This window comes from Botryllus schlosseri, chromosome 5 (assembly GCF_051294905.1).
Source record: "Botryllus schlosseri isolate E-star chromosome 5, Bs_hap1, whole genome shotgun sequence".
NCBI lineage: Eukaryota > Metazoa > Chordata > Ascidiacea > Stolidobranchia > Styelidae > Botryllus > Botryllus schlosseri.
This window is the reverse complement of record NC_137240.1, coordinates 11,139,293-11,276,582: the sequence shown is the minus strand read 5'-3', so window position 1 is coordinate 11,276,582 and position 137,290 is coordinate 11,139,293. Positions and strand designations below refer to the sequence as shown.

At 40.3% G+C, this 137,290-nt stretch overlaps 3 protein-coding genes across 23 annotated transcripts; 2 read left to right on the top strand and 1 right to left on the bottom strand.

The window, feature by feature from the left end:
- The first annotated feature begins 2,883 nt into the window (after positions 1-2,883).
- On the top strand, positions 2,884-4,931 carry LOC145439765 (optic atrophy 3 protein homolog). Its single transcript, XM_080317390.1, has 2 exons — positions 2,884-3,217; positions 3,928-4,931. The coding sequence occupies exons 1-2, from the start codon at positions 3,079-3,081 to the stop codon at positions 4,353-4,355; spliced, it is 567 nt and encodes a 188-aa protein (XP_080173516.1). The 5' UTR covers positions 2,884-3,078; the 3' UTR covers positions 4,356-4,931.
- A 333-nt stretch (positions 4,932-5,264) lies between these two features.
- LOC145439751 (centrosomal protein CCDC61-like) lies at positions 5,265-16,221 on the bottom strand. Its single transcript, XM_080317369.1, has 11 exons — positions 15,918-16,221; positions 15,212-15,294; positions 13,678-13,838; positions 13,037-13,192; positions 12,744-12,843; positions 11,672-11,788; positions 11,320-11,402; positions 10,133-10,339; positions 9,079-9,174; positions 7,059-7,244; positions 5,265-6,299 (listed from the first exon to the last, which is right to left on the bottom strand). The coding sequence occupies exons 1-11, from the start codon at positions 16,102-16,104 to the stop codon at positions 6,098-6,100; spliced, it is 1,578 nt and encodes a 525-aa protein (XP_080173495.1). The 5' UTR covers positions 16,105-16,221; the 3' UTR covers positions 5,265-6,097.
- A 28,111-nt stretch (positions 16,222-44,332) lies between these two features.
- On the top strand, positions 44,333-127,385 carry LOC145439728 (uncharacterized). 21 transcript variants are annotated; one of them, XM_080317315.1, is made up of 25 exons: positions 44,333-44,490; positions 45,508-45,912; positions 48,354-48,473; positions 48,599-48,718; positions 49,657-49,776; positions 49,849-49,968; positions 50,046-50,165; positions 50,233-50,352; positions 50,420-50,539; positions 50,610-50,729; positions 50,797-50,916; positions 114,463-114,588; positions 114,662-114,781; positions 114,855-114,974; positions 115,048-115,170; positions 115,242-115,361; positions 115,435-115,554; positions 115,627-115,746; positions 115,918-116,037; positions 116,230-116,352; positions 119,838-119,951; positions 124,795-124,914; positions 125,552-125,671; positions 125,934-126,080; positions 127,254-127,385. In XM_080317315.1, the coding sequence occupies exons 1-25, from the start codon at positions 44,427-44,429 to the stop codon at positions 127,265-127,267; spliced, it is 3,156 nt and encodes a 1,051-aa protein (XP_080173441.1). In that variant the 5' UTR covers positions 44,333-44,426; the 3' UTR covers positions 127,268-127,385. The 21 variants fall into 21 exon arrangements, with proteins under 21 accessions (XP_080173441.1, XP_080173445.1, XP_080173444.1 ...); XM_080317319.1 differs by lacking the exon at positions 49,657-49,776; XM_080317318.1 differs by lacking the exon at positions 49,849-49,968.
- The last annotated feature ends 9,905 nt before the right edge of the window (positions 127,386-137,290 follow it).

The window sequence follows — 137,290 nt, the reverse complement described above, 5'->3', positions numbered from 1 at the left end:
TTCACCATAGTTAGCCCGGAAATGATTGCAACCTGTGATGGCGTTGTTGAACACAATGATTTATTATTGATTGATGACCAGGCATTCATTGTTGCGGGTGAAACGTTTGCGAGCTCGATTCGCGAGTCAAAAAACGAAACAACACGAAAACATTATGCATATTGTTAATATGCGATAAAATACAATAATTTATAATCAGGCTAAACCTCTCTAGCGAAATGACGAAACGCATGTGCATTGTGCAATCATTCAAGAGTCCCCAATCAAAGGCTGAAGGAGCAGCATGCGGCTCGCGAGCCGAAGTTTGCCAACCCCTTGTATACGCCTACTACAAAAATCAATGAATTGGCTCTACAATGCACATAAGAGTTTAATTTGCTAGTACCGTATTATAGCCTATTTGGTTATTTGACAGAGTGCATGACTTGGATATCAATATTTGTAGTACGATAGCATATGTGTCTTCGTCGGATAGAGCTATATCTTTGCAGGCACAATAGAGCTTACGAGCACCGTGTGTGGCCAGTAGCCGTGTTTTGGAAGTCCAGTCCACAATATAGTTTGCTATGATACATCACTTGCATGAGACACTATTTCAACATTTTTGTGACACAATTGTTGATATATGATGTTCTTTTGAATTCTCTACTATCTGCTGACGATTACCTTTGACGAGTGTCAGACGTAAATATTCGGGTTCATTTCAATATGAATATACTATTCAATTGTATATTGAAGTTCTGAACCTCCAAGAAGCTATTTCAACATTGTTAAAAATGATGTCTTCAACAGCCAATGTAGCAATCAACTGCCATTTAATATAAACATAGATATACGGTTTGAGCAACTTAATTAAAGTAAACTGTAGATGTACAGCTAATTAGCAAGGCTTTCAATGCTTCAACCGCTTGGCCTTACACAGTAAATAAATCAGATGTGAATTCAATTCATCTGCAACATCGTGGCTGCATTAAATGCAATGTAGTGCCGAGTTCACTGACAACGGTTATCAAAGCAGGTGTTAGGGTGTTACCAATCATAAATCCTCTTATTCATCTGTTCATCAGCAATATATAATGACTTCAACAACTCTACAATGGTAATTTCAAGCGTGTTACCACCAAAAGCTACGGCCTATGGTGAGATATCCTGCATCATAGATTCGAAAACCTCAAAAAGATTCTGCAAGCTCAACTTGACTTCAGTCGTTAGTAGGGCTGCAGATAGTACTCAGATCTGAATCGAGTATCAATTTTGATGATCCAATTCCGAGCACATCATTCAAAATATGTGGCACATGTCTATTTTCCTAGAAAGCACCAACATTCCGGTGTACAGAGTAGTAATCGACCCAAAACATTGCTTCAAATTGCTATGACAACAAATAGGAAATAATTTGATGAATATGTGTAAACCGGCATCATGTAATTGATGGTTACATAAAGTTACATATTGGAACACAAGTTCGTCTTACTGTTATGACATAACTGATACTCGAACCCTCGACGATAAACTTTGAATCAAATGCCAAGGTTGATAGAATGTAGGAAACTTTCATGAAAACTCAAATTCTAAATTTGTTCCACACATTCCACACCACATACTCATCATCCAGTATGGAATCGGTGTCCAAGGCACGCAGGATCACGCCGACTTGGTCGCCAGTTGCACGCGGTCACGCCGTCACGGGTCGTTGATTTCATTAAAAAAAATTAAAAAAAAGTCAATGTTCTCAGCCACCCCAAATGCTATATTCCAGTTAGTATGTGGTATATAATGTTTTTACCTAATCCTCAAGCCAGGATCTGTTGATTACTGTCTGTTGGTAATGTACTTGCACTTTACCAGTTGCTAACCATTAGCATCTGATCTCCTGTCACTGGCTTAACACAGTCATTTGAAGTCAGTAACCTTGCTTGTCACGCCGCAAAGTTGGCTCTGTCACGCGAAAAAAGCTCCTATCACGCAGGATTTATTTCAAAAAAAGGACGGAGATTCCAATCAGGCTCATCATGTCAACATTAAAATTCCATATCCAATCATGGACCCATAAGCTCTTTCTATCTGACCAGATTCTACGTGTTCAGTACAATAGGCTAAAAACAGTCGTTACGCGGGAATGAGGACAATCACTATACTCGCACCATCATGCTAATATTGAGGGTGAGTCCTCGCTCCTTATTGAGCACTGTGCACGTAACAACCGACATATTTGTGCACTAAAACCCTTCTCATCAAATCCTTCAGGTATTCAATTTTGACCAGCCCATGGTAGTTGACCTTTATTCGATATGGTAAGGAGCTTTCGATAGGTGCTGTCGTCACCTGTTTTCAACATTCACCTTAGCTATTGCGATATCGCTACTAGCATACGTGCCAGAACCAGGAGAAAATCAAATCAATCCAAAATTTGACAATGAAATATTTCAGAATTCGAAACAGCAGCACAAAACACATCGCAGGTTAACTGCAAACGGTTATTCAACAGTTGAATATAGTTTCGCTAGCCTTTCATTTCCTCCATTCAGCGGAAAAACATTACAAATATCGGCACCAATCCCTTAGTACAGTCGGTACTGCAAAACCTTCTTAGAAATCCGGCAATGGCGATTGATCGAAAGTGAAACGGTGTTCCCCAGTGCATTTTAATAAATTAAGTGTGCACCGTGACACTATTAAAGAAGTTGTCAGATCAACGGCTGTTTTTATATTCGGGTTTGTAGGGCAGCACACTTTGTAGTGTTATTGAGAATTTCCGTAAAATATGCTTCGATCAAAATTCGGTATGCTTTATACTGACATCAATCGACAAAATCCATTCCAACCAAATCCGGTCTTGCTTGAATAATCTCTGGTATATACTCTACGAGAGAGAAAAGGAGATCTGGGATAACTTCGCACTTCGCAGAGTGCAAACGCTGTCATTAGCTGTAGTGTTTTGGTTTGGTCGATCCGAGCCTGTAGTGAATAATCTGATAATACAAGAACCGGAAACTCGATGATATATATTCACGTACACTGTAGTGAACCCGAAGTTGTAGCAACTTGTAGGCCTGTACGGCACAAGGAGTTCAAGACATGGTGCTGGGTGTCCCGCTCGCAAAGTTCATCCCTGAGCTGTTCAAAGCTGCCTCGAAGCCATTCGTTAATGTTTTGAAGAAGAATGTTCCAAAAAGTCCATTTTGGAAAGACAGAGTCTTCGTTCCGATGGCGCAATGTGAGGGAATCCAAATTTAATTTTCGTATTTTACAATATCTCTATATATATCTTATAAAACAAATAGACAAATTTGGTCTCAAATTCAAGACGTGAGGATGATTTAGTCTCATTTTCAGCAATTTCAGTCTTGCTGATGAAGTGAGGTCTTCAAATTGAGACTGATTCAGCTTTTTAAGACCATATAAAATTGTCACAATCATTCGGTCTTAAAAATCAGACCAATAAAACGCATCTTTTAAGGCATATTGTGCTTATTGAGACAGTTTTTGATTCGTTCGATTGTTTAGTCTTGTTTTTAAGACGAATTTCGCTAATCAAGAAACGACATGGTTTGTGGTCTTAAAAATGAGACCGGAAGGTTGACATGGGCCAAGAGCATAAGACATAAATATATCGACTTTTTCCGTACATAGGCGTATCATGTAGGCATACCATTTCAATGATTCTTATGTTCGTAACATGAAAATATATAATGCTTGTCTCTAGTGTACGAGGGGAAGCTGCCATTCTAATCAAATGCCATGACCTGTATTGCGGTCTCGGAACAGGAAAGAGTGCATCGGCATCCACAGTTTCCGACTGATAAATATTTCCCATTTCATGATTCATGTCAAGATTGCTATACAGACAAATATGATCTCATTTATTTTTCTTCTTTATCAAATTCGTTTGTTTGCGGGAATTAACAGAATTTTCAACCTTTCCAGATTACAACAAGCAATCGGTGCGAGTGAGGTTATGGACGCAAGGAATTCGTAGGGACAAAAGCCAGATCGAGAAATCGTCACACATGAGCGAAGAAGCCGCTGTTGAACTCGGCGCCGAGATAGTCGCCAACACTGTGACGTTCGGCATCGGACTCGTTGCGATATTAATGAATCAATCTATTTCCGCGGCGCAGGAGCGTAAAAAAGCCAAGAAGGAAGAAAATAAAATGCAAGCCGTCGAGAGGAGTGTATTGGAACTGAAGGAGAAAATTCTCGATCTAGGACTTCATATTGAGAAACAAGATGCCAAGTTACGGGAATTCGAGCGGACGCTCGTTGCTCTACCGCAATATGCCAAGTTATCTCCTGAAATTATTCAAGGAACCAATGGGGGAGAAAAACCCAATGATTCCAAGTCTAAGAGTTGATAAGGGTACAACGTGGGAAATGAATAGCTTTTTTTAATTCAAGAACGAGTGACTTTTCATATCTTCAAAATCTATAATTTATTATAGGCAATAGTTCCACAGTCACCTGACTTGTTAGTGTGACCTAATACCGGTTAAAATAGAATATAATTTTTTATTCGATAATCGAGTCTCCAATTGCACTGCAACGCATCATGTCTTGTTTCTCATAAAATGTCTTGAGGAAAGTGTGATTGTTATTCTGTTCATTCGTTTTCATTTTTGTTGCCGTATTACTCTTGGGTTGGTGCTGTAAGGATGGATAGCCCACACTCCTTGTGAACCCTACTTGAAATATTTGTCATTATTTGCCATCTTGTATCACTTATTCCTTCCACGACATGAGCATCTTCGGAGTTGTTTGATAATAGATTTCGAAACTATTCTCAACAACTTTATGCCTGTTTCTAGTTCTTGTGACTTTTGCATTGAAAGTGTCTGAACTATTCCAGGGTAGATGCTCTATGATTACCTACCAGGACTTTACATACATTGCATGAAGCTCGTGTGAGAAATATAAAGTGACTCGGAGTCAAATTTTCTACTGTGCAAAGCATTCTGAACCCTCTAGCTGTCGTGAAAAGGGACCACATCATCACTTCTAACCTGAGTAACTGAGTGACGCCAAGTTTGCTGCGGTCTTGCCAATTTCATCTGTATCCAAACATGACAACTCGACTTAAAATATGATTTTGAACCATATTTGGGAGTCGTAAGTTTACAGCGAATAGATATCACCTTACACAGAAATAGGTGATGCTGACGGACATTCGACTTCTTAGGTACCTTGAAACCCCTGCTCAGTGCTCACCAGTCATAGCATGATTTGCTTTTCCAATGCAGCGTTACTTTCGATTACTCAAAATGCAATATTATGACTGCCATTTATTTGCAAAAATAATATCAACATATCTACTGTTAAAAGGAAAGCATCTAAAACTCAAGTAGCAAAATAATACGCAAATATGCGTCGCCAATTATATCGACCCATCAATGATATTTCAATATAATCTACTCTTGAATAAGGACTTGGCTGAAAACACCGGCCTGCTAGCAGCCGGTTTGCTGCAATTACTTTACGATTCAATTATGATTTTTGATGTAAGTCAGATGGGACTAGGCAAAAGTGTCCGAACGGGCGAAAATCAAGTTTGAGTGTTGGCAGGCAAGTATCAAAACATCAAGTGGTTGGATTCCTATTTTCTTTCAGATGATTCAATCACAAATGCAATAGTAGTACCCAGTAATGCTAACCAGTTTTCACGGAGCTCGTAGTGTTTCGTGATGCTGTTCTCTAGATCTGCTGCGAACTGGATGAACCAAAAGCACTGATGACATCACTGCTGGATAGCAGACGTGCACAACACACGAAAAGATTTTACAATCGACCTTATAAAAACATTGTCGGGCGGTAAAATAAATCGCGTATCTATAAGACACATTCTAATGTTGTTGGCGTATGGTGCAATGCAAAAATAGGCATCGACGGTAACCACACCACAACGTCAACGTGTTGATGCACCATATTTGTAGCTGCCTGATTTTGACTTATTCGGGCACAAATACTTACGTGTGCACTAAAAATGTGCAATATGACACCGGTCAGAATTTGAATATTTTTTCGGCCAGCAATCGTATCCATCTCGCACTCAATTTTCCCTCAGCGCTCCGCAAGTACTCTGGTGATAAAACGAGGATCCCGCTCAGTTACACGTCCCGAGTTCGTGCATGTACTGCTGCAAGGCGTTAAGCCTGGCGTCAATCTCCGCCATATTGTCATTGTACTCTTGGCCGCCGATAGAATATCGACTGTCCGCCACCTCGCCCCTTTCGTAGTCCGGCGTGCTGGAACGTTTCCTCAAATTACGATTCTTTGGCACTGAATAATCCCACGCCACTTTAGGTCTGTAAAGACAACGTCATGAGTGAATTCTCCATGTGACAGCGTTTAGAAATGATTATAAGAGGATACTAACAGTCGAGAGGCTACACCAGAAACATGTCGCCAAAACGGCGGATTTTTTCTTCCGATTCATAACGTCTCTTGTAAAAGAATACTTTGGTCAAGTTCGGAATCATTCAAAATTATTTTTTGAATTATAAGTCAGGCAGGGCACAATGACTTGAGTCGGCCTATTCATTGTAATGATTTGAGTCATGGGGTAAGAGCAGATTTTTCGATTACCGAAATTTAGCCCATTTCGACAAAGAACTATTTAAATTTTGCCGTCATTGAAGCATTTTCGAGCAGCGATCGAACAAAAGCGTTATCACATAGTGTACGCCATAGGTATGGTTAATAAAAAACAAATTCACTTTCTCAAATGTAACTGGCATTATCTTTCTTGTGATCGTATGAAAGGTACATGTTTCAACTTCAGTCTTATTATATATGCTTCATCGTGAGTTGTACTCTAATACTCGACTCAAATCTTAATACCTTTCATAGAATCGAATCACTCAATGTGTTCTATTTTGCCCAATCCTAATATAAGCTGACACAGGTAATTCATTATTAATTACAACAACATCAATTTCCACAAACTTAATCATGTTTTAGGCTCTCAAATACCATCCTGATACACTCTAGAACACAACACCAAGCCGCGTTTGCTGTGGGATTGATGCAGCCACAATAACACTGTAACAACGAGGTAGACTCACTTGCGCCTGGCCGTGTAAGACCCGTTCGACGATCTCCTGCTTTCCAAGGAAGAGCTTCTGTCACGCAGTATGGAACGGTACGAGTCCCGGGAGCCTGACCGACCCGACAGATTGACCCTAGCTCTTGACCGGCCACGTTCGCTTTCTTCCGACCCCGGCGTGTATTTGGTTAGAAGTCGGCGTTTCCTAAAGGTGCAACAAAATACAGCAATTGACACAAGCTTCTGTGTCACGACCAGAGATGGTCAAAGAGCACTCCTCAAGCAGAAGGAGCAAAGGTATGGAAACTACTCAATACAAAATCGCAATACTTTCAACAGTTAATCGGAGGTGGCTACTTTCGGAATTGGAAGATGCGTCTACACCAGTGGTTCTCAAACCTTTTTCATCTCAAGGACCGGCAAAATTTCAAAAAATGTCTGGCGGACCGGTGAACTTTCAAAATTGAAATGAAGCCAAAATCTAAAGTATGCAACCGCTTTTTGCAATTATATGGTGCTAGAGAGCGACATTAAGAGGGTTTTGATCGTAATAAATTATCTTCATGACGGCATCCATGTGATTTTATGGTAGTCAGTCTGCTGAGTTGAGGTAAAATTGCCTCGTCCAGATAAACGTGCTACCGCTGTGAGTCGTTTACAGTCTTTCGCGCCAAAGGTCGTGGGTTTAACCGACCACATCAACTTGAATAATATTTTTTTTCTTCGACGATATCGAGTTAAGAAGCGTTTCGGAGTCAAACCATTCTTCTCGTGCTACCTTTGCTCATTATCCACTGCGACCGAACGCATAGGCTACTTGAACTTGAGGTATAAAATTGTAATATCCCTGGCAGACCGGCAGGAATGACGTCGCGGACCGGCGGTTGAGAACCACTGGTCTACACGACATCTGACACTGCAAATAGGTACAACCTTTGAAAATATATTCAGTTACCGGTAATACAGGGGCTATTTAAACGTTCTTATTACAATCTCACTCATAGATGAGATGCAGACTTATCACAAAACTACAAACTTTTCAAAACCTTGAGTGTCACACTTTCATTGTGTGCCTTGTAGTCCACTTTTATCAAAATACACTACCTAAGGCTGTGTCAACAAAAGGAGCTCGTATACCATCTAAAAATAGTACATTGAAGGCTCTCTTATTGGAAATTTCATGCTGGCGACTTCGTATTTTGTGATACCATTGTCGATATAAAATGTTCTTTCCAATTCTCTACTAGTTGCTGACGATTACCCCTAACGAGTGATAGCCAAAAATATTCGGGAATATACTATTCAATTGTACATGGAATTTCTGTACCTACAAGAAGCTCTTCAAAGTGTAAAAAGTATATAATTTTGCCTACAGACTGTTTAAGTAAAAGTGGAAGTAGTCTATAACCTTTAAGTATATAGTGCAAACCTACTTCAGCACTTTGAAAAAATAAAAGTAACAGCTACTGACCCCCTCTGGGTATAAAACATTGTACATTCAACACCACAACATAGCCTACAATTAACAATCATACTACGCTTGAGAGTAGCGTGCAGGCAAAATTACATCTATTTGTAGTAGATTACTTGCAGCAGTTGAAAATACCTATTTTACACTTCCGTTGAAGTAAGTTCGAGGCCGATCCACAAACCATAATAGAAGTCGATTAGATCTCATTGAACCGCTTGATCAAATCTACTTTCAGAGAAGCTCTGTTAGGGTTGCAGCCTAAAAACATAACCACTTTAACTAGAGCAGGTAGGCAGATCTACTTGAATACTTCCAAGAAGTTCAAGTACTAGAGTTACTGTGACTGCCTTTGGTTATATGTTGTAGACGTAATAGCCGCGCTCCATTTCAATAATTATCACTGTCAAAAATGATTACAATGTTAAATCGGTGACAGCACAAACTAAGGTTGTGTTGTTTCCCCGTGAGAACAGCGTAACTCAAAAAGGGAAGGGCTGTCAATTTTTAGGGCCAGTGGAGAAGAGGAATCAAGTTGGGTACCGCTGCTCCAGCTCGCCCAGACACTGACCTTTTTTCTTCGGACTCCCTCTGTTTCCTGCGTTTTGCTTCAACGTAAGACGTCGGGTCAAATCGCGGGTTGGGTGTTCTGCTTCTTGAATACGATCTGAAATCGGTTGTAGAGGTTTGTTTACTTATTGAATTGGATATATGATATGATTTATACTGGGGCTGGCTGACCTTTCATATTCAGGGGGCCTATTTCAAAAACACTATTTTTTGCCAGTTGTCAGGACACACACTTGACTCATACAGCAAAGGTTACATGTATTTGCAGCAAATTTTCATTAGGATCATTTTGTGCATCAGAATTCTATAGTAATGCATTTGACGTGCAATGTGGTGGGTTTTTGTTTTTGTGAATAGGCACAAACTCGGGGTTCGCTGAAGGCTTGCGGATTAGTGCAAGGGTTCGCCATATTATTAGAGGTTAAGAACCAGTCGATTGAACAGATTAATTCGATTTTTTATTCACTTTTATCAGTGATCTTTATCAACCACTGCTTCAGTGACCTTGCAGGTTGCAGTGTATGAGCTGCAATACATTTTCAAAATTGAACATTTGTAGACTATGTAGACCGGCCATAGAAAAAATTTTGCTTCAAAACCAGTCCGCAAAGGAAAAAAAAAGGTTGCCAACCCCTGGAATATGACGTTGTATATTTTTGTCCTTGAAGTTTTGTGGCATATACATTGACTCATGATACACCCTACAAAGGCCTACACACCATCTGTACCAGTGTGCATGCATATGCATTCTATGTGCGCATGATGGGCAGGGCATATGCCGTTGGACAAGGAAGGTGCAGAAATAGCCTGGTAAGGCTTTCCAAGTATTGCACCACCCCTCGTGCTATCCCGAAAATGCTGAGCGGGGAAGCCATGGATACCACTTTTACTCATCAGGTCTTCAGTCTGACCCGGCCGGGGATTGACGCCACGACCTACCGGTCAAGAAGATAGACACTCCACCATTATGCTATCTTGTCGGTCATTTCCTGGCCCAGACACCACAAGAATATTTTCAATACGACAGAAACACGCGCCCGTAAGATGATTCACACCTGGAACTTTGCGGCCTTCTCTCTGACGATGCGGAACGATTCGAGAACGCCGATCTGTTCGCCGGTCGCTCGCGAGACCGAGATTGCGGACGGTTTCGCGCGGCCGACGGATTCAGCGATAGCGACGACACGTTCGCCACGCCCCTGGAGCGGCTTCTGTTGGCGCTATTCGAAACTGAACTTCTCTTCGGAGTCATCGGATTTCGGCTGTGAACGATGTAGAAAGATAGCAAGAGCCCTTACGACCAGACTCGCACAACTAGTTAATTCCAGTAGTCAAAATAAACTAATCAGAGTGAAATGCTGGTAATTTAATTTTATCCAAATTTTAAAGAGGCGCTGCGATCTAGATACGACACAGTCTCAATTTAGTTGAAAGTGTGAAGTTTTTCGTGGCAATCATTTTACATAAAAAGCCATCATCTACATTATCTAAAGAGTATTCAGGAGTGTTCCTGTTGCGCGTCATCATGGATGTTACGCATCATTGCTTCTTAAGCCTTTGCAACACTGCTGGATAATATCAGGTGACTACTGTACAAAATTCCTTCACAACATCGGCAGACAATCATCTCAAAGTCGTTCTGTGCGACTGCCGAATAGTGTCGAGAACACACAACAGTGAAAAACGTGTGCCCGAAGTTTCGCAAACCTTTAACAAGCGACGATGCGTGACCTAGATACCACAGAGATTCATGACTTGCAAAAGATCACTAGTGAAAATCTTTTACTGCAGTTAGAGTACTGTGGCTTTTGGAGGTAAATGGCTTCCGCAAAAGTGATTTTCACGCTTCGACTGAAATTGGAGACCGCAGCATATTCAGAGCGCAGTGCCACTTTAATATAGTGGTCCTCGCGTGCTCTGTCAAGGGCTGAAGAGTTGGAGTCAGAGTTGGGGTGTTTTTGTTGGCCAAGTGGGAGTCGTATTTGGAATGAATTGAAGGAAGTCACTGCAAAATTAGTAATTAGAAATATCACACGCAAGACCAAGCGCAGTTTGGAGAAAACACAAATCCAATAACAATCTGGTTGCTCTGGATCCATGCAGACCAAGTTTGAAATCCTGATGTACAGGGAGGTCTAGATTTGACACACGACAAGAAATATTTACTGGAAAAATAATATTCAGTGATGTCGACAGGCATGACTCGACGACAACATGGCGATAATAAAGCAGCACGACATACGTTCGTTTGTAGATGGCGAGTTCGTTCGTCAGACTTTTCACTCGGATCTGCAGAGTCCGCTCTTTCGCCTGAAGCTCTTGCAGCTACCGATAAAAGAGCAATAAAAGAACAAGAATTTTAAAGGTGGGAAGATACTGCTGTTGATAGATCAAATTTGAGTCGAATACAAAGTCAAGCTCGTTAAAAACGGCTGTGCGAGTTATATGTGCCTCACTTTCTATACTATGTACATTTCAGCCTTTTACAATCATTCCTTGGGGTCAAATTGGGGAGGTAAATCAATCTAAAATTAGACTTTCCTATAGTGCAGAAAACTCCACCCGACATAAACCGGCCTGCGCTAGAAACTTACCTCTATCGAAAGTCTTTTGATTTCGGCTGTTTTTTTCCCGACGAGCCGCTGGTAACGGTTTTTCTCTTTCACCATTTCCAGCTCCAGATTCTGTACTACCTTCTTTAACACCCTTACCTGCAAATACATTAGATTCGAGTCAAGACACGGTCACCACGCCATGTCTATCGAAACACATTCCGTCACGTGGCAGAAACGTACCAGAATGCTCAAGGGTTGCAAATTCAGGATTTCATTCAGAACCGCCGACCCTGACCCAGGGGTCCACAGACGGACCACGAGCCTGGGTCGTACAGTATTCCAAGTTCAAAGTAAATTAAAGTCCACGATTACAAACATAGTAAAATTAATAAAAACCCTTAATTATAATTGATTGGTATTCATTCATCGTCACTGAGGCGCAATGACCGCAATGACTCCAATACGAGATGGTATTTATAGGTACAAACACAAGGATCCCCAAATTCGCATTGAAAAGTGAAAATCAACATTGTTACAGACAAATGTAGGACAAAGAAACAAAGCGCTATTGAATCCGTGCACCCATCGTGCTGCGCTAATCCCTCCTCCATGATTCATTTGCAGTTCGGCTGTGTTTAATTGTTTACACCTTCACTTAGTCATTGTTTCATGTGTCAAATTTCGTATCGTTTCGCAAGAAAATACCGACTGCTAATTTAATCACATAATGTTTTATACAAAATTACATGAGGTCACGATAATTTAGCTCGATTACTTTTGAGTCATGTTAAAAAGACCAATGCGCTATTACACAAGGACACACAGCTAGCTGTCCTAAGCTAATAGAGTGTTAAAAAACAATTTTGATATATCTTTTCAACCTATAAGTAAAATACAATGGAAAGCAATAATAATTAACTAAAGAAATCAATCTTTTCACCATGACAAGGAAAAACAAGCGCGTCCGGTACTGGTGGAGATAAATTTCACTGATGTTACGTGGTACAAGAGGTCAAAAGCGATATGAATAGAATTTGTAGGTGATTTACAGATAGATGGACATCAATCTCGGTCACGGAACTGCCACCAGCTGCAAACGAAGCACTCTCACCTCTTTTGAAATAGTAAAACTTGTGTTGTCCTTCATCTGCATTTTCAAAGTATTCAGCTCCTTTTCGAGATAGTTCTTCTCCTGCAACACTTCTTCGTAGCTAGAATGGAAGGAACATCCATTAGTATATTGAGAGTGCGCCGATCAGGGTTATAATGACTCGAGTCATTTTTTCAAATGCATAAAATGACTCGACCCGAGTCAATTTGTGTATTGACTCCACTTGAGAGTTTGATTTTTCAGATTGGACGTTAACAGGAAATATTTGTCGGCGCATTTATATATTCACATACTCTTCTTTAAGCTGTACGTAATCTTCGTCCTGCAAAGTCGACGTGGCCGTGGCGCTTTTCAACTTTCTAATCTCGTCATGCAACCGCCGGACCATGTTTTGCAACTGGACGGGATCCGGCTTTCCTTGATACACGAGAGGCAGTGGATAGTGAATTCTGGATCAGCAAGAATACATATTTCTCATTTATAAGCGATGACTGAAATTTTCGGTTTTGATACTCATTTTACATAGAAGGTCACCTAATATGCAACTAAATAAAGGTTGTGACATGAATCCGACATAACATGTTCCCAATGCTAGGAGGCTGAAATGTCACATCATTACGCCTCATTAGCAATTCAAAATGGTGATGGTGAGACTTGTCATTCAAAATTTGGTATCGCACTACACAGAGCAATCGTATCTTAAGGCAAATCATGCGTAGCTCAAAAAAACTTCCAGGCTATCTAAATACTCACGAGAGAAGTCAGCCTCATGTATACTTATTGCTGTGATTTTAGTGTCATTTCACTACTATAATCCAACTTGAGCTTAGATCAAACATACCAGAAGGGTATTAAAAATTGGTGCTTTTTCGCGGGCTGCAGGTTTCACAATCCCAGTTTAAACGACATATACAACCATTGGTCTCGCACTTACCTATCAAATTCGACAGAGTATATCAGGATGAGGTATCTCTTATTTTGTTGAACAAAGGCTTGAGACGCATGACTCGGTCTCCCGGCTGTGCCAGCCTTGCGGTCGCGTAATAATTCCAAATCAGAGTAAGTGAGTAAATCGAGCATCACAGAATCGCTATTCTGCAACAGCAGATATGGTTACGATATATTCATATCTGACTATGATACGAGAACAGTGTAGTAGTCAAAGGAGTGCACAAATTATGTGGCTATAGATATGAAACACACACAGAATATAATTAGTCAATAGCCTACAGCTTCGAACAATGCAATATGCATCATAGCGACAAGTAGAATTCTACAAAATGGTGCAGTTTTCAAAATTATATAAATGTTTTTTCCGTAATACAGGGAGTACGTAGCCCAGATGTTCATTCTGACAATTCCACATTAAAAAGTGATGCATACCTACCTAAATACTGCTGCCTAATTGATAAAATCTAAACCGTCAAAAGTAAATAGCGTGGCTCAAAGTAGGCCTACTGTTATTGTGATGAGCACCAGCTGTGACAGTGAGAAGTAAAAGATTAGAGCGATTCCAGCGAAAGGGAATTTGCTAGAAGTGGAAACAGTGACAAGACATCCTAATGAATTGAGTGTAATTGCTTTTGTCGTGTATGCTATGCTGCGTTTGCTATACTTTAAATTCAGCAACAATACGTCTGACTGCAGGGCATTTTACGGTCAGTGGGCCTAATTCGGCCCGTGAAAAGTTCCTTGGGATTTAGAACGTAAAACCTAACTTTTGAATACTATGTGTGAACTAAAACCATATGCTTTATAAACTGAACCGTAAATGTGTTTACTTTCAAGGCTATCTGTCTGTTTTGGTACCATGATTATGTACATATGTAGCCTATCTATGTCGTAAATATAGCAAAGTATGCTATGACAATCAAAGTCAAAAGTCAAAGTTACATTGCGAATAACTCTGTCTCTACGTCATAAGTTTCCAAATCCATAATCCGTAAAACAAGTTTATCAGTGCACATAAATAGCGTAATCAACAAGGATGAACAGGCATGATACAAAAGAGGGGAGGTGGAGGGTGAAGGGTCACATTTCGAGAAGATTTGGAGCACTCAACTACAGCAAAGGTCTCTAAACAACATTTTGACGTCCTAATAGAAATTACGGTCGTGAGTTAATGTGATTGAGAATGAGACGATAATAGTGTTCGCATTGTACTGAATAATGTCACTGCATGAATAAATATTTTTTGCAAATTAATCCTCACTTTCTCATTACCCAATTATATTATAACACGTCCACTTAGCAGCTTGCGTCAACATTAATAATGTACTTCACTGTTTTCAATTTAGAAATAAAATACGCAACGTAACATAGTTTAAACTTTTCGCGCACCCCGAAACCTATTTTTTTACTTCTCATTTAGCCCGCCTGGAGAAAATTTGCCCAGCGATGGTCTGAAGCAAAGCTGAACATGTTTAGGAACGGAGTGGCCGTGCCTTAAGTCAAACACAAGCATTCACCTTTTCCAGAGCACTTTGTAGCATCGATACGAATACTGGAAACTGTTTGAAATTGCCAGTTTTTCTTGTTAACTCTTCAATGTCTGAAAATATATCACGTAGACATGATCAAACATGAGTTATGAGATTTGATAGAATTTCATTATGTTGCATTAATTCAAAGTGCAAATTCATTTTAATACCACAGTCTTAACCATAACGCCAATTTCCAAACGAGTCTTCAGGGTTCCCCAAATTGTGAGATTGTCGCTATTCGAATAGGGCCAGAAATTGTTAACATTGAGGAAAATTGGTGTGTTATGATAGCAAGGCATGTAATATCATCCAAGTAGAGTGATATAGATGTGGTGGACTCAAATCAAAAGACTATATGCTTTGGACTCAAACCTTTGCACCCTGAATCGACTCGGTGGTGAATTGTAAATGACTGGACTTGTCTTGATTTAACACTATAAAAGTAAGATTGACTTGTGACTTCAAGATTAAAAATTTACAATACAACCAGGGCCAGGGGATTACCAGTATTGGTAGTCCTGAATGGAATCGGTGTTCCGTACTCTTGGTAAATTACTCTTGGACTTGGAGAATCAACGCTGCTCACATGTTATATTAGGCAAAACGTACCGAGATTCCAGTATAGGGCTGGCAGTAAATAATAATTATCAACACATAATCATAACCAGGATTGGTAGAAAAATAACCATACATGCCGCATCAAATTTTCCGCGCCATTGGTCTGCTGTCAATTTATCTTCCGCTTCGACAACAAGAGTTCTCCCATTATTGCCATCGGGCGTCGCTGAAATAACGTATTCAATACCACGAAAGACAAACATGGACCTCTTGGACGAGTCTTCGCTCGCTAAATTCATGGCATCAACGCCAGTTTTCATGATCTCCGCACTGTTGGTCGACCAAAAAGGACACAGGAGAAACCAAGTCAGAATCAACTAAAGTAGATCGACAATGTACTTATTTATTATTGAACGTACCGCCGTTGATGAGCGAAAGTAGTTGGTGAACTTTAACCCGCCCGTTACTCGATGCGTGACGAGACAAAAACAGCACTCCGTTGAAAGCACTGAGCTAAATAAAGGCCGGTCTTTGGCTCGGCAGGGTGCTCAACAATGTTCCCTCTAATTTTTCACGAGCCTGCGCGCACTCACCAACTCACTGTGCGGTCCCTTGGACAACAGTGCTTGACATTTTGAAATCCGAAACAGTAGGGTTTGGCAGTGTTGGGATCAAGTCACTACCTTCGAGTCACGAGTCATCTCGAGTCATTGCACATTTTGACTCGAGTCAAGTCAAGTCAATCGATATTCAAAGGTGACTCGAGTCAAGTCAAGTCACTCGATTTTTGGAGGTGACTCGAGTCAAGTCGAGTCAAGTCAAGTCAAGTCACGAGTCAAGTCACGATTCAAGTCAAATTGGGTTTTCGAAGTATGAGTGATGACGCAACGTCATTACATTTTGCTAACTGGGTGATTGACAAATTCATTGGCCATTTATCTTGAATCAAATAACGAATATAAGGTTAAATATACATGCAAAAAGGTGTTGCGTCGCTCACACACACGTAGAACTGCTAATAAAATACGAGAGTAACTGTATATCTACATTCTACATGCTACAGTCTGATTTTATTAGCCAATATAGAGTATCGAATATGAAGACTCGATAAGTTGAACAAATTGATGTGCTACAATAGGCACTACCCCTCTACACATCCGTGAGAATATACGGGCATAAACTATATTCGTTCGATTTAAATCATGTAAGAGTGTTGGTCAAGGTGAGCACTGCGCAATGTAAGCACTGGGCCTTCTAAGAAACATCGATACTACTGCTACCACATCGTAGGCAGTGATCGTGTCGTTAGCGGTCAATTTATTGGTGATGTAACAATGGAGGATCAGTGAAACGTACAATCAGTGAATGACTGATTGCTCTCATAGGTTACACCGACGTATCGCGGACAACTCGAACATACATAAGATAAGGGTGATTCAATCGACACCGTTTACTTAATGACTTGAAATCGACTCGTTAATTTTGCTTCGAGTCACGAGTCAATCCACATTTCTGAAGCGCCGAGTCAAGACAAGTCAAGTCATTTTTGCAAAGTGACTCGAGTCAAGTCAAGTCATACGAAAAAGGTGACTCGAGTCTGACTCGAGTCAAGTCATGACTCGAGTCATCCCAACACTGGGGTTTGGTTACCATAAACGTCCTCTTTTTTGACTTTTTCGACAGTGTCCTCGGAGGACGCCCAAATTTCCTCTTATTTGAGATTTTATCCTCTTTTTTTTTGATAACTTTGGTTAAATATTGCGCGAAATTCGACTGATATACCATATACAGTAAATCAGCACTGAAGTAATCAGGACGGAATACAAGAAAAAGCATTGCTGTATCAAGTATGCCGGACCCAATTGTGGAACAGCATCTCGCCGGCTATCCGACAGTCGTCGAGCATGTCCGCATTCAAGTCGAAATACAAGCAATTTCTTCTAAATGAATACTAGCCAGCCTTCAGGATTTCCGAACCACGACCTAACATCGACCTTCGCCACACGTCACCTCATTTTGTCGCATGCGTCTCATATTCTCTGCATTACTTTTCATTCAGTGTGCAAGTGTGCAGTGCATACCTCTTCTTTACTTCGTCTCAGCCAGGGGTGGGCAAACTACGGCCTGCGGGCCGCATGCGGCCCGCAACACCGTTTTGTGCGGCCCGCGAGAGTCTCAAGAAACTTATTAAAAATATTGATAAAATGCGTATTAAAAATTTACAGGGACTTACTTAAACTTTTCCTTAATATATTTTACCATGTTAACTCTAAGGTAAATACTTCCTACATTATTTTTATGTATAATTTCTGGCGCGACAGCCCTACGTCAAGGCCCACGCATTTTGAAAGGTTTGAAATGCTAAGCATGACAGAAATCCTTAACGGGATGGATATAATTCGGATCACGAGTGTGATTTCAGTTTGGCCACTGCTGCAACGTTTATTAATTTTAGTGCTGTGCTAGGAGAAAACGATATGCGGGTGTATTAGGTAGATTCGTTCTCTGTATGCGTAAAACAGGGGTGGCTAACCTGCGGCCGTAGAAGGAAATTTGTGCGGCCGTGGACACGCAATTCAATTGGTGTGTGTTGGCGGCCGTCGACATGCAATTTGCATTTGTGAATTTACTCCCGATTTCTTGAAATATTTTAATTAGTCTTGAAATTTTCTTCGCCCTGCGCACGATTCAATTTCACTTCCTTTATTTTCGATTTTATTATAGTAGCGCTCTTTGCCATCAGAGTCCCACAAAGATGCGAAAAGCAGAGGAAAATGATGCGCCTCCTATAGAAATACCAACTCGGGATCGTGTGCTCCTCACTATACCGGCAATCCTAATGGCAGGTCAAGAAATAACAGCATGCAACAAAGTGACTAACAGCAATTGGCCCACCCGGAGATGCATAACGATTTATAACTTGCCCTAAATTCTCAAAACACCCCCTTCATCAACTCTACCAATGAATCTGATCACATGGGCTGAGAAAGGTTAAAGTATGATAGTAATATGTAAAACTACTAATATTAATGACTAAATTCATCGGTGAATCCGAAAAAAAATTCGCGCTTGGCGCGAATACGAACAGTTCCATGACGTTTCCGGTGCCCACTCGCGATTTAGATTCGTATATAGTAAGCCTATATCATTAAATAGACTAGTCTGGGTTCACCGGAAATAGACATAGACACTGTAACATGGGTATTTGGAGCCCAGCTCGTTCTTTACGAATATGCCCAGGAATGCGGCCTTAGTCTACATGAGTACTCGAAATGCGGCTGTGAATGGCCAAAAAGTTGACCACGCCTGGCGTAAAAGTATAGGCTATTTATATTTATCTACACATAGTAGAAGCGTGTTTGAAGCTAACATGGTTTTGATGCTGTTAGCATTGTGTGTCCTGGAACTGACCCAAAAGTGGAATTAGAAAATCTATGAACAGATAGCTGCTCACCGATTTAAATTTCAACCCCTTTTCTAAGAATCGAGACAACCGACTTTTATCCCTATAGTTTTGAAAAATTGGTTTTTGAGGTCGACTAGCCAGTTGTTTTAAATAAATAGGGTTACCATATTTTGGAATCGGTAAAGGAGGACACTTTTTCAAACCCTGAATACCGGAGAAAAATCTCGAGAAAATGGTAAATTTTACTCACTTCGTGGTCGGTTGACCAGACATGGGGTAATCGCGATTAGTAATCGTAATCGATTACGACGATTACAGCATTTTCAAGTAATCGTAATCGCAATCGATTACATTCGAAAAAAATCCAAAGTAATCGTAATCGTAATCGACTACTTCACATATTTAATCGATTTATTTGTGAAAGAACGATTACTTTTTATTTGTACAATGAATATGACATTACCGAACATTCGTGAACAACGAAGAGATGTTATACCAGGTTATTGATAGCGTAAACGGTTGATTTTCAAACGCCACTGCTCATTATTACGTCAGAAATATTAGCTTTGCTCGTCCTTGCGTAAGAAGTATGCAGTGCACACGTAGTTAATATATATTCGATGGTCATTGTTGTGTTATTGTTAGAACAGTGTAAGCCATGCTATATATCAGGTTATCAATACACTCCAGACGCCACTACCTCGCTGCAAGATAATAATCAACACTCTGCATAGTTTCAAATAGTAACTTATGTAGCCTATTGATGTTTGGTTATGCTTAGTTAAACGCAGTTTGACCGTTGCTGCTTGGTGAGCAGTAGGCCTATCTATATAGTATACGTATGTATTGTACGTACACCGGACAAAGATTTGAAATTTTGTACTCAAAATAAAACATTATGATGGTTAAAATCAACAGCTGCTGATATATATTATAACCGGCCCGTTCTTTGCTGTTTCTCGTAACGGCAGCTTTCAGTATCTGTATTGAGTGAAAGGTAGAATTTAAATTTCACTTTATCTTATTCTCATATGACTCTACTTGAAACGGGCGCCAATCGTTATTTCATAATTCTTCACTCAAGATTTATATCTGTCGCCAAGGCCTTCCACTTATACACCATGTTAGCGTGGGTTGTAGGCACAATCAGGACCAATACAGCAATTCGTCCCCCACTCCCAACGTTGGTATTGGTAGGGTTGTAACCAAGTCACAATGTTCCGAGTCACAAGTCAATCGCACTTTTATAGTTTTGACTCGAGTCAAGTCGAGTTATTTTCAATTCACTCGCGAGTCAAGTCCGAGTCCAAGTCACCTAGTATAGGGACGAGTCCGAGTCATAGTGTTTGACTCGTGTACGATGCCAAGTCGTTATGTTCACAGATCACTTTTAAGATCAATCCGGTTCAACCCCCTCTTTTCAACTCTGCTCGAGTGATATAGAATGGCTCGTATTCATAATATAGTAATTTTCATCAGCTTTCACAGTTTACGGCCCTATTTCCAAGTATCATAACTGATAGACGAAATACAAATAATGTGGTAACTTTACTATTCTTCGAAGTTACGTGGAATGTCTGTCTTGTCCGTTCTAGTCTCGAGTCATATGACTTGGTTCGAGTCATGCAAAATGACTCGAGTACAAGTCAAGTCAATATAAAAATTTACGCATTTTAAAAATGACTCGAGTCAAGTCTAGTAACCAAAACATCGCGACTCGAGTCGAGTCATGACTCGAGTCATTACAATCCTGGATGTTGGGGCCCATAAGGTGGTCAGTTTTCAAGTTGATGACTGAATTTCGTCACTAATATTGCTAATTGCATTATATTGCTATTCATTCCGATTTACCGGTAGAGCTGGGGGCACGTAATTCATAATTATAGCATCATGTATGTTGTTATAATTACTTTATTGTTTGTTGTTGATTCGTGACCTCCCGTCTTTTATATAATCAAAAGATACTGTTGTCGCCCAATCGTAGCAGACTAAAAAACAATTTTGTGAGACGCACACACCAATTATCATGTCTCCATTCCTCTGTTAGTGCCCCGGGTGGCATTTGCATTGTTGGGGCTCAGATTGGAAGGAACGGACTATTCGTCACGCCCACAGAGCGCGGCTACTGACAACGGACACATACCAAAAGTTTTGGCACAAAGCACACTTTGTGGAGTTGTATGTTGGCCGGAATTGCACACATCTTTTGGTGTGTCGTGGCGGAGCAATGACCGCCACCGAAATGCATATTCCTATAAATTATGCTTGCTTTTTTCTTGAGGGGGAGAGGTAAGCATTTCAAAATCAAGCTATTTAGAGTCATTACATCCCGAAGCTCGAAGAAAATTTTCAAGGTAATTTACTCTCTTGAAAATATTCTATAATAATTTATGTTGATTTACGAAATACTTTTGAGTCCCCTTAGAGCTCGCTCCCGGTCCTATTGGGAAGTTTGGGGTGTGGCAGTTACGGATGTGGCAATAATGCAAATCGTTGGGTGCGAAATTAGTTCTAAAAAGCAAAACAAATGTAATCGTGAGTAATCGTGATTACTTTTGAAATATAATCGTAATCGTAATCGACTACTTCCTGATTTTGCTGTAATCGTAATCGTAATCGTAATCGCGGGATTAACAAGTAATCGTAATCGCAATCGATTACATTCGCGAAGTAATCACCCCATGTCTGCGGTTGACTAAAAAAAATAGGTCATTATTGAGATACCAAATTAGGGATTTGAAACTTCGCATCTACTGGTTGGAATTGCGCCAAATTTGTTAGGCATTGTTTTTTTTCGACTACTTGACAATTTCATAGGGATGGCATCAAAATTAAAAAAATAATTCACTTTTTTTAATAAATTGAAAATTTTGTAACTCCAATAACTTGGCTCAGGGGCAGGCCACAGGTAGCTTTCATCCGACTGTGATGAGATGTAGTGGCACGTATGGAGTCGCAATGTACAATGCGAAAATGGGAGTGGAAACGGTGGCTTTTGTTCCCCTGCAATGACAACAAACGGCCAACAGCAACGAAAATAATTTCGATTATTTAATAACTGCAAGTTGATGCTGAAGTAACCAAGTATTTCGGCAGTGTCATAAGTCACATGTCCTTGTAAGGGTGTGCATTAGACTCGGACTAAAGTGCATTTGATGTAGGTTTACGTTACTTTGACAGGGTGTAACATAAAAATAGCCACAATTGCAATTTATTATCAATTATCAACTTCCTGTGGAAGTACACGGCATTCACAGGAAGAAGTGCAACAAATCGTAATGGATTTAGGATTTAGCGCAGTACAATAATCTTTTAGAGTTGGCGAAAAATGTCCGACCTTAAAGTCATTGTACATAATGTAAGAGCAACATGAATTGATTGTATTGTTGGTTTTAATGTTTTGACATCGCATCGTTAATAGGTATATAACCAACTATATGTACATTGTACAGCTAGCTATACTATCCCGTTCACCAAAGAAATTTTTGAAGCTGGCCCAGAATCGTTGGAACTAAAACCCCAATCACACAGTGCGGATGCGGGGATTGGATCATAGGGTTCCGCGACGCGAGTGGAACAGCGGAAGTATCGATGAGTTATACGATCTTCCAGGGCCGTAACTGTCACACTCCAAACACCCAATTAGGGGGAGCTCGGCTGAACCCAAAATTACTTTGTTGGTCGTTTGTTGAAGTAGATGTAATCAAATTGAAACTTTTTATCGTGCTTTGCGCGATTTCTTGTCGCTGTAGGTCTAAATTTAAATATGATTAGTAAGATAAAAAGGTGCTTATGTTAGAGAAATATACAAATCGGCGGTGGCGATTACCACACATTGAAAAGGACTACGACTCTACTCTGTGCTAAGAGGCGGGCCTCATAACGCTTTCAAACCCGACAATGGGCCACGGCCAAAAGATGGCTGAGAACCCCTGGCTTAGCTTCTAGATGTTGGAATTGAGCCAAATTTGACGCGCAGAGTTTTATCGATAATTTAGTCTAAGTAGATGGTAAAGTTTGACTTGGCTGTCACACACCACCAAGGTTGTCCTGATTTACAAAAGACGATTCGGACTCCTTGGATGAATGTGACTTGACATGACCGTCCCACGGTACTTAACCCAAACACATAATTACTTTTCCTCTACTGCTATAATCAATCAAAGTAATCAATTGATTTATGTTATAGGACGACGATAAATTGGGAAGACGGGAGCTAGACTGTTATCAAGGAGGCTGAAGATTCCGATACCGATAACATGGACTAATGCTAATGCAGAAATATTTGTTGAAGTGATTGCACAGTTCTGTATCAAGGCACAATTCTTGCTAACGTATTTTCTTCATCCAAGTTTTTGTATTTGGGCGTATTTTGTACTGATTTCATACAGAACAGAAAGCCATATAAAGGATTTTTAAAATTGGCGATTAGTTTTCATTCTGAATCAAGGCCTACTTCTTGCTGTCTACTTCTTGTTAACGTATGCTGTGTGTTGTCACGGACTGTTATTTTACCTTCATTCTTCATCCATATTTATTGCAATTTTCCGTCGAGGTCTAGTCCAGTGCATTTTTTGTATCTTGAACTGGTACAATATAGAACAGAAAGCCATACATGATTTGTAAAACTGACGATTCGTATCCGTTCATATGTGAAGTGCAGCATATAGCAGGTTTAGCCAACCAGGGTTCAAGGTCACACAGGGTCGAGTTGTTCAAAAAAGATCTTATAGGATATCGTTGAGGATGTTTATCAGGACATCTTTGAGGATGTCCATCAGGATAGCTTTGAGGATGTTTATCAGGATATCTTTGAGGATGTCCATCAGAATGTCTTTGAGGATGTCCTAGAGGACATCTTATATATATCCATTTCTGTCGACAAATGTATATATTTTGCACATAATTGAAGGACATCTTTTGAACTCATGGAAGATGTTTAAAAAATATCTTTAATAAGTTTTGTGTTTGCTGGGATATATCCGCCTCAGCTCCTGGAATACCCGCCGGAGCTTTACTTCGGTGCTGATTTACAGTAAATTTGACCAAAATTCTAATAAAAGAGGACAAAATCTCAAAAAGGACGACATTTGGGCGTCCTCGGAGAACATATTCAAAAACCTGAAAAAGAAGGACAAATCCTCCCAAAGGAGAACGTATGGTAACCCTAAAATAAGCATATAGATTATATCCATGTCCTCGCTATAGAATCAAATACCAATATTGTGTTTTGGTTTATAATCCCAATTTTATATAGTGCGGCCCGCGAATGGACTCAGATGTTGAATGCGGCCCGCGAGCTCAAAAGTTTGCCCACCCCTGGTCTAAAGCTAAGGTGGGTGTCTGATCTTAAACGCTACTCCAAGTTGTTTCAACACCTTCCTATCTTTTCATTGTATATTTGTATCGCAGTCTTGTGATGTTTTGAAATGATGAAAATATTAATAAACTGATTGTTTGATTCATAGGCCAGGGGCGGGCAACTTCTCCAGTCGGCGGGCCGGATATAGGAAAATTAGGTACTTGGCGGGCCGGATTGCTGAATCGATAAATTATCCGCTTATTTATTCACTTAACAAGGAATGAATCATATTTAATGAATGTATCTTAACGACAGCAATGTCATTTCAAAGCCATTTCTCGCCGATAATGACGAAAACAATGTGAATTTGAGAACAGCATTGTCATGCAGCCGCCGTCATATCTGCTTCTCTCTGATCAATTAACACACGGTGCAATCCATAATTAAGATTTCCAGGCGTTCGATAAGTCCGGTCTACCCCAAATTTACCAATATATCAATTCATTAGGTTTGAGTACATGGTAAATTCCGATAATGCAAGTCTTCTCGCTATACGACGAACTTACGCGTGAGCTCTACAATCTACATACAGTCACTAAAATTTGACGTTTAAGCAAGTAGTGGGCAATATCGGCAGGCTGGGGCCGCGGGCCACATTATCATGTAAGACGGGAAACTGACCACGGGCCGGACAAAATCCCGTCGCGGGCCGTATGTTGGCCGCCCCTGGCTTAGACGGTTATTTCTGGATCTTTTTTTTCAGTCAACCAACTGAAAATGTGAAAGAGAAACAGAGAAACTGTATTTTGGGCGTTGAGCGAGAGAGTTGACTTTTTTTAGTCAACCGACCACGACGTGGAAAAAATTTGCCCTTTTTTCCGGATTTACCTCCGATGTTGCAAGTCTGAAAAATTTTAAAAAGTGCCCTCTTTTCAGATTTTCAAAATATGGTAACCCTACAAAACATAGGATAATGTGTTGACTAAAAAAAAGTCAAAACTTCGGCTGGACTCCCGATTTACCCGCATTTTCCCGGTATGTAATGTGTGGTGTAGACTAAAACAAACGACGAGACTCCTAAAATTCCACGATTTTTCCGAAACTTTGACGTTCACTGCGTCGTAGTCGAGTTTTCATCGCATTTTACTACATTTTCTACATTTATGCATCGAAAATGGTCGTCAGTTTGGTTTGATGATAATATAGTGTTCATTTTTTTTTGTGCGCGGCTCAGAATTTTCTGTGCGTGGAGACTCTGTCAGCAGTGCGTGGCCGCGCATGCACGCGAGCAGCTGAGAGGGAACATTGGTGCTCAACCGAAGTATTTGGGAGAGAGGTAGCCTATTTGGCATTTTTCGCGTTGGAAATGAGCTGACCACTGACCAGCGATGTTAACGGTTAGTTTTTTTTAAATTTACGGTCAGCAATTGGGATTTCGTGGCGTTTATGCAATGGTTAATTTAGGCGGTCCACTCATGCACTTCGGGCATTTGGTCACTAGTGCGGGCATCTAACATATTTAATGCTAGGCAAGCCGGTCAAAAATTACCGTCAAAAGGTATCAATCGAAAGCTATCGCGGTAATGATTGCGAAAATATAAATTTTATTCTGGTCGTGGTCCTGGACCTCCCAAAAATCACCCTCGAATGTTGGATTGTAACGGAGTTTGTTTATTGTGACGCAACCATGCCGTCGGAGCAGCCTAGGAGCAAGTGCGCACGAGAGTGAGAGTGTGAATGCTCAATCGGTGGCACAACAATGGCCAATACGCTTGCGGTTTGCGTTGCTACTAACCTGCTCCCAGACGGCATCATGGTTGCGTCACACTACCAAACTCCGTTATAATGCAACACTCGAGGTTGATTTGGAGGAGGGTTCAGGACCGCGAGTAGAATAAAATTCATATTTTCGCAATCAGTACCGTGGTAGCTTTCGATTGATACCCGTTTTATCAAATTTAATGCTCGGCAAGCCGGTCAAAAATTACCGTCAAAATGCCTTTGAATAAATGGAAATATGACGTAAACCAATCTCACTGAGCCGTGAGTTTTGCTTGTATCCACACCATATAGGACACTATGGTATATAACACTTTTAATTGAGTGCTTACAATAGGGTTATTAATTACCATATTTTGGAATCGGGAAAGGAGGACACCCGAATCACCCGCTCGAACTTCCATATTGCCTATTTCGCGTCGTTAGATCTGATCAGTTGACCCTGTCCATTATCCTATAATTGTTAAAGATGTAGAGGGCGAATTTAAAAAAAAGAAGGACATTAAGGCGTCCTGAGAGGACGTTTTCAATTTCCTGAAAAAGGAAGACAAATCCTCCTAAAGGAGGGCGTATGGTAATTGGTAACCCTACTACACAATGAAGATTACAAAAAACCAGGATAAATTGGCAAGGTGTATTAGGTCATTGTAGAACTGCGTGAAAGTATTTCTGGCTGTTGCAACTGACGTAGCACAATCCACAAAGCTTAATACCCAACAGAACAGCTGTATCACTTGGCTGCAACACACCATGTCCACCACACCAGATCGCATTGGAAAGCCGTATCGTTGCACCACACCATGTATATCAGGGGTGGCCATCTTTTTTGACCAACGGGCCACATGCGGTTTTTCGTACCATTGCGCGAGCCACTTGAGTGTTGACTGTGTTGAGGACCTTTTCTAGTCGTCTTATCTGAGCGAGCCTGATTAGTTAACGATGGACGCAAGATTTATGTTACTAGGTATAGTAAAATCGCTGACATTTAGATCATGAAAAATGGGTCTGTGTGCATTGCGCACTCATGATCTAGCCGCGCGAAACGCGAAAATATTTCAAAGTTTGCGAATGAATCCGGTCAGCAATATTGGTACTTGCATATATTGCGGGACGCATTTTTACCGCGGTGCTCAAATTGCAAAGACAGGAGTATTCATCTCCTGAATATATCAATGTCGGCGGTTTCGGTCAACATATACGTCGTTCATTTTGGTCCAGGTTTACAGAGACGACAATCCTTCTGGGAGCATGTTTACCGACAATTTGTGTCCTCGCTCGGAAATGGCTGTCGCCGAAACGCCGGCTCCGCGGGCTGCACGTCACAGGACAGAAGCATCCCAATGGCCTCAAGCGATATTAGGAGTATTCAGTCTTATTATTGCGAATACAGTTAGAACCAATTTTGTAAATTATGCGTATTCTTTATGTTTCGCGAAGGGTACTAAACGCATAACAAATCTAGTGGCCATAAATCGCGAAGAAAAAATTCAAGATACATAAATCTGCTGCGAAATACTCTACTTTATGAAATATTGACAAATATTTCCTAAAAATGTGGGAAGGCATGATCGCATGACCTTTTCGCTTCTCCTGACTGCGAAAATGCGCCAGAACTATTATATTAGTCAACATCCCAAATATTATTGGCTAATCAAATGTTTGGTTGACCCTACAAGTTCACAAATTATGTGGACATTTCAGTTTGTAAATATCACTTATTTAGAAAATTACGGCGCGGGTCACTCAAAACCATCCCGCGGACCATAGGTCGGCCACCCCTAATGTAAATGGTCCTAATAACCTTTATTAGCTGCGTAATTGTATGAAATTGTGGATCGCATAATTGGTGGGAACAGCTGGTCACCGCGGTTACCACTCACACTGAAAAGTAGCACAGACTGAATTGTTATTCTGAAGCGAGAGCTGGTCCGTTTATTGCGAGCGTATACCAGTAAGAGTGTAGCTGTAAAGTCGCTACACCACTCCCCTCCAGCGGCGGGCATCCTCACGCAGAAACCGTATAGTCCGGAGGTTGCGTCTTACATTCCGATCTTCTTTCTCCTTGAAGATAGCTTGATTGCTCGACTTCCCGTGCTTGTCTCGTGCTGTCTTCCCCGCCTCGGATGTGGAGCCGCTTCCACTGGTTCGCTTGAATCCACGTATGGTTCACCCGATCGATAAAAACCACATTTGGTCTGCCGCCCATCGATATTGTGAAGGATTGGTGGATGTCTTCATCGTAAGATTGGACCAACGGTGGTCGGTGTGCATTGTGCACCCGTCCGAATCAAAACATATGCACAATCTTCTAAAATTGGTGGGATTGCAGTCTTTGTCATGCCATGATGTGATATGGGTCGTGGAAGGAGATTGCGGATCTTTTCTTGTAACGTTAGCAAGTCCCGTTTGGTGCACTCACCTAAAAAAGAAACAAAATCACAAAATGGAGCACTGTCGACAACTTCGACAGAAGAGGCTTCCGTATTCTCTTTGGGGGCTGTACGAATACCCAAAAGCACCCATGACAGCTCACTTACCCAGTTTGGCCCTGAAAGTCAGTCAAAACACGTAGCCTACACATTATAGATAGTTAGCAGACAATCAAAGCAAGATGAGCGCTTCTTGTAGCGTCGTTACAATGCGTTAATTTTATCTTCCATTCAGGTTGGAGTTTCTGTGCGGCGGAGGCCGCGTCAGCAGTGAGCATATATGCTCACGCGGCAACTTGGCGGAAAACATTCTATGCCTCGTGAAAGTGCGATATGCATGTTTACATCCGATAATGCAACAATGAATTCATGCTATGAATGTCGCAAATATTCAAGAAGCGGAGACGCGTTACCTCGATGTCAGAGAGATCGATTCCGGCAAGGGAGTTTAACGTGAAGATCGTTCGTATGCGTGGATGATGTCGATGTGAACATCTGACATTGAGGCATCAATTTCGCTGCATCACGGCGTGCACCGGTTAATTCACCTCATTGTTGAAAAGTTTATTATTCATTTTTTCATTCAAATTTTGGCGGCATCCACACCAGCGACATGTTCCGGAACCTGGAATATAGAATAATGACGCTATTAGAGATTCGCCCTGCGGGTGGTATGGCCATTTGCATGACTCAGTCTGTTTTCCATACCATGTTATGTCTGATCAGCGCTTGTAGGCCTTCAGTAATAATAACTTAATGACAGTCTTTTACCGGACAGTATGCAATACAAACCAAACCGCAAGGTGTTTTCGAAGCGTATCCAATGCTACGATAAGTCACGTTTTCTCAGTATGTTTCAAGTCTCCAGCATTCCGAAAATGCGCCGTATGTTTTCTGAACTTCTACCACACTCGCTTAGTAAAATCACTGAAATTGTTTCGTATCACATGCAAGCCTACATGATATAATATATCTGAAACATTTGTCACGGTCATTATCAGGGACAACAATTAAAATGAATTACGGAGATATATAAGGAAGCAAAATTATCTGATTTCTTTCGGCTATATGAGTTAGTTATAACCGTTTACATCAGTGGTTCTGAAACCGCGACACAAATCTGAGTTTTTGGGCATCTCGCGACCCAAGCCTCATGTATCGAAACACTGTAGTTCTGATGTTATTATGCCACATTTGGCGGGCATGTCTGAACTAGAGACAGATAATCAGTTGTAAGCAACGCATTTACATGGAATATGTGTGACGCACGTGATTTCAAATAGGGGTGCATTATGTTCCTTGCGGGTCGCATCTGTGCGGCGGGGCTCTGATTACAAGGACGGAACTATTCGGTGCTGACCATTTCGACAATTGGAGGTAGTAATCGGATTCGGCCAACCAGCGACGATCGTTGGGCGAAATTTGTATCCCCACCGATTTTATGGCACCGCATGGCACCCAGCCGCATGTTAGTCATAGTGCGGAGCGGATCGACAAATTCTATGGTCCGGCTCCGATCCGGTTGTGCAATTCTCTGGTCCGGCTCCGATCCGGCCCCGGCCGCATCAGGAAAAGTACTGATCCGGCTCCAATCCGGTTTGGGCCAAAAATGAAAAAGTCCGGCCAGAAATCCGGCCCTACTCGGTACGGAGGTTCCGTGAATTGCTAAATATGCCTCGTTTATGTTCACACTGGCTTGGTGGTTATTTACGTGTGGTTGATAGGTAGTTATATAGTTATAAAAGTTATGCTTATCCATAAAGATTCTGGCCGGATCAAAAAAGTAGTGATCCGGCTCCGATCCGGCTCCGGCCGTAACAGAAAAAGTACTGATCCGGCTCTGATCCGGTCCGGTCAAAATTGTAAAAATCCGGCCGGATATCCAATCCGGCTCCGGTCCATGATCCGCACTAGTTAGTCAAGATTGCATATCTTCAAATATACTGGCGCAGATATGATCATCCCCGGAATAACTGTGTCCATAATGTTCCCGCACCCGCAGGTCGCATAACCCAGACTAAAGCATCCGAAAGGTCTCCGGCAGCGTTAAGCTTTATAGGCTACTTGGAGTATGCCGTTCTTTCACAGTTACAAATACTGCAATATTCATTTCTGTAAATTATGTGTATTAAAAACGCTAGGGTGCGGTCGTAACGGCCCTGCCCTTTCCCTCCCTCTACCCTGCCTGAGTGTTACCGCGAGAGTAAGGGATTTCTGAAGAAGCCAACCAGATAAATATTATCATAAAATCAAACTAATTGGTGTAACACAAAGATCGGCCCAATTTATGATCAAACCACATTGTCGTGATAACCTTTTGCGTGTATCGCATATATTGGCTTGTACGCTATACCCTACATCGCGACTTCGGATATACACAAACTACCCACTAGAGATCGCTCTTAGCGCGACGAAATCGTTTTGTGGCACGAAATTTCGCAAATATTACAAAAATATTATAAGATCGCTCTTGTGCGCTCGCGACCAAAATTTATAGGCTACCCTTCGCGATCCATAAGCATAATCTGAGTGGTGAAATTTTTTTTTGTAGTGCAGAGTGCAGACAGATTATATTTTGCCTGTCATCGCGCAAATAACTGGTTGGTTCGATCAAGTGGGAATTTATTTAGCGCTAATCCTAGGACTCTTGGTCAATATTTGAAATAATCGTATGCATATTTTTAGGGATGGTGTGAACGTGAGGTTCCCGTTCGCGTTCTGTGTGTGAACCTCGGAAATTTAGAGGTTCACGTTCACAAACGAACCTTGGTAGGTTCTGCACTGTGAACCTTTTTCATATATTACACTTTTCACTTCATCATTACATCTTTGTAGGAGATTTATTGCATTTTAACCTCGGGCCACTCTACGCATGGCGATAACAGCATTAAAAAAATCAACACCAAGCGAGCATGCACCTTGACAATCTCAAAAATTTCATTTGCTCTGTTACAAAAGTTTGCTCTAAATATCCCGCTTTACGTCTGTGAATATTTAATGACTCTCTGCTGTAAGCTTGCCTCACAATCACACAACATCAAGAGCGAAATATACTATACATGTATAGTCAGCAAATGATGCTAATTCAACCAATCAATGAAATTGATATGGTTGTCTGGTGTAAAAATCTAGCAGGCGTAGGAGGTCAATCTTGACATTATTTATTGTATCATAAAAACCAAGTCCGTGCGGTCGGGGTGTTGGCTACTGCTGAATAACTGTTTAATGGGATAATATCGGTAGCAAGTATAAAAACCCATTTTACACTCTGCTGAATATCAACGTAACCATACTCAGACGCCGAATGCATTGTCCAGCCTGGCCTGGACCGTTAAGGCGTAACCTTATATTACCTTGCGAGTCCCCGTCGAAATTATTGGCGAAGCAGCGGAAGATATCGACTTTATGGGAATATTATATCATTTGATTACCCCAGTTGATACATTTGGCGACGTTCAAAACGTCACTATGTACTTCAGCATTGTGGCATTGTGTGGTCCGAGTCGTCGCTAGGTATCGTGTACTTTTAAATAGGCTATCACATCACTGAAATGTAGGGTTGGAATTAGCAATATGACGTCACGTGACGTCATGAGGTTCACGTTCGTGTTCACACAGAACCTTTCAAAAAGGTTCGCGTTCACACGAACCTGAACCTTTTGGAGGTTCACACCATCCCTAATATTTATATATACGCTGTATGGATACCTATTTGATATAATTGGATCTATATACGCCTAGAAATGGCTGTTATTGCAAGAAATGTATACCTCATAGGACCACTCTTTAGTATAGGATGTGCTTGTATAACAAACTATTACGCGGTTTAAATCTCAATCACAGGTAGGCCTTTCCAAACTAAATCTTTCAAATCGTTACTTTTTAATTGTGCACGGAGTAAAAAGCAATGGCAGTACTATTTTGCAGAAACTGGCTGTATCCAGAAAAAGATTTAATCGTGATAGCTATTTGTATTTATACTTAAGAACGTATTTTAGGCAACATCAACTCATCTAAAACCAAACTTATCATCTTGAGGTTACAATCACGTTTAGGGTACTTCCATAGCGATCGGATTTCTAATCCGATTAAGCCACAAAACAGAAAAATTAGCTAGAGCCTACGGCGATGAGTAAACCGTAACAGTAGAACTTTCATTTCAAATTCCCCGCAAGCCCAACATTGCGGATTTAATTTACTCGAAATAAGTTTGAATGAGAATTAACTTTCGGATTTTCCTTTTACCACTTGTGAAACGACGAGATATGTCGACGTAAAGTCGCGTGACATAAATATCTAAGTGGGATGTCACAAGAAAACTGTGTATGGGGGAAGAAGAGGTGGCCGAAGCAATCACCCAGGCCACTCAAATATAATTAGATGTAGCATATACCGTAGGGTCAAGTATATCGAAATTTCCAAGGTGACCCAAAACGCGTTTTACTGAATTCGTTACAAAACATCATTTGAACGATGCGTTACAGACTTCGATCCACTGAACTGATGGCGAGTTTTTAAGTAGGTACAAATCTATACACCCGAAATAAATCTCCATGCACTCTTTGATTCAGAATAACATTCACGAAAAAAATGAATCTGCTATCTATAGGAAAATATTTCAGGCAGAGTAATCAGAAAGGTGAATGTAGTTTGCGTGGAATCGCATTTTTCATTCATATAATTATTTGCTCGCCGCAATCCAGGTTTGGCGACAATAGAAGAACAAGAGCTTCTTGGAGGTACAGAACTTCAATATACAATTAAATACTATATTCAATTGTAAATAGAAGAACAACGATACTTCAATGCATTCCATTCTGAATGGATTGCATTCGTGATAATTCGATTGCGGTATTTTTATTAGGCTATCTATAATGGTGCAGATATTAAACTCAAGTTCATTGATGCCTGATTTACACGTAATCCGACTGTGTCATATGCCATGTTCGGCGAAAATCATTTCAAGGAGACGTTTATAAACACTTTCATATTACGTTTTGCGAATTTCGAAGTTGAAGTTAAATCATTTCGTTGTGCTTTGATATCTCGATTAAATAATATTGTCATATTGAAATAAACCTGAATATTTTCGGCTGACGCTCGTCAGAGGTATCGTCAGCAACTGTTGATCAAAACGCAAAAGTAACAATAGCGTAGTTGTTTGAAGATATGGGCGAATCTCAGCAACGGCCACCTCGTCACTAAAGAGGGCTACGTCAAATCCAAGAATGATTCGAATAAGGTTCGAATCGAATCGAATCACAACTTGTAACCAATCAAATTTAAATTCGCAACGTGAGCACTGAACAGTTAGTCAATGTAAATATCAATGTAAATTCAAAGCGAATGGCATGCAATGGAAGGTAAAAAACTCTTACATATAACGATATCACATCACAAAATAATCATGGATCTTAAGTGGACCAATAGTAGCGTCATGGTCGCTGGCTTTTCGCCAGCTGAAAATACGCTTTTTGAGGATGTTGACTTAGCTAGAGCTTTCATATATTTATTCGCCTAATTTGAAAGCCGTGCAGACCTTCTCAGTTTTGCGTTGCGCTATATTTCAAGATATTGTTGTTCAACTTCGATGCTTTTTTAACCGGATAACAACTTCACCACTACGACTCGATTCGATTCGAAATGTCTGATCCGACTCATACGAATTGAAAAAGGATTCGAAGATTCGAATCGATTTATAATCAGTGATTCGTTTTGCCCATACCAAGTCGTCACAGATACACTGATATTCTCCAAGCAAAAATGACGTTACATTATACAAATCCAATTCCACTATACCTTGGTCATAGGGTGATGGCCTCGCTGTGGAAACCATGTCCTGAATATTGTTGGGATTCACATGAGTTGTAGATCTTCTGTATATATTTGGGTAGCATTTAAATATCGAAGAAGAAGAGTGTGTATTCCCAGTTCCCACCCAGAAGGTGATACATGAAAAAGAACCTAACTCAGAATTATATCGCGGTTATAAATCCTACGTGTCTACGTGCATACCTTACTTCTCTACGTGCAAGCGTCATTTGGATTAAAATGTTGTGTTTGATTTATAACGTGGTGTAAGTATGAGGTAGGTCATGGCTTCGGGTACCGCGGGTGTAAGTTCACACCCGTATACATCACGGGGATAGACGGGTGTGAATATACACTCTTTCTGCTAAGGGTGCAGTGTCTGAATGAATGCCACATTTAAACTAATGGCAGATGATAATTGTGTCGGTTGGTCGAAAAAGCTGTCAGGGCATTGTAATAGGCCTATGCTATGGTATTGAAAGGGAAAGCTCCATTTTCCGTACCCGCCTTGCGCAAGTACACAGTCGTCCAAGAGGCATATCTCATAAACAATTCGATTTATTGATGTGTGAAATTTGATGTTGCCATGATGGGTCAAATGTCCAATTACCTCACCCAAGCATTCGTCATAGGCCTAGTCATTACGTTTCAATAGCCTAGATCAGCAGCGGTTACAGTTTATTATAAATAGAGACGAGATTCAATAAGAGTATAGTAATAATAAAAATCAATAATCAATAATCGTTAGATTATATTTTTATTTAAACAAGACACCCACAATGTACAATGCCTTAAGATACAATGCGATGTAATGAGCAGATAGGAGGATGCCGAGAGACCAGTTGCGGTTGTAGTTGCAGTCTCTTAAACAGGCAACCATCTAGACCAGTGGTTCTTAACGTTTTTTCCTCCAGCGCCCCCTTTCAAAAATTATCGTGCTCCAGCGCCCCCCAACCTCATATTGTAAGAAATGTAATAAAGACAATGAGTAAGAGGGAGGGCCGTAACAGCACTTCGCCAACCCCCTAAAAACGATTGCTTCTGAGGGCTTCGCCCACAAGAACCCAGTAGCGCGATTTCGATGGTCAGCAAAGTTTGTGTGGCCTGGTCGCCCTAGGTACCAAAATTTTCTATAATGCATGAATGAATAGGTGGTAGTTACATAAATAAGCCGCTATAAATTTTTCATCCTCTCAGCCCACGAAATCAGATTTACCAGTAGCGCTGAGTGAGCTGCTGTATGGGAAAATAAAGGGCACGTAATTAATAATTAAACATATTCGGGCGTGCCCGTAGGTACAATTAATTCGTTACCAGGGACGTAACAGCACTTCGTCAGCCACCCCCAAAAAACGTTGGTCTTGGGCCCCCATCGGGTGATAAACCAAACTTCTGGGGGGCTTCGCCCCCAGACCCCCATTCTGCTGTCCGCTATTTGCTGATACTAGTCATCTACATTGGGTGTCCACTGTCCATTTACTGAACCAGCTATGCTCATCTAGACGCGCGAAGCGCGAAATGTTTTAATAATTAATGATTGAATTGGTCAATATAATCGGGAATTGCATGTATATTGATATTAATTTTATGCTCTCTCTTCTCACGTAAACAGATTTACCGGTAGAGCTGAGTGATGTGTGATTAAAAAGGTAGGACCCCTCAATAATACTTATACATCTTCGGGCGTATACCCGTTGGCAGGAACGAAACGGCACTTCGTCAGGCCCGCCGAAAAAACTTGGCTCTTGGGCTCCCATAGGGTGATAAACCGACCGCCCCCCATCACGTTGTTCGCTTTTGCCACGAAATCAGCTGTACTGTTTAGCGAGCCAGTGCGAAGCGCGAAAACTTTCGATAATTCATGATAAAATCGGTCAGTAAGATCGGGAATTGCATATATATTGCTATCAATTCCTTGTCCTCTCTGCTCACGTTACCAGATTTACCGGTAGAGTTGAGTGAGGTGCAATGTTCCCTCTAAGCTGCGCACGTGCACAGTGCTGACACGGTCTCTGCGCACAGAAAATCTACGTTGCGCACAACAAATCCGAAGTTATGACCTTTTTTAGTCGTTACGCACTGTTGTCCAAGGGTCTGCGCAGTGAGTTGTTGAGTGTGCGCAGACTCATCAAAACGTAGAGCGAACATTGTGAGGTGTCTTCGAAACTGTAGGGCCCGTAACTAATAATTAAACATATTCGGGCGGGCGAACCCGTTGGTATGACTTCGTTGCATGATGTTATTTCGTGACCTCTTGTCTGCTATATCAAAACATATAGAATCGCCCAACAGGGATATCGCCAAACAGGGATATCGCCCAACAGGAATATCTAGTTTTAGATATCCCTGTCGCCCAATCGTACTAAACTAAAAGACGCACACGATTTCAAATTGGTATTTCTTCACTGGCATATAATGTTTCCCCGCCAGGTGGAATTCCTCTTCTGGGGTTCAGATTGCCAAGACAGGAACATTCGGTGCCAGTCATTTAGGCGCCCATGGACAATTAAACCTATATGTCTGTTGTAGGCTAACGAAGTTTTCGGTGTTAATTTGCTCTGAATACTCACTAAGGATATGTCCTTTGTCCTACCACCACATAATCTACTGCGAAGCCATTTTTCTCCAGCGCCCCCCATACCGCCCCCCTGAGCCCAGCGCCCCCCATTTTGCCCCCTGAGCGTTTCCGCCCCCTTCAAAATCGCCAGCGCCCCTTGGGGGGCGCTGGAGGCAAGGTTAAGAACCACTGATCTAGACCTAGTGCCCGATGTCACATTTCATTCTTCGATGCATGTCTATACAAATGCGCATAGGTGGCCCATCATTCACTGTAGCGTGATATTTTACCCAGATAATAAAAGTAGCTGGCATGGCTTAGAGAATCTACCTTTGTGAATTAATATGAAGCATTAGTCAAAATCGTTATAGTGTGATGATATAATTCGAGCGACGCGCATTTTGAGACTTCATCATTTTAAGACTCACATTGGTTATGAAAGCATCACTCAAATGAAAAACGATACGTATCAATCTATTTACTAACATTACTACTTCGTTTCACTAAACTCATCCAGGATAGCATCACTGCCCTTAGGATGTGATACCGGCGAAAAGAGTTCCGCAATTCGGATTCGATGTAATTATAGAAGTTATCGATGGCGATAGTATCTTTCTTTCGTCATACAGAGTTACGGTTTTCGCTTACGTGTTATCGACGTGCAAATGTTATCACTTATCAGTCAAAGCAACGATGCGAGATGTTCCTATCAACATACAGATTGCTAGGGGAATTGCCCGTTGTCAGAGTGAAAATTTGGCAGAGAAATTTAAAATTTGAACGCACGGGAAGTTTCAACATTAAAGTGTTGTCATGGGTAGAGCCCGACCGATTTTATCGGTTCGCCGATAATATCGAGACGATATCACACTTTGAAAGAATTATTGGTATCGGACAGTAGACGTGAAAAATCATCGACAACTTTCGTGGCGTCACAACATGGCGGTAGGAAGTTAGAAAACTATAATCTTTGACCGCTAGTCTGAGAATATTGATATATTTCATATAGCTTACACATAACAGGTGTCCAGATGAAGCCTTTCTAGTTTAATTGATGTTCAAGTATAACAATGGCTGTAAAGCTGTTCAAATAAATGCTCTGAAGCTTTGAAATGTGCTTTTTAAGATATATTCCACTTCTTTTGAATATCGGCTGAATGTATCGGGGTTATCGGTCAAGGTATGAGATATCGGAATCGACCCAAAAATCCAATATCGGTTGGGCTTTAATCATAAGTACACGTGAGGAAAAAACAGATTAGGTGATAATGCCCAAGTCCAAATATTTAGGGAAAAGGACGCTGTACTTCCCCTCCAGCGACTATATGCATGCGAATTGTAAGAATAGTCGGAAAGTGTTTCCGACAAAACGAGGTCAAAAGAATCGATGAACGCGATTCAATAAGATCTGTATAGTAGCCTAAGCAGCCTAACCATCCAATACACCCGAAAATCCTGTACGGAGGATGACAGTAATTTATGTCCAGCAAAATATTTGAATCCCAACGCAAACCCCACACAAAATCATAAATATTACTGAGTATAGTGCTGCTAAGAAGGTGCACCAGTACGAAGGAACGTCATCTCGTCATGTTGGAACGATGGTAACATGAACCAACATAAACGAGCAAATCAATAGACATTTTCAGTCACCGGGTAGGCTATATCTCTGTTGAACGGGGCACGAATGGGCCTTTATAAACTATAGAAATCACATGTAGCTTTGTTCGACGGACAGGTCTAATTCAGCGGCTCTCAACCGCTCAAAATAATTGATAACCTAATTTTGTTTTAAATTCAGAAAATCACGAGGCAGTTTCGCTTCATTGCTAGTAAAACTACAGAGCTAACATTAACAGAATAGCCATCTGAGATGAAATATCCTACAATGTGCAGACTCATTTTAATTGCCATTATCCTACTGATATAAACATTTTGCTGTTTAGAAATGTTTTGTTGGGAATTGTGAAAAAAAGTTGGACGAGTAAGGTCAATCACGGCGACTTCGAAATGTTTACAAAAATCGTTTTTCTCCTGTGATATACAATATACATAACCATTTTCCATGATAACTTCAAGATAAGCTGCTAGAATGCTAACTAGAAAAGACCAGGCTTGACGGTATATATTCATTAAAAAATTTGTTTGTCAATTTTGGTACCATATTTATGGCGATTATTCCCATAAGCGTCGTCGGAAGCGTTATGTGCTATTATTACATTCGCCACCACATATATTTGTGCAAATGGATTTTCGGCACTCGTTCACATCAAATCGAAGGCGTGGATTTTCAAGACACGACCACGTATATTTAAAAAAAAATGCAGTTGAAGAATTCGATTTGAAATAATAGAAGTCAACCCGAGTTCTACATGAATAGTATGATCTTATTTTCAAGAAAAGCTTTGCCTACAGTAATCATTTGCACAAAACAGCGATGACGATTGCACGATGATTTAGCTAAATTTGAAGTAAAATTTCGTGGGGGTCCCCGGGGTCCGTGACGTTCCGAAAGAGGTCCGCGAAGACAAAAAGGTTGAGAACCACTGGTCTAATTGGACAAATGTAATATTTAATGCTCCTCATGATCCGCCGACATGCAATATATCTTGAACTATCGGTTAATGAACTATGGTTAAAATCTTCAACCCACGTCGGTGTGGAATCGAGTTGCGATGACGATCGTGAAGCACAGGTCAAAAATGGGTTGCACTTGCAGCGTATCCAAATACCATCAATGTAAAGCTGATTTGCGTTCAGTATGAGTACACGATTACGTCCGAAAGGGTCTGCTAACATCTAATATTTGCATGTATAACGTCACTACTAGTTGTTTCGTGTTTAAGGACCCAAATGTCTTTCCTATTCTTAGCAAGCAACAAATTAACTTCGAAATGTCTGTTCCAGAAAATCAAAAGTTCAGTTTGGCTACTGCAATAATAACGTATGACGATGCGTGAAGCATTTATGTCATATTCGTCACTGTCAATGACGCACGATAGCTATAAAGTTGCTTTCGTCGAGATTTTTCTATAAACGATGAAAACTTTGAAAACAACCAACCAAATCTTATCATTGCCAAAGCCTGTCATTAGAAAAATCGACACCTTGATGTACCATCGTGAAACCACAGACAAGAAAGTTGTTACACGATAGCAGGATGCGAGCAACCGCAAATAGTAAGCCGCGATCGCAAGTGACCGTAGGCATCTGACATGCGCCGCAAAGTTCAACAAAAATGATGTAGGCCTATTAGGTTTTGCGAAGCGAAGTCTGTAGTGCCCTATACATGCCCAATTCAAATTCAAATTCAAATATAGTTACGCAATAGTCATATTAGTCATAGTCACACGTGTCGTCATATTACTAATTTCAACCCTGCATTGCAGTGAAGTGATTTATTATTGTACTTGTACACGATGCCTATAGCGACGACTCATGACTCAGGCCACGTTATATTTAGGGCTGGGCACAATGATTCGAGTACTCGAATCTGCATCGAGTATCAATTTTAATGATTCAATTCGAGTAATAAAAGACGATTTTTTCGAGTACTGAAATTATACGCTCCTCGCAACTGAAAGTTAATTTACTAACTAATATTATAGTTTTGATACTATTTTCCACTTAATGAAGCCTTGAAACCTTGATTGGCCGTGCTGCAGCATAAGAGATACAGTACAAAGCTACGAACGTTACTGGAAATAACACGTTTCCGAGGTCCTGATCATCCCACAACATTGTCAAGATGTGCAATGAGATCGGTATGGTCGAAAAAATACCGAAGTATCTAATTAATGTGACGGATAACAGGCATTATGTTCTTTGTGGTGGCATAAAAAGTGCATATTTGAACTTTGACATGATACATTCAGTTGTGACGTCATAATGAGTGATACTCGATTACTCGACTCTACTCGAAGCGAAATGCGTGATTCAGAATCGAATCACTCAGGTACTCGATTTTGCCCAGCCCTAGATATCACAATTCACAATGCTGAAGGACATACTGACGTTTTGGGCGTCACCAAATGTATCAACTGAAGCAATCAAATGCTATAATAAAATCGATATCTTCCGTCGGTTTGTCAACAATTTCGATGAGGACTTGCAAAGGGAATATGAGCTTACGCCTTAACGGCCTATAGTCCAGACCGGACAATGTAGACCTATTCGGCGTATGACTGTTGCTACATTGATATTGAGCAGAGTGTGGAACGGGTTTCTGTACTTGCTACCGATATTATCCCATAAACAAGTTCAGTAGCCAACATCCCAATCGCATGGATTTGGTTTTGACGATACAATACGCACATCAAATCAAAATGGATCCCGTACGCCTGCTCGGTTTTGTTACATTAGACAATAATATCAATTTCATCGATTGGTTAAATAAGCTTCATTCGAAAACTACCAACATGTAGGCTAGTGTATTTCGTTCTTGATGTTGTGCGATTGTGGGTCAAGTAGCGTTACCATATTTTGGAATCGAGAAAGGAGCACACTTTTTCAAAATTTTCAGACTCAGGATTGTGGGGTAAAATTCGGAAAAACTGATAACTTTTTCCCGACTTTGCAGTTGGTTGACTAACAAATATAAAAAAGGTCGTCACTTTCGTTCGAACGACAAATTTCCTATTTAGCGTCATTTATGCCCATTGCCCATTCTCACTACAATCTGCCCTCTATATTAGCTCTAAAAGCTGTAAAGGAGGACGAATTGCCAAAAAGGAGGACATTTGGGCGTCCTCGGAGTACATTTTCAAAAACCCAAAAAAGGAGGACGTATGGCAGTGTTTCTCAATCGGGGGTCCGCGAAACCCCTGAATTTGCAAAATGGTTGATAACCTAATTTTTATATTTATTATATTAGGGGAATCACGAGGCAGTTTGTGCTTCATTACTTCTAAAGCTTCATTACATCTAAAACTTCATTACTCACATCAACAGCCGTCTCAGATGAAATAACTGTGCAAACTCATTTTAATTGCCATTAGCCTTCTGATACAAACATATTGGAGTTTAGAGATGTTTTGTTGGGGTTTGAGGGAAAAAAATAGAAGTTGAAGTAGTAAGTAAGATCAATTAGGGTGACGGGTGACTTCGAAATGTTTTCAAAAATCCATATTCTCCTGTGATATACATGAGCCCAATTTACAATTGAATAGTATCCGAATATTTTCGGCTGACACTCGTCAGGGGTAATCGTCAGCAACTAGTAGAGAATTGGAAAGAACATTGTATATCAACAATCGTATCACAAAATATGACTAGTCCAATTCCAGAATAACTTCAAGCGGAGCTGCTGGATAGAAATGACCAGGCTTGACGTTATATGTTCAGTAGTTCATTAAGAAATCTCTTTCCCTATTTTGGCGCTGTTGCGATCATCCCCAATGGTGTCATTGGAATGGGTCCCTGCCTACTATTACATTCACCACCACCTATCGTTGTGGAAATGGATTTCGTTGGTATCAAATCGAAGGCGCGGAATTCGAAGACACGATCACGTATTAAAGAAATGCAGAAATGCGCATTGAAATAATATAAGTCTACCCAGTTTATACATGAATAGTGTTTTGGTATTATCAAGAAAAGTCATTTTATTGCCGTTTATAACTAGCCCGCAGTTACTATTTTCACAAGAAAGATGACGGTTGCACGATAATTGGACTAAATTTGAACGAAAAATTTGGGGGTCCGCGGAAGCAAAAGGCTGAGAACCACTGACGTATGGTAACCCTAGGGTCAAGCTCGCAGTAGAGAGTCACTAAATATTCTCAAACGGAGAACTGAAGATTTCGAGAAAACTTTTGTAACAAAGCAAGTCAAATTTAGGAGATTGGCCAGGTGCATGTTCGTTTAGCGATGATTTTCTAATGCTGCCAGCGCCATGCAGATGGCCCAGAGTTGAAATGCAAAGAAATTCAGCCAAAGATGTTATAATAACGTAGTGAATTGCAAAATATGGAAAAGGTTCACATTGCAGAACCTACCAAGGTTCGTTTGCGAACGTGAACCTCTAAATTTCTGACGTTTATTTACACACAGAACGTGAAAATGAGCCTCACGTTCACACCATCCCTACGGGACAGCACCTACTTCTGACAGTCAATCACCTCTGACAGCTTTCCAATCGCATATAGAATGACCAGTATAATATCGCAACAAACGGTTCTGATTCGTTTTAGTTCGACAGAATCTTCAAACACTACTTCTTACTCGGCAAAATATAAAATGTAAAAAGCAGTGATCTAAAGATCCCTGGTAAAAAGTATCTAGATATATTAGATTTGGCTTTGTATTCTTACCACATGAGTAAGTTGTGAAAGGTAACCAAATTACTTGAATATTACTGCGCATAAGGAGGTTTAGCTCGTTAGAAACCACCTCTGAATTTGTACGGTAACTAAAGGCATATGCGGATACCTAAACGTGGCCCGCCGATGAAATATTTTGCCGATCCCGGTATTAGAGGGCAAAATCTAGTTCGGATTAAATTGCATACTCCCGGGTTACCTTATCTCAACGACATGAATTCGCGAAAGTTCTCCCTTCCGTTCAAAAGGAGTGTTCTAATCACTATGAAACCATAATTTATTATAAGTTTGTTTGGTTATTTTGCCTGAAACCTCCATATATTGTTGGAATATATGTATGTGTCATTAATAATATCAAAGCCATTATACATATTCAACGCATATTTAAATGCGGCGAGTACATTAGAAATATATACATTGTACAACTGCACACGGATTATAACAAACGCCAATTCCCTGTGCTTGTGCATACTCTCCCGAATAATTTTTAAATTCATATAAATCCATAAATAATTTCAACTGATCGTTTTCCATATGCGTACTGCACGCAAAATACGACGGCAGTTGAAATTATAACATATGATCATACATTGTTGAATAACTCACCAATTTTAAGCAAATATAGCAGTGCGCCTTTACCAGGTGTGACTCAGGAATTCGTTTATAACTCAGCGATGCGATCAATCCTAATAGGCTACTTATCGATATCATATTCCTCCACAAAATTCCAATTAATTCCAATGATCGAATAGGGTAGGTTTACGTAAGACCTTTTGGTGATGATCTGAGCCCCAGCAAAAAATCAGAAGGCAATGAAAATAGCAACCGAAAATGGGACAATTTTCTGAGGATACTTTCAGTTGAAGTTTTCGGTATCAGGGAATAGCTTCAATTATGAAGTCATTCAAAACATGTTATCAATTAAAGACGTAAATACTCTGCCCAAGGCATTTATCGTGTTACCCGAAAGTGCTTATAAGCCTTCGACGCCTTCCAGTTTTGTCATTGTTTAGGACGTGTGTGCATGTTATAGTGAAAATGAAGATAATCTTAATACTTGGGATTTGTGTGTTTGGTGCAAATGCCAATACTGTATATAGAGGTAAGTCCGACGGGAGTTTTCTGCATGAATAGTCCGTAAAAAGAGATTGTTTACATGTATAACTGAATGAGCCGGCACCCAATCGGATAATCAAGTGTTGTTAAGTATATAACGATACACAATAGTCGTCTTCAATTTTTAAATTATCCTCACTGTATACGTAATATACATGTAGCCTACATTAGGGGCGGTGCCAACCCCTGAAAAGTTCTGGTTAGTGTGTGTGTTCCAGTGTTGGGATGACTCGAGTCAGACTGGAGTATACTTTTTCACATGACTAGACTTGTCATAACGTATATGCCTGCCCACATAATATAAATTACTTAAAAAGCTTAAATAGTATCTTATGGATGTGTGGGGGGATTATGTATAGGCCTACAGCATCATGCCAACTTGATTCAATTTTGAGAGGTTCTGTATCCTATACTCTATCTTGACTGAATAAGTGAGGCTGACAGTTGCCTGCGTAGTTGCGCATTTCCACGTCTGCGCAAGCGATGTACCTCTCATTTCCATGATTAATATACTCAATATTCGTTTCTCGATTGAGAATAAATGCGGACTCAGTCTGTACTTTAAACATCTCGCAAAATGCAATGGGCTAAATCATGCCTCGTACTCCGAAAGTTCAACTTCACTTGTGGCTGCATTTGACTTGATTCGAGATACCGTCAAAAATCGAGTTACTTGACTTATCTCGAGTCATAATGTGCATTGTACCGAGACGACTAGTCATTCGAAGGTAGAGATTTGATCCCGACACTGCTGCATACCGCTCGTTTACTGACCATAAGCATGTGGAGCTGATGGAAGCGAGTAATGTCATTATTACAAACAAAGGACTGTGATGTTTTATGCAAAAGTCAACCTACCAAGGTTTATTCGCGAACCCATGAAACTTATTATTTGTCGAGGTTCGCAAATAGCGAACGCTACATTTAATATACATTTATAATGCATATGTTTATGGCTATGTAGAAAATTATAGGAGCTACCAAATATACCCAATCCTTTTAGGGTCATGCATTGGTCGGTGCGGAGGGACTTCATCCAGCGGTGACTGCTCATGTGCGACCCTTTGCGGCTTTGGCGCGTTCCAAGCCATATGTTGCAGTGACTACAATATCGTTTGCGGGGGCGACCCTTATATCCCAACTACGGCACCTACGGATTCTCCGACGTACTTTCCCCCGACATACTTTCCCCCAGCTCGATCCTGTAAAAACCCCGGATCGATTCCTATGGGAGGCGTTTCTAGCTCCCAAATGACCTTTTCTGTCGGAGAAAAGATTACATATTACTGTAAAGATGGTTATGAATTGGTTGGATATGCCACAAGAACATGCACCGCCGCCGACTATTTCACTGACTTTCCACAAGACCCATACTGGATGCCAAGAGACCCACCCGAGTGCCGTAAAAGTAAGGCAGATCTGTAGTTTAGTCGCTTTTACATTCATCTGACGAGTAACACTTATTAAGAGTTATGCCATTGTAATTATTTAAGTCCCTAGTTTTAGTCATGGATTTTAGCAGCGTGAGATTCGGCGCCATTGATGGAGACGGGCCAACATGTCCAAGAAAGGTTATTCCGTTTTCATGTAGTCAATTATTCTAATGTTGACTAAGAAAATGATGTGCAGGGTTTAGTGATTCCTTTGACATTTTAAGGTTCAAACTATCGAACAAATTAGCTTGCCCAAGACATAACATATTAGCGATTGCGGGGGATATACTGAACTGCCGTGGAAATACGCCCATTTAAACACTATAAGCAGGCTTAATTATATCAACGCGAATGAAGTATTTCAAAATTCAGTTAAAGTAGGGTTACCCGCATACGTCCTCTTTTAGGAGGTTTTGTCCTCCTTTTTCAGGTTTTTGAAAATGTCCTCCAAGGACGCCTAAACGTCCTCCTTTTTGGGAATTCGTCGTCCTTTAATTAACCATTTTTTCAGGATTTTACTTAGGGATTCTAGGTTTGAAAATTTTTGAAAACGTCTCCTCTTTTCCCGATTCCAAAATAACTTCAGCCACGAGCACGCGGAAATACGTCACTTGTTATATTTGTTTTTGGCAAGGTGTGAGGTAACAGAAACAGATCATCTGACACTGAAATAATGGGATAAATTTGTCGCTTGCTCAACATACGATAATTTGAAAATATCATATCTTCATATAACGAAAATCGGTTGACGGCGAGGGAAAACAACTCAACCTGTGAAACATGACCGACTTGAAGCCAGGAACCGTTGAAGTAAAATCTTCGTCCTCCCAATTTTCCAGAATTCTTTGCTTTTGACACCAGGCCATGCGATACACACCACACAACCCAGACAGCCTGCTAAGGCGTTGGTCCCGGTTTCATCTGCACCTGTATGAAAGGATATGAAGGAAATGGAAAATTTAGGAAAATTTAGGGCAATTTCTTTTCGACTCATAATGTATTTGGCTTCTCAACGACATACGTTATAATAGCGTTGAGTGCCACTGTGCGTGGAATGAAACCAACATGTTTTTTAAGGACGAGAAAGAACACGCTGACTGAATTCTGGCGTCAGTAGCTTCTTTTGCGAAGTCACAAATGCAATATAAACAATACGCTTGACCACAAGTGAAGTTCCCACAACCAGTGATCAACGTCCAGACCAGTGCTTCTCAACCTTTTTGTCTACGCGGACCCCTTTCGGACCGTCACGGAAGCCGCGGACCCCCGCGAAGTTTCAGTTCAAATTTAGCTCAATTATCGTACAATCGTCATCTGCGTCTCGTGCAAATGATTACTGTAGGCCTAGTGATAAACAGAAAGAAAATGACTTTTGTTGAAAATAAGATCACACTATTCATGTAAAAATTGGGTTGACTTCTTTTATTACAAAACGATTTCTGCAACTGCATTTCTTGAAACACGCGGTCGTGTCTTCAAAATACACTCCTTCGATATGATATGAACGAGTGCCGAAAATCCATTTCCACAAATATAGGCGGTGACGAATGAAATAGTAACGCGTAACGCTGCCGTCGACACATTCGGGTATGATCGCAACAAATGTGCCACCAAAGTTGACAAACAATTTTTTTATAATGAACGTATAACGACAGGCCTGGTCATTTCTATTTAGCAGCTTATCTTGAAGTTATGAAAAACATGGTTATGTATATCACAAGAGAAAATGATTTTTGTAAATATTTCGAAGTCACCGTGATTGACCTTACTCATCCATTTTTTCAACAATCCATAACAAAACATCTCTAAACAGCAAAATATTTGTGTCACTTGGCTATTGACAATTTAGCAATTAAAATGAGTCTCCACAGTAGGATAGTTCATATCAGATAGCCAATCTGTTGATGTGAGCTCTGGTGTTTATGTGAGCTCTGGAGTTTTACTAAGAGGCTAATGAAGCGAAGCTGCCTTGTGATTATCCGAAGTTGAAAAATACAAATTAGGTTATCAAAATGTTTGTATCAGTAGGTTATTGACCATTGAGCAAATGAGTCTGCACAGTAGGATATTCCATCTCAGATGGCCATTCTGTTGATGTGAGCTCTGGAGTTTAACTAGTAATGAAGCGAAACTGCCTCGTGATTTTCCGATTTAAAAAAATAATACAAATGAGGTTATCAAATATTTTGAGGCACGCGGACCCCCTGAAAATGCTTCGCGGACCCCCGGTTGAGAACCACTGGTCCAGACCATTGACCACGCATGAGCGTTCATATGTTCGTTGATCAATGATCATGGTCATTTATAGTCAGCGTATCTACATCGATAGAGATAAAATTAGCGTTGAGCTCAGCAGTAGGCTCTATTCAACAGTATCGCTATATTCTTGTCGTTTATCTTTCTTTATTCAATCCAGAGAGCTACCCTTGCGATTCGCATGACTGTCACCACTACGCAACATGTCAAAACGTAGGTGACTATCGCTACAAATGTGTGTGCAAAGAAGGATACCAAGGATCTGGAAAGCAATGTAAAAGTAGGTCATTTTACCTAGCATAAACAATATTTGACTTGCGGATGACTTTGTGTGGATATTTAACAGCATCGCAATATCAATTAAAAATTTATTCTTACCGTTTTTCTGTGTTTTATTCAATCCAGAGATCTACCCCTGCGATTCACATGACTGTCACGACCATGCCACATGTCAAAACGTAGGCGACTATCGCTACAAATGTGTGTGCAAAGAAGGATACCAAGGATCTGGAAAGCAATGTAAAAGTAAGTTACTTTACCTAGCATAAACAAGAGTTGACTCTGGATGACTTTGTGTGAATATTTAACAACATCGCAATATCAATTAAAAATCTGTGTTTTATTGAATTTAGAAATCTACCCTCGCGATTCACTTGACTATCACGACCAAGCGACAGTGTCTTAAACAAATACCTTTTTTTTAAAAAAAATATGTTGTTTTTCAAACGTTATCTAATTATGCCATAATTGTGTAAACACATCCGAAAATCCATGTAGTATGAGCCTACGGACGATTTGCACCCAAAATAGTCGACGCATATAGGATGTGCGGTGGCTGAAACCCTCGAAATCGTCGTCGGTTCAACAGTTTTGCACGTAGATGTAGATCATTGGTACGGAATGGGTGTTCTGATGATGATGACCGCCGACCGTAAAATCGCTGCATGACGATGTAGTCCTGGTTTAGGATATTTTTGGCCTGTTTATGACAGTGATCGGAAGCCCTTTTCGTCGAAGGAGCCATATCTGCCCAATATTTTCAATTGTCAGTGTCAATCGACTGTGACGTCACAATTAAATTTTCGTGACGTTATGACTGAAAAATAAAAAATAAAAAACATGTTTTAAACAAGGGTTTTGAATGCAACTCTAGACCGTATGGTAAATAGGCCTATATAGTTGCCTTTACTGGTGTTTGTTCTCGAAACAAACAAAACACGAATAACTGCCTTTGTATTCATCATTGAAACGTTCATTTTCAGATTAAATTACTAATCCCCTTGTCTTTCATAAGAATTATACCCATGCTATTTCAACCCGTGGGACCGACATCCTTCATGTGGAAAGACGGACAATTTCCGCCTCAAATCAAATATATATGTTTTGTTATACAGCTCATATCATATCATGAACCATCTGATATGCAGAATGTTTTTTGAAAATTCTTTTTGTTATTTACGCAGAGATCTATCCATGCGATAGCAGCCCATGTGACCCACATGCCACGTGTCAAAACATTGATACCTACCGTTACAAATGCGATTGCTTGACTGGATACAGGGGCAATGGAAAGAGTTGCGACAGTATGTTAAAACAATATATTTGTGCCTGTACGATAGGACTACAATTTTAAATATTATGTATTCTTTGCACAGAGATCTACCCGTGCGATAGTAACCCATGTCACCCACATGCTAAGTGTAAGAACATCGACGACAGACGTTACAAATGCGATTGCATTCCTGGTTACAGGGGCAATGGAAAGAGCTGCGACAGTATGTTAACACTATATATGCCAATGCCAGTATGATATGTCGACTAAAAATTTCAATATTGTGAATTATTTGCGCAGAGATCTATCCGTGCGATAGTAACCCATGTGACCCACATGCCAATTGTAAGAACATCGACGACCGACGTTACAAATGCGATTGCCTGCCTGGATACAGGGGCAATGGAAAGAGTTGCGACAGTATGTTATGAATATATCTGTCTGCAATGTCGACTCAAATTTAATTTTCTGTTTATTTTTTGCACAGAGATCTATGCGTGCGATAGCAATCCATGTGACCCACATGCCAAGTGTGAAAGCATGGACCATATTCGTTACAAATGCGATTGCCTGCCTGGTTACAGGGGCAATGGAAAGAGTTGCGACAGTATGTTATGAATATATCTGTCTGTAATGTCGAGTAAAATTTAATTTTCTGTTTATTTTTTGCACAGAGATCTATGCGTGCGATAGCAATCCATGTGACCCACATGCCAAGTGTGAGAGCATGGACCATATTCGTTACAAATGCGATTGCTTGCCTGGTTACAGGGGCAATGGAAAGAGTTGCGACAGTAAGTTAACACTATATATGTCAGTATGATATGTCGACTAAATTTTAAATATTGTGCATTATTTGCGCAGAGATCTATCCGTGCGATAGTAACCCATGTGACCCACATGCCAATTGTAAGAACATCGACGACCGACGTTACAAATGCGATTGCCTGCCTGGATACAGGGGCAATGGAAAGAGTTGCGACAGTATGTTATGAATATATCTGTCTGTAATATCGACTAAAATTTAATTTTCTGTTTATTCTTTGCACAGAGATCTATCCGTGCGACAGTAACCCATGTGACCCACATGCCAAGTGTAAGAACATAGACGACCACCGTTACAAATGTGATTGCATTCCTGGTTACAGGGGCAATGGAAAGAGTTGCGAAAGTATGTCGAGACGATATGTTCCTGCATGATATGTAGACTAAGATTTAATATTTTGTGTGTTCTTCGACCAGAGATCTACCCGTGCGATCACAGCCCATGTGACGAAAACGCCAGCTGTCGAAACGTTGACGAGCGTCGCTACAAATGCGATTGCTTGCCTGGTTACAAAGGCGACGGAAAAACCTGTACACGTGAGTTTCAAACCGAATAGCATGGAATAAATTTGGCGATAGAGGTCGTTAATATCGTAACGTTCATGTCTAGGTTGATGTTATGGGTCATAATCGTGTATGACTGACTGGCGCCAGTGAGCCCCAGATGTCCATGTACTGTACACAACACACAGTCAGTAACACGACATTCCTTTCATTCGCAGGTATCTATCCATGCGAAACGGATCCCTGTCACGAAATGGCAGATTGCACAAATCTCAACTTCACTCACTACCAATGTGAGTGCAAGTACGGCTATACAGGCACCGGGAAAGATTGCGTTCGTAAGTTTTTTCTAATCTTTCAGTATTAAACAGAAATATTTGGTGATTATCGTCTCTTGATATTTTGTGCCACGGTCAATAAGAGCGTACAAAGTAGAATTAGATATTGGGACAAATGACAATTCGACTTCAGGATCATGCTACCTGAGATAATATATAGAAATAGGTAGTAGATCCTCAAGTTAATGTGACGATGTATAGCTACCTCAAAGGATGTAACTAACTTCTCAGACGGCGATGTTGTCCGTGAGCTCGATCGTGTCACGTGGTCGATAATGGCCTGTGTAGCGCTGACATTGAACAATCGCTATACAAATATTTAGACGGTGGAATATGATATATAAATTTTTTTTTCAAAGCGATGGACCCATGTGACTTAATCGAATGCCCAGCCAATTCGCAGTGTACAAACGTACACGGTGACGCGGTCTGTCGCTGTATATCTGGATATACTCTCGGGCCTGATGGAAATTGCAAAAGTAAGTGGGAATTACGGTATTGTTATCGCAAACGCAATCGTAATATTTTACATATTTATATTTCAGAAATTGATCCGTGCGAGAATCATAAGTGCCATGGTCATGCCGTTTGTATCCCTGATCACAGCGGTACTGGATACCAATGTAAATGTCGTACTGGATATTTTGGCAGTGGCTACAATTGTGCACGTATGTGGAAATATATTTGATAATCTTTTGGCTCGTGCTGTAATCAAGGGTGTAGGCCTACCTGTGTAAACTGCATGCGGCCAGCAGACCAAATTTGCGCTTGTAAATTGCAAGTTTACGAAGAAGTGCCGCTTGGAATGGAGTGTAGCCCGCAATTTAGTTTCTAATTTAACTTAGTCCGCTACTGAGCCAAGTTCTAGTGGGTCATGGGCCTAAAACGCCCAAATCACTATAATTGGCATATGCGCAATGCGCATATGGTGACTTCACACATATTTTCCAACTGTAGCTGGACAACATTTAGATAAATCACTCCCATTTGGTATGTGTAATCCGATATCGTATAGATAAGTGTCACCGTCACTGATACCTATTCCTATCCAGTTGCGTAATGCGCATTCTTACTGTAAGCGGCAGTGTCATCATTCTTTGCGGAACTCCATTTTAGTTTCATACTGATAAATAATGCGATTATATTGTTATAAATTTTGAAAATGTGTCCTCCTTTGCCGATTCCAAAATATGATAACCCTATTATAGATTCACCTAATAAATCCCGAAAGATCTTTAATTATTGTATTCACATATCCTGCTTAACTATCATCACCTTCTGCGTCGATTCTCATTGCTCAATCTCGCGTTTTATTACAGATTGAGCCTGTAAACAGAAATATATTTGACACTCCAACTTTTTTCCGAACGATTTCATAGACACTACACTGGTAACATTACAAGCACATTAATAGAGGATTGCCGATGAGACATAGCGAAAGCCCACTCACATAGATCATATCATTAAGTAGAGGCGGACTTCATAGCACCATCAAACGCAGAGACCTGTTATGGCTGAGTGTCAATGTTATGGCTCCTACTCTTGACATAATGATGTATACATTCTTGGCATCGGTATTTCAACATAACTTTAACCCTTGCAGGACCATGCGACAATCACCAATGTCACCAGATGGCAAAATGCTATCCTCGAACTGACGGAAGCTATTCCTGTGAATGCATGGCCGGCTATCAGGGATCTGGAAAGATGTGTGAACGTGAGTAATGAGAATAAACGCCCGAAACGGATTTCATGATTGTACATGTCTTACATTATACATAGGGCTGAGAAAGATCGAGGGCCTGAGTAATTCGTTTCTGAATCGAATATTCAGTTTGGACTAGAGTCGAGTATCCGAGTATTACTCATTATGACGTCATAACAGCATGAAAGATGTGAAAGTTCAAACAGTACCGCTTATCCTTATGCTACAAAAAATGTATATTTCCAGTTCTACATCACAATAAAGATATTTCAATATATTTCCACTATATGTCTATTTCATTGTCCTTTGGTAAAATGCTGTGGGTTGATCACCAATTCACAGACATATCATTCCCACTAATGTGCATAGCTTTGCGATACACCAGTGCTTTTCAACCATTTTGAGAACTCCCGCCCTTTTTGTTTGAAAAATTTCATTGGCGCGAACCAGCCGAATATTATTACAAGAAAGAAAATGAAGATGCTGAACAGTTTGTTTTATTGAAATGTCCAACAAGTAGGCTACCGGTTTAGCAATGATTTAATGGCTGCTGAATATTTCCGGCAATTTCAGACCAGGTATTGGCACAACTTCTTGCTCCGAAGCTCCCTGCATTAGGCCATCAAGTGTCTCATCAAGAAGACCACTCCCATTCATCGTTTTGTTGCCTAATAAGTTGGGTGTTCAAAAACTTCTAATGCTTGGATGAGCAATCCACAACTTTGTTTTTAATGCTTCTGCCTGATGGCTTGGAAAGTAAACTTCAAGACTCTCAAGCAGAGTGGGCATTGGCACATAAGAGCTCGCCACCTTCATGTTACTCATACTGCTCTAACTTCTGTGCTGTTTTTTCTTCTCATTTACATGTCGACATGAAGGCCTGAATAGCTTTAAAGACAGTTACTCGAGATTTCGTCTTTCGAAATTTGAATCTTCTTGCTACTGGCACTGAGCATAGAAAAGAAATAAATAAAAACACGTGTGTATACCGACAACGTGTGCTCGGTCCTTTCGCTCAAACGAACTCAATAACCTTGAAGGAGAGAAATGTCCTCTTCAGTAACTTGTTGCAAATTTGCACGGATGGTATTTATGACTGTCTTCATGCCTCGCGCCATTTGAAACCATAATTACGAATTCGAGATGATTGCAGGGCTGGTGAAAGTAACCAACCTTGGTACTTAAGTAGAAGTAGACGAAACGTCGTGAATTTCTACTCAGGTAGAAGTAGAAGTAGAAATTCCCAAGTAAGTATAAAAGCAAATATTCTAGGCCTAGTATTGCCTAGAAAACTTGAATCTGTCGAGTAAAAGTAGAAGTAGTCTAAAACATAACCGCTTGTGAAACTAGTACAGGTAGCCAAAATCTACTTGAAGTGGAAGTAGAAGTACTTCGTTACTGACAACCTCTGGATGATTGTTGAAGGAGAGAAAGAATATAAAGTCATTTTTGGGCCATTTCTGCGTGTCAATGGCTCAGATACGTGCTGATTCAGTGAATATCTGCCACTATACACGTGCTCGGACCAGGCTTTTGATTACGCAATAATGCGTCGCACCTTCAAAATGTATGCAGCCATTGTGCTATCCTATTAGATTTGAATTATTTCACTCGGATAAAGTAAAAAAAGTATGCACAATTTTCATCCGCACTGCAGTTCTTTTTCATCCGCACAAGTGCGTACATCTCGTAGGTTGAAAAGCACTGCGCTACATGTTTCGTATGCTACGATACGTCCAATCGACGTTTTAAAGCTTTCATGGTGACAATACCGTTGAAACTATAAATTTCGTTCATAAATCAACTGTGCTGTGTGATTTCGCCATTGCAATCAGCATACTATGTTACGTATTTCTTTTTCAGGAATTGATCCGTGCGAGAATCATAAGTGCCATGGTCATGCCGTTTGTATCCCCAATCACAGCGGTAGTGGATACCAATGCAGATGTCGCTCTGGATATTTTGGCAGTGGCTACAATTGTGAACGTATGTGGAATTATATTTCATAATTATTGGGCTCGCGCCGTAAGGCAGGAGTATGCCTGTGCAGTGTGCAACCTGCGCACGGCTTGTCTAATGCTATCAGCAGAGAAAAGTTTGCGAAGAAGTGTCGATTTTGTATGGTGTGCGGCCCCTACTAAGCTAAGTTCAAGTTAAGGAAAGGCCCAAAAAACGCGAAAATCAGTAAAATATGCAAGCGATGACTTTACACATCAATAACCTGGACGACACTTCCGCACATCCCGTGATTTCCCTTGAACCATTTACGATTAATAGGTGTGGTCCGATATTGTATTGATAATTATTGCCATCACCTATACTAATTCCGATGAGGCTGTGGGATTTCATCTGCTTTGCTTACAGAAGGCCTTTCCAAAAAGAATGCCAGTTGCGAATTGCTGTAAGCTACAGTGTCATCATTCTTTATGAAATGCCATTATAGTTTCATATAGATTTTTGTGTAGTCATATTGCTACACATTCACCTAACATATCCAGGAAGCCAATTTTGAACTATTTTCTAGGCATCCTGCTGAACCATCATTATCATCTTCTGTATTGATGATCAATCATGCGTTTTGTTGCAGACTAAGCCTGCGAACAGAAATATATTTGATACTCGAAATAAATTTCAAACACTTTCACTGACACTGGTAACATTACAAGTAGAGACCATAGACTGCAGTGCAGGGGTGACAAACTCAACTTACGTCGCGGGACGGATTTAAACCTTCAGATCGCACGCGGGCCGGACCAGTCAAATGATTCCAAAATGTTTCCTCAAAATCGATGCCCGTGTTGTTCACTAGAATATTGTATCATCAAGCATATATATCCAATTCTATATATTACATTAATATGACGTATTATAGGAGTTCTATTCTAGTAACTCCTTTATTCGAGAAGAACGGAATCGGATAAATACGATGATTGACCTGCTGAATACTGCTTGAAACTGCTAAAACAGTGGCTCTAATGAAGACATAAGTTGGGATATTTCTTAAGCTCCCTTCGTTTTAGTCGCAATCTTGCGCAAGTCCTGCGCATGCGTTGAGAGGAATACAAGAGATTATACTGTGAACGTGGATGTTGGAATTTGGTGTATTCTCATCTCGATTTGGATTGCTCCGGAGGTCGATGACCTATTGAGTCAGAAGTGATACAGTAATGCGACCACAAATATTTTAATTATGTTTTGTGTACTTAACATATTCTCCATGTAACGTGCATATAACGGTTTCACCTTGGCGTTTTCGCTTCTGTGAATAACTACTTTTTGGTTAATTTTTCCATAAAACTCTGGACTCAGTGTGCACATTTTTGTCTTCTCGGAATTGGTTGTCAATGTCACCTACTTTGTCATAATGCTCACTAGAGTGAAACCACAACATCGCTGTCAGGTTTTTTTTATAATGTGACCTCTGAACATGTTCGAGATTATTTAAAAAAGGAAGAAGTTATTACTAAAAACCTAAACATTTCTTAGAAATGTATTGAAAAATACAAGCCTTTTCGCTTTGCTCAGAATTGCTTCGCACGAAGGATGCGGCCCGCGGGTCGTATGTTTGACACCCCTAGGGGTCCTATAGAGGACCTATAGTGGTCCTATGTTTACTTAAAGTCACCACCAAACGTTAGGCAGAGATTTGTTAGTGCCAATTGTATGGCTCTTAGTCTTGACATAATGATGCTCATACACTTGGCATGTAATACACTTATAGGCTACATGGATGCATCGGTATTTCATTACAACTTTAACCATTGCAGGACCATGCGACAATCACCAATGCCACCAGATGGCAAAATGCTATCCTCGAACTGACGGAAGCTATTCCTGTGAATGCATGTCCGGCTATCAGGGATCTGGAAAGATGTGTGAACGTGAGTAATGAGAATAAACGCCCGAAACGGATTTCATGATTGTACAGTACATGTCTTACATTATACATAGGGCTGAGAAAGATCGAGTGCCTGAGTAATTCGTTTCTGAATCGAATATTCAGTTTGGACTAGAGTCGAGTATTCGAGTATTACTCATTATGACGTCATAACAGCATGAAAGATGTGAAAGTTCAAACAGTACCGCTTATCCTTATGCTACAAAAAATGTATATTTCCAGTTCTACATCACAATAAAGATATTTCAATATATTTCCACTATATGTCTAATTCATTGTCCTTTGGTAAAATGCTGTGGGTTGATCACCAATTCACAGACATATCATTCCCACTAATGTGCATAGCTTTGCGATACACCAGTGCTTTTCAACCATTTTGAGAACTCCCGCCCTTTTTGTTTGAAAAATTTCATTGGCACGAACCAGCCGAATATTATTACAAGAAAGAAAATGAAGATGCTGAACAGTTTGTTTTATTGAAATGTCCAACAAGTAGGCTACCGGCTTAGCAATGATTTAATGGCTGCTGAATATTTCCGGCAATTTCAGACCAGGTATTGGCACAACTTCTTGCTCCGAAGCTCCCTGCATTAGGCCATCAAGTGTCTCATCAAGAAGACCACTCCCATTCATCGTTTTGTTGCCTAATAAGTTGGGTGTTCAAAAACTTCTAATGCTTGGATGAGCAATCCACAACTTTGTTTTTAATGCTTCTGCCTGATGGCTTGGAAAGTAAACTTCAAGACTCTCAAGCAGAGTGGGCATTGGCACATAAGAGCTCGCCACCTTCATGTTACTCATACTGCTCTAACTTCTGTGCTGTTTTTTCTTCTCATTTACATGTCGACATGAAGGCCTGAATAGCTTTAAAGACAGTTACTCGAGATTTCGTCTTTCGAAATTTGAATCTTCTTGCTACTGGCACTGAGCATAGAAAAGAAATAAATAAAAACACGTGTGTATACCGACAACGTGTGCTCGGTCCTTTCGCTCAAACGAACTCAATAACCTTGAAGGAGAGAAATGTCCTCTTCAGTAACTTGTTGCAAATTTGCACGGATGGTATTTATGACTGTCTTCATGCCTCGCGCCATTTGAAACCATAATTACGAATTCGAGATGATTGCAGGGCTGGTGAAAGTAACCAACCTTGGTACTTAAGTAGAAGTAGACGAAACGTCGTGAATTTCTACTCAGGTAGAAGTAGAAGTAGAAATTCCCAAGTAAGTATAAAAGCAAATATTCTAGGCCTAGTATTGCCTAGAAAACTTGAATCTGTCGAGTAAAAGTAGAAGTAGTCTAAGACATAACCGCTTGTGAAACTAGTACAGGTAGCCAAAATCTACTTGAAGTGGAAGTAGAAGTACTTCGTTACTGACAACCTCTGGATGATTGTTGAAGGAGAGAAAGAATATAAAGTCATTTTTGGGCCATTTCTGCGTGTCAATGGCTCAGATACGTGCTGATTCAGTGAATATCTGCCACTATACACGTTCTCGGACCAGGCTTTTGATTACGCAATAATGCGTCGCACCTTCAAAATGTATGCAGCCATTGTGCTATCCTATTAGATTTGAATTATTTCACTCGGATAAAGTAAAAAAAGTATGCACAATTTTCATCCGCACTGCAGTTCTTTTTCATCCGCACAAGTGCGTACATCTCGTAGGTTGAAAAGCACTGCGCTACATGTTTCGTATGCTACGATACGTCCAATCGACGTTTTAAAGCTTTCATGGTGACAATACCGTTGAAACTATAAATTTCGTTCATAAATCAACTGTGTTGTATGATTTCGCCATTGCAATCAGCATACTATGTTACGTATTTCTTTTTCAGGAATTGATCCGTGCGAGAATCATAAGTGCCATGGTCATGCCGTTTGTATCCCCAATCACAGCGGTAGTGGATACCAATGCAGATGTCGCTCTGGATATTTTGGCAGTGGCTACAATTGTGAACGTATGTGGAATTATATTTCATAATTATTGGGCTCGCGCCGTAAGGCAGGAGTATGCCTGTGCAGTGTGCAACCTGCGCACGGCTTGTCTAATGCTGTCAGCAGAGAAAAGTTTGCGAAGAAGTGTCGATTTTGTATGGTGTGCGGCCCCTACTAAGCTAAGTTCAAGTTAAGGAAAGGCCCAAAAAACGCGAAAATCAGTAAAATATGCAAGCGATGACTTTACACATCAATAACCTGGACGACACTTCCGCACATCCCGTGATTTCCCTTGAACCATTTACGATTAATAGGTGTGGTCCGATATTGTATTGATAATTATTGCCATCACCTATACTAATTCCGATGAGGCTGTGGGATTTCATCTGCTTTGCTTACAGAAGGCCTTTCCAAAAAGAATGCCAGTTGCGAATTGCTGTAAGCTACAGTGTCATCATTCTTTATGAAATGCCATTATAGTTTCATATAGATTTTTGTGTAGTCATATTGCTACACATTCACCTAACATATCCAGGAAGCCCATTTTGAACTATTTTCTAGGCATCCTGCTGAACCATCATTATCATCTTCTGTATTGATGATCAATCATGCGTTTTGTTGCAGACTAAGCCTGCGAACAGAAATATATTTGATACTCGAAATAAATTTCAAACACTTTCACTGACACTGGTAACATTACAAGTAGAGACCATAGACTGCAGTGCAGGGGTGACAAACTCAACTTACGTCGCGGGACGGATTTAAACCTTCAGATCGCACGCGGGCCGGACCAGTCAAATGATTCCAAAATGTTTCCTCAAAATCGATGCCCGTGTTGTTCACTAGAATATTGTATCATCAAGCATATATATCCAATTCTATATATTACATTAATATGACGTATTATAGGAGTTCTATTCTAGTAACTCCTTTATTCGAGAAGAACGGAATCGGATAAATACGATGATTGACCTGCTGAATACTGCTTGAAACTGCTAAAACAGTGGCTCTAATGAAGACATAAGTTGGGATATTTCTTAAGCTCCCTTCGTTTTAGTCGCAATCTTGCGCAAGTCCTGCGCATGCGTTGAGAGGAATACAAGAGATTATACTGTGAACGTGGATGTTGGAATTTGGTGTATTCTCATCTCGATTTGGATTGCTCCGGAGGTCGATGATAGGGATGGTGTGAACCTCTGAAAGGTTCAGGTTCGTGTGAACGCGAACCTTTTTGAAAGGTTCTGTGTGAACACGAACGTGAACCTCATGACGTCACGTGACGTCATATTACTAATTCCAACCCTATATTTCAATGAAGTGATAGCCTATATTAATGTACAATTATATACACGATACTTAGCGACGACTCGTGCCACATAATGCCACAATGCCAAAGTACATATTGGCGTTTTAAACGTCGCTAAATGTATCAACTGAGGCAATTGCGGGTTATAATACTCCCATAAAATCAATATATTCCGTCGCTTTGCCAACAATTTCGACGAGGACTTACCAGGAAATATAAGCTTACGCCTCAACGGTCTAGACCAGACAGGACAATGGATTCGGCGTCTGAGTATCGCTACATTGACTTGAGCTGAGTGTAAAACGGCTTTCCATACTTGCTTTAAATATTATCGCATTAACAAGGTATACACTATACAGCACTAGCCAACACCTCAATGGCTCGGATTTAGTGTTAATGATGCAGTAAAGATATGGAGTCAAGATTGACCCCGTACGCCTGCAAGATTATGTTTCATCAGAAAACGATATCAATCTCATTGATTGGTTGAATAAGAATCATTCGCTGACTACGTATTTCGCTCATGATGTTGTGTGATTGCGGGTCAAACTCACAACAGAGAGTCAATAAATATTCACAAACGGAAAGCTGGATATTTCGAGCAAACTTTTGTAACAAAGCAAGTAAAACTCTTGAGATTGTCAAGGTGCATGCTCGTTTAGTGTTGATTTTTAATGCTGCCAGCACCATACATAGAGTTTGTAATATTGTAATATATGAAAAAGGTTCACAGTGCAGAACCTACCAAGGTTCTGTTGTGAACGCGAACCTCTAAATTTCCGAGGTTCACACACAGAACGCGAACGTGAACCTCACGTTCACACCATCCCTAGTCGATGACCTATTGAGTCAGAAGTGATACAGTAATGCGACCACAAATATTTTAATTATGTTTTGTGTACTTAACATATTCTCCATGTAACGTGCATATAACGGTTTCACCTTGGCGTTTTCGCTTCTGTGAATAACTACTTTTTGGTTAATTTTTCCATAAAACTCTGGACTCAGTGTGCACATTTTTGTCTTCTCGGAATTGGTTGTCAATGTCACCTACTTTGTCATAATGCTCACTAGAGTGAAACCACAACATCGCTGTCAGGTTTTTTTTATAATGTGACCTCTGAACATGTTCGAGATTATTTAAAAAAGGAAGAAGTTATTACTAAAAACCTAAACATTTCTTAGAAATGTATTGAAAAATACAAGCCTTTTCGCTTTGCTCAGAATTGCTTCGCACGAAGGATGCGGCCCGCGGGTCGTATGTTTGACACCCCTAGGGGTCCTATAGAGGACCTATAGTGGTCCTATGTTTACTTAAAGTCACCACCAAACGTTAGGCAGAGATTTGTTAGTGCCAATTGTATGGCTCTTAGTCTTGACATAATGATGCTCATACACTTGGCATGTAATACACTTATAGGCTACATGGATGCATCGGTATTTCATTACAACTTTAACCATTGCAGGACCATGCGACAATCACCAATGCCACCAGATGGCAAAATGCTATCCTCGAACTGACGGAAGCTATTCCTGTGAATGCATGTCCGGCTATCAGGGATCTGGAAAGATGTGCCATCGTGAGTATATATGCCCGAAAAGGATTTCAAGAGTCGTCATGTACTATATCATACATTAGAGCTATAATATATGTAGCGTTACTATACAGTAATGACTCGGTGACTCTATAGTCCGTTCGTCAAAATAGTCACGACACATTTTGAATTGGTAGGCCTATTCAAGTTGCGCGGATGATGACGGTTGATATAAAAAAGTTGACAACGGGGTCTCATATCAGCCACCGCTAACAACCGTGAACCGTGCCGTGAAGATGTTTTGTTTCAGCGTTAACTTAAATATGATATAATATATATTGTATTATGTTACCATTAATTTCGCAATCACAAATTCGGAGGCAATTTCCTCTTCTGTTGGCGTATCTGTGCCTAATCAGTTACGCATTGAGAAATTTGATTTGCAATTTGTCACATTCTTTATTGAGATTCGTTGATTCTGCAAAGACACTTATATCGCTCCAATTCACCGACATAAAACGATGCAGTGTAATTATGTTTTTAATTGTGCCTTATTGCTGCCACAATTTTCGACGATATTGGAAGGATTGGGATTCAAATTTCATAACGTAACCTTGTTGTTGCATTGTGACCAGAACTATCGCACCATGCCCAGTTGGCATGAGAGCATTGCGAGCGACCGCAAATTGTAATGCCGAAATGGCAAGTATCCGTCAAAAGGTTATAGCGACCCGGATTTACACTTCGGCCTCCACGTTGGGCTCGCTTCGCCTAGTTTCTTCACTTCCAGTGTTGTACACCACTTCCCTTCATGTATACCTGATCTTTGATATCCATAAAATCGCCGAATATCCTCATTTGTATGGTTGGGTATCAAACACGAAAATTATATTTGTTAACGTTTTTGAGTATTTTGCTGAATCCCAATAAATTCGCCCTCTCTCTGTTTCAGAGGTATTCCCCTGCGATTCGAATCCGTGTGGAGCACATGCGACGTGCATTAACGACGGAAACTCGTACCGTTGTGAATGTGAAGTAGGATATATGCCATCATGGGACAGCCACAGCTGCAATCGTAAGTATAAGATATCATGTTTTGCGAATGAATTTCTGCCAGTGTAATGAGTGTTGCTATACAATAATTCATGCAATGTGGCTAATTCCGTGAACGTAAAAAGTTTGTTTGAGTCTTGTAATCAAAAATTTTCTGCGATGAATGCAGTTATGAAAACGGTCTTCTATAGCAGGCTAATGTTACTAAATAAAATACGAAAGATTAGTGCAGCATTATGACTGTAGATCGCGAGTAAAAACGTTTATTTATTCAGCCATTCCAACAACTACACCACCACCACCGCCACCAACACCACCAAAGTATTCTTGCAAGGACAAATGTGGCGCTTACTCGTTCGGAAGCGCCGTCTGCGAATGCGATGAGAGCTGTAAGAGCAACAGAAACTGCTGTGACGACTACGAGACAGAATGTAAGTACACTTTAACCAGCAGTACAATCTTAAGTGAAGAAACGATAAAAGCTAGATTAGATGAACAATTTTCGAAGACATTTATGGAAATTCATAGAACAACATGGCTGTCATCTTTGTTGTACAAAAATAGAATAACAGAGTGCGATCATAACTAAAGTAATTATAATTTATCAAATATTCTGACATTTGTAATGCGTAAATAAAAAAAATGTTCTGAAAAAGGTTCAGCAGTTCAAAAGATAACGCGATTTAACATTTTCTTGCCACTTGGTGGCGACACATGCGAAATATCGTTAAAATAATTTGGAAATCAAATTTTAAAACAAACATACTTATTCAAAGTACCGTACATTTCGAAAAAACAAATCGTTGAAGCGGAATATGCTACATGTATTTTCTTGATTTTTAAGTCCGTCACCAAAATATATTTTTGTGATCCATAGCTTTTTTCATCGCGTGTAGAGCAAAACAGATCAACTTTTTGAATTCCCAGAAACGGTAAATTAGACCCTTTCATTGACTCTCTATCTCGTCACCGAAGCGCAAAATATTGTTTCTAAAGAAGAGCATTAAGTGACAAGGAAATTTCAAATAGCATTACTTTTTGAACTGCTTAAGCCTTGTCAATTTATTTATTTAGTCAGAATTCAAAAGAGAATAACATGAGTGTATATTGAACAATTCTGAGAGTATGCTACAGTCCTTGCTAAATTACTATGGTTTTATCCTCATACCAATTTTTACCAATTAATTTCGAAGCAATTACAGTCCTTCTACAAACTATGCAATAACCAACTTAGCGATCAGTATTGAGTAATGTCCGATTTCTGCATGAGAGAGTTCATAATTTCTGTTGCTAAAGAAGATTGGGCCGAGAAGAGATTTTGATGTGGCTTTTATTGTCACTCACCTAATGGCTTTGCTCCTCCATGCGATATTTGTAAAACTTTGTGGATAAATCAATATAGAACATTATCCGATTATACCTATGAATACATAGATACAAAGTTGTTATGCCGTAGGAAACATCTTACTATCACCCGAAAATGTTTCTGGCCTAATTCATCGCCAACAGGATTGTTCGGAATCAATATGGACTAAAACGTTATATATCAAGCCTGTCGAGAAAACGGTATTGTTTGGCAAATTTAGTGAGGAAGCTTACACGCCATCAGAACTATTATCATCAGGGATAGTGTGAACCTCTGAAAGGTTCAGGTTCGTGTGAATGCGAACGTGAGCCTCATGACGTCACGTGACGTCATATTGCTAATTGGAACTCTACATTTCAGTGAAGTGATAGCTTATACTGATACCTAGTGACGACTCGGGCCAAATAATGCCACCATGCTGAAGCACATATAGAAGTTTTAAACGTCGCCAAATGATCAATCAAATGATACAATAATCCCATAAAATCCATATCTTCCATCGCTTTGCAAACGATTTCGACGAGGACTTGCAAGGGAATATAAGGTTACGCCTTAACGGTCCAGACCGGACCAGACAATGTATTCGGCGTCTGAATATTGCTACGCTGATATTGAGAAGAGTGCAAAACGGGTTTCTATACATGCTGCCGATATTACCCTATTGTTAAGTTATACAGCAGTAGCCAACACCCCAATCGCACGGATTGGTTTTTATGATACAATAAGCATATTTAATCAAGACTGACCCCGTACGCCTGCTGGATGTTCTACATTAGACAACGATATCAACTTCATTGATAGTTGAGTAAGCAATTACGTATTAGAATGAATCGAAGCTGTTATAATTTCTCAGTTCATTTCCATCTTGCACTATATCACCTTTGATTACTTTCTTTTGCAGGTGGTAACGGATATATCTGGTAAATCGGATGTCTGTCCAAGAAGAAGGAGTCGGAGCAATCGAATTTTACTTACATACTAGATACTTAATACTACATGTGATTTCATAAATCTTTTTTGGGAAGAAGGACCTGGTGTTGTTTATAGCTGAATCGGTCAACCAACCTAAGATTAGCGTGAATTTTGTTACAAAGATGAAGGATTATTATACGCGTTGGAGCCGCTATCTTTTCTTCGCGAGCAAAGATATAGAGAGATAAGGACGCTCGGCCTGATTTTGTAATAAATAAATCCGAATGAAGCTGTGATCAACGGAGTTGCGGTGCACTCTGAGTCGTGTGTCAGAAGTTTAAATACATATGATTGTTCGCATGGGAATAGGAATTCGGGACGATCGTTTCGTCAGAGAACCATCGTTTCGATACTTTCTCCTTCATTGTGGAAGTCTTAAAACCTCGATTTTTCTATCACATATTTAACAACATGTAGCTATTGCAGCACAAATCCACACACGGTCATGGAAATGATATTGTTTCTGTGCGACAGTCTGAATCCTCTGCTGCCGATTAAACGCATAGAAGCCTGTCTAAAATGGGTTATCTACGGTCACTTACCGATCTAATCCATACACGTATTATCCCACGAGTTTGTCCAAGTCCGATTCAAATTATGATAGCTGACGCGTATAAAAGCAACAGCAACATACAATCGAATGAAGATAGCTGACACTGAATAGCAACAGAAGAATTAACATAGCTGACACGTAGAGCAGCAACACGTCACCGAATGAAGATGTAGCTAACGCGCAGTACAGCAACAGCAACAGAACCAAATGAACATAATATACAAGGTAACAATATACGTAGCTAAGCAAGTAAGGAACTTACGATTTACAATTTATCTTGAGACAACTTAAATGGCCAAAAATTGATGTTCTCCGACGCTATATATTAGTGGTTATCAAGCGCCGGTCCGCCAAATACGTTTGAATTTTATATCTCAATGCTAAAAGTAAAGAAGTTGGACCCTTGTATACTAATTGCAGAAATAAAACATCAAATTCTGTATTGATTTAGAAGTTTGGCACATATTTTTCTGAGTGTTGTCAAGATAGAGTTGCATGAGTTCGTGAAATCGTTGAAATAAAATATCGATAAAATGATATACAACTGGAATGATGCTCGTAACTGGTCAAACTTATAGCTCTGTTAAGTTTGGACTTGCGCCAGAAAAATAGCGACGAATCATCGCGTGCAAAAAGGCTCAGGTGGTACAGAGCACATCAAACAATGTGAGCAATGACAAGCAAGAAGGTATAGGGATGAAACCGCAATTTGTTGAAAACCTATTTTAAACCAGCAATTCTGCAAGTGCCATTGCTGAAGTGATTTTTTGGAGATAAATACATATAGTCTCGCCTGAAGGTCTTGAGGAAAGTAAGCGACTAGCTCGAAATGCTAAAAAAGAGGATATTTGGCCATTTTGAAGCGTCCTCTGATGCCCATTCATTTTTCTTGAGAAAAGAGTACAAATAGTCCTAAAAGGGGACATATGGTAGCCTAAGCCTAGATATGTTGGTACGGTAGCTTGAGCAAAAGAACCAACCAACAAACATCGCATTCGATCGGCCAATGTATGGAATGCGCTGGCCGCTGGGTATCAATCCTGAAGCACTGATCCAAAATTATTAGGTGGCAGCGTATCCACTTCCAACACTGTCAAGTTGATTTGCATTACTCATATCTAGACATTCAATACAACACACGATTATGCCCGCAAGGGTTACGATGCTGCATGCAGTACTTATGAGGCATTCTTTCCCACCAATGTAACACGACAGCCATAAAGATGCTTTTGTCGATATTTTGCTATAAGCGATGACATTTTTGAAAACAACCCATCAAAGTTTGTTAATTGAAAAATCTACACTTAGTGTATCGGCGTGAAACCACACACACAAAAAGTTATTTATTGATGATGTGAGCTCCTGAGAGATTCGATTCGAACACGAACTATTATCATAGGTTCTCTGTGAACACGAACGTATAGCGTCACGTGACATTACAATGCTAGTTCCAAGCAAATATATCATTTCTGTGTCGTCAGACATATAGATATTACTGCTACAGCACGGAATTTCCTGTGTTGCAATCGCGGTACAGTTGCAATACTTGAAATAGGTATCATTGATGTTAAGTTTACTAGAAAAAGCTGATATTTCACAAAAAGCTCCCTGGGTATAGAACCTGTCAAGTTTCAATTTCGAACACGACCGTCTGAATTAAGGATCTTTCGCACCGTCCCTAGTTGGTACGCGATAACAGCATTGTGCGCGACCGCAAATCGTAATGTAGCGGTAGAAATGTCGGTGGGCGTTTGACGTACGCCTCAAAGTAGATATAAAAAGGACGCATTATGAACTGCGAAGCGAAGTCGGTATTTTATCGTATAATCTGAAAATGCTGTTAAGCCTTCGACGTCTTTTAGTTTTGTGATTGTTTAGGGCGTGCGTGCATGTCGAAGCGAAAATGGAGATAATTTTGATACTTGGGATTTGCATTGTAAGTGCAAACGCGACTTCCTTTTATCTAGGTAAGTCAGATGCGTGCTTTGTGTGTGGAGTCTGTAATATAATTTATTTCCATACTATTAGTATATTCGTAATCCACAGTGAAACTGGTAAACACAAATATAATCCGCGAAGCAACCTGCCCGCACGGAAAATGGCGGGACTGGAGTAAACTGGAGTATTTGGATTACTTATATAGCGTACGGCCGCATTTCAGCGGACAGTTTAAAATAAGACCTACTGCAAAGAATTTTATACATCTTCGTCAGCAACTAAAATATGCACATTTAGAATAACTTGGATTGCCAACGACAAAATAGACCAATCAACGACAAAACGTGGTAGTTAATTCACCTTGGCATTATCGGACCTCAAGCTGCTGAAAAAACAGTCTACGAAATATAAAACAAACAATAAAGATAGGTATATATCCCAGTGACAGGTATATATAGGCAAGACTAAAACAGCACTTCGACAGCGCGTGGCGCAGTCACGACATCGATGGTTGATGGTTCGAGTCTCGGCTCTGCCATGTTTCTATGTGTCGGAGGTTTATCTGGGCTCCTCATCGCCGATCCCGCTGTAATACAGCGCATTGAAAAGCCCAGACGAAGAGAGAGCCGAACTCGTGAAAGGAGGCAGCAAATGAGCCGAAAAAAGACTGAAGTTCATGAAGACATGCCATTATGCGATTATGAAATTTACTGTGTGGGCGCAAATAACCACGAGTTGCAAGCGCCAATTACATGCGTTAATAAAAACAACAACAACAACAACAACAACTTCGTCGCATGTTGTTATATCTTGACCTCCCATCAGGATTGTCAGTATATATAGTCAAAATATATTGGAATCGCCCAAACGTACCATCAGAAAAAAAAACTTGTGTGAGACGCACACGATTTCAACTAGGTACTTTATGGGGTACATAATCTTCCTCTGCGGTTCGCATATGGAATAGGGGGATCAAATTGCAAGATCACTGCTATATTATAATCGAAAACTCAAGGCGCCCTGTATTGCGTGAAGCGCGAAAAAAGTTTAAAAGTAGAATTAAAGTCTCTTAAAAATTGAGCCAATTCGTAAATTAAAATTGCATGTTGACGGCCGCAAACATACACTAATCGAATTACGTGTAGACACTGTAGACGGTCGCACAATTATGTTTCTACGGCCGCAGGTTGCCCACCCATTCAATGTATGAAGAGGTCAAATTATACAGAATTGCGGTAGATGAAGAATTGGCAAGAGCTGACGAGGTAGAGATGGTTGCAAATGCAGAATCGAAATTACCTAAGTTATGCTATGATTTTGGAGTACAAGTGTAAATTAGTCCAGTAATGTATTCAAGTTCTTTCGAAGAATATGCAGTGCAAGTGATCTTCAGGAGAATGTCGAATCGAACGTTTCCCGGAATATTTTAGATGTCTCCTGAATTTTTTGCTTACAACCTCCGGAGCGCCCATGACTATTCTATAGGTACAATTAGGGTTGCATTTAAAAGAAAAATCATTCTTAAAAAACATGTTTAAAACAGGGCCCTTGTTTAAAACATGTTTTATATTGTGTTATTTTAAGTCATGACGTCACGAATCATTAATTGTGATATCACAGTGGATATACATTGACCATTGTAAATAAGGGTACATATGGCTCCTTCGACGAAAAAGGCTTCCGACCAATGTCATATCACACCAAAACATCTTTAACCAGGACTACATCGTTATTCAGCATTTTTGCGGTGGGCGGTTATCACCATCAGAACACCCGTTCCCGTACCAGTGATCTATATCTACAATTCTACATGCTATAACTGTCGAGCCGATGACGATTTCGCCAGCCACCCCACACCGTATAAGTCAACTATATTGGGTGTAAATCGTCCGTGGGCTCATACTACATGTTTTTACGAAAGTATTTACACAATCATGGAATAATTTTACGTTTGAAAAAAAAACGGCGACAACGGCGATTATTTAAAACTCTGTTTAAAACATATGTTTTAAAACACTATTTGTTTTTAATGCAACCATGAGAACAATTTTTATTTTGCATCGCCGCATTTCTCACATTCCATTTTGATATTCGCGTAATTTGATTGTTTTTCTGATTCTGTTTCTGGCATGTTTGGATCATATGGGACAGTAAGTTCAATGAACAAACATTCTCTTTTCATTTTTAGTTATACCCGGGCGGTTACTACTGAATTATCAGATAGTTATCAGTCGTACATTCCCCAGGATATTTACTTGGTCGCTTTCCGTCACTGGCGCTGGTTTGTAATCATACCAATATTTTGGTGAAGTGGTAGGCTACACCTACAGTTGAAATATTCGATATCAGGGAAAAGCTTCGAACATGAATTCTTTCAAAACAATTGAAGCATCAAGCGATGTGAAGCATTCGGTTAGGCCTCCATAACAACTGCCTACAAATTAATTTAAATCTATAAAATATCATGATTATATGCGTATCAAACAATGCACGTATGTATTTTGGCCCATATATAACATAATAAATAGGGCGGTTTTCTGTCCTGCAAACGGAAGATTTTAACTTGAAAAATCAAAATTTTGACATTTTTTGACCTTAAAAAACTTAATTTTGACCTCATGTATGCAAAGCAAGTGTTTTCGCACATAATTTTAGAATTGTACTACTTATCTTCATTTCTGGTTGGAGCTGTCTGTCCTTATGAAGCAGTTTGACCCGAAAAAAAATTAAACTGTGATGTTTTATGCAAAAGTCAACCTACCAAGGTTTATTCGCGAACGCAAACTTCTTATTTATCGATGTTCGCATAGCGAACGCTATCTTTAATATATATTTATAATGCTTATGTTCATGGGTATTGGGTATATATACAGTTAATATGCACAATCATTTTAGGGTCATGCATTGGTCGATGCGGAGGGACGTCATCCAGCGGCGACTGCCTATATGCAACGCTTTACGGCTTCGGCGCGTTCCAAGCCATATGTTGCAGTGACTACAATAGCGTTTGCGGTGGCAACGACTAGTTCCCTCCTACGGAATCTCCGACGTACTTTCCCCCAGTTGGATCATGTAAAATCCTGGATCGATTTCTATGGGAGGAGTTTCTAGCTCCCAAATGACCTTTTCCGTAGGAGAAAAGATTACATATTACTGTAAAGAGGATTATGAATTGGTTGGATATGCCACAAGAACATGCACAGCTGTCGACTATTTCAGTGACTTTCCACAAGACCCATACTGGATGCCAAGAGACCCACCCGAGTGCCGTCAAGTAAGACATATCTGTAGTTTAGTCGCTTTTACATTCATCTGACGAGTAGCACTTATTTAGAGTAATGCTGTTGTAATTAGTTAAATCCCGAGTTTTAGTCATTGATTTTAGCCGCGTGAGAACTGAGAATCGGCGCCATTTACGGAGACGGGCTAGCATGCCCAAGAAGGTTATTCCGTTTTCATGTAGGCTTTTATTCTAATGTTGACTAAGAACAGAATGTACTGGGTTTAATGATTCTTTTTAAATTTCAAGGTATATTTAAACTATCAAACAATTTAGCATGCACATGATACAGCATATTAGCGATTGCAGGAGATATACCGAACTGTCGTGGAAATACGCCCATTTTTAACACTATAGGTAGGCTTAATTATATCAATACGAATGAATACGTCCTCTTTTAGGAGGATTTGTCCTCTTTTATTTGAACTTTTTTTGAAAGTGTCCTCGGAGAACGCCCAAATGTCCTCATTTTTGAGAATTGAAGTTCTGTACCTCCAAGAAGCTCTTTAATATGCACTTGAAGGTCATGCGCTTGACCATTGGATTCCTTGTATTTATTTAAATCAGTTGTTTAATATGGAAGGTTTCAAAGGTGTCATGTATAGTCAAGTCAAAGTTTTAGAGCATGAACTAATTAGATTGTGTTGCGGCCATATTCAACACGAGTGAATAATGTCCGTAACCAATGACTCCACAAATAGAGGAATTTTCGATAATATATGTTGCTACCGTCATATATGGGCTATTTCGTCTAGTTCAGTGGTTCCCAACCTTTTCGTCTCGTGGCCCCCTTGGCCGATATTTGAGCTGAAATTCCCCCCTATGAAAAAGTTGCCTCTGAATAAAAAAGGTGCTTTTTAACGCACAACCATTTGCTGACTGAGCAATTAATGGCCAAACATATTCAGATATGTCCAAACTATGTCGAATACGGACCGCACCACACTTTGGTAAAGTGCAGCTAAATTTGACCTGTATTTTACGGGTCGGGTAGCCGCTGACTAAAAACAAATCACCAAGTCCGCTTGGAATGGCCTTGAGTTGAATCGATGAATCTGGTATGTTTTTCACGTTAGCTCATTTGTTGGCTTAAAAAGGTAAACAATTTCACCAGCGGCCTTGTGCTGAATTTTCCTTGAATTTTTCCTGCTTAGTAGCAATCTGGCCGAGAGGCTGTCGCGGGTCCAACGAAATCGTCTCGCGAACCTCACTTTATCAGGAGTGTAATATCTATGCGGAAGGCATTTAAATATAACATACAATTGTAAATTCTGAACTAGTTTCATACATTCATACTACAGTCCTACCATAAAAATCTTAAAAAACTTGGTGAGCTAAGTGTATCTTCCGAACCAACGACAAAGCCAGACTCCCCCCTAAAAATTTCAAAATTCTTCCCAAGGGGGGAATTCCCCCCGGTTGGGAACCACTGGTCTAGTTAATATCACAATTTCACTTCGAAATATATGTCGTAAAATGACATGACTTCAACTTCAAGTCAAAATGAGCATGCTCCAGACCTAATGTTACCTCATGAAGTTCTGATGTTTTATTTATTTCATCAATAGACAAGCCTTCATAATATTGCATCTTGAAATTAATTTAGGTATAAAATTCTAATATACCTGGCGGATCGGCAGGAAAGTCACCATCACTTCTCAAGTAGAATTAGAAGTAGAGCCAAAATTTCTACTCAAGTAGAAGTAGGAGTGGCAGTTCACAAGTAAGCAAGTAAGTAGGTATTCTACGCCTATTTTTGCCTAAAAAACTGAATATTGTCAAGTAGAAGTAGTCTAAAATCATTAATACTTAATAAGTAGTGCGAGTAGGCAAAAATCTACTTCAAGTACTTCAAAAAGTAGAAGTACTTCGTTACTGAACACCTCTGGTTGAGAACCACTGCTATAGGCAATATAAGGGACAACGGAAGATGCAAAATTGACAGTAGATTGGAAATAAGATACATTTCATTGTTTTATACAGCCACTTCGGCGGATTCCGGTTGTACAAACATAGACGGTAGATGTTTGGACTGGGGGCACCACACATGCATCGCTGGTTACGAAGTGGGCCTATGTTCTGGCGATACAAACAGACGATGTTGCAAACTGTGTGATCATGCATGTAAGGAATCAGCCATGATGCGAATGACTTTATATCACATGTAGGCTACCATTACGACGGCTGCGTATTTGGTAACAGAAGAATAGATGAATTGTATACGTCATTTACTGTCCACCAACAATGAAAATCAACAGTTGTGCTCTGGTAGTTATTCTTATTGTACAATTTTCCATGTGAGGAAGGTGCGGCTGATGGACGAGGTTGTGTGGCAAGTCCGTAAAGGAGGCTTTGGAACATTCAGCTGCCGACGCCATTTTTGAATTTGATAGCCGAGAAGCACTTGATATTACCTATACACAGGCATAGTTATTTTTGGCATACGTCAAAAATGACAAACTAGCTCATTTTTAGCATTTTTCAGATTTTATTTTTGGTAATTTTGGCATCGCCAAGAATTCATATTTATAGACTCGAATTAACCATGTACACCGCTTTATTTTGGTATTTGTTATGAACGGAAGTTACAAAACATGCAGTATCCACACTGCGCTATAAAACAGAAAGCCTAAATCCGAATTGAAAACGATGTCGGAGAGCAAATTCACCTGGTACAAAACCCAGTGTTTCTGCAATATCTAGCTCAATAGTCGATTCGCTATGCGTGCAAAATTACCGGCATTCACACAGATCGCAATACTTATGATTACAATTTAAAAGTGTTGCTGACACGTTCAGATCGCAGCTTTCACTACCCAACCAAAGTTTAGAAAGCATGATTGGCTTCAATAAATATATAATCAATATAATACGACAAATTATCCACCTGACAAAGAAAAATCTAAGAAAGAGCAGACTGAATGTATATATGTATGTATGCTATGTATAGATCTTTTGCACCATGTCTGTTCATTAACGAAACTTTGTCCCCGTTGGACCACGTGAACAATGAACATGCAGACATTTTTCCATTGCAAGTTGAAGGGTGAATGGAGTTTGTTATATGCACATTGAGCTAAACGCAGTCTGGGTCGCGCATGACGGCAACATTATGTCACAAAATACATGAGCAGTGAAAACAGGAAAATGCCTAGCCATGGGCCAAATCCAAAAAATAGAGATCTCTATCACAGGTTCCGAAATATGCTGATATGCTTTAGTTTTTACAGTGTACTTGAATCCTATTTTTGCGGGCAGAGATCATATATTTCCTAATGGCTGGATTGATCAATCCACAGATTGGCCGTAAATCCAAATTTAGTTACTGGACTTTTTGGTTTTAAGTCTAAAATTTTCATTCACTTTTCAAGAACCCCGTGAAAGGTAGTCTGCGGACCCCCGAAGAATTCACGGATCCTAATTTAAGAATTCTTCCTACACACTATTGTTTTGTCGCTTTATACAAACTCTTGTCCATTTTTGTTGAGATTTTTATCCAGAAATTACATAAAAACTATTTTTCAAAAAGGCGTATTTTTGACATTTTCACAATTTTATTGTTATCAGTTTTGGTATTTGATTCCCAAAATGCTAAAAATAACCATGCCGCCGGCCTAGTGCCTATACTCGCCATCGCATATGAATCTATCACACGTACCCGAGAGCGTATAGATCACTTTCTCCTCGCATGCCCAAAGTACGATTGGTATCGAGTGTTTTAAACTGATTTATCTTCGAGCTTGAACGTCGAATTCACCACATACAACCTTCACGTGTGGCTAGAACTCCTTACACCTTTCGTTCAGTTCGTCATAGCCAGCAATGCGATGATATAAAAAAAAATTGTATACCAAAAAATCACAATTTCGTCCAATATCTTCAGAACGGCTTTCGTCAGGAATAAGCCAATGCGGGCATATGATGTAACTCTTGGAGTTATACAATCTGATACTTAAAACTTAACTTTCTGGTCACGGGAACCTGGAGCAAACTATGTTTTAAAAAAATTGGTGTACCGAAAAATCACCATTTCAGCCAATATCTCCAGACCGGCTTCAGCCAGGAATAAGTCAATGCGTGCATATGATGTAACTCTTGGAGTATTACAATCTGATACTTGAAACTTAGCTGCCAGCACACGGGAACATGGATAAAACTCTGTTTTAAAAATATTTTGCGTATCAAAAATCACCATTTCGGTCAATATCTCCAGAAGGGCTTTCGCCAGGATTAAGCCAATGCGTAACTGCATATGGTGTAACTCTTAGAATATTAAAATCTAATACCTGAAACTTAGCTGTCAGCCCACGGGAACCTGGAGAAAACTGCAAAATTTTTGTCGTAGCGCACCAGACCGATAACATGATAAGCGCCAAATTGTCTAATTTTTACAATAGGCATTGAGAAGGAATCATCGTATAACGACAGCAAATGTGGAAACAAGGGCGGAATGTGTATGGATAACTCGAACTACTGTACTCAAAGGTACCTGTCGGCCGTGTCGGGGCTCTGCGGTGGTCCAGCGAGAAGGCAATGCTGTATTAAAAACTCCGCAGGCAAGATTCATAGTGGAATCAGGATCTATTGCCCACTTATCTATTTAAAATTAGTTATTGGCACATTCCCGATATACCTGGGAATCTTGTAGACGCCTAAAATAATTATTCGTATACAGTAATATGAATATATGTATTTGAAACTCACGAGCGTCTTAATTGTAGTCTTACGTTTTATTACCGTGACATGTTTTCTCGTCAAGCCATCTCATAGTTATTGGTTATGGAATATGGAATAATTTCAATAGATTGCGGTCCTAAGTCATACTCAATAACATGAGTGTAATAATTTGCAGAAAAGCTATAATTGACCATTATGTAGGCTTGGGGAGATAGGCCCGCGTACCACCAACTTTTGCGTTAGGATTTGTGTCCAGATATGACACACAAGCCATTTGGGGTAAAGTACTTCAGAATAACGCGAAACAATAACTTCAGGTTGTTAATTTATGCGCTAAAAGCTTTTCAACTGACTCTCATCAGTAGCGAACGTCAGTAATAGGGTGAATCAAATTCGAAATGTGGGAAATAGTTTGTCTGTATGACGTAATAATAACAAAAACAAACAACTAGTAGACAGATATGACGTAATAAATCAGTGACGTCATATTATTGTTGGTTTTTGACATTCTTACAATTTTCGCTTTGGCTACGCCGACAATGAAGTATATAATCATACCAGTAGGCCAGCAGGCTACGCTTTAGAAATTAGATTCCATGATCGGTCGTATAGCAGGGTCATGTTGAAGACTGTCATGGGAACTTCACTAGTAAAATCAATGCAGATATATCTAAAACTACTTGTAAAAATTTAGTTAGTGAAACAAAGTAATTTTGTTTAAAAATCTACATAGAAAACTTAGTCGCTGACAAATGACCGTAGACTCCACAAATAAATAACTTTTTGAAAGTAGGCTACATTTTGCTAACATGATACGGGCGCTATCAAGCCAAATATCATATTTTCACTTACAAAAGTGAGCCAAGCGAATTCCATAACTACTTTTTACTTTACGAGAACTAAAAATGCAAAAAGTAAGAAGTATTGCGCCAAATACTCTTAAGTAGTGATGAAAGTGGGGTTGCATTTAAGACAAATTGTTGTTTAAAACACTCTGTTTAAGACATCTTTTAAACAGTGTTTTAAACAATGGCCGTTTAAAAAAATCGTTTTGTTAAGGTGTATAATTATGCCATAATTGTGTAAATACTTTTAAAAAGCATGTAGTATGAGCCTGCGAACGATTACAAGCCGACATAGCCGACGTATAAGATATGGGATGGTTGGAACCCTCAAAATAGTCGGTGCAACAACTATAGTACGTATAGGTATTTCGTCAAAGGGGCAATATTTACCCTATATTTTCAATTGTACATGTCAATCCACTATGTAGTCACGATTCAATTATTGCGACGTCATGGCTTAAAATAACAAAAAAACAATAAAAAATATGTTTTAAACAAGGGTCTTGTTTTAAACAAGTTTGTTTTAAATTGATTTTTGTTATAATGCAACCCTACATGGAAGTATAGTCTCAAAACATAACTAAGTTTCCAGGGATAGTTCATGACCGAAACCTATATGAACAACTGAAGTAGAACGGTGGTGATAATTGACTTGATGCTGGAGGCAACGCAAGGAAAAGGTATTAAAGAATTGTCAATAACCTGAATCTATGATGTAGTTCTTTGTTTTAGCATCCTCGGCGGATTCGGGCTGTACAAGCATTGGCGGTAATTGCGTGGACTGGAGGCACCACAAATGAATCGCTGGTTACGAAGCGGGCCTTTGTTCCGGTGATAAAAACAGACGATGTTGCAAACCGTGAGATGATGCTTGTAAGGAACCAAGCCACTAATAGCGTGAATGCCTAAAATTTTCTCTCCATTATGATATCTTTTTTCACGAGCATTACAACATAAATCTTGCGCGATTGATTTATAGGCACTAGGAAGGAAGCATCGTATAATGACAGCAAATGTAAGAGCAAGGGTGGAACGTGTACGGATAACCCGAACTACTGCGCAGGAAGCTATCTGTCGGGACATTGGGAACGCCCAGTGGGACGGCAATGCTGTACTAAAAACGATGCAGGCAAGATTCACCATATAATGAGGATATATTTCCCTCTTATTTATTTAAATTTATAACATGTGATCACAGATGTTGAGATTACTGAAATATTCTGGTTATTTCACACTCTGAGGTTTCTTTTCCAAAGCGAACTTCTGAATTATCGTCGTAAGCCTACCAAACGATATAGCTACTTAGCGACAGTGCTGTGCAGTCGGAGTCGGTGGAGACCGGGTCGGAGTTTGGTCACAAAATTTTTAGCATGCCTTGGAGTCGGAGTGGGAGTCGTGAAAACTATAGTGGCTAGAGTAGGAGTCATACGGATTATAGGCATGCTAATCAGCGATCGCTACGTCGTCCTAATTGCCACACCTATATGACGCCCGATGTCACATCCTCACGTGCCCTGGTTGCGTCCGTGGTCACCAAGTCATATATTTAATCATTGATGTGATAAGCAAGTGCATTTGTCAAAACATCTCAAAACCACTTGCTAAAGTGCAAGCGCGAGACGTCAGTAGTGTAGTAGATCGGTCTGGGGGTGGCAGGGGCTCTTATGGGCCCGCTGGTGACCTGCCGCGAAACTCGTGTTGGTGACCCCACCCTTTTGACCCCCCCTTCCGCTGGTGACCTGCCATGTGTTCTTATGGGATCTCTGGTGACCCCACCCTTTCAGGTATAGGGCTCGCTCATGACCTGCCGTGAAAACTCGTGTTGGTGACTCCACCCTTTTCGAGTCCCTATCGCTGATGACCTGCCGTCTCGTCGGTGATACCACCCTTTCAGGTATACGTTGTGTCGATGACCTGCCTGATAACGTTGCGGGTATAGGGATCTCTGGTGAAGTGGTGTTGAATATCAAGTATAGTAAACAGTGACGCCGTTACTTAGTATGTATATTCAAAAATATTATATATGACCGATTTGAGTTATTCTCAACGTTTACGGCGAGTGCGACTTCAATATATCGTTATTCTTATGGGTGCGGCGATGATTCGTACTTTCGGGTATAGACCGCGGCGACACGGTAGTTGATATAGACGCGACATGATAACGTTACAGGTATAGGGATCGCTCACACGAAGACGCCGTAGTTTAGTCGTGACAAATGACCGATCGTGTTCTAAGTCTTTCCTCGCTATTGATTCCTACGTAACCTGAATAGTACTTTCAGATCGGATTATTCGCACCTTGTATACCGCTGTTTCGCACCTATATAATAGCCTGCTGTTCACAGTCGTGACTTCACCGCGATAGCGCAATTTTCGAATCAGTCGCATGGTAATGTTTTGCTATTTAGTTTACCACAGAGCCGGCGTAGACAGCGATTCGAATACCAACAATAGCCGCGTTCACATACTAACACTCCAAAAAGGTGTGAAATATTTCCTACGACCACTCACAAGATAGCACATCAGAATAGTCATCTCTCGTGGTTTGATGTTACAAAGATAGGAATCACGCACAAGTAATATTTTGGTAATAAGTTTGTCACATAACCGGCGTAGACGGTGATACCAACAATAGCCGCGTTCACAAACTAACACTTCAAAAAGGTGTGAAATAGGTTGCAAACCCCGCGATCGCTGACAAGATATTGTCTCGGACATAACCATCTTTCGCGACTTACTGTTACATACATTCCAATCACTCACAAGATACTATTTTGGTACTTAGTTTGTCACAGAACCGGATTTCACTGGTAAAATTTAATAAGTAACGAATAACAGAGCCGGCGTAGACGGTGATTCGAATACCGACAAATTTTCACTTATTTCTGCCCCAACCCTAATCCTCTGTGAAGTTGACGCTTATTCAAAAAAGGTGTGAAATAATTGTAAAATCCTACGTCGGTGACGCGATAATGCATCAGACATAGCGATCTAGTTATAGTACGGTGTCGGAATCCATTCGCGAGATGTTCTATAGGTAAATTGAGATAATCCGAAAGGAAATATTTTGACTTTGGCGTAGTGTGAATTGAAATAGGATTGACAAACATGACTATCAACTTTCCCACAGTCCCATATTGATATTATACACACATTGATTTGAAACAAGTAATGGAACATTGCAACTCTATTCGCGATCCGACTTTTCGTTTGTCAAAGCGACATTTTAACATCTTACCATACTCAAAAGAATAATTTACAACATTAACAAGTGTTCAAAATCTAGTTTTCACTTACTTGATTATATCACTGCAACTCCCGAATTTGAATTAATTCATCCTGGTTGTATTCGTATGATCGGTCTTTTTTATTCAATTGTAAAGGTCGTTACTATTCTGAAGACAAAGTAAGCTATTTACTAATCGACACATAAATGACTTGACATAAACCTATTATATTTTGAGTATACGAGATTTGAATCTCTGAACAATAACTGAGAAATAATTTATCACAATAAAATACGTATATTACAGCGTAAAAGATGTTTGAATGTCAGCAACTCTGTACGGTCATAGTTACTACCACTAATTTACCCGACCAACTCGTCATGATCATTCCTGAAATCAACACAAATATGACCACTGACTTGTGTTAACCACAAAACAGCATCAAGTTTTAAATCCACTCGTAGCTTACGGATTATTTGAATGCTGGTTATGTTTTGTTGTAATTGAGTTAACGAAATAGTATCACGTCTCGACATCTTACCATCTTACCATATTCAAAGAATCAACCACGAAAAAATTGTCAAGTAAATCCGTTAACCGACCAACTCAAACAGTATCAATACGAAAAACAACCAAACATACACGAATCCATACAATCACTAAAACCTAAAATCCATAACAAGCTTGGTTGTATTCATATCCCTACGTGTCTTTTTTATTCAACTTGAAAAGTCGTTACTATTCTGTAAGATAAAGGAATTACTACGCGGCATATTCTGCAAGACAAACTAATTACTACTCGGTATATTTTGAAAGACAAAAGTAATTACTTCTCAGTGTCGGCGACTTGAGATTAACATAATATGTTTGAGTATACGAGATTTGACAGTCTGACCATCGTAGTTTCTTACAAACGAACACAGGTGTTATATCAAAAATTATCATGATGTAAACATAAGGATTGACACATTGATCATTACATTATTATTAAATTATTTGCGTTAATTAAACCCGGCGTTGTGGTAAATGTTATGACAGCAACAAACTTTTCAGTACCAATGTTATTAACATATTAAGCTGTAAACTATGTGTGTCTGAAATGTTATTGATAGGAAAATTACTCCACCTTGGTAAAAATCACTCTGCGTGTCGCGGATATCAGAAAATATTTCCAGTAACCAAGACTAAAGATGAAACGACAATATCGGTATTATTACATTCAGCAATCAGTACAATTATTAAAATCTATCGTTTGCGATAAACAGCACTAAAGATGTAGTAATTCCAGTATTCATACATTGAACATCCGATACAAAATGCTTTATTATCCCGATTCCCAACGGGTAATTGAAACGACTAAGTGTAGAATCAGTATATCACAATATCGTTACTATTGAATCCAACGATTTATTGTCGGAATTTGTGACAGAGAATTGAGACATATGCACTTTACAGAGTATGAAAATATCACTTTGAGTATCGAGTACCGTTCGAAGCTAGCGATCAATTCTTAATCATTTCAGTAACTCCCCATTGTGCGTGCTAAATGTAAAAAAAATATCGCGAGGTTATACACTCTAAGACTTTGATTATTGTAAAAGTAAATTGTGATATGTTTGTTAGATGCATCCAATTCAACTAGAAGTGTCTAGTGCCCAACACTCGTAATATCAAAAAAGTACTTGCTACACTGTTATTTGCTAAACGTGTTTTGCATTGTTGTTCATTTCTAGTATTGATTGAAATCATTCTTGAACCCTCAAATAATAATTCCCGACATGAAACCAAGCCGCTGAAAGTCGTTACCATCACGAAGATACAATGTGTACGATGTTTGTCAAATGTGTCCTACCTGGCCAACAGAAAACAATTTTCACTAGCTTGGTAATGAAACCGAAGTCTCCATTCGATATTTTGTTTGTGTCAAATACATTACAATGAACACATTTGCGTGGTTGAGCTTTACATCATCAAGCTGTTATTTGTAAATCAAGATTTCGGTAAACTTGTAAATGTATCGTTTAACTAACCGACATTTAGTGATTGGGGAACATACCAAATGATACACATCCATCTCCGAAATACTGCGTTGATCTTAATTTCCATTATCGTGATAAGCGAAGTACATTTGTTTTGAATTCATAACAATAGGCTTTTCTATGATATGATAAATTCTTGACAAGTTCTGCTTAGAAGATTGGTTGCATATCACGAAAAATAATATACCACACATATTATTACTGTTACTCCATTCATCGGTATTTTTTCCGTTGTCGATTTTCAAACGAGTAAAATTTATTACTTGAGTTGCTCTGATTACTATATTTAAATGTACACTCACCCGTCTTTCAACAACAAACAATGTTAAAAAAGTATGCAATCAAACACAACAAGTTTTACGATACTAATTATTATCCCACATAACCCATTTCTTACCGAAGACATATGAAATATATTCATGTTACACGAAAATATTCGCTCATGCTACAAACCTGTACAATGATTGGTGGTGCTTTCAAACTGTTTCGATACCTCAAGAACTCTATTGTCTGAATGGTTGTTCATGTATCGTAATAATCAAGTAGTTCAACACAGAACTAGTATTAACAGAAACACCAGAGTTGTTTACACAAAAGTTTGTATGTGCACAGTATACAAATATCATGTGTAAGTCCAGCACAATTGTGGTATCCATACGAGTTTAGTTAACACAATTTACGACACCGAGGTCGCGTCATCTTTCGTAAGACAACAAACCAAGGCTTCAGGATATGTCCATATCATAGCAATAAATCATAGCTACTCCAACAACAGAGTGCATATGTTTTCTAGTTACGGTGCTTACATCTTACACACAAATCAATCTACTTTGCTAACGAAAAGTGGTGAGTCATCGTATGGTTGTCCTCACAACTAAAACATACTATCATACAAAATGGTCGTTATAGTTTGCACACCAACGGTACATCGTACAAGTAACAAGTCTCGAGAATCCAGTTATTCAAAAAACGTGAAAGTATTTCTACATCAAGTCGTTATGTTGACGAAAGCGTATATTGTAATATCATGATCGATTTGCATTCGTTGGTCACAAACTGTCACTACTCTAAATAATTCTTTTTCACTCAAAAGCATACTTGTCACCATTCGTTTTCATCAAGCACGAGTTCGAGAAACCTGCTACGACATGAATTTTTATTTTTATGTTGTGTAAATAGGTAATAATTAATTCAAGTAACACTATATCAAGATCATCGAGTTGTGCTAATAGATTTACATGTGGTCTTGTGGTTTTCGTCGGGACATACAGCACGAACTAACTGTAGACTCCTCTCTGTTGTACAGCTACTCGGTAATCGAAATGCATTAACATGTAAACAACGATCTTGTTTCGTCACACCAAAAATATGTTCACTGTCGCGATACTCCGCACAAGACGTGCATAACCTTTTCACACTCGTAATAGTATACCGACGTCAAGCGATAACGTTTAACAAGACCAACGACACTGAACCAACGACGTTTACCTATGTAAAATTACCACTTTCACTTGCCAGTCCATCGTTTACCTGACTAAACATATTATTTTCCTTTGGAGATCTGACGTTTACCCAGAGTAAGAAACCATTTTCACTTGTAAATATTTTTTTTCCTCGGCTAACAAACCTTTTTTCACTTGGAAATATATTTTTTCTCTGGGTAACAAACCTCTTTCACTTGGAAATATATTTTTTCTCTGGTTAACAAACCTTTTTCACTTGGAAATATATTTTTCTCTGGTTAACAAACCTTTTTCACTTGGAAATATATTTTTTCTCTGGGCAACAAACCTTTTTCACTTGGAAATATATTTTTTCCCCAGGTAACAAACCTTTTTCCCTGAGCAACAAACCATTTTCACTTGTGGGTCCGTCGTTTACCCGAGTAAAAATATCATTTTCCTTTGGAGATCCGGCGTTTACCCAGTGTAACAATACATTTTCACTTGGAAAAATACTTTTACCTAGAGTAACTAATCATTTTCTCCTGGGGTAACAAACCCTCTTCGTCTGGAAACTATCATTTAACTGAGCAACAAACCATTTTCACTTGGAAATCTATCATTTTCCTGGGTAACAATACCATTTTCGTTTTGAAAACTAACCACCACACCGGGTCAATTTGATATTTTTGGATATTGTTACAACGGACAGTGACAACATATACACCAACAACGACTCCGATACATTTGTGTAATCGCATACTCACTTGTTCTGGTGCATCCCATCAAAATCGACGGTTAGCCACACACACACACACACACAATAACAATGCGCTATTTCGATATGACCGCGATGTCCGGGTTCGTGCTTTAGATTTTCCAGAACCAATCCGTCTAAAGTTGCAATCCCCCGACTTTGTTAACTGGTTGATACACGGATAACAATCTTCGGAAAATGTAGGAACGCATGCTACCCATCGTGCTAACGATTCCAGGTTACTTGTGATTAATTTCCTTACTCACACTATACAGATTATACGTACAGGGATATGTAGCGGTAATCGGTTTGGTCAATACATATCGCCCCATCCAGTATGGAATTACAAACCCAATACAGGCCAGTTCATAACCGGATCCGGATATTCAAGGCAAAGCGATAAAGCAGAACCAATGACCAAATGTAATTAAACATATAGATTCACAACCCTTGATTTTTTTCGTGAAAAATGACAATACATATCGAATATACTTTACGATTGTTCAACCCTACCCAGTATTCACGTAAATGTGGTTTATGACATTACATACAATGTATCAATGTTGGGTGTTTATGCACACATCGGTATGACCCATAGACAACATCATCATACCCTCCAGGACTTCGTTATTGCATCGTGAGGTCAATAAAATCAATCGGGGGGCATAGACGACAGACGGTTTGGAGATCCAATATCAAATTCAGACAAACAAACGGATATATTTGTCCATCTTGGTTATTCACTCAACTATCATTGGTGCTCTCGATACAGCGAACGGTACAGTATGCAACGCATATCATTAGAGTGATATATCCACAGGTAAATATGGGGCCTGGCCATAATAATTGTACGACGCCGACAAATCGATGCACGCAAGGTGTGGTTGATAATAATTGTTTCATGCGTCAAAGAGACAGCACTCTCTTGTAAAGGTTAACAGATCCCGCAGAAACACACCTTGGATTACATTACCAAATCGATTTCAAACTTAAACCGAATCACTGGTGTTGAGAGTAGCGATACCCGATTTTTCGAATATTCATATAGACTTTGCGCGATCAGTAACGACACTTATCGTAAACATTGTGAATATTAGTAATTCGAGTCGTGTCTATCTTGTGATGTTTCAAGTTGCTAAAACCATCGAGTGAATCAGTGAACGGATAGTAATCTCGGTTAAATCTCGATACAATTATTATGGCCAGGCCCCATATTTACTTGTGGATATATCACTCTAATGATATGCGTTGCATACTGTACCGTTCGCTGTATCGAGAGCACCAATGATAGTTGAGTGAATAACCAAGATGGACAAATATATCCGTTTGTTTGTCTGAATTTGATATTGGATCTCCAAACCTTCTGTCGTCTATGCCCCCCGATTGATTTTATTGACCTCACGATGCAATAACGAAGTCCTGGAGGGTATGATGATGTTGTCTATGGGTCATACCGATGTGTGGATAAACACCCAACATTGATACATTGTATGTAATGTCATAAACCACATTTACGTGAATACTGGCTAGGGTTGAACAATCGTAAAGTATATTCGATATGTATTGTCATTTTTCACGAAAAAAATCAAGGGTAGTGAATCTATATGTTTAATTACATTTGGTCATTGGTTCTGCTTTATCGCTTTGCCTTGAATATCCGGATCCGGTTATGAACTGGCCTGTATTGGGTTTGTAATTCCATACTGGATGGGGCGATATGTATTGACCAAACCGATTACCGCTACATATCCCTGTACGTATAATCTGTATAGTGTGAGTAAGGAAATTAATCACAAGTAACCTGGAATCGTTAGCACGATGGGTAGCATGCGTTCCTACATTTTCCGAAGATTGTTATCCGTGTATCAACCAGTTAACAAAGTCGGGGGATTGCAACTTTAGACGGATTGGTTCTGGAAAATCTAAAGCACGAACCCGGACATCGCGGTCATATCGAAATAGCGCATTGTTATTGTGTGTGTGTGTGTGTGGCTAACCGTCGATTTTGATGGGATGCACCAGAACAAGTGAGTATGCGATTACACAAATGTATCGGAGTCGTTGTTGGTGTATATGTTGTCACTGTCCGTTGTAACAATATCCAAAAATATCAAATTGACCCGGTGTGGTGGTTAGTTTTCAAAACGAAAATGGTATTGTTACCCAGGAAAATGATAGATTTCCAAGTGAAAATGGTTTGTTGCTCAGTTAAATGATAGTTTCCAGACGAAGAGGGTTTGTTACCCCAGGAGAAAATGATTAGTTACTCTAGGTAAAAGTATTTTTCCAAGTGAAAATGTATTGTTACACTGGGTAAACGCCGGATCTCCAAAGGAAAATGATATTTTTACTCGGGTAAACGACGGACCCACAAGTGAAAATGGTTTGTTGCTCAGGGAAAAAGGTTTGTTACCTGGGGAAAAAATATATTTCCAAGTGAAAAAGGTTTGTTGCCCAGAGAAAAAATATATTTCCAAGTGAAGAAGGTTTGTTAACCAGAGAAAAAATATATTTCCAAGTGAAAAAGGTTTGTTAACCAGAGAAAAAATATATTTCCAAGTGAAAAAGGTTTGTTACCCAGAGAAAAAATATATTTCCAAGTGAAAAAAGGTTTGTTAGCCGAGGAAAAAAAATATTTACAAGTGAAAATGGTTTCTTACTCTGGGTAAACGTCAGATCTCCAAAGGAAAATAATATGTTTAGTCAGGTAAACGATGGACTGGCAAGTGAAAGTGGTAATTTTACATAGGTAAACGTCGTTGGTTCAGTGTCGTTGGTCTTGTTAAACGTTATCGCTTGACGTCGGTATACTATTACGAGTGTGAAAAGGTTATGCACGTCTTGTGCGGAGTATCGCGACAGTGAACATATTTTTGGTGTGACGAAACAAGATCGTTGTAACTGCCCCTAACGTAAGGAGAGTTATTGAAACCACTTTTAATTGAACTCAAATCCCACGACCGATCCTGACAAACGATGATCCGTTGATGAAGGTTGAAATAATATATTCGAATGAACGACGTAACAAATGAATGTCCCGAATACAGCAAATAAGGTAGGTCGTGAAACTAGGTTTTAAAATAGTGGTCGCCTGCGGTTTATGGAAGACAAGCCTAAACAATAGAAAGACATGTCAATAACTAGAGACCACATAGAACACAAAGAACAACTGACAGCGTACCAACTTGAAGTAGCTAACACAATAGTACCAACGACAGAAACGAATAAACTAGAAGCGGCGCCCAATCAACATATATAGAGAACAAGGCACGGGCGCCTAATCAACTGATGATAATAATCACTACACTAAACCCTGCAGATTACTGCAGTAACATGGCTCCTCCGAAACTGCAATTTGATGCAATTGTGGTTTCGCAAACAAATAAGTTCAATAAAGGCTCCCATCGTCGGGGATCGACCTACAAATACATGACACACTAAGAACAAAAGACACGTATACGTACGTACGATAATCATACAGAAATCACAAATATTCAACCATTGCCGTCATATTGATTAAAGGTGAGACAGATCCATGCAGAGTGAAAATAGCGGCTACTGTTCTGTTTTTATCGACCGAGAGGCTGACTCAACCAGTAATATCAGTTTGTGTATTGGCCTTTCGAGATACGTAGGTTTTCCGTTAGAGTCTCTTCGTCCAACGAGTATCCTTGCTTTCCTCACCAAGCCATCATCTGAAGGATAAACGGAGTCGATTCTTCCCAGTTTCCAGCGATTTCGTGGCAGATTTTCTTCCGACAGCAAGACGACATCACCGACTTTCAGATTCGGCACGACGCGTGTCCACTTTTTTCGACGTTGCAGAGATTGGACGTACTCCTTTCTCCACCGATTCCAAAATTCGTTGGCCATGTACTGGACTCGGCGCCACCTGCGTCTCAAATAAAAATCATCTTTTTGAAACACACCAGGTGGAGGCAGAACAATTTTCGATTTCAAAGTTAATATGTGATTCGGAGTCAAAGGTTCCGGAGCTGAAGGGTCATTAATGCTTGAAACATCCAATGGTCGCGAGTTAACGATACATTCAACTTCACAAAGGAAAGTTCTGAAGGACTCGTCACAGAGCATGTGACCGAAGTTATTCAACAATGGGTCAAGGGCCGATTTTATCGTTCTAATTTGACGTTCGACATATCCAGACATGTGGCTGGCATGCGGTATCGTAAACTTGAACTCAAAATAATCACAATTTTTCGACAACAGAAATTCACTTATTTTTTGCTGATTCATCATTTCGGATATAGCCCAAAACAACCATGCTATCGACCCAGAAATACTCCTTTACCGTTTCGAACTTCAATTCATTTCTCAGGAACTTACTCATCCGAGCAGAAACAACAGCAGCATTCAACTCCAAACGCGGAATAGATACCTGCCGCTTCAGAGGGGCAACTCTGGCCTTACCGATTACCAACGAAACATGGGCATTTCCTCTTTCGTTGACCAAGCGTACGTAAGAGCATTGACCATAAGCATACGAGCTGCTGTCCGAAAAATGATGATATTCAACAAGCACGACCTCACCAAAACTCGGCGGCTTGAAACAGCGGTCAATGCGCAAAGACTCGATCGATGATAACGTTGAGCACCACGCAACCCATCGGCGCTTCAGCTCGTCTGGTACTTCATCATCCCAGTCCGTCCCAGCTTTGCAAAGAGATTGCAGAATGAGTTTCCCTTCCAGCACCACTGGCGATATGAAACCCAACGGATCATATACGGAGTTGACAAAGGATAAGATGGAACGCCTGTTCACCGCACGATCGGACAATTTGATGTTGAATCTGAAACAATCATTCTTAACATCCCAAATTAGCCCCAATGTTCGAGTGTTAGGCACGATATCATCACAGATGTTTATTTCGCGATACCCAGTCGCTCTATCTTCCGTTGGAATAGAATTCATTACCTCTGCACTATTGGAAACGAATTTGCAAAGTCGTAACTTGAAACTAGCGCACAGTGCTTTGCTGCTTTTAAGCAAACTCACGATTTCTTCAACAGAGTCCTTCGACGTAATACCGTCATCCATGTAGAAGTCGTCGCGTATGAAATTAGCCGCGTCGGGACCAAACTGACCTTCTCCGTCATCAGCCGCCCTCTTCAATCCAAAGCTCGCACAGCCTGGTGAACTTTTTGCTCCAAACAAATGAACCTTCATCCGGTATTCCACCGGAGGTCCATTCCTGATGTCGTGATCTTGGAACCACAGGAATCTTAGAAAATCACGATACGGCTGCGATACAATAAACTGATGGAACATAGCTTCTATATCTGTGCACAACGCCACGTGCCCTTTCCGAAACCTGCAAAGAACTCCCAGCATCTCATTCAGTAGTATCGGGCCAGACAACAAAACATCATTAAGGGAAATTGAGCAATATGGAGCAGAACAATCGAATACGACTCTGATTTTGTCCGGTTTATGCGGGTGATAAACTCCCAAGTGTGGTATGTAATTCACTTTGCCATTTGCGATATTTCGGTCAGTTTCTGGCACTGCTTCAGCCCAATTGTTAATGACATTTTCCATGAAAGTCACATAGTCTGCGGAATACTTTTCATCTTTCAGAAGGCGCTTTTTAAGTTGACCGATTCGTTTTACAGCTAGCGGCTTGTTATTCGGTAACGTTGCCGTACTACTTTTCAAGGGTAAAGGCATTTCCAAATGACCATCGCATCTTTGAAATGTGCCTTCTTTGAGAATTTCGACGAACCTACGGTCTTCTATTGACATTGGAATATGCTTACCATTGTGTTCCGCAAATTCAATTTCAAACATGGTTCCTACTGATTGAGGTGTTAATACTTCTTTACATTTCGAACCGAACACAAGCTTGTCATCTAGGGCCGTAGGTCGAATTAACGTTTTGTGACAAATGATGGAATCCTTAGCAACGTCCAGACACATTGGACCTACAACTCCCCAACCTAATATGGTACGCACGCCATATGGTTCATTGTCCCCTCCAGCCACGACGTCTCTCGGCCGCAATGCTTTCGGTACATCTGTGCCGAGCAATACTGAAACATCCAACTTAGAGTCATACGGGACAAGCTGATCACATACCTCTGTGAGATGTACCCACTCCTTGCAGACTTTACGGTTGGGAATCTGGGTGCGACAGACTGGAATCTCCTTTTCCGTGAAAAGTGTCGCCACATCAACTCTTTCTTTCTTGTCATAGCTCAAGATCTCCAAATCCTTGACTTTCTTGCAAGGCGTGTTGATGTCTCTCCCGGCAAGAGTTGTCAACGATATCGCTGTATCCTTTCCATCTAGGTCAAGCTTATCAAACAGTTCGTCTGAGATAAAACTGGAGTTGGAATGGTCGTCAAGGACGCAATAACAAAGTACTTCACATCTCGCATTATGTTTTGATCTAACCCAAACAGGTACAATGAGCGCGCTGCTTATTCCTCTACCATTTGAATCGCATATCTGCGTACATAGAGAAGTTGAGGTACTAACTTCCTTTTCATGATCTGTATCAAGATGAAGGCATGTAGGATGCCTTTTATCACATTTGGAACATTTTGCTCGCTTGGTACAGGATCTTGAAATGTGAGTTTTACCAGTTTTGTTGCCGCAGCCGAAACACAAATAAAGAGCATAAAATACCTTCTTACGCTCCGCCATGGTTTTACCTTGCAATTCAGTGCAGTCAGCAATGTGATGATCTCCTTCACAATGCAAACAACTTGCCTTCTCTACTTTGAACGCGAAAGAAGTTGTTTTCGGTTTCGGCTTGCTCTCGACGTTTCCGCTGTCTTGTACTTCAAATTCAGGCTGATTCTTGATATCGGATTGGTCCTTAATAAATCTGACAATGTTAACGAATGGCGGGTAGCTATCGTCGTTACCAGTAGCCCGTTTGTATTTGTGAACTTCATCCATCCACCGGTTCTTCAAATACAATGGTAGTTTGTTGACCACAGCCGGTATTTGACAAGACGCATAGTCGAGCGTTTTCAAGTCCGTATTTCGCTCCTTGTTGGCTGAAACTTGCAACAGGAAATCAGAAAATTCACGAAGGTCATGCTTACTTTTGACGGGCTTCCACGCTTTCAGTTCATTGATGAAGGCGCTTCCAATCGACGTGCTACCACCGTATCTGAGCTTCAGTTCTCTCTTTGCAGCGACGTACGATTCCTCGGTGTTATTTAGGAAGTAACCATCGACAACCTTCAAGGGACCGTCACCTAAATATTGCCGTAACAAATTCATTTTTTCGTTAGTATTTTGAACTCTGGACTCTACCAACGCCTCAAACGATGCTTCCCATTTCGGAAAATCCAAAGGGTTACCAGTAAACTTCCACAGTCGAATGCTTGGAAGTCTTTGAGCTGATATCATCTCCCTCATCATTGACATAAGTAACTCCTCGTTGCGTTGGAGACCATCGAGAGTGCCGCGAGCATTCGAGTTCGATGCTGTGATATTCGGAGCTACGCCGGACCTACTCACGGGATCACGCGGAATCTGTGCATTACCTGCAAACATTGGCACAAAGTTATCGGAATAGACGTTAAGCCTATTATTTGCTGGTGGTGCAGACGGTGCTTGAGCGAGTTGTCCCGCGATCGTATTGATTGAAGGTTCGACGCGAGAATAATCAGCCACGCGAGCGTCATTGGCCGTCACGCGGGAGTCATTGGCCACCACGTGAGAACTAAATTGTGGTCGGTCACGAACATCAACTGGATCTTCAACAGGATTTCTCGCCGGTGGGATTTCGTTAACGGCGATTTCTGTTGTTTGATCTTGACGTGAAACCGCTGGTGGCTCCATGTATAAAGACGGCTCACGCGAGAGATCCTCCAACTCTTCCATCAGACCGAACGGATTTTCCACTTTCTCCACTTCCCTGCACTTTTTTGCAACCGCTTCTTGAGTTGCGATCTCTCTCTTCGTTTCGAGCAAAGCCTTTCGTGTCTCGAGTGAGGCCATCTTCTCTGCGAGTTCCGTTTCTTTTTCCTTAAAAGGTAAACTTGCTCTGAGCACCGCTGCTTTCTCATCGGCATCTCTCATCTTCTGAATGTGAGGTTTGACACTGTTGGCTTTCGACGAGTTTTTGGACGACTTCGATCGACTCGACCGACTAGAACTCGAACGTCTATCGGCTCTTATTTCCCGAAGACGCTGTGACACTTGGACCTTCGTTTCCATTATTGCAGCTTCCAGATGCTTGAAATCTTTTTCATAGGGAGCATACTCGTCATCTGGAAGTACATCTTTCATTACTTTGAGAATCTCTCTTAAACTGTCTCTGTGCTGTAGCATCAGTTTCACGGAGTCTCCAACTTCACTTTCATTGCTTGAAAGCATTGCAATTTCGGAGCAATTCTCCACTCTGCGGCTCAAATGATCAGTACTTTCTGAGAATTTTGTCTTTATCTCCTTGTTTTTGCCGCGTGTCGCCACCGGCCGCTTCTTCGCTACATCAGACGGCCCTTCACCGTCATGCTCGCCTTCCTTGCGGTCGTTGCGCGGTACATTAGCGTCATCAGCGGACGTTGCGCCCACATGCGCATTTGCATGGGCTTTATCGGAAGCCTTTGCATCAGCGGACGTTACATCCACATGCACGGTGTCATCGGATACCTTTGCATCAGCGGACATTACATCCCCATGCGTGATGGTTCCATGGGCTTCATCGGATGCCTTTACATCATGATCACCCATCTCTTGATTGGTTGGCGTATTTTCTTTCGAAGCCATCTTCGAATTGCTTCAGTCTCCCGTTCTTGTGACAAGCGTGTATTATGAAAATGTAACTGCCCCTAACGTAAGGAGAGTTATTGAAACCACTTTTAATTGAACTCAAATCCCACGACCGATCCTGACAAACGATGATCCGTTGATGAAGGTTGAAATAATATATTCGAATGAACGACGTAACAAATGAATGTCCCGAATACAGCAAATAAGGTAGGTCGTGAAACTAGGTTTTAAAATAGTGGTCGCCTGCGGTTTATGGAAGACAAGCCTAAACAATAGAAAGACATGTCAATAACTAGAGACCACATAGAACACAAAGAACAACTGACAGCGTACCAACTTGAAGTAGCTAACACAATAGTACCAACGACAGAAACGAATAAACTAGAAGCGGCGCCCAATCAACATATATAGAGAACAAGGCACGGGCGCCTAATCAACTGATGATAATAATCACTACACTAAACCCTGCAGATTACTGCAGTAACAATCGTTGTTTACATGTTAATGCATTTCGATTACCGAGTAGCTGTACAACAGAGAGGAGTCTACAGTTAGTTCGTGCTGTATGTCCCGACGAAAACCACAAGACCACATGTAAATCTATTAGCACAACTCGATGATCTTGATATAGTGTTACTTGAATTAATTATTACCTATTTACACAACATAAAAATAAAAATTCATGTCGTAGCAGGTTTCTTGAACTCGTGCTTGATGAAAACGAATGGTGACAAGTATGCTTTTGAGTGAAAAAGAATTATTTAGAGTAGTGACAGTTTGTGACCAACGAATGCAAATCGATCATGATATTACAATATACGCTTTCGTCAACATAACGACTTGATGTAGAAATACTTTCACGTTTTTTGAATAACTGGATTCTCGAGACTTGTTACTTGTACGATGTACCGTTGGTGTGCAAACTATAACGACCATTTTGTATGATAGTATGTTTTAGTTGTGAGGACAACCATACGATGACTCACCACTTTTCGTTAGCAAAGTAGATTGATTTGTGTGTAAGATGTAAGCACCGTAACTAGAAAACATATGCACTCTGTTGTTGGAGTAGCTATGATTTATTGCTATGATATGGACATATCCTGAAGCCTTGGTTTGTTGTCTTACGAAAGATGACGCGACCTCGGTGTCGTAAATTGTGTTAACTAAACTCGTATGGATACCACAATTGTGCTGGACTTACACATGATATTTGTATACTGTGCACATACAAACTTTTGTGTAAACAACTCTGGTGTTTCTGTTAATACTAGTTCTGTGTTGAACTACTTGATTATTACGATACATGAACAACCATTCAGACAATAGAGTTCTTGAGGTATCGAAACAGTTTGAAAGCACCACCAATCATTGTACAGGTTTGTAGCATGAGCGAATATTTTCGTGTAACATGAATATATTTCATATGTCTTCGGTAAGAAATGGGTTATGTGGGATAATAATTAGTATCGTAAAACTTGTTGTGTTTGATTGCATACTTTTTTAACATTGTTTGTTGTTGAAAGACGGGTGAGTGTACATTTAAATATAGTAATCAGAGCAACTCAAGTAATAAATTTTACTCGTTTGAAAATCGACAACGGAAAAAATACCGATGAATGGAGTAACAGTAATAATATGTGTGGTATATTATTTTTCGTGATATGCAACCAATCTTCTAAGCAGAACTTGTCAAGAATTTATCATATCATAGAAAAGCCTATTGTTATGAATTCAAAACAAATGTACTTCGCTTATCACGATAATGGAAATTAAGATCAACGCAGTATTTCGGAGATGGATGTGTATCATTTGGTATGTTCCCCAATCACTAAATGTCGGTTAGTTAAACGATACATTTACAAGTTTACCGAAATCTTGATTTACAAATAACAGCTTGATGATGTAAAGCTCAACCACGCAAATGTGTTCATTGTAATGTATTTGACACAAACAAAATATCGAATGGAGACTTCGGTTTCATTACCAAGCTAGTGAAAATTGTTTTCTGTTGGCCAGGTAGGACACATTTGACAAACATCGTACACATTGTATCTTCGTGATGGTAACGACTTTCAGCGGCTTGGTTTCATGTCGGGAATTATTATTTGAGGGTTCAAGAATGATTTCAATCAATACTAGAAATGAACAACAATGCAAAACACGTTTAGCAAATAACAGTGTAGCAAGTACTTTTTTGATATTACGAGTGTTGGGCACTAGACACTTCTAGTTGAATTGGATGCATCTAACAAACATATCACAATTTACTTTTACAATAATCAAAGTCTTAGAGTGTATAACCTCGCGATATTTTTTTTACATTTAGCACGCACAATGGGGAGTTACTGAAATGATTAAGAATTGATCGCTAGCTTCGAACGGTACTCGATACTCAAAGTGATATTTTCATACTCTGTAAAGTGCATATGTCTCAATTCTCTGTCACAAATTCCGACAATAAATCGTTGGATTCAATAGTAACGATATTGTGATATACTGATTCTACACTTAGTCGTTTCAATTACCCGTTGGGAATCGGGATAATAAAGCATTTTGTATCGGATGTTCAATGTATGAATACTGGAATTACTACATCTTTAGTGCTGTTTATCGCAAACGATAGATTTTAATAATTGTACTGATTGCTGAATGTAATAATACCGATATTGTCGTTTCATCTTTAGTCTTGGTTACTGGAAATATTTTCTGATATCCGCGACACGCAGAGTGATTTTTACCAAGGTGGAGTAATTTTCCTATCAATAACATTTCAGACACACTTAGTTTACAGCTTAATATGTTAATAACATTGGTACTGAAAAGTTTGTTGCTGTCATAACATTTACCACAACGCCGGGTTTAATTAACGCAAATAATTTAATAATAATGTAATGATCAATGTGTCAATCCTTATGTTTACATCATGATAATTTTTGATATAACACCTGTGTTCGTTTGTAAGAAACTACGATGGTCAGACTGTCAAATCTCGTATACTCAAACATATTATGTTAATCTCAAGTCGCCGACACTGAGAAGTAATTACTTTTGTCTTTCAAAATATACCGAGTAGTAATTAGTTTGTCTTGCAGAATATACCGCGTAGTAATTCCTTTATCTTACAGAATAGTAACGACTTTTCAAGTTGAATAAAAAAGACACGTAGGGATATGAATACAACCAAGCTTGTTATGGATTTTAGGTTTTAGTGATTGTATGGATTCGTGTATGTTTGGTTGTTTTTCGTATTGATACTGTTTGAGTTGGTCGGTTAACGGATTTACTTGACAATTTTTTCGTGGTTGATTCTTTGAATATGGTAAGATGGTAAGATGTCGAGACGTGATACTATTTCGTTAACTCAATTACAACAAAACATAACCAGCATTCAAATAATCCGTAAGCTACGAGTGGATTTAAAACTTGATGCTGTTTTGTGGTTAACACAAGTCAGTGGTCATATTTGTGTTGATTTCAGGAATGATCATGACGAGTTGGTCGGGTAAATTAGTGGTAGTAACTATGACCGTACAGAGTTGCTGACATTCAAACATCTTTTACGCTGTAATATACGTATTTTATTGTGATAAATTATTTCTCAGTTATTGTTCAGAGATTCAAATCTCGTATACTCAAAATATAATAGGTTTATGTCAAGTCATTTATGTGTCGATTAGTAAATAGCTTACTTTGTCTTCAGAATAGTAACGACCTTTACAATTGAATAAAAAAGACCGATCATACGAATACAACCAGGATGAATTAATTCAAATTCGGGAGTTGCAGTGATATAATCAAGTAAGTGAAAACTAGATTTTGAACACTTGTTAATGTTGTAAATTATTCTTTTGAGTATGGTAAGATGTTAAAATGTCGCTTTGACAAACGAAAAGTCGGATCGCGAATAGAGTTGCAATGTTCCATTACTTGTTTCAAATCAATGTGTGTATAATATCAATATGGGACTGTGGGAAAGTTGATAGTCATGTTTGTCAATCCTATTTCAATTCACACTACGCCAAAGTCAAAATATTTCCTTTCGGATTATCTCAATTTACCTATAGAACATCTCGCGAATGGATTCCGACACCGTACTATAACTAGATCGCTATGTCTGATGCATTATCGCGTCACCGACGTAGGATTTTACAATTATTTCACACCTTTTTTGAATAAGCGTCAACTTCACAGAGGATTAGGGTTGGGGCAGAAATAAGTGAAAATTTGTCGGTATTCGAATCACCGTCTACGCCGGCTCTGTTATTCGTTACTTATTAAATTTTACCAGTGAAATCCGGTTCTGTGACAAACTAAGTACCAAAATAGTATCTTGTGAGTGATTGGAATGTATGTAACAGTAAGTCGCGAAAGATGGTTATGTCCGAGACAATATCTTGTCAGCGATCGCGGGGTTTGCAACCTATTTCACACCTTTTTGAAGTGTTAGTTTGTGAACGCGGCTATTGTTGGTATCACCGTCTACGCCGGTTATGTGACAAACTTATTACCAAAATATTACTTGTGCGTGATTCCTATCTTTGTAACATCAAACCACGAGAGATGACTATTCTGATGTGCTATCTTGTGAGTGGTCGTAGGAAATATTTCACACCTTTTTGGAGTGTTAGTATGTGAACGCGGCTATTGTTGGTATTCGAATCGCTGTCTATACGCCGGCTCTGTGGTAAACTAAATAGCAAAACATTACCATGCGACTGATTCGAAAATTGCGCTATCGCGGTGAAGTCACGACTGTGAACAGCAGGCTATTATATAGGTGCGAAACAGCGGTATACAAGGTGCGAATAATCCGATCTGAAAGTACTATTCAGGTTACGTAGGAATCAATAGCGAGGAAAGACTTAGAACACGATCGGTCATTTGTCACGACTAAACTACGGCGTCTTCGTGTGAGCGATCCCTATACCTGTAACGTTATCATGTCGCGTCTATATCAACTACCGTGTCGCCGCGGTCTATACCCGAAAGTACGAATCATCGCCGCACCCATAAGAATAACGATATATTGAAGTCGCACTCGCCGTAAACGTTGAGAATAACTCAAATCGGTCATATATAATATTTTTGAATATACATACTAAGTAACGGCGTCACTGTTTACTATACTTGATATTCAACACCACTTCACCAGAGATCCCTATACCCGCAACGTTATCAGGCAGGTCATCGACACAACGTATACCTGAAAGGGTGGTATCACCGACGAGACGGCAGGTCATCAGCGATAGGGACTCGAAAAGGGTGGAGTCACCAACACGAGTTTTCACGGCAGGTCATGAGCGAGCCCTATACCTGAAAGGGTGGGGTCACCAGAGATCCCATAAGAACACATGGCAGGTCACCAGCGGAAGGGGGGGTCAAAAGGGTGGGGTCACCAACACGAGTTTCGCGGCAGGTCACCAGCGGGCCCATAAGAGCCCCTGCCACCCCCAGACCGATCTACTACACTACTGACGTCAGACCTGAAATTGTTCCAGCAAGCAGTCGGAGTAAGTAAATTTGAAAGTGGATGCCACATATAGGGATGGTGTGAACCAGTGATGAGCATCGGAGTGGATGCGGAGCGGAGTTTTGCCGATTTTGTGACATTCGGAGCGGAGTCGGAGTTGACTACAAATATTTTTCCGGATAATTTTGGAGTATTGTAACATTTTCCCCCGATATCTTTGGATTGCTCTGACCAGAATACACCATTGATTACAAACCAAAACACTGACAGTCGACACCTTGTAAAGTTGTAATATGACGGGTAACATGCAAAAATGATTGCCAAGTGCATATAAATCAGCCATCTTCACTTCAATTGGGGACTGGAGAGGAGACAATACTATAAGGCCAACCATGTTATCACATTTATTTAGTAAAACACATTACCAAGTGTACCATGCTTGCCACTAATGATATGGTTAAAATGGTATGATTGGCCACGTGATATCTTAACCTAGTGATCTAGCGAGGCATATTCGTTGAGCAGTGTCTGTCTGTAGTGTCTGATGTTTCGGATACTTGACGAGATTCATCGGAGTATCTCGGAGTCTGTCATTGAGCTCTTCGGAGTCTGAGGGAGTTTTCCTCAGACACTAAAGTTGTCGGAGGGATTCGGAGTCTCGAAAAGCACTATCCACCCATCACTGGTGTGAACGTGATGAGGTTCACGTTCTCGTACTGTGTGTGAACCTCAGAAATTTAGAGGTTAACGTTCACAAACAAACCTTGGCAGGTTCTGCACTGTGAACCTTTTAAATCATACATTACATTTTCACGCCACTATAACATATTTGGTTGAAATTCTTTGCATTTCAACTTCGGACCACTCTATGCATGGCGCTGGCAGCATAGGAAAAAGCAACACAAAACGAGCATGCACCTTACCAATCTCAAAAAACGTGCTTGCTTTGTTACAAAAGATTGCTCGAAATATTCAGCTCTCCGTTCGCGAATATTTAGTGACTCTCTACAGTGAGCTTGAACCACAATCGCACAACACCAAGAACGGAATACACTATACATGTATAGGACGGAGGTAGTCAGCGAGTGATGCTTATTCAACCAATCAATGAATGAAATGGATATTAAGAACATATCGTTGTCCAATGTAAAATATCTAGCAGGCATACGGGATCCATCTTGATTTAATATATTTTTGTATCATAAAAACCAAATCCGTGCGATTGGGGTGCTGGCTGCTGCATAATATCTTGTTCCGGAAGTAATCTATGTAGCGAGTATAGAAATCCGTTTTAAACTCTGCTCTGCTCAATGTAGCAATAGTCAGAAGACATTGTCCAGTCTGTCCTAGTCCGTTAGGGAGTAATTTTATATTCCCTTGCAAGTTCTCGTCGAAATTGTTGGCAAAGCGACGGAAGATATTGATTTTATGGTATTATTATAGCATTTGATTGCTCCACTGGATACATTTGGTGGTGTTCACTTCAAAAAGTCAGCCTGTACTTCAGCGTTGTGGCATAATGGGACCTGAGTCATCGCTAGGTATCGTGTGTACATTCATTATTATATCACTTCACTGAAATGTAGGGTTGGAATTAGCGATATGACGTCACGTGACGTCATAGGTTCACGTTCGCGTTCACACAAAATCTTTCAAAAAGGTTTGCGCTCACACGAACCTGAACCTTTCAGGGGTTCGCATAATCCATAACCACATACTTGTGACAGTCAACAGGCGCTGTCAGCTTTCAAAATTGCAGTTGAAAATGAGTGATTCAAACTCTATGAAAAAATAAGTATCCATAGCCTAGTTGGTTATTTTGGCTGCAACTTCAAAATATGTGGGAAGTGGTGTCATTCATAATTTCCACTCTCATCTGTTGGATGGTTTACCAATTTTACGCAAATTATGCGATACACAACTTTAATAGGTATGACTCAGGGATACTTTTATAGCTCAGATAACTCAGTGCTGCAATCAATCAAAATAGACTATGGATATCATACATTCACATGATTCTAAATAATTTCTCAGGGGTATAGGTTTTCGTGACACTTTTGGTGATAATCTGCGCCCCAAGAAAGACGCAGAAGGTCATGAAAATGGCAACCGAAAATAGAACAAATGTCACAATACACTTTCAGTTGAAGTTTTCGATATCAGGGAAAACTCCGATCATGAAATCTTTCAAAACATGTTATTAATTGAAGTCATAATTCCTCTGCCCAAGGCATTTATCGCATTTCCTGTGAGTGCTTATATAAGCCTTCGATGTGTTCCAGTTTTGTAATTGTTTAGGACGTGAGTGCATATTGAAGTGGAAATGAAGATAATCTTAATACTTGGGATTTTTGCGTTAGGCGCATATGCAAATACCATATTATACACAGGTAAGCAACATCAATATATGAACCGGCAATAATTGAAGGATCAAGTGATGTGAAGTATTCGGTATAGGCCTAGTATGGAGACCGGGGACAAATGTAACGAGGGGCAAATTTAACAATCGACCTCACCACTAGTATAGGGTGTAGAAATCGCCATGATATTTTGAGTGCACATGCGGTGCTTATGTGTCCCAACATGACTGCAGTTACGTTGAGCTGCAACGCGAAACTCCGTACTAATTTTTAAAAAACGAAATTCTTGACACTTGAGTAAATATTTTCTGGCCTGGAAAAATTTTTTCAGAAGAATAATACCTGAAGCGGTTACAACATAATATATATGTAGCTGGAACAATGTTACCATGGTCTACCGTGATGATAGGAAAACTAGGGCGGGCATAGCCGTGAAAGTATCAGACTTAGACAGTAATCATGGTCGAGAGTGCCAGGAGCCAATGTAACACCCTGCTACTTTTGCCTCCTTACAATATCTTTTCAGTGCTGAATATCTTTGTTCATATGTTGGTGCAACCCATTTATCTACTGCAGATAAATCTTGCAACAGCCAGAATAAGTTCAATACCAGAGCAGATACTCTTATCAATTCTAGCCATATCAATTCTAGCATTATCATCCTTCGGTAACGGCCATGTACAGAAGTGGTGATGTGAATCTTAGGGTTCGGCTATTTCCGTGATTCTACCACCCTTGCTAATGTTGATTGACTTTTGGTGTGTCGGCTGCAAGGATCATTTAAGAACTCGCCCTTGACTGAGTCCCCGTTACGCTACACCATCATCGGCCAATTCAACCAATATATTTTAGTCAGCTGACTGAATGCCAAAACTTCTTATTTATCGAGGTTCGCATATAGCGAACGCTACATTTAATATACATTTATAATGTATATGTTTATGGCTATGCATAAAATTAAGGGAGCTACCGAATATACCCAATCATTTTAGGGTCATGCATTGGTCGGTGCGGAGGGACTTCATCCAGCGGCGACTGCTCATGTGCAACCCTTTGCGGCTTTGGCGCGTTCCAAGCCATATGTTGCAGTGACTACAATATCGTTTGCGGGGGCGACCCTTATATCCCACCTACGGAACCTACGGAGTCTCCGACGTACTTTCCCCCAGCTCGATCCTGTAAAAACCCTGGACCGATTCCTATGGGAAGCATATCTAGTACCCAAATGACCTTTTCCGTAGGAGAAAAGATTACATATTACTGCAAAGATGGTTATGAATTGGTTGGAGATGCCACAAGAACATGCACGGCAGCCGAATTTGACTTTTACTTCATTGACCCGTACTGGATGCCAAGAGACCCACCCGAGTGCCGTAAAAGTAAGTAATATCTGTAGTGTTAGTCAATTTTACATTCAGCCTACGCGTAGCACTTGTTTAGAGTTATGCTACTGTAATTAATTAGGTCCGGAGTGTTAAGCTCGTATCAGACGTAGCGTTGTCGGCGTAGCGGTTTCCTTTGTTTTGTCAAATCTGGAAACGCTGGAAACGCCGGCGATTTTAATTGGCAATGTCAATTAATTCAGCGCCAACGCCGGCGGTGAGAAGAGATTCACTATTTCGAAAAATCCCTTGTAGCCAACTTCAAGGCATTGCCGAGGTATGCTTAGATAAATATCGACGACAGGGTCAAACAGATGCTGCTCAACCTTGTGCGTGATATTTTTGGATCACGAGTCCATTTTATCGAACATGATCGGATGCGGATCCTGAAAAATCATGAGTCGTACATCTATAGTATAAATCCTTGTGAAGTAATGATTGATCTGTTTGCCTTGAAATTAGACCTGTGCATTCCATGCATCACACGATATTATAGAATCATAAGTCATAATGATGTGGATTTTGGTATGTCGCTATGTGTTATAGGCCTAAATGCTCGGATCCAGAATACGGCACACTTATAGGGTTGCAAATATCGATTTCAAACAAACACGTTTAAAACATGTTTTGTTTTGAAGCCATGACGTCACAAATATTCAATTGTGACGTCATAGATTGGCATTGACAATGGAAAATAGAGGGTAAATATATCTCCTTTGACGAAATATCTACGTACTATAGCTGTTGAACCGTCTATTTCGAGGGTTCCAACCATTCCATATCGTAAACGTCAGCTACAATGTTCCCTCTAAGCCAGGGGTGGGCAAACTTTTCAGCTCGCGGGCCGCATTCAATATCAGAATTTATTCGCGGGCCGCACTATAAAAAATTGAGATTATCAAAACGCAATAGTGATATTTGATTATATAGTGAGGACAAGGAGATAATATATATGCTTATTTAAAACAATCTAAACATTGCTTCGATGATATCGTACACGCGTCAGAAACAGTGGCGAGATTTCATTGGCTGGTTGACGTCAATAACCAATTTGTCAAAACTATAGGGATGAAAGCCAGTTGTCCCGACTCTTAGAACAGGATTGAAATTTAAATCTGTGAGCAGCGATCCGTTCAGATTTACTAATTCCACTTTTGGATCAGTTCCAGGACACACAATGCTGAGAGCATTATAACCATGTTAGCTTCAAACACGCTTCCACTATGTGTAGATAAAATCTAAATACCCTAATTCTGCGCATACAGAGAACGAATCTACCTAAGGCACGCGCGAATCGTTTTTTATAAGCACATCACTGAAATAATTAAAACTGGATTGGCCAATCTGAAATCACACTAGTGATCCGAATTATGTCAATCTTGTTTAGGATTTCTGTGATGTTTATCCGTTGAAATCTTTCAACCTGCGGGGGCCTTGAGATCGGGATGTCGCGCCAGAAATTAAACATAAAAATGATATAGGAAGTATTTACCTCAGAACAGTGGTTCTCAAACTTTTTAAGACACGCCACCCCACCCCCTTGATGATAGTAAAAGAGTTCGCACCCCCTTATCGTCATATCACAAAACGCAACCAGGATGCTAGCAAACCTAACGAATAGTTATATGGCATGGAAGGTTACGACTGCATGTGGATGAGAGGTTTTTTAAATATGAAATTCAGACTAAAAATGCAGAGCAACAAGTATGAATGGGATGTGGATCGCGCGAAGCGCGAAAAATACTTTCAGTTGAGCTCAGCTTCGCGCCCATCTTCAGATGCTTTCACCACCACCAGGGGGTTCGCCCCCAGTTGGAGAACCACTGCCTTTGAATATCATGGTGAAATATACCAAGAAAATGTTTAATCAAGTCCCAGCCTTAATTCGATTTTTATTACGCGTTATATCAATATTTTTAATAAGTTTCTTTAGACTCTTGCGGGCCGCACAGAACGGTGTGGAGGGCCGCATGCGGCGCGTGGGCCGTAGTTTACACACCTCTGCTCTAAGCTGCGGACGTGCGCAAATGCGCAGTGCTGAAACGGTGTCTGCGCACAGAAAATCCAAGCTGCGCACAAAAAATCCGAAGTGATGTTTTTTTTAGTCGTCGCACACTGTTGTCCAATGGACCACGCAGGCGCGCAGACTCGTGAAAAATTGAAGGGAACATTGCCAGGGGTAAATGGTGTTATTACTGAAGTCTGAAACCGAGGTACAAGTGCGGCCCGCGAAGTTAAATATTGCGCTCCGCGAAGAAATGAGAATTTGCAATCACGTGCGCCTCACGAAAGAGATTTTTTAGTATGGCCTTGTACGCGTGAGCGATACTGATATCATTTCAATGCGCATTATTTTCTAGGAATGGCGAAATACCATGGCTTAACAAAGTTATAAATAACAATGGGCTAGCTCGAAGTTAATCTGCGAGAAACTAACGATTAGTCTTCTCCGCGTGGCATGAACATTGCGTAAGATTTACTCAGGACCGTAACTGCCGCACCCCAAACCCCCCAATTGGAGGGTCCGAGCTCGAAGGGGGCCCAAAATTATTTCGTGAATTAACATAAATCATGGTGTATTTTTTGGGAAATTGTGAAATAACTTTTTCGCGCTATGCGCGATTTAGTATTGTCAAATATTTTGAATATTGGGTACCCTTTCCCAACAAAAATACGCATGATTTATAGAAATGGGCACTTGGGCGTCGGCCATTACCACACCACGACGCGCCGGGACAGATAAAGTTATAAGCTATGTAATATATGCGACTCCGAGAAGTGCGCCAGAACGATCAGCAGCGAGAAAACCTTGGCCGAAAAGGACTGCCCTTGTGCTGACCGAAAACTTCGATATATATATACATATTGATTAATTGTTAAATGGCTGGTGCCGAATGTTCCTGTCCTGGCGATTAGAGTCCCACAACAAGGCAAATGCCATATCGAGGGTACATTATTTGCCAGTAAAGAAATACCAATTTGAAATCGTGTACGTCTTTTAGTTTAGTACGTTTGCGCGATTTCAATATCTTTTGACATAGCAGATAGTAGGTCACGAAATAGCATCATTTAACGAAGTCATTTATAGGTCATTTATAAGTCATTATTTATAGGGCCTATCTATTCCAACACACCGCACTTGATGAGCTCTACCGGTAAATCTGATGATGTGAGCAGAGAGAGGATAAAAATTGATATCAATGTATATGCAATTTCCGATCATATTGACCGATTCAATCATGAGTTATATAAATTTTTCGCGCTTCGCGCGTTTAGGCGACAAAACCACTAAACCGGCACCCAATGTAGATTATAAGTACCGGAAAAAAGCATAGAGCTCTAGGGACGTCTATGGGGGGGACTAAGCCCCCCAGAAGTTAGTTTTATCACCCAATGGGGAGCCTGGTTACGCACTGTTGTCCAAGGGCCTGCGCAGTGAGTTGGCGTGTTTGCGCAGACTCGTGAAAAATTAGAGGGAACATTGGTCAGCTATATCGGGCGGTAATCGTCCGTAGGCCCATACAACAATTTTTTTTAAAAGCATTTACACAATTATAGCATAATTATACAACTTAAAAAAAAATACAATTTTTTAAAAAAAGTCCTCTGTTTAAAACGCTGTTTAAAACATGTTTTAAACAAAGTGCTTTAAACAACCATTTGTTTTAAATGCAAGCCTAGGCACACTGCTTGTCAAGGCGACATGACGGAATGCGATGCTCGTTAGGGTTACCATACGTCCTCTTTTAAGAGGATTTGTCCTCTTTTTTTTGACATTTTTGAAATTGTCCTCAGAGGACGCCCAAATGTCCTCATTTTTGAGAATTTCTCCTCTTTTTTGAAAATTTTGGTTAAATGTATGTTAAAATTCAACAGAGATATAGAAAATTAGTACTCAAGTAACGTTCCGGTGGGTATTTCGGAAATTGAGCCAGAAAGTTGACCTTTTTTTAGTCAACCAACGGAAAATTCAATGAAATTGTGTATTTCTGGAGTCGAGTCGGAAAAGTGACCTTTTTTTTAGTCAATCAACTACAAACACGGAATAAATTTACCAATTTATTACGGATTTTTCTCCAGTATTGTCCAAAAATTTTGAGAAGGTGTTTTCAGATCCTACCGAGCGAGATAGTGTAATGATTATGCGTCCGGCTTCTCGAGCGGTAGGTCGTGGGTTCGATCCCCGGCCGGGTCATACCAAAGACTCGAAAATTGGTATCCGCAGCTATCCTTCTAGGCGCTCAGCAATCACGGATAGCATGGAGGAGAAAGAAAACGGGGGCGCAGACTAGATGACCTCATGGGGCCGTATCGCAACTCCGTCGTCAAAGCATCTCGATGGTGCAGGCGAAAAAGAATATCATATATATCTCTCTCTCTCTCTCTCCTCAAAATATGGTAACCCTAATGCTCGGTATTTTTGAAATGGCGGGGGTTCCGTTATGGTAGCTCGATGTCCAGGACAATGTCAAAGAAGCAGACAAAATTACAATTCGGTAACAGATAGCAGAGAAGCATTAGCCTATTGCATTAGCCTATTGCATATTGCGTATTATATCTTTCGATACAAAATGATGCTATTACACACAACGCAGTTTAGAACCACGTTTCTGACTTTCAGTTATCATTGGTGCTATCCGGTACAATAAAATCTATGTGCAAGCCAGGCGCGTTCGCTTGACACTCGGTGATGTCAATCAAATCTTTCCGATACGCTCTGCTGGCACAGACTTGGACAACTAGGAAATTTCCACCTTTTCCCAATTAAATTAGAATTAGATTTAGAGCCACACAGTTTTTTCCAAAGGAGATTAGAAATATAACTAGAGCTACACAACTTTCTCCAAATTAGATTAGAATTAGAATTAGAGCAACACAGTTTTTTCCAAATTAGATTAGAATTTGAATTATTGAATTCGCAAAAACTTTGAAATTGAATGAAATTGTGAATGGGAAATAAATACAGCAACAATCAGTTCATATCAAATCACAGGGCATTCCCTTAACCACGAGAATGGTTAACGTCTGTACACCGAGCTTGGCTCGTTTTGTACTATACCAGAAATCACCGCAATCGCAGCCGGCGATCCGATTTGTGATTTTGAAAGAACGCGAAATAAAGCATTTCGAAATGCTAAAATTGATTTCAGTTTCAAATTATTGTTGTTATTTCAAAGTAAGCTATCCGCCTGTGCCCAACAATAGCCTACTATTCCACAATAGCTGAAACAGCTTCGGCGATGGCCACAGCATTCCATCGATGACGAGTCAGCTGTTATCAATAAGTATATTGCCCTGACCTGCAATGGCCCAGACACTGCCATGACCGAGCCGCTTAGAAAACGGCACAGGACGTCCCCAGAATATCAATCTTTAGAATGCGATAGTCTTTCCGCTAGCAACATGTCTGCCTAGCCCAAATACCGATTCATTAGTCGCTGTTGTCAGGTATCGTGCGCAGCTCATAGTTCAAAATAAAATGACGATTATGATCATGATATATCTTGTTGTATTTGTACTACTTTAATAAAATATTATTTCGTTTGTGGTAACCATGACCATCGCTCATTTTAGTCAGCACGGCGTTCTTCTAACATAAAGTTTTAAAAAAATATAATGTTGTTTGCAGACTACAAGCTACTATACATGCAGGCTGTTATTCGTCACAATAACTACTAACTCGCTGAAAAGGCCTCAGACAAAGACACATTTTCGGGAAAATAATAAATTAGATCAGAATTAAAATTAGAGCTTAGGAACATTTCACGAATTATAGATTAGAATTAGAATTAGAGCATAAGCACATTTCACAAATTAGATTAGAATTAGAGCATAGAAACATTTATCAAATTAGATTTAAATTAGATTACTGGCTTTTCGCTCTAATTTAGTGAAATTAGACAACTAGACTGCTAGTTGTCCAAGTCTGCTCTAGCACATGCGCTGATGCTCGTATCAAGGTGCTTCTACCGCAACAATGCTCCTATTCCATGAATCGGCGCTCGCAAAGTTGGCAAAGTTGGCTTTAGTCATGGGTTTTAGCCGCGTGAGACTGGGCGCCATGGATGAGACGGGCTACCATGTCCAAGAAAGGTTATTCCCTTGTCATGCATTATTCTAATGTTGACTAAAACAATAATGTACTGGGTTTAATGATTCTTTCCAAGTTAATTTAAACCATCGAACAAATTAGCATTCCCGTGATATGATATATTAGCGATTGCGTGGGGACATACCTTACTGTCGTGGAAATGAGCCCATTTTTACAATATAGGCAGGCTTAATTATATCAACGCGAATGAAGAATTTTAAGAAGTCACTTAAAGTAACGTAACTTCAGTCACAAGCATGCGGAAATACATCACTCGTTCGTTATATTTGTTCTTGTTTACGCCACAGAAATAAATCAATCTGACACTGAAATAATTTCGATAATTTCTCGCTTAGGCAACACACTACCACGTACCGTAATTTTCCATGTATAATCCGCAAAATTTTCACGATTTTATGCCCTAAAATCGGGGGGTGCGTGTTATACATGGGAACAACACGCTTGAAAAAAATCTCCCTCAATAAAAAAATTGAAATCACACCTTTCTTCATGTTTGTTTCCAATCGCGCATCACTTTCAGCCATCGTGCTCAGTAATTCGTATTATCAGTGTAACGCGCTACCAATTAGCAAAAAGTGTGTTGCCAATTAACGAGAGTAGTCTGCACAGCAAGCAATCTCCTGCTGAGTTGGTTTGCCGTTTGCACAGGAGCGAAATTAGGTCGTTCATTGATTACTGAACGCGCGCGCGCGGCAATCCTCGCTAATTCATCGATAGGCCATGTGCGCAAAATATATTCGCTTGCGTAATCAGTCGCACCTCCAACAGGCGTGGTGTGCACGACATAACCGTTGGCCTGAGCAATCGCATCTGACCTCATGCGCAAGATGTCGCGTCGCCGACCTCGCAGGCTTTGGCTGCTATCTACTATCGTATAGAGCAGTGATCGGAAACCTATGGCTCGCGAGCCATATATGGCTCTTTTGGCTATAAGATATGACTCTTTGGCATATTTTTAATTTTTTACTTAATTTATCAATATTGCAGCAACTTGTTATCAAATTTACATGACGGCTAGAATAATTATTTTCGTGGCAGCATAAACATATCTTTGAGAGGTCAAGACAGTGGGGTATCCAGGGTTAGGGGCTCGTACCCCACTTTTCAAAATCCCCAGATTTAAGTTGCTGTTGCGCCTGCAACTGCCACGATTCGCGAATTCGATTTTTACGCGCCATCGATCTCCTCGAAATCTTTGATTGCACGATACCTTAATTGATCAAAGAGAATAGCGGACTTGGCGACGCTTGTAGGGCGACGATACTGTTTTGAAATATACACATTGTCTTCGTGAACACCGAGAAATAAACAGCTATGAAAGTGACATTCACAATTACAAATTCAAATTAAAAAGAACGCCATATAGTTATCCATGTTCTTGATCAGTAAGTAGCTTTGTATCACCGCCGTAAAAGTGTAGGTGTGTAGCGCAACGTTATGTTAGACCGAATATACTTTAGAAGTCGATTTAGATTTTCGGAAACAGCGCGAGTTAATACATTGGATTCATATCTAATTCTAAGCTATTTACGATGAGCTGCGCTATCACAAGCGAGGCTTGGCCCGTCTGTGCTTCATCTGTGCCTTACCGCTCCTTTTGCGCTTTATTTCCGAACAATAAATATGAAAATTTCGTTATATTAGGAATAAAAATGTTCAAAATCTAGTCATTCTTAAGCATCGATAGAAGATACAAATAATCATTGAGGGCTTCACGATCTTTCTTCACACATCCCCGAGGACATGAGAGGCACTGCCTCACTTGCCTCCTCTAACCCAACGTCACTGACGTATAATACCCTGCAGTGGATATATGTACTGCTGTTTAGTGACCAATGGCCATGTTTGACTCTACCTATGCATGTGAGCAGAAAAATATGGCGCACACTGCGAATTCCATATATTAGTGCTACCAAAACGCCACGAAATTTCAATTGTGACGTAATAGTTGATTGACATGTATGGCTCTTTGAGAGTTAAAATTGAAAATATTGGGCCAATATGGCTCTTCGGTCGAAAAAGGTTCCCGACCACTGGTATAGAGGCAATACCGTTACTTGTATAATGATTAGCAATCGCATCTGTAATAGGCCTCGTGCGCAAGACGTCGTGTCGCTGGCCCGAACTGTCGCGTCGCCAGCCTCGCAGGCTTTGGCTGCTCTCTAACTATCGTTTAGAGACAATGCCGTTAATTGCATAATGATTAGAGATGGTTATGTCATGATTGTTCGACAGTGACATCGCAAAACAGAACACCATCGTGTACTAAAACACAGCTATTCATGTACTGCGAATGCAGGGTGCGTACTATACATGGGTACAGGCTTTTTCCCAGAATTTGCATGCCATTTTAAGGGTGCGTATTATACATGGGGGCGTACTATACTATATTAGGAAAATTACGATACCAATGAGGTTTTGAAAATATCTTATCTTCACACTTGGCAACGCATATCGGTTGACGGTGCGGGCCAACAACTAAACCTGTGATGGCTGTGAAACACGACCATACCTTGTCAGAAACCGTTGAAGTAAAATCTTCGTCGTCACAATTTTCAATAATTCTTCCCTTGTGACACCAGGCCATGCGACCCACACGCAACCTGCAAAAACGTAGGTCACCGTTTCATCTGCACCTGTATGAAAGAATATGAAGGAATGGACAATTTTGCAAAAGATAGGGAAATTTCTTTTCGCCCTTTGATTTCTCAGCGACATACGTTATACGGCATACGGCACAGGACGTCCCCAGAATATCAATCTTTAGAATGCGATAGTCTTTCCGCTAGCAACATGTCTGCCTAGCCCAAATACCGATTCATTAGTCGCTGTTGTCAGGTATCGTGCGCAGCTCATAGTTCAAAATAAAATGACGATTATGATCATGATATATCTTGTTGTATTTGTACTACTTTAATAAAATATTATTTCGTTTGTGGTAACCATGACCATCGCTCATTTTAGTCAGCACGGCGTTCTTCTAACATAAAGTTTTAAAAAAATATAATGTTGTTTGCAGACTACAAGCTACTATACATGCAGGCTGTTATTCGTCACAATAACTACTAACTCGCTGAAAAGGCCTCAGACAAAGACACATTTTCGGGAAAATAATAAATTAGATCAGAATTAAAATTAGAGCTTAGGAACATTTCACGAATTATAGATTAGAATTAGAATTAGAGCATAAGCACATTTCACAAATTAGATTAGAATTAGAGCATAGAAACATTTATCAAATTAGATTTAAATTAGATTACTGGCTTTTCGCTCTAATTTAGTGAAATTAGACAACTAGACTGCTAGTTGTCCAAGTCTGCTCTAGCACATGCGCTGATGCTCGTATCAAGGTGCTTCTACCGCAACAATGCTCCTATTCCATGAATCGGCGCTCGCAAAGTTGGCAAAGTTGGCTTTAGTCATGGGTTTTAGCCGCGTGAGACTGGGCGCCATGGATGAGACGGGCTACCATGTCCAAGAAAGGTTATTCCCTTGTCATGCATTATTCTAATGTTGACTAAAACAATAATGTACTGGGTTTAATGATTCTTTCCAAGTTAATTTAAACCATCGAACAAATTAGCATTCCCGTGATATGATATATTAGCGATTGCGTGGGGACATACCTTACTGTCGTGGAAATGAGCCCATTTTTACAATATAGGCAGGCTTAATTATATCAACGCGAATGAAGAATTTTAAGAAGTCACTTAAAGTAACGTAACTTCAGTCACAAGCATGCGGAAATACATCACTCGTTCGTTATATTTGTTCTTGTTTACGCCACAGAAATAAATCAATCTGACACTGAAATAATTTCGATAATTTCTCGCTTAGGCAACACACTACCACGTACCGTAATTTTCCATGTATAATCCGCAAAATTTTCACGATTTTATGCCCTAAAATCGGGGGGTGCGTGTTATACATGGGAACAACACGCTTGAAAAAAATCTCCCTCAATAAAAAAATTGAAATCACACCTTTCTTCATGTTTGTTTCCAATCGCGCATCACTTTCAGCCATCGTGCTCAGTAATTCGTATTATCAGTGTAACGCGCTACCAATTAGCAAAAAGTGTGTTGCCAATTAACGAGAGTAGTCTGCACAGCAAGCAATCTCCTGCTGAGTTGGTTTGCCGTTTGCACAGGAGCGAAATTAGGTCGTTCATTGATTACTGAACGCGCGCGCGCGGCAATCCTCGCTAATTCATCGATAGGCCATGTGCGCAAAATATATTCGCTTGCGTAATCAGTCGCACCTCCAACAGGCGTGGTGTGCACGACATAACCGTTGGCCTGAGCAATCGCATCTGACCTCATGCGCAAGATGTCGCGTCGCCGACCTCGCAGGCTTTGGCTGCTATCTACTATCGTATAGAGCAGTGATCGGAAACCTATGGCTCGCGAGCCATATATGGCTCTTTTGGCTATAAGATATGACTCTTTGGCATATTTTTAATTTTTTACTTAATTTATCAATATTGCAGCAACTTGTTATCAAATTTACATGACGGCTAGAATAATTATTTTCGTGGCAGCATAAACATATCTTTGAGAGGTCAAGACAGTGGGGTATCCAGGGTTAGGGGCTCGTACCCCACTTTTCAAAATCCCCAGATTTAAGTTGCTGTTGCGCCTGCAACTGCCACGATTCGCGAATTCGATTTTTACGCGCCATCGATCTCCTCGAAATCTTTGATTGCACGATACCTTAATTGATCAAAGAGAATAGCGGACTTGGCGACGCTTGTAGGGCGACGATACTGTTTTGAAATATACACATTGTCTTCGTGAACACCGAGAAATAAACAGCTATGAAAGTGACATTCACAATTACAAATTCAAATTAAAAAGAACGCCATATAGTTATCCATGTTCTTGATCAGTAAGTAGCTTTGTATCACCGCCGTAAAAGTGTAGGTGTGTAGCGCAACGTTATGTTAGACCGAATATACTTTAGAAGTCGATTTAGATTTTCGGAAACAGCGCGAGTTAATACATTGGATTCATATCTAATTCTAAGCTATTTACGATGAGCTGCGCTATCACAAGCGAGGCTTGGCCCGTCTGTGCTTCATCTGTGCCTTACCGCTCCTTTTGCGCTTTATTTCCGAACAATAAATATGAAAATTTCGTTATATTAGGAATAAAAATGTTCAAAATCTAGTCATTCTTAAGCATCGATAGAAGATACAAATAATCATTGAGGGCTTCACGATCTTTCTTCACACATCCCCGAGGACATGAGAGGCACTGCCTCACTTGCCTCCTCTAACCCAACGTCACTGACGTATAATACCCTGCAGTGGATATATGTACTGCTGTTTAGTGACCAATGGCCATGTTTGACTCTACCTATGCATGTGAGCAGAAAAATATGGCGCACACTGCGAATTCCATATATTAGTGCTACCAAAACGCCACGAAATTTCAATTGTGACGTAATAGTTGATTGACATGTATGGCTCTTTGAGAGTTAAAATTGAAAATATTGGGCCAATATGGCTCTTCGGTCGAAAAAGGTTCCCGACCACTGGTATAGAGGCAATACCGTTACTTGTATAATGATTAGCAATCGCATCTGTAATAGGCCTCGTGCGCAAGACGTCGTGTCGCTGGCCCGAACTGTCGCGTCGCCAGCCTCGCAGGCTTTGGCTGCTCTCTAACTATCGTTTAGAGACAATGCCGTTAATTGCATAATGATTAGAGATGGTTATGTCATGATTGTTCGACAGTGACATCGCAAAACAGAACACCATCGTGTACTAAAACACAGCTATTCATGTACTGCGAATGCAGGGTGCGTACTATACATGGGTACAGGCTTTTTCCCAGAATTTGCATGCCATTTTAAGGGTGCGTATTATACATGGGGGCGTACTATACTATATTAGGAAAATTACGATACCAATGAGGTTTTGAAAATATCTTATCTTCACACTTGGCAACGCATATCGGTTGACGGTGCGGGCCAACAACTAAACCTGTGATGGCTGTGAAACACGACCATACCTTGTCAGAAACCGTTGAAGTAAAATCTTCGTCGTCACAATTTTCAATAATTCTTCCCTTGTGACACCAGGCCATGCGACCCACACGCAACCTGCAAAAACGTAGGTCACCGTTTCATCTGCACCTGTATGAAAGAATATGAAGGAATGGACAATTTTGCAAAAGATAGGGAAATTTCTTTTCGCCCTTTGATTTCTCAGCGACATACGTTATAATGACGTTGAGTGCCACTGTCCGTGGAATGAAACCAACATCAAGGACGGGAAAGAACGCGCTGACTAAATTCTGACGCAGTAGCTTTCGTTGTGAAGTCACAAATGCATTATAAACATTAAGCTTGACCACAAGTGAAATGACCTTATGCTACTATATTTGTGCTGGCATGATATGTGGACTAAACTTTTGAATATTGTGTATTCTTTGCACAGAGATCTATCCGTGCGATAGTTATCCTTATCCATGTGACCCACATGCCAAGTGCACGAACATCGATGACCTTCGATACAAATGCGATTGCCTGCCTGAATACAGGGGCAATGGAAAGATTTGCGACAGTATGTTAGGACAATATAAGTGCTTGTATGACATGTCGACTAAAGTTTTAAATATTGTGTATTCTTTGCACAGAGATCTATCCGTGCGATAGCAATCCATGTGACCCACATGCCAACTGTACGAATATCGATGACCTTCGATACAAATGCGATTGCTTGCCTGGATACGGGGGCAATGGAAAGATTTGCGACAGTATGTTAGGACAATATATGCGCTTGTATGACATGTCGACTAAAGTTTTAAGTATTGTGTATTCTTTGCACAGAGATCTATCCGTGCGATAGTTATCCATGTGACCCACATGCCAAGTGTACGAACATCGATGACCTTCGTTACAAATGCGATTGCCTGCCTGGATACAGGGGCAATGGAAAGATTTGCGACAGTATGTTAGGACAATGTTTGTGCTTGTATGACATGTCGACTAAAGTTTTAAATATTGTGTATTCCTTGCACAGAGATCTATCCGTGCGATAGTCAACCATGTCATCCACTTGCCAATTGTACGAATATCGACCATCTTCGTTACGTATGCAGCAGTTGCGCTCCTGGTTACAGGGGCAATGGAAAGATTTGCGACAGTATGTTAACACTGTATGTGCCTGTATAATATGTCGACTAAAATATTAAATATTGTGTATTCTTGGCACAGAGATCTATCCGTGCGATAGTTATCCATGTGACCCACATGCCAAGTGTACGAACATCGATGACCTTCGGTACAAATGCGATTGCCTGCCTGGATACAGGGGCAATGGAAAGATTTGCGACAGTATGTTAGGACAATATATGTGTTTGTACGACATATTGACTAAAGTTTTAAATATTGTGTATTCTTTGCACAGAAATCTATCCGTGCGACAGTAATCCGTGTGACCCACATGCCAACTGTACGAACATCGACGACCTTCGTTACAAATGCGATTGCCTGCCTGGATACAGGGGCAATGGAAAGAGTTGCGAAAGTATTTAGAGCCTATACGTTCCTGCATGGTATATGTAGACTAAGATTTAATATTTGCGTGTTCTTTCCCCAGAGATCTATCCGTGTGATCACAACCCATGTGACGAAAACGCCAGCTGTCAAAACATTGACGATCGTCGCTACAAATGCGACTGCTTGCCAGGATACAAAGGCGACGGAAAAACCTGCACACGTGAGTTTCGAACAGAATAACATGAAATAAACTTGGCGATGGAGGAAATATAGTAACGTTCATGTCAAGGTTGATATCTGGGTCATAATCGCGTATAACTGACTGGCACCAATAAGCCCAAGATATCCCTGTAGTCTGTAACACGAAATTTCTTTCATGTGCACTGTGCAGGTATCTATCCATGCGAAACGGATCCTTGTCACGAAATGGCGGATTGCACAAATCTCAACTACACTCACTACCAATGTCAGTGCAAGTACGGCTATACAGGCACCGGGAAGGATTGCGTCCGTAAGTCTTTTTTTCCATCATGAAACAAAAACATTTGGTGCGGCCTATTGATATCTTGCACCACGGTCGATTAGAGCGTACAAAGTAGTAACACACATTGGGACAAATGCTAATTCAACGGAATTTGCAAAAGTAAGTGGGAATTACGGCATTGCTATCGCAATCATACTATTTTACATATTTCTATTTCAGAAATTGATCCGTGTGAGAATCATAAGTGCCATGGTCATGCCGATTGCATCCCTAATCACAGCAGTCCTGGATACCAATGCAGATGTCGTTCTGGGTATTTTGGCAGCGGCTACAATTGTGGACGTATGTGAAAATATATTTGATAATCCTTTGGTTCGTGCTGTAAGCCAAGGGTGTGCTTGTGCAACTTTCGTCCGGCTAACCAAATTTGCGTTTGTAAATTGCAAGTTTACGAAGAAGTGCCGCTCTGGAATGGTGCGCAGCCCGCAAGGGTTGCTAGTTTAACTGAGTCAGCAACTGAGCTAAGTTCCGGTGGGTCTTGGCAGGCAATGTTGTTTTTGGCATATGTCAAAAATAACAAAAATAGCTCATTTTTGGCATTTTTCCCATTTTATTTTGCCATCGCCATGAATTCATATTCATAGACTGGAATTAACCAGGTAAAATGCTTCAGTTTGGTCCTTCTTGTGAAATAGAAGTCACAAAACATGCAGTATCCACACTGCGCCATCAAACAGCAAGATTAAAATCCGAATTGAAAACGTTGTTGAAGACCAAATTAATTCACATGATACAAAACCGAGTGCTTCAGCAATATCTAATCTCAAAAGTCTAATTCGCTATGCGAGCAAAATTACCGGCATTCACAATGATCACAATACTTATGATGACAATGTAAGAGGGTTGCTGACACGCTTGGATTACAGCCTTCACTACCTAACCATTGGTTAGAAAGCATAAGTGGCTTTTATAATCAATACAATACGAAAAAGTATCCAACCGGCAAAGAAAAATCTAGGAAAGGACTGAATGTATATATGTATGTATGGTACGTATAGATCGGGAGGCCTTTTGTACCATGTCTGTTCATTAATGAAACTATGTCCGTATTGGAGAACGTAATTCAATCTATCAGTGATTTAACAATGAACATGCAGACATTTTTCAATTGCAAGTTGAAGGGTGGATAGAACATGGTAGATGCACATGCACATTGAGCTAATTACAGTCTGGGTCGCTCGTGGCGGCTACAATGATGTCACAAAATGCATGAGCAGTTGAGCACTGAGCAGTGACAGCGTGCCCAAGATTTTCATTCACTTTTCATGGACCCCTTGGAAGGTAGTCTGCGGACCCCTGAAGACTTCACGGACATCAATTTAAGAATTCTGCTTTGCACACTTATTTTGTCGCTTCATACAAACTCCTTTCAATTAATGTTGACATTTTTATCAAAAACTTTCATACAAATCTATATTTTCGAAAAGCTTTATTTTTGGCAGTTAGTTCCCGAAATGCCAAAAATAACTATGCCTGGTCATCGGCCCCAAACGTCCAAATCACTAAAATATATGCATATGCGCATATGCTGACTTCGCACATCTTTGTAAACTACCTGGACCACATTTACATATATCAGGTGATTTCCCTTCACACTCTCACGTTTGGTATGTGTTATCCGATATCGTATAGATCAGGGCTCTTCAATCGTACACCCCAGGGTGTAGGCTACCATAATGGTTCAAGGGTGTACCACGACGAAAAAGGTTTAAGAGCACTGGTATAGATAAGTGTCGCCGTCACCGATACGAATTCCTGACCAGCTGCGTAATGCGCATTCTTGCTGTAGGCGACAGTGTTACCATTCTCTGCGAAACTCCATTTTAGTTTCATACTGATATATATTGCGATCCCATTGTTACACATTCACCTAATAAATCCACAAAGATCTTTAACTATTTTATTTACATATCCTGCTTAACTATCATCACCTTCTGCATAGATGCACAATAGGGTTGTTAAAAAAAAACTTTTTTTTCCAAATCTCACTCGCCTAATGACTAAATCGTCAGGTTGCCTAAGAAAACGATGCACACCAAATTTGACTCAATTCCAACCAGTAGAGGCCGTGCAATCTTGAATTGAAATTTTTAATTTATTATTAAAAATTAAAAAAAATATTTCAAATTTTTTCTGTCAACCCCATGAAATTGTTGAGCTCTCTTCAAAGACGATGCAAAACAAATTTGAGTCAATTCCGACTTGTAGAAGCGGAGTTATTTGAGTTTTTCGTTGATAATTCTAGGATTATCCTTGCAATGCAATGCACAATCACGTGTTTTATTACGGATTGAGCCTGCGAAGTTCGAACAGAAATATATTTGACACTCTTCATATATTCCGAGCGATTTCATAGACACTGGTAACATTACAAACACATTAATAGAGGATTGACGATGAGACACAGCGATACTCCCATCACACAGTATATAATATTATGTTATTAGATAGAGCAGGGCCGGGCAACATACGGCCCGCGACGGCATTTTGTCCGGCCCGCGGGCAGCTTCCCGTCCTATATGATAATGTGGCCCGCGGCCGATCAGTCTCCGAGATTCCCCACTACTTGCTTACTACGCCAAATTTTAGTGAGTGTATGTTAATATATTCCTGTGTGCGCACTGCGCAGCGTGCCAGAGTGGAGTGTACGGGTAAGTTCGTCGAAGCGAGAAGACTTGAATTGTCAGCATTTACTATGTACTTGACCCCATGTGGTAACCATGGTGTTTGTCGACTGCAATGGTCATTTACAGCAGACCGATATTTCTTATTTTTGATTGCGTAACCGCCAACTGGTAGCACGGCACACGTCCATACGCTTTTGTGAGACACCGCTTAATAGTTATGCCGATGAGATGGCGAGGAGGAGCCTAGATAAACCTCCAACACTTAGGTAACAATTTTAGAGTCGGACTCGAACCCACAACACATTGGGTATTGTAGCTGTGGACTATACCAGCACTGCACTAACTCGCCACGCCACCCATCCAACCCTAATGAATTGATATCTTGGTAAATTTGGGGTAACAGGCTTATCGAACAGCCTAAATTTTTAAATTAATGATTACACCTTGTGTTGATTGATCAGAGAGAAGTAGACATGGCGGTGCATATATGACTGTTGGTCTCAAGCTGGGGGCGTTAAAGCATCTGAAGGGGGCGCGAAGTCACAGTTAACTGAAATTTTTTTCGCGCCTAGCGCGATTTACCTCAAGATCATGGTGTTTACTGTATCTATTGTCTGAATTTCATATTTGAGAATTCTCTCATCAATAGCCATAACCTTAAATGCCGATAAACTATCCGCTGTAATGGCTAGCATGGATGGCGCGAAATTTCTCACTATGAAAAAGGGGGGCGTGTTAAAAAAAGTTGAGAACCACATGACAATGCTGTTCTCAAATCCACATTCTCTTCGTCATTATCGGCGAGAAATTGCTTTGAAATAACATTCCTTTCTTAAAATACCATCATTAAATACGATTTATACCATGTATAATGTAAATGTGAATAAATGGGCAAATAATGTATCGATACAGCAATTCGGCCCGCCAAGTACTTAATTTTCGTATATCCGGCCCGCCGACTGGAGAAGTTGCTCGCCCCTGAGATAGAAGCTGACTTCATAGCACCATCAAACGTTTGGCATATACCTGTCATGGCTGAGTGCCAATGTTATGGCTCTTGGCCTTGATCTAATGATGTATACATGAACTTGGCATACACCTGGATGCATCGGTATTTCATCACAACTTTAACCCTCGCAGGACCATGCGACAATCACCAATGCCACCAGATGGCACGATGCTATCCTCGAAGTGACGGAAGCTATTCCTGTAAATGCATGGCCGGCTATCAAGGATCTGGAAAGATGTGTGATCGTGAGTATATATGCACAAAAAAGATTTCATGATTGTGCATGTCCTGCATTATACATAGGGCTGGGAAAAATTGAGTGCCTGTGTGATTCGTTTCTGAATCGAGTATTCGGCTTCGACTGCAGTCGAATATTCGAGTATCACTCAATATGTCGTCATACCAGCATGAAAGATGTGAAATGCCAAATAGTACCTCTTGTGCTATTACAAAGAATATATTGCTAGTTCTATATCACATTAAAGATACTTTAGTGCATTTCGACTATGCCTATTTCATTGTCCTTTGTTATAATGCTGTAGGTTGATCACGACTTCACAAATATATCATTCCCATTAACCCACCTATAGCTTTGCGCTACACCAGTGCTTTCCAACCATTTTGAGAGCATCCGCACTTTTTTGTTTGAAAAATTCCATCCGCACAAACAAGGCGAATATTATTACAAAAAAAAAAGAAAATGAAAATACTTAATAGTAATTAATCCAAATTTCCGACAAGTAGGGTACCTGTTTTACAATGACTCAATGGCTGCTGAATATTTCCGGCAATTTCTGACCAGGTGTACGTGTCGTGCAACTTCTTGCTCCAAAGCTCCCCGCATTAGGCCACCATGTGTATTTTCAAGAAAACAAATTCCATTCATCGTTTTGTTCTCAACTTAAGCGGGAAAGACCTTTTCTGTCAAATAAGTTGTCGGTGTTCAAAAGCTTTCAATGCTTGGAGGAGCAGTTCTTTATAAGAACTATCCAGAGCTTATATCCAAAATGCAACATGTTTTCCGTGATTGAAAAAATGCTTACTGGAAGAAATTGAAATTGTTTTTAAGTGGTTGACCAGAGGTACCAGAGGCACCTGTTCAACGAAAGGGTTAAAGACCCACAGCTTTGTTTTTAATGCTTCTGCCTGATCGCTTGGAAAGTAATAACGTCAGAACTATCAAGCAGAGTGGAGTAATTGGTTGTATTAAGGTATTTATCTCTTGGGATGTGGACTTCCGAAAGGTTGTCCGTTCAAGAAATGGGCAGTGGCGTAGCAGCCACTTGGCGGTTCTGGCTCTGCGCCAGGGGCGGCAGGCTCCGAGGGGGCGGCAAAATGTGGCTGCACAGTGAGATAGATAGATAGATATGGTATTCTTTTTCGCCTGCACCATCGAGATGCTTTGACGACGGAAATGCGATACGGACTTTTTTTTATAATAAGGTCATCTAGCCTGCAACCCCGGTTTTTCCCTCTGTGATTGCTGAGCGCCTAGCGGCATAACCGCGGATACCAGTTTTCGAGTCTATGGTCTGGCCCGGCCGGGGATCGAACCCACGACCTACTGATCAAGAAGCCGGAAGCATCACTATCTCGCTCGGCACAGTGTACACAGCCGGCTCAAAGAAGGGTTAATTGGTAGTCCTATAGCTGGCGTCACGTGAGGTCTCAATCGAAAGCTAGTGCCGCGCTGATTCCGAAAACACGAATTAATATGCTAACATGGCGATGGAACCACTCCGAAACAGCCGTCAATGCCGATTGTTCGGAGAGTTCGTAGAAAAAGGAGAATGCCCGGCGAACAATCACCCGACCTCAGTGTTGTTGAAGAAGTTAGACGATACATGTTTCAAGCTTTGGACAGATTTAAACTTGAAGCTGAAACTAGGTTTACCGGCATACACCACTTAAATGATCTGTTTGGATTTTTGAATTCCCGCGCGCTGCTGCAAAGCGAAAGTCACAATTTATTCACCAGCGCTTTTAGAAGCACTTATGACAACGAGGTGGACTTTTTGGAGTTGACTGCGAAAATTGTCATGCCTTATACCTTCGAATTAGGGATCATATAAATCAGAAGATTGCTAGCTTTTCGTACAAACCAATATGAGACCTCTAGGACGAACACAAATTAAGATATGATCACATGAAGTTGTTCAACTAGAGATTTTAAAAGGGTTAAGAGGCTGGTGCAGAGCAGTGAAACCACGTTTGGTCGTAGTGCAACAGCGTTTGATGTTTTACAGTGGTTAGTTAATGCAAAGCTACTTGATTCAACACCATATTTATGCTCGTGTCTGAAACTTTATCTGACCATTGGTGTTTCAATTGCGAGCTGTGTGAGGCGAGCTTCTCAAAGTCTTATTTACGTTCTACCATGAATGATGATCGGCTATCCACTCCATCCATTCTGTCTATAAAATGAGACTACGTTCAACAACTTTAATTTGAGGATATTATCGCTGATCTTGCTTTGAGGCGGCTATTGAGATTTCTATATGCACAATACAATCGATCGCTATTTCTTGTCTTTATGATTTTTGGCCTTATTAACGTTGAGACGGTGAAGCTGAGACGCGGCATATTGTTTTTATTGACAAGGTTGCTTGAACATGAATCTATGTCGAAATTTGCTGCGGTCTACTTAGGGGAGGGGCGACATTTTAGGCGAGTGCCAGGGGCGGCAGCACATGCTGCTACGCCAGTGGAGATGGGCTGCCTTTTTGCATGGCACCGCCATTTCTTCAATCACCGGATCTGCGATACCGTGTTCGAGCCCAGTATCCGTGCATATCCACGGTGGCGAGGGGATTCTTGGGGCTGCAGACTCAAGGCCCCTCCAAGCCGGTGTCCGGTCAATACCGAGAAAACCATTACCGAGAATGCCATTACCGAGAATGGACACCACCGAGAATGGACATTACCGAGAATGGACACCACCGAGAATGGACATTACCGAGAATGGACACCACCGAGAATGGACATTACCGAGAATGCAATATATGCAATGCAGGCATGTTATGCACATGAACAGGTCGTGTGTGTGGACCACGGTGTTTCCACATTCGGTATCGATGCTCAGGTATAAATTTCTCGACAACGTCAGTCCCAGTAAGCTATATTCTTGACATTGGCCATTCTCGGTAATCTCCATTCTCGGTGGTGTCCATTCTCGATAATGACCATTCTCGGTAATGTCCATTCTCGGTAATGTCAATTCTCGGTAATGGCATTCTCGGTAATGTCCATTCTCGGTAATGGTTTTCTCGGTAATAGTATAGAACCCTCCAAGCCTGGCTATGCAGACTCGAAGCACCTATTAGTAAGAGAGAAAAAAGACGAAACTAGATGCAAAACGAGTTGGGTATTCTATGTATACCCCATAGATACCTATTACCGGGGTTGGTGGATCACTCTGTCCCAAGTGTGAAACCATCCCTTTCCTACAGGGGGAGGTTGGCTGCGGTCCCTCCAGACCCTATAAAAATAGTGGGCATATGAAAGCTCGCCACCTTCATGATACGCACTCTAACTTCTGTTCTGTTTTTTCTTCCCATTTACATGTCGACATGAAGGTCTGTATCGTCTTAAAGACAGTTACTGCAGATTTCATCTTTAAAAATTTGAATATTTTGCAACTTGCACCAGCGAAGTAACTGAGCAGAACAAACAAAGAAAGAAAAACGCGTGTGAATATCGACACCATGTGTGATCGGTCCTTTAGCTCAATCCAACTCAATAACCTTAAAGGAGAGCAATGTCCAGTAACTTGTTGCGAATTTTTAGTGATAGCATTTATTATTGTCTTCATGCCTCGCTTCATTTGAATCCATCGTTACGAATTTGAGATAATTGCAGAGCTGGTCATAGTACCCATCGTTGGTACTCAAGTAGAAGTAGCGATTTTCAAGTAGGTAGAAAAGTAAGTTTTTCTAGGAATAATTTGGCTTAGAAAACTGAAATCAGTCAAGTAGAAGTAGAAATAGTCCGAAACTAACCGCTTGAGGAACTAGTGCAGGTAGGCAAAATCTACTTGAAGTAGAAGTAGAAGTACTTCGTGAATGACCACCTCTGGATGATTGTTGAAGGAAAGAAAGAAAGAATAATGTTATTTTTAGGTTATTTTTTCCGCGTGTAACTGCCTAAGATACGAGCTGATTCAGTGTATGTATGCCACCAAAGTGTCCTATATGGTGTGGACACGAGCAAATCTCACGACTCAGTGAAACTGATCTACGTCACACTATCCATTTGGTCAAAGGCAATTTGACGGTAATTTTTGACCGGCTGGTCGAGCATTGAATTTGATAAAACGGGTACCAATCGAAAGCTACCGCTGTACTGCTTGTGAAAATATATTTTTTTTTCTGCTCGTGCTCCTGGAACCCCCTAAATTCAGCCTCCAATGTTGGATTGTAACGGAGTTTGGTATTGTGACGCAACTATGCCGTCTGAGCAGCGAGTGCACGCGAGTGTGAGAGTGTGAATGCTCATTGCTCAATCGGTTGTGCAACAATGGCCAATACGTTTGCGGTTTGCTCTGCTTCTCACCTGCTCCCAGACGGCATCGTTGCGTCACAATGCCAAACTCCGTTACAATGCAACATTCGAGGCTAATTGTGGGGGGTTCCAGGACCACGAGTAGAATAAAATTTATATATATATGCCCCAAAAATGTTTCATTCAGTAATGACTCGGTGACTTTAGTCCGATCGTCAAGAATGTCACAAGTCATTTTGAATTGATATTCAAGTTAAGCGGATGCTGACTGACGGTTGGTATAAAAAGTTGACATTGGGGACTCATCATAGAACCAACCGTAAACAAACATCCAGCCCTTTCGCAACTACTATTCAATAACCGTGAATCGTGTCGTAAAAATATCTTATTTCAGCATTAAACATGAGATAATATATTGTGTATTCTGTTGCCATTAATTTCGAAATTAACATTTCGGCGCGAATTTTCCTTGGCGCAAGTTCAAAGAGGATATAGTCAGTATCGGTGTCCAAATATCTGCGCATTGATAAATTTGACTTGCAATTTGTCACATTCTTTATTCATGTATCTTAAATCTCCATTGTACAGCGATCAACCCATGTGATCTCGTCGACTGCTCACCCAATTCCAAATGTACCGTCATGAACGGAGAGGCAGTTTGTCTGTGCATGTTTGGATATACCCGTGGACACGGGGGAAATTGCAAAAGTAAGTGAGCCTAATCCTCAATTCAAGCAAAAATGACGTAGGATTCGTTGACTCTGTAGAAACACTTATATCGCTCCAAATCGCCGAATGAATCGATGCGGTGTCATCATTTGTTTAGTTGTGCCCTATTTCTACAGCAATTAACGGCGATATTGCAAGGACTGAAATTTTATTATCACAGTACTATAAAATTATCCCGGACTGCTTACCGTAATGCAACTTTAATGCTGCATTGTCAACTGAGCTATCGCTACATGCCTAGTCTGTATAAAAGCATTGTAAGCGGCCGCAAATGGTAATGCCGTGGGGGCAAGTGTCCGTCAATAGGTTATAGCGACCCGGGTTTACACTTTGGTCTCTACGTTAGCGTCTCTTCGCCTAGTTTCTTCACTTCCAGGTCCGTACACCACTTCCCTTCATGCATAACTGATCTTTAATGTCCATACAATCGCTGTTCTTTGAACAAATTTTATATCGACAGCCATTCACATTTAAATATAGCATATACTATACATACTTGATTTTTGTCTCGAATATCGTAATTTGTATGGTTGGGTATCATACACGAAAATTATTTTTGCTAACGTTTTCGAGTATTTTGCTGAATCACAATAAATTCGCCCTCTTTCTGTTTCAGAGGTATTCCCCTGCGATTCGAATCCGTGTGGAGCACATGCTACGTGCATTAACGACGGAAACTCGTACCGTTGTGAATGTGAAGTAGGATATGTTCCATGGGACAGTCACAGCTGTAATCGTAAGTATAAGCGCTCATGTTTTGCGAATAAATTTCGGCCAGTGTAATGAATGTTGCTACAAGAATTCATTCAATGCGGCTGATTCCGTGAACATGAAAAGTTTGTTTGAGGGTTGTACTCTAAAAGTATCTGCGATGAATGTAATTTCGAAAACAGTCTTCAATTCCAGACAACTAGCTAGCTAACATCAATAAATGAAATACAAATCATGACTACAGCATTATGACTATAGATTGCTAGTGAAAACGTTTATTCATTCAGCCATTCCAACAACTACACCACCACCACCACCACCAAAGTATTCTTGCAAGGGAATATGTGGCACTTACTCGTTCGGAAAGGCCGTCTGCGAATGTGATGACAGCTGTGTGAGAAACAGAAACTGTTGTGATGACTACAAGACAGAATGTAAGTATACCCTAACCAGTACAATCTTACGTGAAGAAACGATAAAAGTTTCATTACATCAACAATTCTCAAAGATAGCTGTAGAAATTCATACGATAATATAGCTGTTATCTTTGTTGTAACAAAATAGAATAGCGGAGTATGATCATGGCTGGAACCATTATAATTGAGCAAATATTTTGGCATTTATAATGTACAGTACACCCTCAGAATTGTCCAACATAGGGACATGCTATTCTTTTTTTAATTCGGTGTGAATAAAAACAGTATTTTGAAAAAGGTTCAGCCCTGCAAAAGATAATTCGATTCAAAATGTTGTTGTCACTTGGTGGCGAAAAATCGTTACAAATTTTATAACAACCATACTCATCCAAATTACATTTCGCAAAACAATTTTTTGCTGAAGCGGAATGTTACATGTATTTTTTTGATTTTCAAGTCCGTCACCCAAAAATATTTTTGTGATCCAAAGCTTTTTTCATTGCGTTTATAGCTAAACAATTCGACTTTTTAAACTACTCTTCTCCATAAATCGTGAATTAGACCCTTTCATTGATTCTCTATCATCACCGAAGTGCAAAGTATTAGTTATAAACATTATTCGCATATGGCGTCATCAAGTGACAAGAAAATTTTAAATCACATTACCCTCTGAACCGATTAACCTTTATCGATTTATTTTATATAGTCCGAATTCAAAAGAGAATAACATCTGTATAGATTGGACAATTTTAAAGCATGCATTTTAGCCCTTGCTGAATTACAATGGTTGTTGCGTCATACCAATTTTTACCAAATAATTTCGAAGCAATCATCGTCTTTTTACAAGCCCTGCATTAGCCTACTCATCGATCAGCATTGAGTAATGTCTGACTTCTGTATTGGATAGCACAAAATTTCTGTTACCAAAGAAGATTGCGCCGAGAAGAGATTTTGATGTGACTGTTATTGTCACACACCTCATGGCTTGTCTCCACCATGCGATATTTGCAAAACGTTGTGGATGTATCAATAGAACTTCGTCCGATGATACCTATGAATGTATAGAATTAAGTTTATCTTATACTGTAAAAACCATAATTATATACGCATTACAATGAATTTCAAGCTGTTCTAATTTCTCATTTCATTCCCATCTTGCACTATATCAACGTTGATTACTCTCTTTTGCAGGCCGTAACGGATAGATCGGGTAAATCGGATGTCTGTCCAAGATCAAGGAATCAGAGCAATCGAATTTTGCTTACATACTAGATACTTAATACTATACATGTGATTTCATAAAGCTTTTTTTGGGAAGAAGCACCTGATGTTGTTTTGATTGTTGCAAAGATGATTGATTTTTATACGCGTTAAAGCCGCTATGATCTCTTTGTCGCGAGCAAGGAAGTAGAGGGATAAGGACGCTCGGTCTGTTTTGGCATCAATGAGTCCGAATGAAGCTGTGATCAACTGAGTTATGTTGTTATGTTGCGCTCTGAGTCAGGTGTCAGGGGTTTAAATGCATATGCTTGTTCGCATGGGAATAGTAATTCGGGAGTCGGGGCGATCGTTTCGTCAGAGAACCATCGTTTCGATACTTCCTCCTCCATTGTGGAACTCTTGAAACCTCGGTTTCCCTATCACATATTTAAAAACATGTAGCACAAATCCAAACACGGTCATGGAAACGATATTTGTTTCTGCGCGGCAGTCTGACTCCCCTGCTGCCGATTAAGCGCGCAGAATCCTGTCTAAAAATTGGTTTTCTGCGGACACTTATCGACACAATTCACATACGTATCGCACGAGTTTAATGATACGTTCAAATCCGATTCAAATTAAGATAGCTGACGCGTAGAACAGCAACATACAATCGAATGAATATAGCTGACACGTAGAGCAACAGCGACAACACGCAACCGTATGAAAATTGCTGACGCGCAATACAGCAGCCTCAAAAGAACCAGATGAACATAACAAACAACGTAACAATAAACTTAGGTAAGCAAGTAATGAACGTAAGATTTGCCATTCATTTTGAGACACTGTAAATGACCATGGTTCGCCGATGCTCTATATAGCAGTGTGAACAGCCGATCTGAGAAGGATTGATTGCAAATGCTTTCTAAAATACGAACGCAAAGAAATGACACAAATGACATACGCCATCGTCAACAATATATCGGTAGTAGTGATCGAACTGCGGTTTATCGCAGAGCACGTTTTCGTAGTCTAATCAACCGGTACGTAAAAAGTGGTGGCATAAAAAGGTACATGCGATTTCTTCAAGTCTGTCAATGAATGACATACGCATGCTCCAAAAATCCAACTAAGGCTGCTAATGACCAGATAGTGACATTTGCACGATGCAGTGACATCTCCGAGTAAAACATATTCCATTAAACCCAATTCCACGACAAGTCGTGGTACTACAGCAACAACGGAGACAATGTGCAGTACAACTACAACTAACACATTCACTGCTCATTTGTTCTCGGTGGTGTTGTAAACTGATATGTGGTCGAACTACGCAACGTGCGCATATGTATACGCGTAGGGCTACCGCATGCATGTCGATTGTCGACATATGGTATCATTCAGAGCACCGTTGCGAGACGTTCTTACTAACATATAGATGTCTGGGGGAAATATCCATTGCCCATGAGTTTAACCAATATGAAAATTTGGCATTTGAATTTGAAAATCGAAACTAGCACCCATTTCCACAATGCCATGACATCATCGATATAAGATAAGGTAAGAAACAGATTCAGCTGACAATACACGAGTACAAGATTTAAGGTAAAAAAGAGCGCAACACGCCTCTGCTCCCCGTGTCTACATCTGTAAATTATAAGCATGTTGGGAAAGTGTTGTTGATAAAATGAGATTCAAAAACGTCGATGATCTCGATATCTTAAAAACTATGGTGAAAGAGTGCTGGAATTCCAGTATGGTTTGGGTGGTAGGACATGTTAGTTTTGCACTCGGAATACTTTGCTTCCAGGAGGATACTTGACTTGAATCCCAACGAAAATGTCGTATTCACATTCGTATTCACAAGTTCACATTCATAAAAAATACAGAGCAGCGGTTGTTAACTAGATGCCATTGCACGTCGGACATGTTTAGGACTACCATATTTTCAGCACCTTAAATGAGGACAATTTACTGCCGGCAAGTAAAACGAAAGTAGAATTTTTAAATTTGCGTTTCATGATGTTAGACCAGGGGTTCTCAGCCCTTTCTTGGCCATGGCCCATTTTACGGTTTGAAAATGTGCTGTGGCCCACCTCAAATCTTAAAGTCATAATCTTGTTCAATGCGTGGTAATCGACGGCGCCGATATGCCTAATTCTCTAAAATATGCTCATTTTTCTCCTTATTCACTGATGAAATTAAAATATAAACATGTCGGGGCATGAAGTCGCGCAAAGCGCGACGAAAATTTTCAAGTTGAATAAATATCTTCCAACAAACGACCAACGAAATAATCTTGGGCCCCTTCTAGCTCCCCCAATTGAGAGTTTGGGTGCGGCAGTTACGGCTCTGGTAGATCATATGCTAAAACTTCTGAGTATTTTATGATCGTCCGCTGCTCCATTCGCTTCGCGAAACACAAGGATCAAATTCCGGCATACACTGTGTGATTGGGATTTTAGTTCGACTATTGCAAGGAATAGTATAATAATTCTGGGCCAGCTTCAAACAATTCATTGCTGAATGGGGTATAGGCCTATACTACAGAGGAGTGGAGAAAGATTTTCTTATTATGTATGCTGTACAATGGACATTGTATGACACGTACTGAACCTACTGAAGTTGCGATGTCGGAATATTCAATCCAGTGATACTATCAATTCATGTGACTCTTACATTATGTACATTGGTTTCCAGGAATGACATTTTAAACAGACTCCAAATATTAATGCGCTCCGCTGAATCCTCAATCCATTACTATTCGTTGCGGTGGTGCAGTATACCTGCACCAGAAGTTGCTAATAATTTGCAATTATGGCAATTTTCAACTTACAATAATACGACCTGCCAAAGTACAGTAAATCTATACATCAATTCGACTTCATTCCGAGTTTATTGCACACCCCTTTCAACGGCATACGACATTATGACCCCGCCGGAATATTTGGTTACTTCAGCATCACCTTCCAGGTATTATATACGCGAAATTATTTTAGTTGCTGTTAGCCATAGGTAGTCATAGCCAGTGGAAAAAGCCACCGTTTCTGCCTCCAATTTTCGACTTGAAATGATGACTCCATACGTACCACTACGTCTCATCAGAGTCGGATGGAAAGCTTTATGTAGCCTACGTATAATCAACTATAATATTACTAAACGTACATTATTTCTAAAATTTTCCAAATAGCTCTGTGGCCCACCTCAAATGCTCCTGTGGCCCACCCTTTGAGAACCCCTGTGTTAGACATTTCATTGGTAGTTGCAAGACAAAACTAGAAAAACAAAACAACGCAAAAGTTACCATATTGACCCCAAATAAAACGCAAATACTATTCATTTTCAAATTTTCAGTCCATTTTTAACGAGTTCGCGAAATTGTTCACACTCAAACTCAACTGTAGTCGCGGGCCGGATTCAAACCTTCAGACAGCTCGCGGGCCAGACCAATCAAATGATTCCAAGCCCTTGTTTTTCATTTGACTACGTTATTATCAAGCCTATATACGTAATATTGTATTACATTATATATAGGATCACATGGATTCTATTCTATAGTCACACCGTGATTTGGAAATAACGTAATTGGCAAAATAGGGTAATCGGCTGGTTAAATATAGTGGCTCTAACGACGATATGAGTTTGCATATTTCTATGCTTTCTTTGCTCTCGCGTTAGCCCTGCGTGTGTATTGTGAGAAATATTATAAACGTGGTGCGACCACGCATATTTTAATTATATTTTGTGTAACTGTTCCAGTCTCCATGTAGCCGGCATATAACGGTTTCGTAGTGGCGTTTTCGCTTCTGTGAATAACTACATTTTGATCCATATATCTATAAAAGTCTGAATTCGGTGAGCCCATTTGCCTTCTTGGAATTGGGTGTCAATACCACCGACTTGCTCCTAATGGAGACTACAGTGAAACCAGAACGCCGCTGTCTGATAGTTATAATGCGGCGTATGAGCATGCTCGACAATTGCCATATTGTGGGATTATTTAATGATAGTATTGTTACTTAAAATCTCGGAATTGCTTCGCGGGCCGGATGAAACCGCTCGGCGGGCCGGATGCGGCCCGCGGGCCGTATGTTAGACGCCCCTGGTTTACACGAAATATCACTGAAATTATATACAACCGGCGGGATACTCGAAACTGATCAAACCAATAGCTCTGTTAAGTTCCCACTTGCGTCAGAAAAATAGCGACGCATCCTCGCGCGTAAAAAGTCACAGATGTTATAGAGAACATCAAACAATGTTTGCAATGGCAAGCAAGAAGGTAGGGCTGGAACGGTAATTTGTTGAAAGGCAGTGGCTATGATTCGTCCGGTACCGGACGAATAATTTCTCAAACCATTCGTCGGGCACAGTGCGCGTAACTGTTCATGGGCATGTTACACAATGAAAAACGACAGATCAGCATGCGTTATTTTGGCGTGTGGCTTTACAACCCCAAAACCTACCCTAACCCCCACCATAATCCTGATATTAACCCTTATATATATCTTAACCCCTAATTTAACCTTACCCGGCCCCAAACACAAATTCATTTTCAAGTGTCGCATGCCCAATTGTCGAATGCTGAAGTGTCACATGCTCATGTGTCCCAGTACGGACCGTTGGGACAATGTGAAGCTTTTTACAGGCCTCGGTTGACTGTCATTTATTCGCTACCCTGGTCTGGTCACTGATCTGTCCCTTATATCCTCTAAAATTATTTGTCGTGTCTGGTGTGCAATCGCCAGCCATCAAATGCGCAATAGCTAGCGCCCCCTCCAATACCACTCTTTAATCAGCTTGGAAGTCGGTGGCCGCCGTGAATGCAGATCTCGTGCATTTATTAGAAAAAAATCAGTACTCGAGTCAGCGCTCCAAAGTAAGATCATGACGTACGAAACCGCCGCTATGTGATCCATCACGTCTGACGCCGTGCCGCTTATCAGTGACCCCTCAACTGCTGGTGTCTGCTACATATATATAGGTGTCTAATTCAGGGATACTAACAAGTGGGGCGGCTGACAGGTCTTCCGGACGAAGAGCATAAGAAAGTGTCTAGTCTATTCCTCCGGTGCCGGACCGGACCGGACGAATAGACATTTCCTTGTTGAAAAACCTTTTTTTATACCATCAATCCAGCATGATTTATTGCTGCAGTGATTTTAGGAAATAAATATAAAGTCTTGCCTAAAAGTCTTGTTGAAAGTAAGCAACTAACTAACTCAAAATGCCAAAAAAAGAGAACATTTGGGCATTTTGAAGCATCCTCGGATGCCCATTCACTTTTCTTGCGAAAAGGGTACAAATAGTCCTAAAAGAGGACATATGGTAGCCTAAGCCTAGATATGTTCGAACAGTAGCATGAGCAAAAGAACCAGCCAAAAAAAAATACAAATATTTGCAGTTACCGGAACATCGCTGTCGACCGACCAATGTATGGAATGTGCTGGGTATCAATCTTGAAGCACTGATCCAAAATTATTAGGTGGCAGCGTATCCACTTCCAACACTGTCAAGTTGATTTGCATTACTCATATCCGGACATACAATACAACACACGATTATGCCCGGACGGGTTATGATGCTGCATGCAGTATTTATGAGGCATTCGTTCCCATCAATGTAACATGACAGCCATAAAGATGCTCATGTCGATATTTTGCTATAAACGATGACATTTTTGAAAAGTTTGCAAATTGAAAAATCTACACGTAGTGTACCGGCGTGAACCATACATACATTGATGATGCGAGCACCTAAAAGATTCGATCTGAACACTAACTATTGTTATATAGGTTCTTTGTGAACACGAATGTATGGCGTCACGTGACATCACAATGCTAGTTCCAAGCAAATAGGCTATACCATTTCTATGTCATCAGACATAGAGAACGCTGCTACTGCACGGCATTGCCTGTGCTGTACCATCGCGGTACAGTTGCAATCTTTGATGTTAAGGTTACTGGAAAAAAGCTGATATTTCACAAAAAATGTTCATAGGGTAGAACCTGTCAAATTTCGATTTCGAACACGGACGTCTGAATTATCTGAGTCTTTCGCACCATCCCTAGTTGGTACGCTATAACAGCATTGTGTGCGACCGCAAATCGTAATGTAGCGGTAGAAAATTTCCGTGGGCATTTGAAGTACGCCTCAAAGTCGAAATAAAAGGATGTATTGTCAACTGCAAAGCAAAGTCGGTATTTTATCGTATAATCTGAAAGTGCTTTTAAGTCTTCACCTTCTTTCAGTTTTGTGATTGTTTAGGGCATGCGACCGTGCGGCGTGCGTGCATGTCGAAGCGAAAATGAAGATAATCTTTATACTTGGGATTTGCATGTTATGTGCAAAGGCGACACAGGTAAGTCAGATGCATGCTTTGTGTGTGGAGTCTGTAAAATATCCATTCATAACTTCATACCCAAATCCAGACCTTTTGTATTTCTAAATACATATCCAAACCTAATCCGATTCCAACATTGAATTCTGAAGTTTAGATTCAGCCGTGCGTCACTATTAAAATCATTTTAACGTTGGGCCATGCTGTATAGTCACAGTCACTCAGAACATTACAGTAATCGCCTTGACCATGAGCTAGGAGCACAAGACACAACAAACATGTTGAGACAAATTTTGATTTTTTTGGTCTTCACGGACCTGTACCAGGCCCATGCACTTTCGGTGGCAAAATTTATTTTCCCCGTATATGTTAGTAAGGGCTTGTGGTCTGAAAGTGCATGAGTTCTGCAGGTCCGTGGTCTGCGGATTAGATCTGCCGAAATCGGCAGTACTACTGACAAAGCATGGTCGTAATGAACTAGCTGGACGCCAAATACACATGTCCATTTCTATGTCCATTTCCGGTGAACTCAGGACTAATCTATTTAATCATATATAGCAGGGATGGTGTGAACCTCTGAAAGGTTCAGGTTCGTGTGAACGCGAACCTTTTTGAAAGGTTCTGTGTGAACACGAACGTGAACCTCATGACGTCACGTGACGTCACATTACTAATTCCAACCCTATCTTTCAATGAAGTGATGGCCTATATTAATGTACAATTATACACGATACTTAGCGACGACTCTGGCCACATAATGCCATAATGCCAAAGTACATATTGGCGCTTTAAACGTCGCTAAATGTATCAACTGAGGCATTTAAAGGGTATAATACTCCCATGAAATCAATATCTTTCGTCGCTTTGCCAACAATTTCGACGAGGACTTACCAGGGAATATAAGCTTACGCCTCAACGGTCTATACCAGACCGGACAATGAATTCGGCGTCTGAGTATCGCTAGATTGATATTGAGCTGAGTGTAAAACGGCTTTCTATACTTGCTTTAAATATTACCCCATTAACAAGTTATACGCTATACAGCAGTAGCCAACACCTCAATCGCACGGATTTAATTTTAATGATGCAGTAAAGATATGGAGTCAAGATCGACCCCGTACGCCTGCAAGATTATTTTTCATCAGAAAACGATATCAATCTCATTGATTGGTTGAATAAGAATCATTCGCTGACTACGAATTTCGCTCATGATGTAGTGTGATTGCGGGTCAAACCCACAACAAAGAGTCACTAAATATTCACAAACGGAAAGCTGGATATTTCAAGCAAACTTTTGTAACAAAGCAAGTAAAACTTCTGAGATTGTCAAGGTGCATCTCGTTTAGTGTTGATTTTTAATGCTGCCAGCACCATGCATAGAGTGGCGCGCAGTTGAAATGCAATAATTATGAACCAAAGGTGTTGTAATGAAATGAAAATTGTGAAAAAGGTTCACAGTACAGAACCTACCAAGGTTCTGTTGTGAACGCGAACCTCTAAATTTCCGAGGTTCACACACGGAACGCGAACGTGAACCTCACGTTCGCACCATCCCTAATATATAGGCATATTATATGCACCGAAATCGCGAGCGGTCGCTGGTCACGTCATGGGATTTGATCACAATCGCGCGAAGCGCGAAAAACTTTTCAGATTGACTAATGAATTTCGTCATTAATATTAGTAATTTTACATATTACTATCAAACATTAATCCTTTCGCAGCCCATGTGATCAGATTCACCGGTAGAGTTGACGGAAGGGGTGTTTTCGAAGATTTAGGGAAAGTTATAAATGATGATGCATCTTCGGGTGGGCCAATTGTTATTAGTCACTCTGTTGTGTGCTGTTATTTCTTGACCTACCATCAGGATTGTCGGTATATGATGGAGGAGCACACGATTCCGAGTTGATATTTATATATGAGGCGCATCATTATCCTCTGCTGTTCGAATCTGTACTGTGGGCTCTGATTGCAAAGGGCGCTACTATATTAAAATCGAAAAATGAAGTCACATCGAATCGCGCGCAGCGCGAAGAAAATATCTTGATTAATTAAAATCTCTCAAGAAATCGGTAGTCAATTCGTAAATTCAAATTGCATGTTGACGGCCGCCAAACACATACTTCTTGAATTACGAGTCCACGGCCGCACAAATACCCTTCTACGACCGCAGGTTGGCCACCACTACGTGCAACTATACGTGCAACTACGTGCACGTTTATAATAATTCGGATTGCCAACGACAATACTCACAAAGATGACCATAATTATCAACGACAAAACGAGGAAGTAAATTCATAGCTCGGCGTTATCGGTCCACAAGCTGCTGGACAAACAGTCATACTATAAAACCTATATAGATCAGTGACATGCAGGACTAAAAACAGCGCTTCGTTGTCTGGGGCCGCCAGGGGATGAAAAACAACACTCCTGGAGGTAAAGGAAAGCCCCTTTCTAAGACAGTCCACTTCATGCATACCATTCCCAAAACTCACACAAGTCCGGTATAGATTACCACCAAATATTTATCCTTTCTTCGATCATGTAATCAGAAATACCGGTATAGCTGATGGAAGGGGTGTCTTTGAAGATTAAGGGAAAATTAATTAATCATGATGCATCTTCGGGTGGGCCGATTGTCATTAATCACTTTATTGCATGTTGTTATTTCTTTACCCTACGTCAGTATAGTCAAAATATATTGGAATCGCCCAAACGTACCAGAATTTTTATTATATGAGACGCACACGATTTCAAATAGGTATTTCTTCATGTGCTAAATTACTTCCCTCTGCATGCGGTTCGTATATTGACTGTGGGGTTCAAATTGCAAGGACACTATTACATTAAAATCGAAGACTCCAGTCGCCTGGAATCTCATGAAACGTGAGGAAATTTTTCAAGTACAATTAAAATCTCTTAAAAATTGAGCCAATTCGGAAGGAAATTAGGGCGTGACGACGCGAATATCGATTGTGAAGTAGTGAAAGCCCATAAGGTCGCAACGTCCTAGTCCAAAATTGAAGAGGCAATTGGTGCCGTTGATTTCAACCATGCTTTCGCAGCGTGGCGAAATAATGTAGTGGTATAATCCCCAGCTGCATGTTCAAGTCCGGCCTAGCTAGACTCCAAAATTCTAACCCAAGTGTTGGAAGTTAAGTTAGGGTACTCCTCGCCATGTCATCCGCGTAAGCCAGTGGTTCCCAACCTTTTTCCACCCACGTACCATTTCGAGGTTTTACGCAGTGTTCGCGTACCACCTACATAAATTACGCGCGCTGAAGGCGGCCGAAAGATGTTTCCATCATTTATGACGTAATAATCACGTATTTGACCTGTGCGAGGGGTAATAACAAATTCTATTAAACTAGGCATTAACAGCCAGGGTTGATGGGATGCATGGAATTGTTTTTCTACCACCAGTCACAAGAAGAACAACATAATGAAATAACAATAAACAACGAAAGTCAATTTATTCAATGCGATGGCTGCATTTGTTTATTTTCCACTCGCTGGTCGATGCGTGACATACGTTTGCTCACAGCGCATCTGAAGTCAGGATGGGCGAAACAAGTCGGTTTCGTTTCTTCGACTTGATAGTCACGAAAATCCTTGCTCGCACTCCAACGTAGAAGGGAAAATTAGCAGCTGGCAAATAGCGTGAGAAGCTAGCGTCGAGCACGGGGAG

Excerpts from the sequence above, each read along its gene's own strand:
- LOC145439751 (XM_080317369.1), bottom strand. The coding sequence starts at position 16,104 with ATGAAAACTGGCGTTGATGCCATGAATTTAGCGAGCGAAGACTCGTCC. Across the intron at positions 13,839-15,211 it reads TACAAAGTGCTCTGGAAAAG|AATAGCGATTCTGTGATGCT; the intron begins GTGAATGCTTGT and ends CTGCTGTTGCAG. Across the intron at positions 10,340-11,319 it reads CTCGCCATCTACAAACGAAC|CCGAAATCCGATGACTCCGA; the intron begins GTATGTCGTGCT and ends CATCGTTCACAG.
- LOC145439728 (XM_080317315.1), top strand. The coding sequence starts at position 44,427 with ATGAAGATAATCTTAATACTTGGGATTTGTGTGTTTGGTGCAAATGCC. Across the intron at positions 45,913-48,353 it reads CCCACCCGAGTGCCGTAAAA|AGAGCTACCCTTGCGATTCG; the intron begins GTAAGGCAGATC and ends TATTCAATCCAG. Across the intron at positions 49,969-50,045 it reads CAATGGAAAGAGCTGCGACA|AGATCTATCCGTGCGATAGT; the intron begins GTATGTTAACAC and ends TTATTTGCGCAG.
- LOC145439765 (XM_080317390.1), top strand. The coding sequence starts at position 3,079 with ATGGTGCTGGGTGTCCCGCTCGCAAAGTTCATCCCTGAGCTGTTCAAA. Across the intron at positions 3,218-3,927 it reads CTTCGTTCCGATGGCGCAAT|ATTACAACAAGCAATCGGTG; the intron begins GTGAGGGAATCC and ends CAACCTTTCCAG.